Source organism: Globicephala melas, chromosome 3, assembly GCF_963455315.2.
Source record: "Globicephala melas chromosome 3, mGloMel1.2, whole genome shotgun sequence".
In the NCBI taxonomy this organism is placed as follows: Eukaryota; Metazoa; Chordata; class Mammalia; order Artiodactyla; family Delphinidae; genus Globicephala; species Globicephala melas.
Genome location: NC_083316.1, coordinates 164158286 through 164294867, shown reverse-complemented (window position 1 = coordinate 164294867; position 136582 = coordinate 164158286). Strand labels below are relative to the sequence as shown.

The window sequence follows — 136582 nt, the reverse complement described above, 5'->3', positions numbered from 1 at the left end:
GGGGCTGTCCCAGGGCGAGCAGATACTGTGAGAGCACTCAGCTGGGCCCTGCGCGCCCTTGGGCCAGGTGCCACGGGCGCTGTTTCAGCACTCCCACTTTGCAGGTGAAGTAACTGAGGCTCAGAGAGGGGCAGTCCCTTGCCCAGGCCACAGAGCTGGAGCTGGGGTCAGACAAGGCCAGGCAGAAGCCCTCAACAGGACTGGGCACCTTGGCGCGGCAATGGCTGTCCTGAGAACCAGTGCTGTTCCTCTTAGGTCCAGAATGCTGCACAGATGACTGCAGTGTGCTTTGGGGCAACGCACTGCCCGCCAGTAGGACATAGCACAGAGTCCATAAAATGGAATATGGCGCAGCTACAGGAGAAATGAGAAAGCTCTCATTTCTGAACATGGAAAGACGCCCAAGATAAAGTCAAACCAATGCAGGCATGGCAATATTTGAGTCAAGAAAAGGGGAATGCAGGAGCATATATACATACCCATTTGAAATGCATAATAAAATCTCACTGGAAGGACACACACAAACTGCTCTGAGAAGGGGTTGTAGGAAAAGACCCTGCGGAGCCAGGAGGGAGTCTTCACTGCAGGGCCCTTGTGGACATGCTAAATTTCGAAATGGGCCTGGACTGCCCATTCATAGAAACGAATCAAGTTGAAAAGGCTTTTTATAACACCCCAGGGTCTTGGGACACCTGCTTTATACACATCCATAGCATTCAAACATTTTTAAGCAACTCTGCAACAAAATGAAGCAATTAAGATACACAGGGACTTCCCTGTGGTCCAGCAGTCGCGGCTCCATGCTTCCTCTCCAGGGGGCATGGATTCGATCCCTGGTCAGGGAACTAGGATCCCACATGCTGCACGGCAGTAAATACATAAATAAAAATTATATATACATATATAAAAAGATACGTCAGTTGGCCTGTGGATAACTGGCAAAGTGAACTGGACTGAGTTGCTGTGGGCTTTCCTTCATGATCTTCTCTTGATTATGTCAAAAATAAAACACCCCCCACATGGGCAGCAAACTCCCGTTGTGGGAGGCGGGGGCACCCAGTTGAGAGCGGGGGCCCCAGGGTCAGCTGCCTGATCTTGGCTCCCAGCCCACCGCTTACTGGCAGGCCAGCCTGCGGAAGCCACTGCACGTGCCCGTCCATGGCCCTCAGTTTCCTCATCTGTAAGATGGGCCCAGCCACTAGACCCACCTGGCAGGGTAGCAGTGGGGATTCAACAGTGTGCTCAGCAGGGGCGGGGAGGCTGTGGGCGTGGGCCCAGTGCCCACTCTGAGTGCCCAGGCAGAGCAGGCTCAGGCCTTCAGCCCACCTCTAGAGAGCACTTCACTTTCACCCCTGGCCAGGCCCGGCACCAAGGCCTGGATGTGCTTCTTCTCACAGTCACGCTCGTCTCATCAGACAAATAGAGAAAGGGGTCAAAGAGCAATCAAGGCCACAAGGTTCCTAAATAGGGGACCGTTCAATCAGGATGAGCATCCTGACCGTTCAACCAGGATGCCCAGCATGACTGGGCTCCTCGGAGGCGGTCTCCTCAAGGCCTGGGACTCAGCAGGTGCTCAACAGACATCTGGTGAATGCCTAAGTGGAGGAATGCGTGAGTAGCCGTTTGCAGTAACCTAGTCACAGAGCACGGCCAGACCCATTTTGAGATGGGGAAAGCAAGGCCCAGAGAGAGAACCTGTAGTTGGCCACAGCCCTACAATCTCCACACGAGAAGAGGTGGCTGCTAAGCTATATGTATATGTCATCTGTGTCCTGAGTCCCATCCAGGGCCTGGCACACAGTAGATGCACGGCAGAGGCAGCAGTGAGCAAAGAGAGGGGCTCCTACCAACGCCAATTCCCCAGCACCAACACCCAAGGCCACAGAGCTGGGGTCTGAGCCCAGTACCAGCCTCCTCCAGGGTGGCCTGGGGTTCCAATGCTGGCTCTGCCACACCCTGGCTGTATGTCCTGGGGCATGTCAACTGACCTCTCCATGCCTCAGTGTCCCCACCTGAAGAAGCGGATGACACCTGCCTCTCCAGGCTGTTGCAGGATGGAGGGGTTGCAGGTAAGCCCAGTGAGTGCTGAAGGAATGTCCACCCTGGGGGTCTGTGGGCACGACCACCTGGAAGCTCTCCAAGAGCTGGGTCTGGCCTATTCTCGCCCCACCGCGCCCATCATGGGGCTAGACACCCTCACAGAAGGGCCCAAAAAGTGAGACCAGAATGAACCAGGGATTGTTTTGCTAAACCAATGCATGAGTATTGAACCCCTTCTTATGGAGGAGGGAAACCAAGACTCAGAGAGTGAGTGACTTGCCACAGAGCAGGGCTGGGATCTGGCCACGTCCAACTTCCTGACCTCAAGGCTTAAATGGACTGTGGGCTCCTCCAGAGTAGCCTCCTTGATGCTGGGCCCGGGGCCTGGGACCCAGGAGGCGTGAGCGCAGAAGTGGATGTGAACACAGGGTGAGCAGGCCTCACAGCCATTTTTTTTTTTTTTTTTAATAAAGGTAGCCTCGCCTACGTTTTACAGTGGGGAGGTTAAGCAAGTCGCCAGAGGGTGTGCGGGGATCTGAAGCCCAGCCACCTGGCTCCTCGGTGGGCCGTCACGCACTGCACCATGTGGCCTTTCTAACAAGAAGCCCCTTCAAAGTGGCATCGCTGCTGCCTTACTGAAATGGGACCCAGGAGACTGGAGAGAGCAGGTGACTCAAAGAGCCTCTCTGAGGTGCTCTGGGCTTCGCATCTGCTCCCCGAGATCCCCGCACTGGGCACAGGGCTCACCTGGCAGAAGGTGGGTGTGTGGACGGCCGAGAGCGCCCGGCGCAGGGCATCCACATCACTGAAGCCAGGCGGCAGGCGGTCGACACAGAGGCAGCGGGAGTGGAGCAGGGAGGGCGTCAGCTGCCCGGCGTCTGTCCAGTGCACGTAGAGGGTGCGTGGGCCCAGAGGCTTGCCCAGCAGGTCCGACTTGGCGCGGGCGGCCGAGTCCTTCTTCATGTACTCGGCGAAGCCATAGCCCTTGGAGTGGCCGGTGCGCTCGCTGTAGACCAGGAAGCAGCGCTCCAGGCTGCCAAAGGGCCGCACCAGCTCCTCGAACTGCTGCTGCGTGAGGCTAGGGGGCAGGTTGGCCACGCACAGCAGGGCGTCAGTGGGCTGCAGCTGCACCGACAGCTCGCGCTCCCGCAGGCGGCTCTGGTGGAAGGCGCTGATGGCGGCCTCGGCCTGCTCCCCGTTCAGCAGGGTCACGAAAGCTGCAGCGGGAGGGAGTGTGGGTCAGTGGGGCCCCCGAGGGCCTGCCCCTCCACCCCATGGTCGCCCACACCGACCTCCCTCCAAACCACATGTGACCTCAGAACACCGAACAGCCAGGACATCGCAGGCAGCACCTGAATGGAACAGTCACCAGCCTTGAGCAACAACAGTCAGCACCTCCTTGCAACCCACGGTGACGCTCACCTACTGGGAGCCTGGCCCCATCCTAAGAACTACATGTGTAACTCGGGTGACACACAGGGTAGTGGTTAAGCATGTGGTCACTGGAGCCTGGGTTTCAACTCTAGCCCCTGAGTGGCTTTGAGGTCTATTTCCTCGTCTGTCAAATGGGAATAACTTACTCCTCACAAACACTAATTTCCCAGCAATGAAATGGGCCCAGAGCAGTGCCCTGCCCAAGTGCCTGGACTTGAACCCAGGCAGGCCGGCTCCCAGGCACCCACAGTTTTTCAGGTGTTTTAATACGTTTGGCTTCACGGCCAACTCCAACAGGTCATGTCCAATTTGCTGGTGAGAAAACCAAAACTGAGGAGGGTAAATCACTTGCCTATGGCCACAGAGTGAGGACAGACCAGGACTAGAACCCGGGTCCATTTGCCTCCAGGGCCCAAGATCTTAAGCACTACTCCGGCCCACCAGCTAGGTCTCGAGGGCTCACCAGTCCTCAGTTCCTTCTCAACCATACTATAGTTCACAGGCAAAGGCCCTGGCTGGTTTAACATCTGGCCCAAAGCCTTGTGGGCACAGACACCCACGGAGAGCCTCCCATGTAGGGGGCCAAGGCTGACAAGACCTGTCCCCGCTCTCACAGAACTGACCACCACGCGCAGGAGGCAGGTGAGTGGGCTGGCAGCGACAGCCTAGGGTGGTCGGTGCTATGATGGGGCGGAGGGGGGGTGCGCTCAGGGCATTGTGAGGAGCTGCCTGATGCCAGCTGGATGGAAGAGGAGACAGCTAAGAACAGTGGCAGAGGGAACAGCCTGGAACCTTAGGAACCTGAGGAGACGATGAGGCTGAGGCACATCGTTGCAAGGTAGTATCAGGAAGAGCCTCAGACAGGTTTTGAGAAGAGAGAAGAATGATCAGGGTTAGGACCAGGTATGATCAGATTTGCAGTCACATCAGAGCTGGCGGTCTGGGGGAAGGCAAGCAGGGGAGTAAAATCGTGGAGGCAGAGAGGCCAGAAGGAGGCTGCCATTTCGGCAGAGATGTACCCTAGGTCCAGCGCAGGACAGACTGTTGCCCCAATCTGTCCCTCATCTTGGGCGCCCATCGTGGGGCATCCTTGATGTTCCTCTTCCAGGCTACCCAGCAGATACCTGGGCACTGGGTACCCATTCCCAAGCCATCCCCCCGGCCGGCCAGTCACCCACGCCTGTCTGATCTTCTCCTGCAAGTCCTCCAGAACAACTGGTGCCCCTCCATTCTCTTGGCTTCCTTCTGGTCCAGATCCCCTCCATCACTGCTGAATGTTGGGCCTGAAGTTCATGAGACACTGGGCCAAGATTCTCCCAGCTTCAGGGGCTGTCATCCCCTGCCCCTAGCCCACCCTGCAGTCCCACAAACCTGTCCCTTTGTATTTGTCCACAAAGCAATACTTGAGCTCATAGTCGCCGAGCAGGTCGTGCACCTCCTGTGGAGACAGAAGCCAAAGGACAGGGAATCACCGAAGGCTGAAGGGAGCAACCCAGTGCCACCTTCACGTGGACCAGCTATGAGGGCAGGTCAATTACCATCCCTATTTTACAAAGGAGGAAACTGAGTCTCAGAGCATCTACTTGCCCAAGGCCATTGAGGCCATACCTGGCAGAGCTGGGATTCAGAGGTTAGCTGCAGATCCCATGCTTTTAACCAACAAAACACACTCTTATTAGAGAGTCAGGTGTGTCTGAGTTCAAGTCCCAGCTCTGCGTACACCCACAGGGAAGTTGTTTAACCCATCTGAACCTTGGCTTTCAAGACTGACTCTTTCCAACAACCTTGCAAATCAAGTATTAACAAATCCACTTTGTACATGTGGAAACTGAGGCTCAGAAAGGTGAAGAAAATTGTCACAGGTCATGCAGTTGGTCAGGGCAGCAGTGGGTATGCCACCCATGGGCACCTGACTGGGGACCCTGTGTACTTAATAAGCCCACATTGTGTGGCTTCACGTGCCTCCCCATTCCCTCCTACTGGCAGGGCTGCCTTCTTGAAAGCCAGCTATGGAGGCGAGGCTCTGGGGTCTGCTTGTGCCAGACACACTGTGCACCCTGCAGGAGAGACAGCGTGTTCCCAGCTGAGAGATGGTGTGGGCACTAGGAGGATGGCTGACTCTAGAAACAAACCAGACTATGCTTAGGGGTGCCTGCCCCAGGTCTGTCCCCAAGTCACACTCCTCCCAACACTCCTAGGGCCCCACCAGCCATGTGACCACCCATGGGCAGAGAGAGCCAATGGCAGGTGTGTTGGTGGGCCAGAGACCAGAGATTCTCCACAGCAGGAACAAAGAACCCATTCCATCGCTGATGGGCAGGGCAGACCAGATGCAATCTTCCTGGGTTCAAAGAGCACTGGGAAGTCCTGCCCCATTTGGCCCCAACAGAAGAGCACCCTTGCCCAGATCAGCCAAGGGGGGGGCTACGTGGAACAACACCCCCCCCCTTTTCTGCAGGTCTGTGGCATGGGGACAGGAGGAGACTCCGTTTTTCCACATTAATCCCGAGGCTTTTGGGGAAAAAAGACCCCAGAAGCTGCTATAACTTCCGGATCTACCTCTAAAAGGAGTTAATAAACGCTTGCTAGGAAAAGGCATAGTCTAGTCAACCATGAAACTTATGGATATGAAGTCCCACCACTCCATGGTAGAGCAGGAAGAAACTGGCGTCCCGGTTTCCACAGTCCCAATCTGGCTGCCCATTCACAATCCCCCAACGTGGCCAAAGCTGCCCGCCCCCTTCCATTCCCCGCCCCCTTCAATCACTTGGTTTCGTCCAAGCCTGTGGTCGCCCCTAACAACGTCCCCTCAATCAAGTTGGTTTCATCCTCCATCTCCGACCCCCCACATCCCGCTCTTGGTCTCTCCCGACCCCGCGTGGATCCCGCGCTTGGACTCAGCCTACGCCCCCCGCCAGAGCGTTGGTGTCGCCCGGTTCCCCCCGCGCACGCGCACGGTGGTATTTCCCGCCACGCTCCCACAGGGCACCCCCCCACACCTGGTTGGTCACGTCCCCCGGGAGGCCGCGGATCAGTATCTTGCGGCGGTTACGGAACTGGCGCTCGGTGTGTTCCAGGCGTTTCCGGATCTCCTCTGGATCTAGCGGCGGCAGTTCTTCTTCAGGCGCCCGGCGCTCCGCGACATCACCAGCTTCAACCTCGGCCCCAGCCTCCGGGCTCAGCGGGGGCCGGTGAGTAACGGACACGTCGGCCGCCATCTTGGGAAACCCGGCGCCTTCTGGGACCAGCGAGCCGAGGCGGAGCGGCATAGAGCGGCAACGAGGGCGCGTCCGCCGATTGGCCGAGAGAATCCCCGCCTCCTTCCCGACCCCTCAGCCCATTGGATAAGGCCCCGCCCGCCTCTCAGAGTTCAAGCCGCGTCTGGGCGCTACAGGCTCCGCCCTTTTCCGCTATCAAGGTGTCACTCAAAGGACGCGCGGAGCAGTGGGATGGCAAGCCACAGTGTGCAGATTTTAAAGCCTTTATTAGTGCGGAATTCGGGGATGCAGCCAAACCTCCGTCGTCTTTGCCCAGTATCACGGCACTTTGCCCAGTATCATGGCACTCTGATGCTCAGGATAACTCCACTGCCACAGCCTCGTCGGGCTGTTGAGGCGCGAGGGGCAACCGGGTGCTGCTTTGCCTCACGTGGTAGATGTCACGCCGCTTCTTCACCCCAAAGACGTACACTGAGGCCGCAACGAGGATCACCAGGCCCAAGATCGTTAACACCCCCAGGACAATGGTGATGGCGATGGGGTTCCGACCTGTGCAGAAAAGCGAGGAATAAATACACGCGTCTCGGCCCCTCCTAAGCTTGCCCGTCTAGAATAAATACGCCCCGCCTAGGCTCACCCTGAACGTCCATCATCACTGTCAGAACGTCCGTGCCCCGTGAGCTTGTCGCTTGGCAATTGTAAGTGCCACTATAGTTTAACCTGACGAGGAATGGGATGCCGACGGGCACCTTGAACTTGGAGGCTTCCTGCAGACACTGTAGTTTGGGGTTTGGGTTGCCCCGGGCCTGGCACTGCAGGATATGCATAGTCCTGTCTTTCCACGTCAAGCGCTGGGGACATTTAGCTCGGTCAATCTTGGGGCCGTCTGTGGGACCACCAAATGATTAGATACACCCGACACACCCGAGGCACAATGGGACAAGGGAGAGACAAGTCTTCCCAAATCAAGGAAGCAAGGGATTAAAGGTCAGAATGACCTACGCACACAGGACACGCAACTGGACGCTCCTGTTACGGTGCAAGATCACCCCATGCACCTCGAGGGTGGCATTGCAGAAGAAGGTGCGCCTGTCGTCCTTCGCAGTGGCGTTTAGCTGAAGGTGGGCAGGCTGTCCCGGTGCCGCGGCTGGAACTCCGTCCAGCGTGACCCGGACTCGGGGTCCGGCCGCGCAAGTCACAGTTACTGTGGTCCCCTCGGTGGCGTTAGGTTCTCTCAGGGTCAGGTTGGGCCCCTGGAAGCCTAAAGGCGGAGCATTGCCCAGGAGTTTCATGACCACACACCTCCCTTAGGTCAAGCCCCGCCCCCACCCGCCTCCTTCCCCTCGGAGTATCCAGGCTACGCCTTCATCTACTCTGCAGCCCACGCCCAGTTTGGGGCGCTCAGGCTCTTCTTCTCGAGTCACTTAGGTCCCGCTCCTCTCCAGTTTAGTCTCCGCCCGATGCCACGCCCCCTTGGGCTATGGAGGCCCCGCCCCTTGCCTCCTGAGTTATTTTGGCTCCGCCCCCTCTTACTATAGGCCTTCACGTTCTCCCGGGTCTCGCGGCTCTCGCCCCCCAAGGTCACGTTGCAGACAATCTCCTGAGTGCTCTCCTGCTCTGCTTTCGCTGTGGCTGTGGCCGTGAGTGTGTCACCGTGGCTCACGACTGTGGCATTCAGCATCTGGTCCCCCAGCGCCAGTTGCACCTGGGCCTCCGATGCTGGGAAGAGCCCATCCAGGATGCAGTCAACGGGCCACGACGTTTCCACCTCCGAGAACCGGGGGACAACGAGGCGCGGGGGCGTCATGGGCATGGCTTGAAAGAAGGGTGGGAGTGAGCGGGAGGAGGTCTCACAGCCGTGGAGGCCCCTTTTCCCATGACACTCATTCCCACAAACCAGGGTCCTTCTTTCCCAGGATACCTTGCGGCCTGGGTCACCCCCTTCCCAGGACACACACTCACAGCCTTCTCCAAAGGTCCTATGGCTGCAAGCCTCCCATATGAGGCTACCCGTCGCTAAAGGCATGTTTTCCCAAAAGCCCTTGAGGTCCAGGCCACCCCCTTTTCAGGAATCCCGCCGCCAGGGCACCCTTACTCTGGCTCCGCTCATCACCCACCGTCTGCAGTCCCTTCCCTCACCAAAGGTTCGGAGCTTCCTGGGGGCCGAGCTGTTCTGGAACAGTCCCAGCCCTTGGGACCGCAGGTCCAGCTCCGTGCGGCAAGAGAAATTGGCGCCATGGTAATCTCTGCTCGCCGGCACCGTGACCGTGACCTCGGCAGGCTCCCCGTCTCCCGCTGGCTGACGGCCCAGCTCCTGCTCCCCACGAAGCAGCACCACGGTGAGGTGGTCCCGGGGGGCCCCGCCGGACACCATGCAGCGCAGGGTGAGGTTCTCGCCCACGGGCTGCCAGTGGGGCAGGGGGGCCAGCTCCACGCGTTCCGGGAACCCTGCGTGGGGGGTATGAAGGGGAGAGTAGAACTTAGCAGCCAGCCTGGCAGCCTCCACACTAGGGAGTGGCGAGGAGTCAAGGGTGGCCCAGTGCAGAAGTGTGAACTTTGAGTTAATAAACCTCCAGGGCTTAGAAATGTGCTAGTATAAGTGTTTGCTATTATCATGAGCATCATGATTATTATTTCCTGTTTTGTCGGACACCTTGCCAGGCACTGAAATAAAAGTCAGATTTTCTGTTCCCAAGGACCTCACCATTAAGTGGGGGGGGGGGGAAGGAAGGAAGGGGACTAAAGTTTATGGCCACTTATGATGTTAATAGTAATCATAAAATTTCCTGTTTATTTTGAGTTTTCCTTAGACTTTCCAGATGTCATCCACCTTCATTCACACAGCAACCAAGTGAAATCTCTTCTATTATTCTTCCCTTTTATGAATAGAGAAACTGAGGCCTAGAGAGGTGAGGATGAGGTGATCTGCCCAAGGACGCACAGCCAGGAAAGGGCAGAGCCAGGGTTAGACGGGGGTTTTCCCAAACTCCAGACCTGTGTGTCCACCTGCCTCCTTGATATCAGGTCTAGAAACTCCCCTGACCCCTCCTCCCAGCTTCTGGCCTGGACTCTGGTCTTGGCCTTTCCCAGAGCTTGGTCTAGCCCTCCCCAATCAGTCCCAGCTGCTCAAGGCCTAGGGCAGCCTCTGAGGGTGCTCTGCACAGTCCTTGGGGACTCAACAGCCCCAGGCTGGGTTCTCTCCCAGCTGCAGCTGCAGTGGCCCTCACAGGCACACATACCAAACCCTGGGCCTCCTTTGGGGGAGCATCTCTCAAGCCTGGATCTCAAGCTGTCACACACAGGCCTACGGACTGGCCGCTATGGAAAATATTTAACATCTAACTGTAATTTTAGAATATTTAACAAGGAGGCCTCCATCTTAACCTCTGGTTGAGGGACAGTGGTATGCTGGCCAATGCTGATTATGCCTGGGCTCTCTGGGGTGAGGTGGGGGAGCCCCAACATGGAGCATTTGCCAATTTCTGTGGTGTAAATACTTTGGCTGATTTCAAGCTACTCAGTGTGACACATTGAGTAGCTTGAAATCAGCCACTCAGTGAACTGGGAAGAGACGAGCACCATGGACTCTCATGAGCCAGGACCAACAGGCTCTTGCACAGCACTGGACAGAAGCATCTCACGGTCACACAGATGGGGACACCCAGATACACACATAGGCAAACATATACACACGCAGATGTACATGTTAAAACAGAAATACACACAAAGACATATACAGACACGTACTGACACAGACATCCACACTTGCTCACACACAGAGATACACAGATAACGACATACAGACATATATAGACATTCACACATAGAGATATACACAAATCCAGAGACACGTACACACAGGCACACACAAACATACAGACAGACACATATACAGACACACAAGTACGCTCACACGGTCTCACAGAGATAATGACAGATACAGAAGCTCACAGACACACACATAGGTACACAAACACGAATACAGACACTGGTGCACACAGGAGCATACGCACAGTTACACATGTACACTACACTTTTCTATGGCTTCACAAAACAGTAAGCACCATGACTGATGTACTCTGCTACTTTCTAGTCTATTGTTTTGTTGTTGGTTTTTTTTTTTTGGCCACACTGCATGGCTTGTGGGATCTTAGTTCCCTGACCAGGGATTGAATTCAGGCCCTTGGCAGTGAAAGCATGGAATCTTAACCACTCGACCGCCAGGGAATTCCTCAGATATATTTAAAATGCTTATCGGGACCCAAATAAATTAATTCACAACTGCTGCCCTGGCATGTGGTCGAGATGCATCTCTCTGTCTCTGTCTCTGTCACACACACCCACACACACACATTCAGGTCCAAGCTCTGGGTCAGAGCCCAGGTCCATTCCTGCAAACTCAGGGCCCTCATGCCCGCCCCGCTCCCCTGCACCATTGGTTATCTAGCCCCACTGCTGCCCGAAGCCAGCTCCACCTCCAGGCACAGCCACTCACGGTACACTGTGATGTTAGAGAAGCCTATCATCTGGGAGCCATTGCAGAAGCCAGAGCAGAGGAGCTGGGTGTCACCAGTCACATTGCTGAGTTGGAAGGCTGCCCAGCCCAGGCCACGGCCCACCGACTCCTTGAGTAGGGACGTCTCCAGGAAGATGAGTCCAGCGCTGGGGCAATCTGTACTGCAATTTACCAAGAGGGACTCTCCGGCAGGCACCACTGGGTTCTGCGGCTCCACTCGCAGCTGCAACTCCTGCCCTTGGGTACCTGGGGGAACAGAAGGAAGCTCTCCTGGGGGTTCCAGTGCCCCCCAACCCACCCATTTGCAGGCTCCACCATTCAAAACTTCCTCTTGCCGAGATATGATGGTCTCTGCCTTCATGGTGCTTCAGTTTAGTGAGGAAGACAGATGATGGATCAGGAACCAAGGAGAGCTGGGAGGGAGGCCAGGGGAAGCCCTGATCAAGCCTCTAGGAGGAAGTGAGTCAAGGAAGGCTTCCTGGAGGAGGGGACCACTATGGTCAGTTTTAAAGTGTCAAGGAGGCGTTAGCCAAGTGAAAGGGAAGAGTGATCCTGGCAGACTGAAGAGCATACGCAGAGGTTGAGGGTCCAGATGGACCAGGGAGGGAATGCATGCATGCATGGGTGCTTGTGTGTGTGTGGGTGTGTCGCGCAGAGGGAGAAGAACAAGTCAAACGCAGGGACTGTGTCTCTCCGGGAGCCCTGAAGGCTGTGTTAAGAGGCCACCACTTTCTCCCGAGGACACTGGGGAGCCCCCTGGCCGATCTGAGTTTAAGAAGTGTTATTGGCACAGCCCGGGCAGCAGGGTGTGAGGCGCTCTGTTCTCCTTCCCCTCCGCCACCAATCCCGCAACTCCAGCGCCCCCCCAGCTTGCCGGGCCTCACCTGGGGGCAGCAGACAGCAGACTAGAAGCAGAGAGATGAACAAAGTCCAGCAGGCCCCGGGCAGCGGCCCTGAGGGCATCGTGGTGGCCAGCCTGTAGGAGGAAGTTGCCTTCATGAGGCGCTGGGCACTGGAGAGCAGGCGGGTCACCCAGGGGAAGGAAGTACAGCCACCGCAGTTAAGAATGCAGAAGCCCAGGGGCTACACCCTGCCCAGGCCTAGGGAGGGGCAGGGGAATATTGCGCAGCCCCAGGGCTCCAGAGTGGGGGGCCCAGGGAGGTGGAGGGCGCTGGCCAGTCCCCAGGGAGTCTCAGGTAGGGTAGACCTCAGTCACCGCCCCTCCCCACACCCCCGGCCCCCCCCCCATGAACCCACAGGAAGTGCTAATGCAGTCTTCTTCCTTTGTTTTTAGCACAGGAAAGCCTGGAGGGGGGAGGGGGTGGAGGTGGTGAGACACCTCCTTCCTGTTGAACTTAGGTGAAGGGGGGGTGTTCTGTTCCCAGAGAGGAAGTTAACGGGGGATAATCAGACACTTTCCTTGAAGGGACAGGGTGGGATTTCAAGGCAACATTTCGAGGAGGCAACAACAATGGGTGGACTTCTAGGCAGGGCTTCGCGCAGTTAGCGCGAGATCCCAACACTCCTGGGGGGCAAATAAGAGATTTGGGGGGTGATAACGAGGTACCCCGAAGATAAGTGAAGCCATGAAAATGAACAGAGCCCACATTTATTGGGGACTTGTGCTAGGCTCTGTGTTGGCTGCCTGGGTGGCTTTTATAGGGCCCCTTATCTTTGAAGATCTTGTGGGTGGGGTCCCCCGTTCCCTGTGTGCAGTGCTGAGGTAGAGTGCTTGGGGGACAGCTAAATCCTGAGCCACCGTCTGCCAAGGGTGCTACTTGTAACCGGCTCTTACCCCTGTCCCCCTCCCCCCTTGCCCTTCTTCTCCAGGTAGCTGGTCTCTTTACCCCAACAGTAGGGACTTGGCGGGGCGGGGAGAGGGGTCAGGTGGGGACTCCCACCTCCATCAGTTCCATCTCTCAGGCCTCTGACCTGCCTCCTGTGCCTCTGACCTGAGCTCCAGAGAGGGACCTTGTTGAAGATCTTGATGGCACTCAGCATTCATCCACTCTCCCCATTCCTAAGGCCACACCCCCTCCTCTCTCACCTGGAGTACCCTCCCCAATGAGGTCTCTCCTCGCCTGCCCCGCCTCCCAAAAATCCGTTTCGCACATGGTGCCCAGAGAGCAACTAAAACCCAAATCAAAAGTATTTGTAAATAATATATCTGATAAGGTATTAATATCCAGATTATAAAGAATTCCTACAACTCAACAACAAACCCAATTCAAAAATGGGCAAAGGGCCTTCCCTGGTGGCGCAGTGGTTGAGAGTCTGCCTGCCGATGCAGGGGACACGGGTTCGTGCCCCGGTCTGGGAAGATCCCACATGCCGCGGAGCGGCTGCGCCCGTGAGCCGTGGCCGCTGAGCCTGCGCGTCCGGAGCCTGTGCTCCGCAACGGGAGAGGCCACAACAGTGAGAGGCCCAAGTACAGCAAAAAACAAAAAAACATCTACAGGGACTTCCCATGTGGTCCAGTGGTTAAGACTCCGCGCTTCCACTGCAGGGGGCATGGGTTCCATCGGGGAACTAGGATCCCACATAAAGTACGGCCAAAAAAAAAAAAAAATTGACATGTGCAAGGATTCTCACAGAACATCCACTGAACTCTGGCAGAAGATACCAGACTTCCAAACGGGCAAAAAAATCTCCATGTAATGGATATGACAAAAGAAAAAAGAAAACGAATAAAACAGAGAGAACAAGGTCCTACTGCATAGCACAGGGAACTACATTCAACATCCTGTGATAAACCATAACGGAAAATAATTTTTAAAAAATATTTATTTAGTTAGTTGCACTGGGTCTCAGTTGCAGCAGGAGGGCTCCTTAGTTGCGGCTCGCTGGCTCCTTAGTTGTGTCATGCAAACTCTCAGTTGTGGCATGCGGGTGGGATCTAGTTCCCCAAACAGGGATCGAACCTGGGCCCCCTGCACTGGGAGCGTGGAGCCTTAACCACTGTGCCACCAGGGAAGTCCCGGAAAATAATTTTTTATAAAAAAGAATGCAAAAAGAAAAAGTATCTGCCTAAGAGCAAGCCAAGATAATTTTGAGAAAAGAATGAGGAGAGATTTGCCCTATCACCTATCAAAATATATTCTAGTGGCAATGACTTTCCAAATTACCAGGTTAGATCGTGCAGCTATTCCCATTGGGAATTTGTCCTACAGATACCCTTGAACGTGGGTGAAACCATGTGCACACATGCTTACTCACTGCAGCAGCCCAGGGTATGGCAAAGGATTAGAAATGATTACATGAACAAATGCCGATGACATTTGAATGATGAGCTACAACACAACCATAAAATAGAAAGAGAAAACACTGTTTGCCTCCAAGGCCTATTATGTGGGGAAAAAATAGAAAAGATACAGGCTAGAGCTCTATATAGCAGCACACACTATTTTTGCAAAAGATGGGGAAATGTAACATGTGCACAGATTTCCTTGTATCTGGATAAAATGTCTCTGGAAGCCAAAAGAGGAAACCAGATAACATTAGTTGTCTCCCGGGGAGGTGACAGTGGTGGCTGATGGACAGAGGAGGGAAACATTTCACTGCCTATGGCAATATCAAAAAAAAAAAAAAGGAAGATTTACAATTATAATGAATATTTAATTTTAAAAACTGTTATAAAAAGCAAATATCACTAAAATAGTGTGAAACTGACCAGTCAGGAGGGCTGCAATGCACAGGGTCTTAGGAAGTCCCATGGGAAAGAAATCTAACTGCCTTTCACAATGTGGCAGACCCATCTCAAGTATACCTGTTAAGCAGAAACACATTGGCAAACACCAGATTAACAATAATATCAAATGTTTATTGAGCAGTTGTTTGCATATCTCTCTGCTAAGCATTTGACAGATACGACCTCATTAGCTCTTTTTTTAAAAAAATTATTTATTTGTTTTTATTTTTGGCTGTGTTGGGTCTTCGTTGCTGTGCGCGGGCTTTCTCTAGTTGCAGCGAGCGGGGGCTACTCTTTGTTGCAATGTGTGGGCTTCTCATTGTCGTGGCTTCTCTTGTTGCAGAGCACGGGCTCTAGGTGCGCAGGCTTCAGTAGTTGTGGCACACAGCCTCTAGAGCGCAGGCTCAGTAGTTGTGATGCATGGGCTTAGTTGCTCTGCAGCATGTGTGATCTTCCCGGGCCAGGGATCAAACCCGTGTCCCCTGCATTGGCACGCAGATTCTTAACCACTGCACCACCAGGGAAGCCCTCATTAGCTCTTGACACTAGTCCTACAAGGCAGCAAGCATGACCATCCCAAGTTCATAGTTGAAAGCTAAGGCCCAGAGAGGGGAAGCCACTTGCCTGAGGTCACACAGCGAGAAAAAGGTGAAACTGGCAATCTTATTTACATGGCATGTGGTCCTCCAGGTCCTTTGTTGATATATTTAACATACATTTTGAGGGCCTTCTGTGTTCCAGGCATTGGTCTAATTGCTGGCCGGTGATTTAGAGGTGAGCAAAGCAAAGGTTCAATAGTTGAATCTGACTTCTTCTGCAATGAGTGTCTTGCTCTAGCTGCAGTCCCCAGGAGAGTGGACACTTGCTGAAGAAGGGCCCAAGGACCATGCCTCTAGCAGAGGAAATACGAGTTTTTAACCAGTTAGGGGAGATAGTGGGCTCCAAGGGCAGGAGCTGGGGGAAGATAAAAAGATCAGATTCAAGGGCCTGGTTAGCTCCTTGCTTGTCCTGGATCTCTCAGGAGCCTGTGTCAGGCTCATGATCTTGGAAGGTTCTATGGTTTGAACGTTTCTGTCCCTTCAAAATCACTATGTTGAAATCCTAACACCCAACGTGATGGTATTAGGAGGTGCATAGGTCATGAGGGTGGAGCCCTCATGAATGTGATTAGTGCCCTTATAAAAGAGGCTCCAGAAAGATGCCTTGCCCCCTTGGACCTTGTGGGGACATAGTAAGAAGGCATAGGCTATGTATGAACCAGTAAGAGGGCTTTTGCCAAAATTCAACCATGCTGGTGCCTTGATCTTGACTTCCCAGCCTCCAGAACTGTGACAAATAAATTTCTGTTGTTTATAAGCCACCCAGTCTGTGGCGTTTTGTTGTAGCAGCCCAAACGGACTAAGACAAGGAAAGTCAGTTCAGAGGGGTGGGGCATCCAGACAGGAGTAAGGCACAGGGAGTCAGTGAGGCTGACCACCCCCTCTTGGGCTCCTCTTAGGGTGGGAAGCAGGAGGCCCTCTCTGTGGGTACCGTCTGCTCCAATCCCCCCAAGCAGAGCTGCTGGCGGGCTTCAGCAGACACTGAACACTGAGGCTGCCTGGCCTTGGTATTTCTCGTGGACCGTTTTGAGGATGGGTATGAGGTTCTGGAAGGTCGGGCGGAATGAGGCCTCTGCTTTCCAGCAGTTCTTCATGAGGCAATAGATCTGGGGAAGGAAAAACTGAGGCTGTGATCTCTGCTCTCTCCCTGGTCCGATGGTGGGGGCAGGGGGAAAAGGGAGGGTCTCACCTCACAAGGACATTTCTCTGGCTGTGGCAGCCTCTCCCCTCGTTCCAGTAGCTCAGTGAGCCTCAGCACTGTCATCTGCCCCTGGGTGAGGCCTATGAGCTCGATGAATTTCTACAGAAGAAACAGGACAAGCTCTTTTTAAGAGGCGGGGCTGCCTAGATAGAGGTCAAGAGTCTGAAGCCGGACGGCAGGAGTTCTAATGCCATCTCTACCACTTCTCAGCTGCATAACACTGGTCTTATGACTTCGCCTCTCTGGGCCTCAGTTCTCTCATCTGTAAAATGGGTGATAACATCTACCACCTGGGGTTATTGTGAAACTTAGATAAACTAATATTCATAGAGTAAGTCTGAATTAGGTGCTTGCTATTATTATTAAGCCTCAGCAAGTTGTTTTTGCCTGTTCAGAAAAATCTTTTAATTTTTTTAATTTTTTAAAAAAATTTTCCTATAAAGACACTCTGATTGGCTTTGGGAATAAACCCCTAACATACTCTAGGCTCCTCCCCTCAGCCAAGGACTACACAGTGAGTGGCTCCCTGGAGGGCACGTGAGTCAAGCTGGGCCAATCAGAGAGTCCTGAATTATGCTGGAAAGAGAAAGACCCTCCTCCCCTCAGCTGGGTCCACTGTTGCCACAACAAAGGGAAGGCTTGCTTAAGAAATGCTACCAGTGGTTAAGACTCGGTGCTTCCACTGCAGGAGGCACAGGTTTGATCCCTGATGGGGGAACTAAGATCCCACATGCCGCGTGGCACGGCAAAAAAACCAAAATGCTACCATGGAAATCAGCTGAGAGATGGAGAAAATGGGATTCCTGATGGCATTTGAAGGTCTAGATCAAGCCATGTTCCCACTGTCCCCTTAGGGTTTGCAAATGGCAGAATAAGCCGTTCCTATCTGAGTGGGTTTCGGTCACAATCCAAGCCCTCTGCAGTGTAACTGGCCCACTTTACAGAATGCGACTGTGAGGCTCAGGTAGGTTAAGTCCTTGCTAGGGTGGGGGAGCTGGGAACTGAATGCATGCCTCGCTAACTCCTCTAGGATGGGGTCGGGGTGCGGGCCTGGCGCTCACCGAGGGGGGGCTCTGGGTGGAGTCACAGTAGGTCAGCAGCTCATACATGGTGACCCCAAAGGACCAGACATCGGATGCATAGTAGAACTTACACTCCTTCAGGCACTCCGGGGCATACCTGGGGAGAGAGGGCACTCAGGCCTTGGGCCAGACCGAGCTGGAGTCCTTACCTGAGGCTTAGGAGCCCTGTGGTCCCAGTTAGGGCCCCACCCTTAAGAGGGGGGGCAGTGTCACTTGACCCAGGCCCTGTCGTCTGAGACCCCGGAATCCATCTCCTCCACCCTGTCTGCTCCAGGTGACCCTGGCACCCCTCCCTCCGGCTGGGTCCCGCTGGTTACCAGAACACAGGACTGTCCCCATCCTCGCGCACACAGTAGTACTCATGGCCTTCGGGCACGGCCTTGGCGAGACCGAAGTCCCCAATCTTGACCAGCCTGTTGTTGTCCAGCAGCACGTTGCGTGCGGCCAGGTCTCGGTGCACGTAGTGCTGCGCGTGCAGGTAGGCCATACCCTGGGGGTGGGGCAAGTCAGGATCAGCGCGGGGGCAGGACCGGGCCTGAGAAGCAGTGACCAGGATGGCTAGGGGACAGTCAAGTTGGCGGGGACCAGGCGCAAGAACGGGCAGGATGGCAGCTGGGGCCAGAGAGAAAAGGAGCAGAGCCAGACAGCAGGGGTGGAGCCACATGGGGGGCTCCCCCGGGGCAGGGGGCGGGAGAATTGGGAGGGGGGTGGGGGCCTGGGCCAGTGGGGGTGTGGCCAGGTGATCTGCTGAATGGACAAGGATGGAGGAGAGCAGGCCCAGCGGAGTTGGCGGGGGAGATAGGGAGCTCAGGCCAAGCCAAAGAAGGGGGCAGGTTCTGGGAGCAGGGGCAGGCAGGCCCACCTCGCAGATCTGCTGGGAGAAGAGCAGCAGCTGGGCCAGCCCGACATTGTGCCGAGGCAAGTAGTCTCGGAGGCTGCCCAGGGGCACGTACTCCATGACCAGCTGTACCGACTTCTCGCCTGACACCGGAGAGGAGCGGCCCGTAAGGGTGGTAGAGACCTGGACCACAGGCTGCCCACCCTGCACCCCCTATCCCAAGGTGGGGAGGGAAAACCAAGATCCATCCACACTAGGACCAGTCCTCAGGTGGGGCGGACCCATCCTGAACCCGTCCACAGGCAAGGGAGCTGACGGTGGCTCCCACCCATCCTGGCCCCAGCAGAGCACCTAAGGATGGAAAGGAGGCAGCCGGGCCTCGCCCACCTTGGTGTCTGCAAACTGCATCTTCCAGCCTGGGGCCGAGAGGCTCTAATTGGCCAGGTCCTGATGGCCCCGCCCACCAAGCCACACCCAAGCCATAGCCCCGCCCTGTTACATCTCTAGGCCCCGCCCACCTTGGTCCTCGCAGCAGCCCTTGTACTTGACAATGTGCTGGTGGTAGAGTGTGCGCAAGATTTCGATCTCTCGCCTCCAGCCTGTACGGAGCTGGGGACCGCAGCCTGCCTTGAGGGCCTTCACGGCCACCATCTCACCAGTGCCGTCATTAGTTGGATCGTAGCAGTACAGGCTGACCTTTCCGAAGTGACCCTGGCCGGAGCGTGCAGGAGCGTCAGCCCCACCCCCAGCTCCCCAGGCCCCACCTCCAGGCAGGTTTGTTTGGAAAATCCAAGGCCCCACCTACTCCATGTGGATGGGTCCCCTTGGGGCTGAGGCCTCCCTTTCAATTCCCCGGGGCCTCCCTTGAAGCTGAGAGTCTCTAAGGCCAGGGCCTTGGAGCAGCCCATGCCCCGCCGCCGGTCCTCCAGGCCTCGCCCTTACCTCACCCAGATCCCTGATCTTTTTCAAATAGCGCTTGTGGAAAACCGTAGGATCTGACGCCGGTGAGTCCAGGTTCACAGACAAGACATCAACGAGATCTGGAAGAGCTACAGTGGGTGAGTCTGGAACACAGCCCTTTCTCCAAAAGCGTCCACACTTGGGGACACAGAAAGCCAGCTACTGCTATCCCCAGCATCCGATCCCAGAGATAAGCAAACTGTTTTTTTTTTTTTTTTTGCAAGGGCTGGAAAATTCCTCTTATTGTCCAAAACACAGAGCTGGCTGCACCATAACCAACGCCTGGGATGTTCTGAGATTGGGTAAAGGGCACAAACTTTTCATTAATAACCAAAAAATTTGCCAGGGTCTAATTCATCCAAAGAAGCCGTGGCTCTCCCCAAGCAAAACAGAAAGGAGAGCTTGGGGCTTCCCCTCCCCCTTACTTAAGTGAATTAGAAACCGGCACACACCCTAAGCCACCGTACAGAGACTTGGGTGCACCATGCCTGAGTCAGCAGGGATCCCAGCCCCTCCCCCCCTCCAGGGTCCCCGCCCTGGAGTGATGCTCACTTTGGGGCTGCAGCTGAGTGAGGTCACGCAGGATGGTGCGGAAGGATGGCCGCTGGGCTGGCTCATAGGTCAGGCACTGGCTGGTGAGTATGGCCAACTCTGGGCACGAGGGCTCAGGCAGCTTCTGCTGCTTCTGGTAGAAGCGCTCTTTCTGTTGGAGAGGGGACCGGAAGGAGTCAGTGTACACCCTCAGTCCCCTTCCCCAAGAGGCAGAGTCAAGCCCCCAGAGCAGGGCTAGACCAGCCAGGTCCTCGTTCTTGTCATTCCCATTTTACAGATGAGGCCACTGAGCCTGGGCAATGGGATGCAGACTTGCCCACCACCGCAGGGTCAGGATTGGAACCCAAGGAGAGCAGGCTGTGCTGTGCTGGAGCATCTCACACTTGGCCCTTCCTGCCCTGCCTTCCACCCACCTCTGCTCCCAGAACGCTTTTGCATACTGCAGCTCCCTGAATGCCCCAAAGCCTCCCGGCCTTTGCAAAGGCTGTGTCCACCACCTAGGCTGCTCTTCCTAGCCCGGGACACTGATATTTCTGCACTTAGATTAAAACCTCCTCTGGGAAGCCCTGCCCCATCCCTCAGCTGGGTCAGGGCCATCCTCTGGGTCCCCTTCCTCCCGACAGCCTGTGCCTCCCCCTTGATGCCCTGGTCACTCTGCCTAAAGCATGTGATCTATTTGCTTTGTGCCATAACGACCTTATGAGGTTGGGACTGCAGTTCACTGCAACTGACAGATGACCTGATGGAGCCCCAGAGAGATGAGGCTGCACAGCCAGAGGGGAGGCAGCTCTGGACCCTGAATGTACCCTCTGGACTCCTTGGCGGTGCCAGCCCTCTTTGTGCGAAGGGCCCAGGGGTCCCCTGGACATACCTCAGAGGGGCTGCGGCCCTGCAGGGGGGCCTCCCCATCGAAGCAGATCTCCAGGAGGGTGGCACCAAAGCCCCACTTGTCGGCTGCAGTGCTTAGGCTGTTGGCTCCACCGGACAGGCACTCAGGGGCTGTCCAGGGGATCCGCTCCACCCGTTCTGGGGGCCAGAGTCAGAGGTCAGCAAGGTAAAAGGAGTGGGGGAAGCCCGCCCCTGTGCCCAGCCCTGCCTGCGTCCTCACCCTCCCTGGAGAGGACGCTCAGGCCCACACCGGGGTCACTCAGCTTGATGAAGGGGCTGGTGCCCTCCGCCAGCCCCAGCCGTGCCAGGAGGATGTTCCGGCCACACACGTTGCTGTGAACCAGGCTCTTGTCTTCCTGGGGTAGGGGGGAAAGGGGGCGTGGCCACTGGGGGCTATAGACCCCACCCCTACCCCATCCCACATGGTCCCCCCAGGGACAGCCCAAGTGAAAAAGACAATCATGGTCGTTATGGAGATGCCAGTCCATTGTCATAGTGACAAGGCAGCACTGGGTCTCCAGTGGGTCCTTCCTGTTTTCCCAGTGCTGGTGGCCAAGGCTCTCAGCCAGGGACAAAAGGCCAGAGGACCCTACTGTGGTCCTCAAACCCATGGCAGGCATGCTCCTTCCCCAGGGCCTTTGCACTGGCTGTCCCCTCTGTCTGGAATGCACTTCTCCCAGATACACTCACAACTACCCACCTCTCCCCTCACCCCATGTCACCTCCAGGTCACCTTAGTGAGGCCTTCCCCAACCCACCTGTTTAAGACATCACCCCTTCCCCAAACTGTATCAAATCCTCCTCTCCACCTCTGCTTTTCTGCCCACAGTTCTTGCTACTTTCTGGCGTACTATGTAATGTAATGTACGAATTATTATTTCTCGCTTGTCCCTCCCAACTAAAATGCCAGCTCCCCAAGGACAGAAACTTCTGTCTGTTTTGTTCTCTGTTGGGTCCCCAGGGCCTAGGACAGAGCCTGGCACACAGGGGGTGTTCTGGAAACTGGGGTGACTGGACCGGGAAGGGCTGGGGAACAAATGGCAAGAGGGACAGAGGCGACTGCCACAGGGCCTTGGACACCAAGTGGAGGAGGTGGGGAGAGATGGGAGCCACAGGGGTGCGTGAGCAGAGGAGGTTCATGGGAAGATCCAGTGCATGGATGGGTGCGTTCAGGCCTCCATACGCAACGTGGGAGCTGCCCTGGCCCTCCCCACCCGCGCAGGCCCCGCCTGCAGACCACGCACCAGGTAGCTGAGGGCGCTGGCCAGCTGCTGGGCCACTGTGAGCTTCCAGGCCAGGGGCACGCGGCCCCTCTCCCGCCGCAGCCACACGTCCAGGGGCCCGTGCTCCACGTACTCCGTCACCATGATATCTGCAAAGGCCCAGCCACTGCAGGTGCTGCCCACCAGCTTACCCTCCAGGGCGCCAGGAGCAGGACGGGGGGTGGGGGTGGGGGTGGGGGGTGGGGGGTGCGGCTGAGATTGTAGGTGGGGAAGGTGTCGGGCAAGGGTGTGGGGGTGGGCTCGGAAGCGACTCTGGGGAGAGGAGGCATGCAGTACTGAGGGCCGGCGGAGGTGGGTGCAGGGTGAGGCCAAGCTGAATGCTGGCATTTGGGTCCAGGGTGGGGCTGGGGTAGAGAGGAGGCTGCGAGTGAGTGACAAAGGTCAGGACGGGACTGGGGAACCGGGGGGAGGGTGCAGACCAGTGGAGGAAGTGGAGCTGGAGGTTGGGATCCCACAGGGCTGGGGGTGCCTGTGCAGTGAGAGGTGCGCAGGCTCGGCACGTAGGCCAGCGTTGCGGGGAAAGCAGGAGAGACGGACACGTGGTGCTGAGGTCGGCGGGTCTGGGGGCGGCCGTGGGCACCCTGTACAAGGAGGTGCGCACAGAGTAGCGGGAGAGCGGGGGGAGAAGCAGGGGCTGAGGTCTGGGAGGATCGAGGTGGCCAACAAGGCTGGGGTCTGCATGCTGTCACAGTATCGAGGGGGTCAGAGGATACACAGGGGCTGGATTGTAGAGGTGTTTGGGTGGTAGATGGAGCTAGGGATGCAGTCTGGAGTCGGGGTGCAGGTAGACGGTTGGGGCGTAGCCAGGGATCAGGGAGCTGCTAAGGGTCATGGTGCGGACAGGGTTTAGGCTGGAGATGAGAGTCGATGGGCACAGGCTGGGGTACGTTCAGGGGTGCGGTGGAGGTCAAAGGTCAGTGTGCAGTCAGGGATAAGGATGCAGGTCAAGAGTGTAAGTGGGGTCGGGCTGTAAATGGGGCAGAGTGGGGTGGGGTGTGTGTGTATGTCGGGGGTGGGGCAGGGCCCACTCACTCTCGGAGCCGTGCACGTAGATGCCGTGCACGAAGACCAGGTGCACGTGGGAGACCTGGCTCATGAGGCTGGCTGTCTCGTAGAAGGCCTGTGGGGACAGGGCAGGTTAGGGGGCTGCAGGCCCTGACCCTGACCCTCTTCACCCTGCCCCCCATCCCCTGGCCACGCTCACTCACCAGGGCGACGTCATGGTGACTGGGATCCAGCACCTTGAGTACCACTCGCAGCTCCTGTTCACAGCCCGCCCCGGGCATGGGGGGGTCCCCGCCATCCACCTTGTCCTCTTCAGGGCCTCCGCCCCCCACTCGCAAGAGGCCCTCATACACATTGGTCCTCGTGCCCTGGCCCAAGTGGGACAGCTGGGGGGACATGGTGTGGAAGATCTCCATGACAACGGCTCCAGGCTGCCTTCCTGGTGTCCCGCGCCCGCAGGGGCCACCCCCGCGCCACGCACCTGGGTGATGTCTTCCTGGCGGATCTGGTGGAAGCTGAGATGGCTGAGGTTGAGTGGCCTGCTGCTGGCCCGAGGTCCCCGTGTGACGATGAGGTTGGAGATCTCTGGGGATGGAAGCAGTCCCTGAAAGTCGGCACGGAGGGAAGAGGACCCCCCCCAACCCGAGCCCTGTGGCACCCCCATCTTGGTACCTCCTGGCCGTGGCAGGCAGCAGTGGCGCAGGGAAAAGCAGTCGTCGCCGGCCCGCAGGGAGCAGCCCTGCAGGGCAACCCGCAGCTCGCGCACGCTGGGGAAGGACCGGTCCCAGCCCTCCAGCGTGACAGTCCCAGCCTGCAACTCGATGGGGAACTTCCGTAGGTGCAAGCCCTTCACGCCGGGTGCCTGGAGCAGGTGGCAGCAGGGGTGAGGGCGGTGAGCAGGGGTCCAGGCAGGGAGCACGCCCAGCCCCAGCCCAGGACCCCCGCCCCAGGCCCACCTGGTCACGCTGGGCCACCGTGAGGATAAGGCGGTGGAGGTGGCTGGTGCTCCAGTGGATGAGGTAAAGGCCGTCCTCGGGCTGCAGCCTGGCCAGCACAAATGGTTCCCTGGGCGGGTGGGGGCACAAAGGGACACCATCAGGGCACCTGGGAGCACTGCTGGACCCACACCTGGCAACAAGGACACACAAAACCTGCCCAGCAGGGCACACTCCAGCTGGGATAAATGTCAGACACACCTTATGTGGTGACACCGTGTCTGAACACACACACGCAGGTAACCCTGTCCCATGCATGAAAACACACACAGACACAGGTACCGGAACAGGCACATGCTCGTGTGTAACAACTGTGGACACCGTGGCCGACAAGATCACACACACACACACACACACACACACACACACACACACACGGCACACACCCAGCCATAGACACTGCCACTCCCAGGGTGACGCACAATGCAGTCTGTCACACACCGAAAGGAAAAGATCACAGACAGAGGACTTCCCTGGCAGTCCAGTGGTTAAGACCACGCTTCCGCTGCAGGGGGCGCAGGTTCAATCCCTGGTTGGGGAACTAAGACCCGCATGCCGCACAGTGCGGCCGAAAAAAAAAAAGAAAAAAAAAGTATGAAAGATCGCAGACACAGCCGCTGTGTAACATAACAGCACAGGGGCACTGGCATCCCAGACCCAGAGGGGACAACTGTCATAAGCACAAACAGGTACTACAAGGTGACACAGCCACACAGACTCTGACAGTTACATATGTGGTACCATAGACTGAATGTCTGTGTCCCCCCAAAATTCCTATGTTGAAGCCCTAACCCCCGACAACGGCGATGGCCTTAGGAGGTGGGTCTTGGGTAGGTGATTAAGTCATGAGGGTGGAGCCGTCACGAATAGGATTAGTGACTTATAAAATGGACCCCAGGGACTCCCCTGGTGGCGCAGTGGTTAAGAATCCGCCTGCCCAAAAAAAAAAAAAAAGAATCCGCCTGCCAATGCAGCGGACACGGGTTCGAGCCCTGATCCAGGCAGATCCCACATGCCGCGGAACAACGAAGCCCGTGTAGCACAACTACTGAGCCTGCGCTCTACAGCCTGTGAGCCACAACTACTAAAGCCTGAGTGCCACAACTACTGAAGCCCGTGTGCCTAGAGCCCACGCTCTGCAACAAGAGAAGCCACCACAGTGAAAAGCCAGGGCACCGCAATGAAGACTCAACACAGCCAAAAAATAAATTAAGTAAATATATTAATTTAAATAAATAAATACAAAAATAAAATGGACCCCAGAGATCTTGCTCACCCCTTCCACCATATGAGGACACAGCCAGAAGACTGAACTTTGGTTATGTAACAGGAGGTGGGGCTCTCACCAGACACTGGATCTGCGAGCACCTTGAATTTGGACTTCTAGCCTGCAGAACTGTGAGAAGTAAGTGTCTGTGGTTTCTAAGCCACCCAGTCATTGGCATTCTGTTAGAGCAGCGCGAATGGACTAAGACACACGCTGACATGGCCCATAGGCCACATGGCCCATGTGGCCCGTACAGCCACAGCCCTTGAGAGGCGAAACGACCACTTCACCCTCCTCTGGTGTAGAGACTAGGCTTGGAAGGGTGAGACCTCTTAGACTGACCTAGGGGCCAGTCCAAGTGTCACAGATAGGACAGGAGATACCCAGGCACAGGGCCAATGAGCAGATGAGCTGATGGTCACAAACCCCAACCCGGCAGCATACAGGATGGCCACACACACCTGATGACCACATAAGCCCTGACACTTCACATTCTCAGCCCCACACGTCCAAGCAGGAGCGCTCAGACAGTGATCCACAAGTACCAGGACAGACACATGCCTGCAGGGGTGTAAACACCCACACGTATATCTGAACAGCCACCAGCGTTTGGACAACGCATAGCCCAGCAAAACTCACCCGTCCTGTCACGTGCAAAAACACACACTGACAATTTAAAACGCAGTTGGAGGACTTCCCTGGTGGTCCAGTGGTTAAGACTCTGCGATTCCACTGCAGGGGGCATGGGTTCCATCCCTGGCCGGGGAACTAAGATCCCGCATGCCCCGTGGCGCGGCCAAACCAACAACAACAAAACCAAACAAGACACACTCCCCAGAGTAGTGACACAGCTGCGTGCCAAATGGGCTGTTAAACATCCAGAGATGCGTGGTGACAGTCCCAAACCCAGGCACTCTCAGCGTGACACACCGTCCATGCCGTGACAGGTGCCCGTTCTCCCCCCATAACCCCTGGGTGCACACATGCACCCACGTGAGCACCCACCGACGTGAACGCATGCACAATGCTGTATGAGCAAATCCTTGCATGTGTACATGCACGCACACACAGACACGCGTGTGCACACTAGACACGAATGCTCCCGCACACGTGCATGCACACTCACATGCACACACAGGCACACACACACTGAGACATGGATGCTTGCACACACATGTGCACTCATATACATGGGTGAACACACAGGCCTTCACACCCTAAGACACACATGCACACACTAAGACACCGACATGCACACACCTCATTCAAACCCCACAGTCCCTAGAGCTCATGCCCAGTTCAGTCACCACCACGCAGCCCGCCCGCCCTTCCCCGGCACTCACAGCAGGGGTCCGTGGATACCGTCCTGGATACTCATCACCAGACGCGGAGGCGCCACCTCATGGCATAGGTAGTGGCTCGAGTCGGCCGTCAGGCGGAAGTAGCCATCCACCAGTGACACCAAGGACAGGGCCGCAGCCCGGGAAGGCAGGGTCAACTCCTGCAGGCGAGGGGGTGGTGGTGGGGAGGACAACATCAGGCAGATGTCACAGGCCAGAGGCTCCCACCGTCCCCCAACCCTCCCCCCACGGCCAGCCCGGCCCCCCGTCCCGGGCCCCACCAGGCACTTGTTGTCCTGACAGTGAATGCTGACGCGGCGTTCTTTCAGCACCACGTGGGTGATGTCCTGGAAGTCGCAGAAGTAGGCCCATGGGGCCTCCTGAGGTCTGTACACTGGCTGATTGCCCACCTCCTGGGCCTTGGCTTTCTTCCCAGATGGGCCAGCATGGGGCATCCTTCTGCCGCCACCACCACCACCATCACTGGCAGTCTGGAAACCAGCACGTGGGGCAGGTGAATGGAGCAGGGCAGTGCCTGTTTAGTCCCACTGCACTTTTCCCCGGGGGAGAGGCGGGAGCTGGAGGGACCAGGCAACCCCCCCATCAACCCCAGTGTCACAGGCTGGACAGGAGACCCACCCAGAGAGATACACATGCCAGAAACTGGAACTTCGGGGAGAGTAGAATGGAGGTTCCTCACCCTCTCGGCCCCAGATGCCAGACCCCAGAAATCAGGTCCCCAGGGGGGCAGGCAGACAGAGGACACTCCCCAAGAAACAGACCCCCAGGGACTTCTCTGGCGGTCCAGTGGTTAAGACTCCACTCTTCCAATGCAAGGGGCACGGGTTCGATCCCTGCTCGGGGAATTAAGATCCCACATGCCATGCCGCGTGACCAAAAAAAACAAAACAAAAAACCAAAACAAAACAAAAAAAAGGAACAGACTCCCAGGCACAGACTGACACACCCCAGAGGCACGTGGGGGAAAACCACCTTCGGAGGCCAAGGCCAAGGCTGAGCAAGGGCGCGCCACCCCCAGCTGCCCTGGACTACTAGATGGAAGAGGCGCCCCACTCACCTCTGCCTGTACCAGCCGCCACTGGATGCCGTCGGTGCCCGACACCAGCACCTCGTGGGTGGGGGGTCCTGCAGCAGACTCGGGTCCGGGGTCGGGAGGGGCCTGTCCGCCATCCCGGATGTAGCAGGGCTCCCCCTCGGCCTGGGCCAGTAGCTCCAGGTGGCACACGGGCACGCGCTCTGTGCCGAAGCGGGGCGCCAGCCGCTCGAGTGTGGCCAGGTACTTCACCATGACAACCTGCTGGGAGAGGCAGCCCGGCTGGAAGGCCCGCAGGAACTTGCGGAAGATGCTCCGCAGGCGCAGCTGCGTCAGAGCATTGTGCTGCCGGATCTGCCGCTGGAAGGAGCGTGGGATGCAGTCCTTGAAGCTGTGGGGACGACCAGGAGGGGCCAGTCAGGGGCCGGGATTGCAGGCCTAGCTGGGTGACGTGGGGCAAGTGGCTTCATCTCTCTGAACCTCAGCTGCCTCGTCTAGAAAACAGACAGGCTGCAACCTACATGGCCATCAACAGATGAATGGATAAAGATGCGGTACTTATATACAATGGAATACTACTCAACCATTAAAAAGAATGAAACAATGCCATCTGCAGCAACATGGATGCAACTAGAGATTGTCATACTGAGTGAAGTAAGTCAGGAGGAGAAAGACAAATATCATATGATATCACTTATATGTGGAATCTAAAATATGACACAATGAACCTATCTACAAAACAGAAACAGAATCACAGACATAGAAAATAGACTCTAGTTGCCAACGGGGAGGAGGTTGGGGGACAGATGGAGTGGGAAGCTGGGGTTAGCAGATGTAAGCTTTTATGCATAGAATGGATAAACAACAAGGTCCTACTGTATAGCACAGAGAACTGTATTCAATATCCTATGATAAACCATAATGGAAAAGAGGATGAAAAAAACAAGAATGTATATATATGTATAACTGAATCACTTTGCTGTATAGCAGAAATTAACACAACATTGTAAATCAGCTATATTTCAATTTAAAAAATATTAGGGGGGGCTTCCCTGGTATCGCAGTGGTTAAGAATCCGCCTGCCAATGCAGGGGACACGGGTTCGAGCTCTGGTCCGGGAAGATCCCACATGCCTCGGAGTAACTAAGCCTTTGCGCCACAACTACTGAGCCTGTGCTCTAGAGCCCGCGAGCCACAACTACTGAGCCCATGCACCACAAGTACTGAAGCGCACGAGCCTAGAGACCGTGCTCTGCAACAAGAGAAGCCACCACAATGAGAAGCCCGCACACCTCACCAAAGAGTAGCCCCCGCTCGCCACAACTAGAGAAAGCCCGCACGCAGCAACGAAGACCCAGTGCGGCCAAAAATTTAAAACATAAAAATAAAAAATATTAAAACTGAAAAAAACCCAAAAACAATAAAAAAACAGGCAGGCTGTCATGAAGGTGGACAGAGAATGCTATAAAGGGCCAGCACAGGGAGGCCAGGTGGTGCCTGGGCCCAGGGCCCAGGACTTTGGAGGAGACTATAGGTCGGAAATCCCAGCTCTTGGGCAACTTCCTTACGCTCTAAAGGGCTCTGTCTTTTCATCTGTAAAATGGGATCAAACAGTGCCCACTTCTAGGGCTGATGAGAGAATCAGGACTATTGATTGGCATAAAATAAGGACTATGTGAGTGTTGGCTATTATTATTATTGGAGAAGTCGCTATTGTTTTGATCATTAATATGATTATCAATAAAAGGCACAGCTCTGGGAAGGCCCTCTGCTCCTCACAAAGCCATACCCTTCACCCCTTCTCCTGCCCTGCACTTGCGCACCAGCATAGCCCACTTAGATGAGATTTGAAGCCTCATCCTCCATGTCCCAAGCCACCTCTTCCAACCTTTGAATACAAAGATCCTAAAGGTCAAGGTTCTAGCTGCCTTCTGCCCCCACTTCCAAGCTTTCCAGGGCTCCCTAGAGCTCTCAGGGAAAAAGGTTCCCTGACTAGTGCCTGGCCGTCTCCTGCATTTGGGCAATCACATTCCGAGTTCAGTTCCCCTGGAAACTAGGCCTTTACCACCTCCTGCCTCTGGGCCTTTGTATATGCTGTTCCCTCTCCCTCGAATGCTTGGCCAAAGCAATCCACATCTGGATAAAGCCAACTGAACCTTCAGGTCTTAGCAGAAATCACCTCCCCCCAGGAGCATGCTCTGATCTCCAGGCTGGATAGGGTCCCTCTTCTGGGCTTCCCAGCGTCCTGGGCTTCACTGTCACAGCCCTAGTCCTCCAGTGATAACACGACGGGGATTGAAAAATATGTGCTTTAAGAACTGCAAGTCCTGGGAAATTCCCTGGCGGTCCAGTGGTTACGACTCGGCGTGGGTTCAATCCCTGGTTGGGGAACTAAGATCCCATAAGCTGTGTGGCGCGGCCAAAAAAGAAATGCAGGTCCTGAAAGACCCATTTCTCTTGCTGCCTCCTCCAGGCAGTGTGCCCTGATTGCCCCAGCCCTCACTGCAGTGGAGGCTAGCAGCTCTCCAGACTCCTGCCTCCTTTTTTCCCTTGAATTCTAGGGAGTCCTCCAAGCTCACCCTGCTCCAGCCACACTTCCTCCACCACATATCAAGCATGGTACAATCTTAGGGCCTTTGCACTGGCTGATCCCTCTGTGGAGAATTCTCTTCTCCCAAATACCCACCTGGCTCCCTCCTTCACTTCCTTCAGATTTTTGAATTTGAATGTCACCTTCTCAGTGAGGAATTCCCTGATGACCCAGGTTTTTTTTTTAATTTATTTATTTTTTATACAGTAGGTTCTTATGATGACCCAGTTTTAAATTGTACGCCCCCCATTCCCTGACACACCCCTTCTTCCTCTGTTCCTGCTTAATTTTTCCCCATTGCACTTATCATTGTCTAAAACGCTATACATTTTATTTTTGTATTTTGTTTATTGCCTGTCTCCTTCATCAGATGTGACCTCCAGGAGGGCAGGGATTTTTGTCTGTCCTATTGACTGTTGTGTCCAGAACACCCAAAACTAGTACCAGGGACTTCCCTGGCGGTCCAGTGGTTAGGACTCAGTGCTTTCACTGCCAGGGCCCTGGGTTCAATCCCTGGTCAGGGAACTAAGATCCTACAAGACGCTCAGCACGGCTGGAAGAAAAAAAAACTAGTACAAGCATACAGTAGGCAGTCAATAAATGTTTGTTGAATGAATGAAGGCATGACAGTATGCAAGGTCTACCCTGGCCACCAGATGCCTGGGCATGTCCACCCACCTATGCAGTGTTCCCGCCTCATTCTCAATACCTGATCTTCTTGGCCACCTTCTCAAGGGGGACACCATGGCAGAGAGCGAGGTGGCAGAGGTGCAAAAAGGCCATGCCCAGGCTCTCGTTCTGAAAGTGGTGGATCTCCTCCTCGCTTGACAGCTCCCAGAGCGATGCCACGTCATTTATGAACTCATGCTTGCCCTGGGGATGGGGAATCAGGCAGAAAGGGAGGCATGAGAACCTGTTCACTCCCCAGCTTCTGGTCACTTTGGGGAAGGGAAGGACCCCGCATGTATGCCTCCTCTGCCCAACCCTATGCCTGTGGCAGACATCACTAATCAATCACAGCACTTACCCCTACAACCCTAAGAGTCTCAAAACCCTTTGGTTCAGGCAGCCAAAGGATCCCAGATGGCATGAGTTGAAACCTACTAGCTACAGCAAATTGGGAGGGAAGTGAGGACTCCTCATTTGCAACCTCCCTCACAAATAGTCTCACCTCCCCAGCCCTGCTCACACCTGCTCAAAGAGGTACTCAAAGGAGGCGGGGTCCAGGAGTTGCACCCCCTGCTCGGCCTGTTCTGAGGAAGGCTCGGACCCTGGGGGACCGCAGCGGTACACAGCCGGCTCCTGGGGATGCATGCCATGCCAGTTCCGGAAATAAAACCTGCAGGAAGGGAGGGGGCGCAGCTGGGGTTTAGCACAGATTCAGACCAGGTCCAGGAAGGTGGGGACAGGGGAGGGAGGGGACAGAACGAAAGCCTTCCAAGGGGACTTCACCCACCTCATGCGGAAGTACAGCATCAGGCTCGAGTCTCTGGACATATCCAGGACGTGGTTTGGAGGCAGCCAGACCTGGGCCTGGACATCGAAGAGGGCAAAAAGATTGAAGCAGGGTGGAGTGATGCCTGGACAGGGGAGAAATGAGTCAGGAGTCAATGCCTGCTGCCGTTAGCCCTGTGGACCCCCAGACCCACTGTCTCCCTTCACAATCCCTCCCTGGGCCTCCTGCCTTGCCAACAGAGGACAATGCAATATGTAAACCATCCTATGGCCTCACAGGAAAACTACATTTCCCAGCCTCCCTTGCAGCTAGGATGGAGACATTGGGCTGGTTTTTGGCCAGTGGGATGTGGGCATAAGGGAGTACATTTTTCCAGGCCTAGAAATAAACTTTCCTGCCATCTTCGCTGCCCCAGGGATGTTGGAAACCCCTTATGCCTAGTGGTGAAGCTATAAGATAGAGGGGAACCATCTGACCTGCATTAGATTTTATGTAAATTTTCATTGTCTTAACCCAGTAGAATTGGGGGGGCTGCTTGTTACTACAGCAAAACCTATCATAGACTGACTAACACAGCTCTACAGACTGCTGGCACTTTGCCTGGTCTCTCTCTGAACTCCAGACCCAGAGAAATATCCAACTACCCCTTGGCTGTCTTCCTCTAGACATCTCGGGCCCCCTGAGATGTGCCTTGTTCCAAATAGATCTCATCTGAGGTCCCCAAACCTGCCCCCTCTCTGCCGGACTTCATCCTTGTCCTCAACTCGTCCCACCCCCTCCACATCAGATTGGTCACAAGTCCTGTACTTTCGGCATCCTCCATCTCTCTGGGATCTACCCACTTCCTTCAAATCCAAAACTCAGCCCTAGTTCAGCCTCCAAACTTACTGTCATTCCCCACACTGGCTGCCCAAGCATCTATTTTTTATACACATCACTTAAAAATTGTATCTAAAATAGTTCAGAAGTATTTATTTATTTTTAATTAAAATTTTTTTTTCTTTCTTTCTTTCTTTGTTTTGGCTGCGCCGGGTCTTAGTTGCGGCATGAGGGATCTTTAGTTGTGGCATGCAGACTCCTTAGTTGCAGCATGCATGCAGGATCTAGTTCCCCGACCAGGGATCAAACCCAGGCCCCCTGCATTGGGAGCACAGAGTCTTACTCACTGGACCACCAGGGAAGTCCTTCAGAATAATTTATAATCACCTAAGTACCAGCCACGAGAAAAAGAATAAAACCTGGCAAGTACAACTGAAGCCCCCACCTACATCCACCTCCTCTCCCCTCCCACAAAGAGGTAACTATACTCCTGAACTAGAGTTTATCATTTTCATATTCTCTATCATCTTTGAATGTTATAAATTCAAATGCGGTATTATACCATAGGCGTCCTGCAATTTGCTTTTTCATGCTACGATAGGTTTTAAGCTTCACATGTGATATATGTAACTTTGGTTAAATTCCTTTTTCCTGGCTGTATAGTATTCCAGTGTTCAACCATATTGAAACTGATTTGTGCATTCTCCTATACACAGACTTTGAGATGGTCTCCTATTTTCACTAAGATAAATGAAGCCACTCTGAACTTTCCCACGTACATCTCCTGGAACACATGAGCTGAGTGTCTGTAGAGTGCACATCTAGAAGTGGAACTGTGTGCCCTCAGGGGATGTACATTTCAACCATGTTAGACGATGCCAAATTGCTCTCCAAACTCATTGCATCCGGGAATTCCCTGGTGGTCCAGTGGTTAGTACTTGGTGCTTTCACTGCCGAGGGCCTGGATTCAATCCCTAGTCAGGGAACTAAGATTCCACAAGCCACATGGCACGGCCAAAAAAAAAAAAAAAAAAGAAAAGAAAAGAATCATTGCATCCAAGTATACTGCCCCCCAAAGAAAGAGCATGCCTCCCTATGAGACAACTTCCTAAAGAACCAATCTGTTTCACTCTCTGGCTTAAAACTTCCATCGCTCCCCTTTGCCCCCTGAGAAAGCCCAACCCCCTCAGCACTGAATAACCATGACCTGGACTCAGACAATTATGCTCTGCTTTCAATTCCTACTTCCCCTTCCAAATTCTTGAAAACTATGCTCCAGTTATTCTTAAGATCTTTTGCTTCCTCAAAAAGATCAGGTTCTCTGGGTCCTTGGCCAGGCACGTTTCACACCACCCAGAAAACCAGTACTTCTTTAAGAATCTGCCATTGATGGGAAAGTACAAGGTGTTATAGAAATCTACCAGAAGGCCCCCATCCAGTTGTGGGACAGGGGGTTTGAAAGGACGTCCTGGAGGAAAGGGCATGTAAGCAAAGTCCCCTTGGAGAGACCTTCTCCCCCTCCGGCAGGAGAAACTAACTTTCAGGCACGTGTGCTGCAGGCTCTCTCAACCATTCCATGCTTCACTACTGTTCCTGGGGAAAGCTTTAAGCCCTAAACTCCTCCCTCTGGGGTTTAAAACACTGTAAGATCTGAACCTGGCTGACTTCTGCCCCATAACCTCCTACTTTACTCCCGCCCTCGCCCGCCACAGTCTGCTCCCCCTACAGCAGCCAGAGATCATCTGTGACACTTGCGTCCAATTACGTTCCTTCTTCACTCACAGTCCTCTGTGGCTCCCACCTCACTTGGAGTAAAATCCAAAGTCCTCCCTGAGGCCCAAGAGGCCCTGTACAACCTGTGCCATCACCTGCTTGCCCTCACCTATTCCTGTCTCCCCTTCACTCACTTGGCTACAGCCACACCTGCCTCCTCACTGTTGCTGGCAAGTTCCCACCTCAGGGCCTTTGCACTTGCTGTTCCCACTGCCTGGCGCCATCTTCCCCAAGATATACCCGTGGCTCAGTCCCTTATCTCCCCAAGTTTTAAATATTTTACCATGATCTCTGGCCTCCTATACAGTTTTCTTATTGATTGTGTTTCTTGTTGATCCCTATTAGAATATCAGCTCTACAAATGTAGTAACTGGGGGCTGGCACACACTAGGTGCTCACTCAATGTCCTCTGAATGAATGGGCAGACGATTGGATGGATGAGGCCCGGCGGCTGCCAGCACCTCCACCCCACCATGGGGCTGATGCCCGGGACTCACCGACTTTGTGTGCAATGTGGAGGCAGACCTCCTCGGCAGTCAGTGTGGCCTCGCTGAAGGTGACCCAGGGCTCCCCGCCACCGGGGCCGGCCCAGTGCAGAAGCACCTTCAGGCCTCCTCTGGTGGCCATGGGCTGAGCTCCATCCCCATCGGGCTTTCTGCCCCTGGTGGTGGCCCCCCATTGGCACAGAGGCATGCTCTTGACAGCTGGCTTGCCTGGGAAGGAACAACATCCTGTCAGCCCCAGGCCTCAGCCTGGAGGCCCCTTTGAGCACCTCAACCTTCCAACCATCCAGACTGAGGCTTGGGGGGAAGATTCTGGACCCCTGCTCGCTGTGCAAACTTAGACACCCAATTCCCCTTCCTGAGCCCCAGTTTCCACAACCGTTTGATGGAGTTGGGGTATGTGTCCCCACCTACCAGATCAGTCATGAACAATAACACCACCAAACCCCTTTATTGGACAAATTCACCAATATAAAAATCTGCTCTGTCCAATAAATTTTTTTTTTTAAATCTGCTCTGAACCCACCTTTCCAAAATAACCAGGAAGACAGGGGTGGCCAGACAGACCTGGGGGTGAATCCTGTGTCAACTCAGATGAGTCACTTAGCCATGCTGGGCCTCAGTTTCCCCATCTGTAAAATGGAGATGCTGAGAGTGTTGCCATGAAGAGATGGTTGTGAAGTTTCTACATTCTTTTTTCTTTAACTTTTAAACTAGAGTTGTAAGTGAATTACGCACCACTGTCACCATATCACAGATAGGTACGGACTTACTATTGCCATTTTGTCGTCTTCTCGTTGTTTTGTACATGCATTGTTCCTTGTTTCTTATCCTGCTGTCTTTCTTTGTGTTTGGATGTAATTACTATAAGATTTTTCCTTTGTGGTTACCCTAAGTTTAATGTTACAAGTTTAAGACATTTTATGAGCCTTACATAACATACCTCACACTTGTAACACCCTATTTTAAGCTAATAACACCTTCACTTCAATAGGACTGGTAAACATTATACTTTTCATTCTCCTCCATCTCATATTTTGATTACTGCTGCTACACTTTACATGTTTTTTATATTGTGTAACTAAAACAGATTATTATATTACGGTTATTTTTTCTACATCCTTTTTTTTAAAAAAAACTAGAGTTGTAGATCAATTAGGTTGTGATGTTTCAACACAATTCTGCATGTCACATGTTCAGTACCTTGATACAGGCATGAAAAAATAACAAATATGATAAAAACAAGAATGAAGTCATTATTGGTTTTATCATCATAATCCTTTTTCTCTTTCAAGCCGAGATTCCTGCATACCGCATCCACCCCCACCAGCGACCCCAGTCCCTGCTGGCTCCCTGAGCGGAGAAGGGGCTGTGTTCAGCTCTTTCCCCAACAATCTGGAACTTTTCGAGAGCCAGGCCCAGGGCTCAGGCCTCCTGAGGCCTCCAGTATTTGCAGGGAGGGGCTGTCAGCGATTCGACCGATGTTACTGGTTTAAGACAGTGATGGGGGAAAAGAGAAGGTTGTAATAGCACAATGTCGGAGTCGTCGAGAATCAACTCCTCTCTGAATCTGTTTCCTCATTTAGAAAATGGGCATAAAACAGTCTCTCTCATAGGGTTGATGGGAGGATTCAGTGAGGTGAGACAGGGAAAGGGCTCCGCACCGGGCCTGGCGTGCAATAAGTGCTTGATAAATGTTCGCTATTATTATCTTATTAACATTCGAGATAAGATCTTGGGGATGGGGTTTTGCAGGTGCCCATCTCCTCCCTCCTCGTCCCCATTGGGCCCAGACCCAGCTTTGAAGATGAGGTCTGGGTGAGGTCCGCAGCCCCCGCCCCCCAACAGAAATCTCCAAACCCTTCTGGCAGGGGCGGGAACCGCGACGTGTACCCACCGGGCATCAATCAGTCCCAAGGCAGTGTGGGGGCTTCTACCCACCTCCTGCAAAGGGCCGTCCCGCCAGCCGCATCCTTCTTGATGACCTCCCGGGCGCGCCCCCTCCCGCCCCCGCTCCAGACTCACCCTTTCCGGGGAACTCCGGCTCGAACCTAGGACCCCGCCCCGCCCAGCAGCCAGGGTCAGCCGCCGCTTGATCGCCGCTGGGACACCGCCTCCCATTGGCTGCCTGAAACGGGCACACTCATTGGCGGCCGCTCTGCTCCGCCCCCCCCGCTGCTACGGCGGCGCTCCCATTGGTGCGGGCTTCATGCTTTGCTCAGCAGCGGGCGGGAGTGTGAGGTCTTGCCGGGGCAAGGCTGCTTCCATTACCCACGCGGGCGGTGGGCCTAAGTCAGGCTTCCGTACCTGAACTTGGTGCAAGCCCAGGTCCTCAGCTCGGCAGTCTTTCAGTCCTCCAACTCCCCTGCCATATGGCCGTACATCTGTCCTGCCTTTCGTCCCTGTCTGCCTGGCCAGCCCTGCTTGGCGGCCTGAGACCCCCTTCCTCTAAGGGAGGCATTTCCGGCCCACCAGCTCACATCCCTTTTCTGATCACCTGTAGCCCTGTCTTCCGAGGGCCCCTTGCTCTCAAGGTAGCAGCTTGGACGTCCCACCTGATCCGAGTTCTGATGCCTACACAGTAGGTCGCTGTCATTTTACAGAAAAGGCTATGCGCTGAGCCTTTTCCACGCGTTATCTCATTTGATGCTAGCAGGAGTTCCTCTGGGGACTGTTATCCCCATTTCTCAGAGAAAGAAACTGAGGTCCAGAGAGGTGACAGACTCTCTCCTTGACCAAACTGTAGTCTTCTGAACCTTCTTCTCGACTACTCCTCAACCTTGGCAACAGTCCTGTCTTTGGCCTGCACAGTACAGTCTAAGCAAAGAATCCTTCTAAGTCATCCCCCAACCCTTGATATCTGATCAAGTTTCTCATTCCCCACCATTGATGTATACATCCTTGGACTCTCTTTAGCAAGAATCCCCCTACCCTCAATGTCTCCATGGACCTCACCACTCTGCTCTGGCTGTCAGTCCCCAGCTGTCTTTGCTGCATTCAGAGTTGAGCCCAATGCTCTCCCCTTTTGCAATCCGCCTATCACAATAGTCCTGAATAAAGTCTTCCTTACTGTTCTGTGAATGAAAAATATTGCCTGCCATATCAATAAACAAAGGATGTTGTAGCCATCAAGCCGTCACATTACAGCCCCCCAGATGGTGACCCTGGAGGGAACTCAGGATAGAAAGAAGATGCCCAGCATCAAGCCATCAGCCACAGCACACCACACCCCCCAACCCCCGCAATGATGCACCCTGAGGAGACTCCGGATGAGAAAGCCCAGGATACTGGCCCTAGATAGCTGAGGTGCCTATCAAAGGAACGACTTCAGTGAGCCCAGACTCTTGCATCTTCCCATACATAGAAAAGTACTAAATTCCTTAACTTGAGATAGCTGGTTTTCTTTAATTAACAATAATCTTTCGATGTTCCGACTACCTGGTCTTTGATGCAAAAACTCCTGTATATCCTGGATCCCCACTTGCCTCTTCAGAGCAATCTCTCAGAGTTATCTGAGATGCTGTGTCCCAGACTTAATTCTCAGTTTTGTCTGCTGAATAAAATATAACTCTCAACTTTTAGGTCATGCTTTTGTTTTTTTTCAGTCGACAGTTTTTAACAAGTGTCAGAGTCATTTTTTTCTTTAACAGAGGCTGAGTAACTTTCCGAGGTTAGTTAGTTTCCCAGCACAAAAGAGCAGAACCAGGTTTATTTCTGAAGGTGGAGCCATAACTGCTGTGGCCAAGGGCATGTGGCTACTCATCTTAGTTTGAGAAAATGGGGGGAGAAACAGACTCTTCTTCACAGGGCAGCTATGGAGATTCAATGTGAAGTTGTAGATAGAGACTTAGCCTAGCACCTGGAGGGTAGTGAGTGCTAGGAACTTGGGAACTGGGGACTCAACAGTGATGCATCCTGACAAGGGAATAACTTGCAACTGGGGAAAAAAAAAAAAAAAAAAAGAGGAGCTCTGTACTGATATGGAGACATCTCCAGAGTGTCTGTATATTTCATAACAGAATGAAATATATAGAATAAAGAGAATGTGTTATATTTCCCTGTGCCTGCTCAGCCCGCCTATGGGAAGACTCAAGAGAAATATAGAAATATTGGTTAGCTCAAGGAAAAAAATTTCAGAGAATCTCAGGAAAAAAAATCTCACATTTGTCTCACACCAACCTTGGGTTCATCAGCAAAATCTCACCCCTCCTGGTCCAGCCCCCATCATCATTTGCCTGGACCAATGCAGTTGCTTCTATCCTGGTCTGAGGCTCCTCCCCTTGCCCCTGCCCACCCCCACCTCCTTGTCTATCCTCCCTGCATCACCCACAGGGCATCTGTGAGCATCTGAGCACAATCTCCTATCCTTTATAGATATGGGTGATCGGGCCCAGAGCCTGATTGTGTGGGTTACAGAATTGTAAAACCATTTAAATGCTCAGGGTCTCTTATGCTAAGGTAAGGGCACTGACTGGAGAGGTTTGGAATGGAAATATTGGGCAGACACAGATGACCCTGAGAACTTTGACCCCATCAATACACTTGTCTGAAGGAGTTGGCCCTTCTACGTGTGATATTGTGATATAACAAGAAATATATATTTGGTCTTCATCCCTGATTCCTGGCACAGAACTTCGAAAACTCTTGAAACTTGTTGAGTGAAAGAGCTGATAGCATCATGTTTTGTTATAGTATTTGGGTTTAGTTCCTGGTTCCTGGCTCAGAGCTCCTAAAACCCTTGGAATTTCCTGAGTGACAGAGGTGAGAGATGAGAAAAACATGTTTTGTTTTTCGGTCTAAGCCTGAGCAGCCATACCCGAGTTTATGCTAATGAAGTGACTCATGGATGGCCCTGGAGATTGTCAAACTAAGTGAAGTAAGCCAGATAGAAAAAGACAAATACCGTATGATATCACTTATAGGAGGAATCTAAAAAAAAATGATACAAATAAACTTATTTACAGAACAGAAACAGACTCACAGACTTAGAGAACGAACTTATGGTTATGGGGGGGGAGGGTTGTGGGGAGGGATAGACTGGGAGTTTGGGAATGACGTGTACACACTGTTATATTTAAAGTAGATAACCAACAAGGACCTACTGTGTAGCATAGGGAGCTCTGCTCAATATTCTGTAATAACCTAAATGGGAAGAGAGTTTGGAAAAGAATAGATACACTTATATGTATAACTGAATCACTTTGCTGGACACCTGAAACTAACACAACACTGTTAATCAACTAGACTCCAATATAAAATAAAAATTTAAGAGACTTCCCTGGTGGTCCAGTGGCTAAGACTCCCCACTCCCAACGCAGGGGGCCCGGGTTCAATCCCTGGTCAGGGAACTAGATCCCACATGCTGCAACTAAGAGTTCACATGCTGCAACTAAAGATCCTGCATGCCTCAACGAAGATCCCGAATGTGGCAACCAAGACCCGGCGCAGCCAAATAAATATTTTAAAATATAAAAAGAAAAAAAAAAACTTTCATGAGCTTCACCCGTGCCCAGTTTTAAAGAAACCACAATAATAGAACAAACCAAATACCCAGGCCAAGAAATAAACCCTCACCACTCCCCAGAAGCTCCTGATTCTGAATCAGCAAGTCCATCTTCCTGTCCCCTTCACCTGCTATATTTTTCTTAGCAACCTTTATGACAGTCTGACGTTCCACTGGAAGTCTCTTTGAGCACTGGTTTTAATGCCTGGCTTCCATTCTAGAACGTCAGCTCCACAAGGGTTCTCCACTGTGTCCTCAGTGCCTGGAATTGTGTCTGGCACCCAGTAGGTTCCAAGAAGCTGGTGAAGTGAATGATCTACGGAGATGTCTAGGCCGGGGCTACTGTCCTGCTCTGCTGCGGAAGGGCTGGCCATGGCCTTCCGGCCTCAGCTTCCTCTTTGCCACTAGGACGGCAGCAGCAGGAAACCAAGTGTGCCAGATTCTTCAACAGCCAGCCTGGATGAGGTCGGTTGGCCTCGCTGGGCCTGGAGGCCAGACTACAGAGGGCGGGCTGGGCCTGGGACCTGCTGTCTACCACCCGAGGAGGGACCGACAGGAAGTGTCAGAGTGATTAATAATAACAATAAGGGTAATAAACCCAGTCATAATAATAGACTCTAATAATAGTTCACATTTTTCTAGGCTGGATGCCGTCTGGGCCCAGGCATTCTTGAGAGAGAATTCTCTTGAGTTGAGAATTCAACTCATTCCTCAGTTGAGAATTCTCTGAGCCCTCTCAGTTTCTTTTAAAGTGGAACGAGTACCCCACTTGACAGCTGGAGAAAAAATAGGACATGGAGGCCACGGGGAAGGCTCATGTGCTGCCCCCCAGGCCTGAGTCTTCTTTCCTGAACTCCTACATCTCAGCTGGGGTCCAGCCCCAGCAGGGAGGCTCCGGGTTACCCCACCAACCATGGGGGTTTGCCTAGGACCGAGGGGGGTTCCCAGGCAAGGGACTTTCCAGGTTAAAATTGGGACAGTCCTGGGCACACTGAGACTACTGGTCACCCTGCTTCAGTGGTTTTTTTTTTTTAGGAGGAAGCTAGAATTGGGGAATTCCCCAGACTCTGAGAGGCCTGCTGGGGCCTCCCTAGAGCTCCTGCCAAACCAGGGAAAAGTCAGGGGCTGCTAAATTAAAACAAAAATCTCTTTGTGTCCTTTTGAATGGGAGGGTTCAGGAAACAGTCAGCCCCCTCGCCAAAACAGTTATGAGGTCGGTTGGGAATCCTTCCTTTGTATGTGTGTGGACACATGGCCTCTAGAACATTCTCATAAGTAGCCACAGACAAGCACATTCTGTGCTGAACTCCAGAGGAAACAGAGGAGTTACACACAGGAAGGCTGGAGCCAGAAGGCCAGTGTGATCCCAAGCCATCTCTCAACCTCACCATACCTCAGTTTTTTCTTCTACAAAATGGGGCTAATTGGAGCCCCAAACTCAGAGGTGTGTGTCAGGATCATCAAATGAATTAATATACATAAAGAGCCAGGCACAGAGCAACTGGTATTATCTTTTTTATTTCACAATATTTCTTAGATATCTTTCTTTTCCACTGTGTATAGATCTATTTGGTGGATTTTTTTTTTTTTTTTTTTTTTTTTTTTGCTGTGCCTCGCGGCTTGTGGGATCTTAGTTCCCTGACCAAGGATCGAACCCGTCCTTCGGCAGTGAAAGCTTGGAGTCCTAACCACTGGACCGCCAGGGAATTCCCCAGAACTGTTGTGTTTTGTTTTTAATTAATTTTTATTGGAGTATGGTTGCTTTACAATGTTGTCCCAGAATTGTTTTAATATGAAATATTTCAGGCATCCAAAAAGGTGTCGAGATAAATAAAAACATCACCTAGGCACCAGACGGAAACAAACCCAGTGTCCATCAACAGAGGAATGAACAAACAAAATGTAATATAACCGTACAATGGAATACATTTGACCCTTTGTATCCACGGGTTCTGAATCCCGGATTTAACCAACCATAGATGGAGAATAATCAAAAAAAAAAGGAAATTCCACAAAAAAGCAAAGACTTGAATTTGCCATACACTGACAATTATTTACATAGCATTTACATTGTATTAGGTGTTGTAAGTAATCTAGAGATGATTTAAAGTGTACAGGAGGATGTGCATAGGTTATATGCAAATACTATGCCATTTTATATAAGGGACTTGAGCATCTGCAGAGTTCGGTATCCATGGGGGGGTCCTGGAATGAAGTTCTGACACATGCTACAGTGGGCATGAAACTTGAAAACCTGTCAAGTGCTGGGACTTCCCTGGTGGTTCAGTGGTTAAGACTCTGTCTCGGGCTTCCCTGGTGGCGCAGTGGTTGAGAGTCCGCCTGCCGATGCAGGGGACACGGGTTCGTGGCCCGGTCCGGGAAGATCCCACATGCCGCGGAGCGGCTGGGCCCGTGAGCCATGGCCGCTGAGCCTGCGCGTCCGGAGCCTGTGCTCCACAACGGAAGAGGCCACAACAGTGAGAGGCCCGCGTACCGCCAAAAAAAAAAAAAAAAGACTCTGCACTCCCAGTGCCCAGGGCCCGAGTTCGATCCCTGGTCAGGGAACTAGATCCCGCATGCGCAACTGAAGATCCCGCATGCCTCTAATGAAGATCCTGTGGGCCACAGCTAAGACCTGGCGCAGCCAAATAAATAAATAAATATTTTAAAAAAAGAAAACATATTAAGTGCAAGAAGCCAGATACAAGAAGACAAATATTGTATGTTTCCACTTTATAGGCGGTCCCTAGAGGAGACAGAAAGTAGAATGGTGGGGGCCAGGGGTTTCAGGAGCGGGAGGGAGAGTCAGTGTTTAACAGGAACAGAGTTTCAGTCTGGGGAGATGAGAAAGTTCTGGAGATGGACGGTGGTGAGGGTTGCGCAACAATGTGAATGTCCTTAGTGCCCCTGAACTAGAAACTTAAAAATGATTTAAACGTGAAATTTTATGTTATGTGTATTTTAACCACAATGTTTAAAAAATCAGGGGGAAGTGAGGTTAGTGAAATGGACAAAGGTGGTCAAAATGTACAAATTTCCAGTGATAAAATAAATAAGTCCTGGGGATGTAACGTAGAGCATGGTGACTAATAATACAGTATTGTATAACTGAAAGCTGCTAAGATGGTAGATCTTAAAAGTTCTCATCACAAGAAAAAAGTTTTTGTAACTATGTATGGTGATGGATGTGAATTGGACTTATAGTGGTGATCGTTTCACAGTGTATACAAATATCAAATCATTATGTTTTTCCTGAAACTAACATAATATTATATGTCAATTATACCTCAATTCTCTTTTTTTTTTTTTTGGGCTGCGCCGCAGGGCTTGCGGGATCTTCCCTGACCAGGAATTGAACCCGCGCCCTCGTCAGTGAAAGCACAGAGTCCTAACCACTGGACTGTCAGGGAATTCCCTCTCAATTTTCTGAAAATCTAAAAGAATTGTCTGTGTGCCCTCCACTGAGCTAAAAAACAAAACAAAACAAAACCAGCATAAATACCGTGGAGGATCTCAGAGTTCCACTCTCCACTTCCATCCCTGGAGGGAAGTATTTGCTGTCCCTTCCTCCCCCTAAGCAATGAGTAAGGGCCACTTTTCATTTAGTCAATACGTATCTCTTGAGCACCTACTTTACGCTCGGCCTTGTTCTAGGTCCTGGCAACACAGCAGGGAAGAGAACAGATAAAATTCCCTGCACTTGTGGCGTGACATTCTAGATGGGACGACAGACAAGAACAAGGATAAACAAGTAAAAATATATAGTGTGGCAGATAGTGATACGATATAGAAAAAGCAAAGGAGGGAGATGACGTCACTGGAGATCGGGTGGCCTGGGACCATCTTTCTGATCTGCAGGAGCTGAGGTGGAGACACAAGGATGTCAGGGGTAGGGTGTACCAGGCAGCGGGAACAGCTGAGGCAAAGGTCTGGAGGAGAAGGCTGTCCTTGAACTTGATGTAATTCCTATCTATCTGCTGGGCCCCATAACTTGCTTCACTGCATTTCTTTTTTCTTCTTCTTCTCATTTCATTATTTCTTTTTAATTTTATTTTTTAATTAATTTATTTATTTATTTATTTATTCTTGGCTGTGTTGTGTCTTCGTTGCTGTGCACGGGCTTTTCTCTAGTTGTGGGGAGCAGGGGCTACTCTTTGCTGCAGCGCGCAGGCTTCTCATTGCGGTGGCTTCTCTTGTTGCAGAGCATGGACTCTAGGCATGCGGGCTTCGGTAGTTGCAGCACGTGGGCTCAGTAGTTGTGGCTCGCAGGCTCTAGAGCACAGGCTCTGTAGTTGTGGAGCATGGACTTAGTTGCACCGTGGCATGTGGGATCTTCCCCAAGCAGGGATTGAACCCATGTTCTCTGCATTGGCAGGTGGACTCTTAACCACTGTACCACCAGGGAAGTCCCTCATTATTTCTTTTAACAATTAATTAATTTTAAAATATTTATTTATTTATTTTTGGCTGCGTTGTGTCTGTTGCTGCACGTGGGCTTTCTCTAGTTGCGGCGAGCAGGGGGCTACTCTTCATTGCAGTGCATGGGCTTCTCATTGCGGTGGCTTCTCTTGTTGTTCACCGCATTTTTGTTCATGAATTTCATCCATATTGATGTGAGTTACTCTCCCTGGTTTCACTGCTCTGTCATGCAGCACTGTACACATTAATAGGCTATAATTTATTTGTCCCTTCCCCCGTGAATGGACAGTTATGTGAAATCCAATTTTGTGGTCTCAATGTCTCCAGGAAACAAAATTTTCCAACCCTTTTTTTTCTTTTTAATTGTTTTTTTGGATTTTTTTAAAAAATAAGTAATTCATTCACATAGTTCCAAATCGAAAAGGCACAAAATGGTTTTGAGGACAAGTCCCCACTCTGCTTCCAGCCCCCTGACACCCATCTCATTACTGAATTCAAAACATGCTATGGTTTAATGGTTCCTCAAAAAGAATTACCAGGGGCTTCCCTGGTGGCGCAGTGGTTGAGAGTCCGCCTGCCAATGCAGGGGATGCGGGTTTGTGCCCCGGTCCGGGAAGATCCCACATGCCGCGGAGCGGCTGGGCCCAGTGAGCCGTGGCCACTGAGCCTGCGTGTCCGGAGCCTGTGCTCCGCAACGGGAGAGGTCACAACAGTGAGAGGCCCACATACCACCAAAAAAAAAAAAGAATCACCATACGATCCAGCAATTGCGTTTCTGAGTGTATACACAAGAAAGCACAGACTCAGAGAGATGTTTGTACATCTGTGTTCATAGCATCATTATTCACAATAGGCAAGAGATGGGAAGCAACCCAAGTGTCCAACGATGGATGAGTGGGTAAACAAAATGTGGTGTATTCTACAATGGAATATTATTCAGCCATAAAGAAAAAAAAAGAAGGAAATTCTGGCACATGCTACACCATGGATGAAACTTGAAAACACTATATTAAGTGAAATAAGCCAGGAACAAAATTACAGATATTTTATGAGTGGGGACTTAAGTGTTTAATGCATACAGAAATTCTCATACTTGGACTTCCCTGGTGGTGTAGTGGTTAAGAAGCCGCCTACCAATGCAGGGGACACAGGTTTGAGCCCTGGTCCGGGAAGATCCCACATGCCACGGAGCAACTAAGCCTGTGCGCCACAGCTACAACTACTGAGCCCACGTGCCACAACTACTGAAGCCTGAGTGCCTAGAGCCCGTGCTCCGCAGCAAAAGAAGCCACCACAATGAGAAGCCCATGCACCGCATCAAAGAGTAGCCCCCGCTAAAATAAAATTAAAAATAAATAAATTAATTTAAAAAATGAAGTATACAATTCAATTAAAAACAATAAAGTCTTGTACTTAATACCACTGAATCGTACCCCTCAAAATTGTTAAAATGGGGACTTTCCTGGCGGTCCAGTTGTTGTGACTTCCAGATCCCACTGCAGGGGCCGTGGGTTTGATCCCTGGTCAGGGAACTAAGATCCTGCATACCACGTGGCATGGCAAAAAACAAAACAAAACAAAACAACCCAAAATGGTTAAATGATAAGTTTTGTTATGCACATTTTACCACAATTAAACACACACACACACACACGTGCGCGCACTTACGGAATGCTTACCCTGTGCTGTGTTCTCAGCCGTGGGGTTTTAGCCATGAACAAAACACAGGAATCCCTGCCTTCAGGAAGCTTACATAAACCAGATAAATACTAATAAGCCCACTTGTGGGTTTTGTTGGAAGGTGGAAGTGGTGGGCAGAGAAGAGTGGAGCAGATAAAGGGTATAGGGTGCAGGAGTAACTTGTTTTAGGCTCTGTCCTCAGCACCCAGTGTAATTCCAGGCCCCCGGCCGGATATGTGTTGCCTATGAGCAGCTGTGTATTCAGGGCTTCCTCCTATAGCCACAAAAAAAGAGGACATTGCTTCACTCAGCTTCCATGTCCTTGGCTTCTGGTGGGTTCTGCCGATGGGGAAGGCTGACAGGAGATCAGAGGTGGGAGAAAGACGAGGGTCCCTATTCCCTCCCTGCCCAACCACAGTTGGGCAGTGGTGGTTTCTCTGTGGCCACATAACCTGCAAGGAGCCCCTTCTTCACGGCTCCAGATGTCAGCAAGTTCTGCTCCCTTCCCATTCTCTTTAGTCCTGTCGAAATCTTCCCACTGTTGCTAGTTCCGGGTGCCTTATGGAATTACAACGCCCCAAAGATGTCCATGCCCTAATCGCCAGTGAGAATCAGGAATTAAGAATGCTACTCAGCTGACTTTAAGGTAGGGAGATTAGCACTTGCTTCAGCGGCACGTATACTAAAATTGGAAGGATACAGAGATTAGCATGGCCCCTGCACAAGGATGACGCGCAAATACGTGCATCATTCCATATTAAAAAAAAATGATAGGGAGATTATCTTGGTGGACTCAGTGTAACCACAAAGGTCCTTAAAAGTGGAACGGGGAGGGGACTTCCCTTGTGGCGCAGTGGTTAAGAATGTAGGGGACACAGGTTCGAGCCCTGGTCCAGGAAGATCCCACATGCCACGGAGCAACTAAGCCCGTGCGCCACAACTACTGAGCCCGTGCTCTAGAGCCTGCGAGCCACAACTACTGAAGCCCACGCACCTAGAGCCCGTGCTCCGCAACAAGAGAAGTCACCGCAATGAGAGGCCCACGCACTGTAACGAAAAGTATCCCCCGCTCGCCGCAACTAGAGAAAGCCCGCGTGCAGCAACAAAGACCCAATGCAGCCAAAAATAAATAAATAAATAAATTTATTTCTTTTTTTAAAAAGTGGAATGGGGAGGCAGAAAAAGAGGTCAGAGTGATGTGGCAGAACTTGATTCATCTTTGCCATCTTTGAAGATGGAGGAAGGGGGCCATGCGCCAAGGCGCACAGGCAGCCCCTAGAAGCTGGAAACAGCAAGGAAATGGATCTTACCCAGAGCCTCCAGAAGGATCACAGCCCTGCCAATGCCTTGATTTTAGCGCAGCGAGACCCATGTTAGACTTCTGACAGGCGGAAGTGCAAGGTAATGCATTTGTGTTGAAGCCACTAAGTTTGCGGTGATTTGTTACAGCAGCCACAGAAAATGAATCCACTCAACACACATCTGTTGGTTCTCCTGTCCCACTCACATCATTACATTTTGTTCAGTGAAACCCTTTGGAGTGGAATTCTGTTTGCCGCTAAGACCCAGCCAATCATGCTTCTGGGAGCTTACTCTATAGGTGGGATGCCTGTCTTCGTGGAAAATGGTGCGCAAAGGTATGTTTCGCTGCATTGCTTGTAAAATTAGAGACGGAAAAACTTGCAAGTGTTAAAAACGCTGGTGAAATAAATGCTGAGATGTGCACATACTGGAGCTTTCTACCAGAGTAGAAAGAATGAGGAAGTGCTGATGAACTGATAAGGAAAAATCTGCAGGGCCACAAGGTTCAGTGAGAAACAGCAAAGACGCGCGTCGCTGACTGCAGTGTGTCAGCTCTGTGTGAAAAAGGAACGGAAGGGGTAAGATTACATTTGAACTTACAAAAAGAAACCCTGGAAGGAGTCACGAGACACCGTATACGGTGGGCTCCCATGGCTGGGGGCAGGGAACAGCGTGGGTGGTGGGTGAGTAGAGAGAGAACCTACTCTATGTGTCTCTCTTAATAGCTGGTGTTTTAAATCCTAGCCGGTGTTAGGGTGAGGCAGGCGAGGCATGAAAGCAAAGAGGGCGCCAACTCAGTAATCGAGATAAATATTTTAATGTAATATTTTCCAAAAACACCATTAATGTGAAAAAAAAACATGATGAACAAAACATTGAAATTTTAAGTCAAAAATCAGTAACAGGGCTTCCCTGGTGCCTCAGTGGTTAAGAATCCGCCTCCCAATGCAGAGAACACGGGTTCGAGCCCTCGTCCGGGAAGATCCCACATGCCGCGGAACAACTAAGCCCGTGCGCCACAACTACTAAGCCTGCACGCCACAACTACAGAAGTCCATGCACCTAGAGCCCGTGCTCCACAAGAAAAGCCAACGCAATGAGAAGCCCACGCACCGCAACGAAGAGTAGCCCCCGCTCGCTGCAACTAGAGAAAGCCCGGGCACAGCAACGAAGACCCAATGCAGCCAAAAATAAATAATTTTTTTAAAAAAATCAGTAACAGCGCTGAATTCTACTGAAGCCTGAGGTCAAACAAAATATCAGGAATATGGATTCTATCTTTGAAAGTTTTACAGTAAAGTATTAACAAGTTGACGATCCTGAGTGGATCCTGGATGGGTAGGGTTTATCCAGGGCCTTAGGAGGGCCCCCCATACCCCCCGCCACCAGCCATTCTCATCTATATGAAAAGCATTAGGCAATGCCACTCAGGTTTGCAGCTCACTGTTGACCCCTGGTGGTGATCAGCTTGGACACAAAGGCATTTACTGAGGGCCAGGACCCCTTCGGGGCGCTGGGAATATTTTAGGACCAAGACTCAGTTTGTGCCGTGGTGGTGCTCACAGCATAAAGGAGACAGCAATACACACATCAGCAAAACCAGGCAGGTGAAGAAGCTGCGAGGCCAGACGTGATGGGTGACTCAAAAGGCGGGTCAAGGAGGACCTCTGGGAGGAGGTGGCAGAGCTCTGATTGGAGTGAGAAGCAGCTGCCAAGGGGTGGTGTCCCCCAGAAGAGGTGGGCAGTGGGCTTCACGACCCTTGGTATTTCATGTCTTAAAAGTTGATGTGTCCTTGTTTATTATAGTATTCTTTAAGCCTTTCCTGTGGCCCGAATATTCCATTACCTTTTAAAGGAAGACTGCTTTCAAAAGATTACTTTTTCAAGGGAAGGGTGTTCAAGCAGAGGGACGGGCATGTGCCAAGGCCCAGATTTTGAGCACCTGGGTACCAGGCGCCATGCTTGCCTGTACATTATCTCACCTACACCTCATCGCAACCCTGGGAGGAGAGCATGAACATTACTCTCATTGTACAGAGGGGGACACTGAGGCTGAGGAAAGTGCCCAAGGTCACACTGATAAGAAAAACTTGAAAGTGCTTAAGGATCAGCAAGGAGGGAGTTGATGAGAAGGGGAGGACATGAGACGACGGCAGGGAGGTGACCAGGCAGATGGTGTAGGGCCTGACGAACTGCAGGGAGGTCTTAGGCTTCTGCTCTGAGGGATGTGCCCTGACTCAGGTGTTCACAGGTGCCCACTGGCGGCTGCCTGCTGGGGTCCAGTGAGGGCAAGGAAGACAGGGAAGAGGCTGGAGTGGGCATGCAGGCCAGAGGTGACAGGGACCTGAACCAGGGTGGAGGACGAAGGGCCGTGGACAGACTCAAGATTTGTTTTGGAGGCAGAGCTGGCCACGTGGAAGGTGAGACACGGTGCAAGTTGATGCTCCTGAACGGACGCTGGGGGGTGGCTCAGAGGGATGAGATAATCCCAAGACTTACGGGGGGGGGGGGGGGGGGAGTGAGAACCCTTGACACAAAGGTGTCCTGAGGAAGTGTTCCAGGCGGCGGAACGACACATTCCTGGAGAGCCTGGAGTGAGGACGGAGGACATTGCCCATTTGCTGCAGGTCAAAGCTGGGGGCATCACAAGCCCAGCCGCCAACACTGACCAGGGTTCCCTCCCACCCTGCAAGAGAAGAGCTGTGCCAGCCCTCCTGAGGTCTCGCGGAGCATCTGAAATCCTTTATTGGAAGATAATTGCTGTTTACTATGTAGGAGACTCAACAGCAGATGAACAGTGAAAACGGGAGCCCACAGTGACTGGGGCAGGGCCCTCAGCTGGGGACCCCACCCATACCCTGTGGACCAGCCTGGCAACCTCTACCCCTCCCTGGACCCCCAAGCCTTTGGCATAATGCTGAAGTGGGGGAGCTGCAGGCAGTGAAGCCCCTTGACTCAAAGCAGACTTGGATGAGCGCTCAGGGAGTGGGGTCAGTGGAGGGGGGTGGGCAGGCCCCTCCGGGCTAGGTGTGGGAGCAGCCAAAGTGGAGGAAGCCAGGAGCTGGGGAGATGGTGTCTATTTTTGTTTTCTGAAAAGGGGCGCACAGGGGCCTGCAGGCAGTCGGGCAGCAGCTGAGGTGGGTTATGCGCTGACGTCTTTCTCGTCGCCCCGACTGGAGGCTTCCAGCAAGGGGTCCCCGGGACCCGCCTCCTCCTCTTCTTTGGCCTCACTGGACTTGGAGTTGGGGACCCAGAGGCCGGAGTCGATGCAGCGCTGCATGTGGTACTTCGCGTCCTGCAGGGAGAAGGGTGGGTTGGTGAGGCTGGGCTGCCATCTTCTGGTGGCCCACCTGTCCCCCGCACATCCTCGAGCCTGCTTCCTGCTCTTTCTAGATTACAGCTTTACCAAAGAACTGCGCGCAATGATGGAAATGGCCTGTAATCTGTGCCGTACAATATGGTAGCCACCAGCCACGTGTGGCTACCGAGTACTTCAAATGTGGCTGGTGCAGGGGAACTTTAAAGCTCACTTAACTTTAATTCAAGTTTAAACAGTGTAGTCTAGAACAAGGGTGAGCAAACTTTTTTGTAAAGGGCCAGACAGTAAATATCGTTGGCTTGCGGGCCCTATGGTCTCTGTCAAAACCTCTCAACCCATCATGCCTCAACTTTATGGTTGTAGCACAAAACCAGCCACAGACAAGATGAAAATAAACCAGCCTGGCTGCTGCATTCCAATCAAGTTTTATGTAGAGACAGGCAATGAGCCTGCAAGCCATAGCCGGAAGACCCTTGGTCTAGATGTTCATTCCCACAGAAGCATCTAGAAACCCTGGGCCAGGTCTTGCGACTAGACTTTTTACAGATGAGGAAAGCAGTGTGGCCAACGGGGTGAGACAGGCAGCAGGAATGGGGTCAAACCGAGGTCTATCAAGACTCAAAGTATTTATCTACCAGCGCGGTGACTGCTCGAAACAACTGCTGTTTTTACCAGCACCTACTACGTGCTCAGCCCTCCCCATGGATTTCGTGAGTTAATATCGAGAGAAAGTGGTTTGATGAGGTAACTGAGGCTGGAAAGGGACCCCCTCCTTGGGCCACTCTGAGCTGCTGGCAAAGGTGGGGTCAGCTGGTGTGCTCATCAACAGCCCGCAGGGACAGGGACACTCAATCTGGACGCCGGGCACACAGTAGGTGCTCAATAAATGTAAGTGGGCAGGTGGCACAAAGCCTGGCTGCCTCGTGTGCTGGCCACACGGTGACAAAACGTCCCTTGTTCCTTTGAGAAGCCCAGGAGGGACACTTCTACCAATGATGTGGGCAGCAGAGCTGGAGGGGGCGGGGGAGACACATCGCTCGCCCAGGTGGGCTTGGGCGCAGTTACTCACGGTGGGGTCCATCTTGCTGATGGCATCTTGGAGCATCTGCACATCCTTCACGTCAAAGCATTTCTGGAGTTCCTGTGGGTGCACAGGGGTGGGGTCAGGGCCTGGGTCCCAGGGAGCCTGGGGACCCCACTGGCTGCCTGCCTGCTGCCCGCCAGGGCCCAGGGGGCCGCACCTCAGGGAGGGACTCGTAGACCTCGACGGGGTCCAGACCGCCGGGGCCAAGCCGCTTCCTGCGCTCCTCCTCCTCGTACTCCTTCATGGCCTTCTCGATGCGCAGCTTGGCCCGGCCCCGCACGCGGTCTTTGAAGGCCTCCAGCTCGTCGTTGAAGCCCTCCATGTACTGACGGTCAGCAGTCTGCGGGGGGCAGGGGCGTGCACAGGATTGAACTGGGGGAGCCAAGACCGCCCCACTGCAGGTCCTCAGAGACGCCCCAGGGCTCCCTGCATCTGCTCCTGAACTGACTGACAGGCACCCTGGGCCTCAGGGCTCTCCTCTGCCTCCTCTGAGCTCGACTTTACACCTCTGTGCTCACGACCCCCTGCCCGCACAAGCCCCTGAACCTCAGACTCGTGACACCCACCTCCTCCGGGTCCTCCTGTGGAGTTTAGCGGGCATCTCAAATGCAACACAGCCACCCCGGAGCTCCCGGTCACACCCCTTAGTCTGTCCTGCAGCTCCCCCAGCTCAGCAGGGATAGCTTTGCTCTTCAGGTGCTCAGGTAAGAAACCCACAGGCATCCTTGACTCTGGCCCTCACCCCAGCTTAGGACTTTCAGCACATCGTGCCAGCTCGGCTTTCCAAATCTGCCCAGGAGCCGACCACTCGTCAGCTCCTCCGTGGCCCAGCCCTCTCCTGACTGAGGAGAGGACTGATCACAGGGGCTTGAGTCCAAGTAAACCCATGTCTGTCTCCCCCAGTGGACCGCGGGCTGGTTCCCTGAGGAGGACCGCCCTCCACTGCGCCCTGGCCACGCCGGCCCCTCCCCACCTTGATCTTGGTGAAGAACTGCCGGAAGCAGGCACGGGGGTCCACCTTCAGGCTCTTGGCCAGCTCCAGGATGAACTGCATGACGATGGTCTGGTGGGCCACCTGCTCCATCAGCGCACATTTCTGCCAGGGGAAACAAGCACGGCGCCACCAAGTGGCGGACCCAGGGCACAGCCGAAACCTCCCCAGCCCCGAGGGCGGGCTCCACATACCTCCTCCACCTCTAGGTCAATGCACCAGATGACCAGGTAGTTGGCGGTCTCCTCGCACACCAGGTGGGCGTTGTCCGACAGGTACTTCTGGCTGTCATCCCAGCGGCGGAGCATGCCTGCGGGAAGGTGTTGGCAAGGTGTTGGAAGGGCCCTGGAGGCAGAGGCTAGCCCCTTGTCACGTGCACCGCCCACCGGGCCCCCACCTGGGCCCAACTTACCGAAGTGCTTGATCTGTTTCTCATACTTCTCCACGAAGGTTTTGTGTTTCTGTTCCCTCACCTCCTCCGACTCCTCCTCCGCCCGCTCAGGCTTGGTATTGACCATGCTCTGTGGTGGGGTGAGAAGGGGAGTGGGCTGGGGCGAGGCTGTGCGGCGCCTCAAGCGTGGCCGGGTGGGCCGCGGCCGCAGCGCCCATCCCATCCAGGGTGGAGGTGGTGACGGCGCCATGAACATCAGCGTGGCGGGAGCGTGGGCGTGGCAGGTGTGGCCTCGGACTAGGGCCTTCGGGCAGATCAGAGGGGGGGTACCGGTGGGGTGCCGCACCTGCCTGGGCCCCCACACATGATCCCCTCACCCGCCACCTCCATCCACCCGTCCCTGGACCTGAGCAGTCCCCTCGGCCACACCTGCCACCGTCTGCCGAGCGCGCCCGGCCCTCGCACACCTTGCTGAAGCCGTCCTTGCTGAGCGTGTCCACATTCCAGGGCATGCTCTTCTCCTTCTTGCGCATCTCCTCCAGCTTCTGCTCCCAGCTCCGCTCCTCCTTGCGCAGCTGCTGTGCCTCGGCCTGCAGCCGCTCCAGCTCGGCCCTGCTGCCCTCGCCCTCGGCCACCTCCAGATCCTTCAGCTTCCGCTGGCACTCGGCCACCTTGCGCTTGCACTCGCGACAGCCCCTGTCCAGCTCCTCCTTTTCTTTCTGGAACTGCTCCATGCGCTCCACCCGGGCCTGTGGGACAGGCACGGCCCATCACTCTGCGGAACGGCTTGTCCCTTGACCCCAGCCCCAGGCCCAGGACCCCAACAGCTGCACCTGGAATGACCCCGGAGAATGTCAGCACCAACCTCCGTGTGCTGGACTCCCAGCTCCCGCTCTCGCTCCTACAGGTGCACCTGAGCCAGGGCGGGTCCCTCTTCTGCTCAGAACCCTCTACGGCTGCCACCTCACTTGGAGCAAAAACCTAAGTCCTCCCTGTGACCCGCAGGGCCGTGCGCAATCTGTCCCGTGCCCTCCATGGCCTCACCTCTTCCTGCTCACCCCCTCCCTCCAGCCACACTGGCTGCCTCACCTTTTCTCGAACCCACTTCAAACCTCAGGGCCCTTGCACTGGCTGTTCCCTTGGCCTGGAATGTTCTCTCCCCAGATACCCCCCACCCCGGCATCCTTAACATCTTCTTTTTAAAAATATATATATTATTTATGTATTCGTTGGCCGCGCCCTGCAGCATGCGAGATTGCGGTTCCCTGATCAGGGGTTGAACCTGTGCCCGCTGCATTGGGAGTGTAGAGTCTTAACCACTGGGCCACCAGGGAAGTCCCCCTTATCATCTTCAAATGTCCCTTACAGGGAATTCCCTGGTGGTCCAGTAGTTAAGACTTCGTGCTTTCACTGCCGAGGGCCCGGGTTCAATCCCTGGTTGGGGAACTAAGATCCCACAAGCTGCGCAGTGCGGCAAAAAAAAAAAAAAAAAAGTCCCTTACAGATGAGGCCTTCCTTGACCACCCAGATGAAGGTCTCAACCTCCCCCTACCCTGCTCTGCTTGACCTTCCTCCTCAGCACTTGTCACCTGACAACAGCCTGTGACAATTATTTATCATGTTTCGGGCACTGTCCTCCTCCAAGGATACTGGCTCCACAAAGGTGTTGTGCCTCCAGAGCTGGGCCTGACACACAGTACGGACTCAGGAAAGCCTTGTTGGATGTAATAAAGTAATAAGATGCTGGATAGAGGCCTCACCCCTCCCCAGGGTCTCAGGTTCCCCCTCCTCCCTGGAGCCACCCTCAGTAACACTCAGGCACCCTCCTGCGCCCACCACGCCCCTCAAGCCACCGCTGCTTGGGTGTCCCACAGGCACCTCCAATTCTGTACCCCAAACTGAACTCCCCACCGGAGCCCCCCAGACCTGTTTTTCTGCTGTGTCCTCCCTCAGCAAAGAGCCTCCCCCTGCCTCCTGTCCCAAGCTGAGGCCTGTTGTGAGCCCTGTCCCTCCCTCTCTGCCACCAAATCCTGACATTATTTTTTTTTGGCCACGCTGCGTGGCTTGTAGGATCACAGTTCCCCGACCAGGGATTGAACCCGGGGCACGGCAGTGAAGGCCTAGAATCCTAACCACTAGGCTACCAGGAAACTCCCCTGACACTTTTCATTTCCAGTTGTTTCTCCAATTTGCTCCACCCCGGGTGCTGCACCTGGATCTGCAGAGGCCCGCTCAGCTCTGTCTCCAGGCCAGCAGGCCCTCCTGAGCCCAGCCTAGTGCCCACCAGCCTCCTGTCCCCCCCTACCCTAGACGCCACTCCTCAGACCTCCTCTTCCACTGCACCCCATCTCCTCAGTCCCCCATCCCGACCCCTATCAGATCACTGGGCCCTGTCACTCTCCAACCCTGCTTGGCTCCCAGCAGTGCCTGCTCAACCCAGACCAATGACTGAACCCTGAGAGGTGTCACCATCTTCCATCGCTGTCGCCCCAATCCAGGCTCGGAACCTGCCACAGGAGTCTTTGAAATGTACCTGTCTGACCACAGCCCTCCCTGCTACCTCAAACTGGAGTGTCTGGGTTCAGAGGGGACCCCAGACCCCTGCCCCACGCTGGCCAGATGGCCAAGGCTCCTTGGGGGGCTGGGTCGCAGGCCGATGCCGGCCCCTGTGGTTGATGCTAGCCCTGAATGGACCAGCTCTCTCCTGACTCTTAGCCTCTGCACATGCTGTTCCTCCCACCTGGAACTCTCTTCCCCTTACTCCATCTGCTTTGTCCCCAAGTCTCAGCTTCGACAAAGCCTTCCCCAAGTGCCCGACCCCCAGAGTCACTGAGCCCCAAAGGCCCCTCTGTGATCATCAGATGACGTGATGAGATGCTAGTGGAAGGCCTTGGGGCACCAGACCTGGGGTCATATCTCACAGCCACCATGTAATGGCCGGGTGTCCCTGGGCCAATCCCCTAACTTCAGTTTCCTCATCTGTCAGATGCAGACAATAGTGCCAAGGTTGCACTGGGAAAAGCAAAAAAGGTTATAAAAGTAGACAGTCCAGAGCCGTGCTGGGTGCTCAGTCAGCACCATTCCCACGTTGGCTACTGTCATTACTGTCTGTCCAAGGGGACAATCTGTCTCTCTCTGGGGACTATACTGGGGCTCAAACAAGAAAATGTACTTCAAGTGCTTAGCTCGATATCCAGTAAATGCTTATAACTGGTAACTGGGAGCAGTTGTTACTGTATCATCAGAGCAGCCCAGCTCCACCACTTACTGGTGATGTGACCTTGGCCAAGTCTCATATCTCTCCCTGCCTTGGTGTCCCCCTCTATGAAATGGGGTCTCACAGGGTTGTTTTGAGGACTAAATGAGTTACTCCCAGGAAACTGCCTGCAACACAGCATTCAGTATACGTGTCCTCAACTGTCATCACCGCCGTCATGGCCACGGCCACGGCCACGGCCACCAGAATGGTCCGCTAACTTGCTTCTGTGCTTTGTTAGAGGCCCTAGCACAGGGCCAGGAAGACGGTGGGTGAGAAGTGGGAGACCTGAATCCTTCTCTAACGCCCCACAGGACCGACATGGCCAACCCTGAGCCTCACTTTTCCCACTCGGATGAGGCCCTCGCCTTGCGGAGGACACATTGTGGCCTCTGCCACCTCTCTTTTTCCACGATGGGACTGTGTCACCTGGAGCCTTCCTGCTGCCTTATGGCATTATAGCTGGCCTTGGGTGGCAGCAGGAATCTACCACACTGCTGGTTTCTGCTGGACGGCCATCAGAATCTTCCCGGCATCCTCTGAGCAGCCGCCAGGGAGGCCAAAGCTAAATAAAGGCCTCCTGGAGCTGCTGGGGGTGGCAGCCTGCCCGGCCTGAGCTTTACGCCTCCGGGAGGGGCTGTAGCAGGCTGGGAAGGGCAGAAGCCTTGGCAGCGAGAAGGGGCCACAGGTATCACTGCCCTCCTTACAGACAGGGGACCCAAGGCTCACAGAACCTGGACACCACACAGCTCACTGGGAGGAGCCACAAGAAACTAGTACTGGTGGCTGTTTCTGGGCAAGGGAGCCAGGGAGCTGGAGCTGGAGCCGGGAAGACTCCCAACTCAGCAGGACCAAACCGTCCTCCCCACGGTGATATAGATTAACTATGTTACAGAAATAGGTGTTCCCAAGAATTGCCTTGAGAGCTTGCAGAGATCTTCAATATTTCATAATAAAATGTTACACGTGTCAAGAAAGAGAAGTGCTAGAACTTTCTCCTTACACTCCAGGGGCCCACCCGGCAGACACTACCCAGGAGGCTGCTGCTTTAAGGAATGGGTTGGAACTGGGACTGGAAACCAGATGTAGGGACTAATGCTGGGTCTTGGCAGGATGGGGAAGGGCCCTTCTAGAAGCTTCTAGATAAACGACTGGGAGCTGATATATGGGAAGGTGGGGTGAGGAATTCCTAACTGGAAGATTCTGAGAGACATATGCCCTCAGTCTGAGAGTGTAACAAGCATAGGAATGTGGGTGCAGGAGCTCTGATTTGGTGGAGCAGATTAGAACATTAGGTCTCATGAGAGCCATTCTGTTGGCCTGAGAGCGCTGCTGGTCAGGGAGAGGGGTGAGAGAACACACAGACTTGGGATTCTGGGGTCTGGATTTGGGGAAAATAAGTAAAAGAAGGGGCAGGGAATTTGGAATTAGACTGGGAGGGTTCCTGGTAAAAGCAGGGTCAGTGTGGGTGTCTGAGAACAGCAGACCAAACTGGGGTCAGAAGGAAGCTGGGGTGGGTTTAGGTCCTGGACTTGGGTTTGAATGAGGCATTCCAATGCTGGCGGAGGTTCCTACAGGAAGCCTGTCTCGGGGGTGGGCGGTGACTGGGCCTGCAGTACCAAGTAGGGGCAGGGGCTCGGGCTGGGCAGGACGCCACGTGGGTAGGGTTTCCTGATGCAATAGGAAATTGGGTCTACAGTGCATGAGGCTGAAGGAGAGCAGCCGGAATTGGATGCTCCATCAGGGCGGAGCTGGTGGTTCAGTCTGAAGGGGAACCAGGTTTCAAAATTCCAGTCCTAGATGGGACTGAGGGTCCTGGTGGGGCACCGGTCTACGTTCTAGGGAAGGGGTCCTGGGTGTGGGCTGGAGTCCCAGGCCAGGAACAGAAATCTCGGGGGAGGACAGAACTCCTTGCTCTATTGAGAGGAGCAGAACCTCTAGATCTAAATGTGAATCACCGTCAAGATTCCGAAAGGCAGGTCACAGACTAGACTTAAAGTATTGGGAACTCTGGGGGTTGGAGGGGCCAATGGGACATCCAAGATCATAAGTGGGTACCCGAAAGGTTCAGGGTGCAGATTCTGAGGTAGAATTCTGGGTGTAAGTGGAAGGTCCCAAATGGATTGGGGGGGCACGTCCAAAGCTTGTCTTGATAGTCTAAACTGTGAAGAAGGTGCCCTAGGGGTCAACTGGGAGTTCCAAGAAGAAATTGGAAGGGGAGGGGGGAGGGGGGAGGGCCCAGGATCGCGGGCAAGGAACTCAAGGGTCTCGGCAATTCTGTTGCCCCGGAGTTGAATCAAGGAACCCCGGGCGATTCTGAAAGTCCAGACTGTAGGGTGGGAAACCCAGGTGTCAATGGCTGGGCCCCCAGCAGTATCAGGAGTCAGAACTCTGAAGCGGAGTCCCGAGAGTGGGGGAAGGCGCTGGGCGCGCGCGCTCTACCTGGTGCCGCCAGCGGAAGAGGCTGGCTGTGTCGATGTTGGGGTGCGTCTCGTCTTCATCGTCAGACACCTCGATGTGGTCCCACACGCTGTAGTCCACCATCTTGCCTCCGCGGCCCAGCCCGCTCCGGCTCTGGCAGCAGCAGCAGCGGCGGCGGCACCAGCGGCGGCTACGGCGGTAGCACCACACAGACTCTGCCCGCAGAGCCCCGCCCCTTCCGTTTCCGCCCGGACGCGGGCGCCCCCGCCCGCGCGTGACGTCACATCCCTAGTAACCGCGGCAGCGGCACTGGCGACCGAGGTCTTAAAGACCCCTGCGCACGTGTTCCGGCTCCCCGAAGTCTTCGCCGAGACCTCACCCCATCGGGCTTGGGGCCTCCGCTAGGCACCTCCTAGGGGTATACGGGTGGCTTCTCCAACCTTGAGCTCCCCTTCTCTCCCGGTGCCCCAAGGTGGGCGTTTACGGCGTCCGTGAGGGGGGCAGTTGGCGAGACTGAGGGAGAGGATTGTCCCCTTAGCCACACCGCAGTGACGTCAGACCGAGCCCACTGCTGGGGCCGGGCCTCGGCGAGAAGACCTCGCTCCCGCCCCTTGTGAAGAGGAACTTAACTTTGTGCCTGATAGGAACGGACATTCCCAGTCCGAGGGGTACAGGGCCCTGCCCTGGGAGGGTCTAAGTAAAGGAAGGATATGGCCCTGCCCTTGAGGAGTCGGAGGTGGGCGCGATGTAGCCCTGCCTTAATGGCTGGTGTTTCCCGGGCTCGGATCACAGCCTACCCCTCGCGTCCGTATCTTCTGCCTCTTTAGCGGTGATTCGCGCATACACGCCCCCTCTGGAATCACCCGGACCACACTAACTGGCCTCGGGAGCCTGTCCACTGCGTCCCCCCGTGCAGCCGCTGGGTGTCGCTAGTGTCTAACTAGCGGCCCGTGCTCTTGGCCTCGCGCCGGGTGGGGGTGGGGGTGGGGGTGGATCTTGGCAGTGAGCACGGCGGGGGGTCTTGACCCGTTGAAGTACTCTAGGACTGCTCGCAGCGCCCGCCCCCTTCCTCGTCCCGGGCGCTAAGGACTCCATTACACTGAGCTTGGGCGACCCCAGCCACACATTTTCATACATCCCTATCCACGCTGTGACACCGGGATAAAAGGCTTCGTTGCAGCCTAGGGCAAGGATTATCTCAGATTAAAGGGCGCTGGGGGGACAGGGTGGACTGCAGGAGCTTCAACCGGGAGGCTCCTGGTGAAGGGAGCCTCTTCCAAACTCCCCCAGAGCGGTCGTTGGAGGGAGGGGGTGGAGCGACTGGAGTAAAGGTCTCTAAAAGGGTGCGGGTGTGGGGGATTCCCCTGCCCACGGAAGGGGAGGGGCCATTCGGACAAAAGCTCCCGCCTGCTGCCGCCCCTCCCCCTCGCGCTCCATTCAAACCCGCGAGTAGGCGGGCGGGGGCGGGGGAGTCCCCCTCTCCTCCTCCTCCCCCTCCAGCCCCGGCAGTCCAGCATCACAGCGGCAGTCAAGTCCCGGGCACGCGCGCGCAAGGACCCACATCTCGGCGGGTCTCACAATCTCTCTCTCTCTCTCTCTCTCTCTCTCTCTCTCTCTCTCTCTCTCTCTCTCTCTCTCTCTCTCTCTCTCTCTCTCTCTCTCTCTCTCCCCCCTCTGTCGCGCGCGCGCACACACACACACACACACACACACACACGCACCAGCAACAAACGGTCTGGACACCCCCGTCCCCTACCGCCCCTCAGGCCGGAGAGGGCGGGGCATCCCCTGCCCAGCCCCCCTGCAAGGTAAGCTTTGGACCACAAGCTGCGGTGGCGAGGGGGACCAGGCGCCGGGAGGGAGGGGGTCTGGACGGGGGGGGCTTCCCTCGCCCCCCAAGAAAGTCAGGGGCTCCCTGTACGCCCTTTGAGGGCTTCAGGCCGGCCTCCAGGCTGAGGGTATGTAGGGAGGACCCCGGATGCCGGATTCCCGGGTAGGCGCGAGGGTCTTTACCTGGCTTCGGAGACCGGAGCTGCCTGGCCCCAGGGAAACAGGGTCCCAGGAGCCCCAGCTCCCAGAATTGGGGACAGGGCGCCGGAAGCTCCCCGATCAGCGCCAAGCATTTACTAATCTCCTGACAACACAGCATCTCCAGCCTGGGAGACTGAGACAGAGACCCCTGAGTTGCTTTGCACTGCCCCTCGGACTCCCAACCGCCCTCCCCACATCAGCGCACCCCCTGCTGGGCGTCTTGTACCTGTGGGGTGGGGGTGGGGGACTGGGAATGCTCCTCCAGGCTCCCAAGCTTCCTCTGCTGCATCCCATAGCCACACACTGCTTAGCTGCGGCTGTGGGACTGGGCAAAACGGCTTTGCCTTCCTGAGCCTCAATTTCCTCATCTGCAAAGTGGGTAATGACACACCCAGGATTCGGGGAGGTCATGCATGCGAGTCTGCCATTACGCCATCATTTATTTTACAGCTCATTTCACACATATTTCCCAAGAGCCTACTGTGTGCAGACAGCCTGTGACCAGGCTGTCAGGCTACAGCAACCAACAAGACCAGCTGGGTCCCTGCTCTGCTGACCCTGGACACTGGTGAGGGAGCAAGATCAGTGTGTAAACAGAGAAATATCCACGGTTATTTCAGACTGTGAAGACTAAAATTTCACGAGGCATAGAGAGTGACTGCAGGGAAGGATGTTCAAGATTAAATGAGATTTACGGTTTGTATCTGCCTTCCTGGTTCACTTTCAGCTCCATGAGGGGAGGGCCAGGTCTAGAAGAGTGGTTGGTACACAATAGGTGCTCAATAAATGTTGAATGAGTTAAAGAGGGGATTAGATTAAGACTATTTTCATAGCACTTTAGATCAGGTAGGAGGCTTATCACGAACCAATCCATCCTCTCTCCTATTTTACGGATGAGGCGAGTGAGTCTCTAAGGCCCAGAAAAGGGAAAGATGTCGTCAAAGGCAATAAGGGAGTTGACGGGGTGTCATCATTCCCACACAGGTGAGGGTGGCTGAAGGAATGGTTTTGAACAGCGGGGAATGGAAGAGAGTAGAGACCAGACTTGAGCACAGGTCCCTCCAGGAACCCATGACACCCAGCCAGTGCCCATCTCTCTCCCCATACCACACAGACACAGCCCTGCATTCATCCATTCAACAAGTATTTACTCAATGCCTACTATGTGCTAGGTGCTCAGGACACAATAGCAAACAGAAGAAAACCCCCTACGCCCATGGAGCTGATATTAAGTAGAGAAAACAGAGAAGAAACAACATAAACTAACGAATAAATATATAACAACAAACTGTGATTAGGACGGTGATAGAAATAGCTTGTGACAAGAGAGAAAAATGGAGGGGTCTACTTTGGGTTGGGTATCCAGGAAGACCTCCCAGAGGAGTTTCATTACTCTTCAAACACACACACACACACACACACACACACACACACACACACACACAGACTTTGATCCAGACAAACGTAATCACATACCACATACAGGCTGGAGCCTGAGAACCTTAATAGTGTGCCTGAGGCCCCATAGCTACTGGGTGGCCATGCAGAGATTTGAACCCAGAATCCACATTTCTAACCAGTGTACTTCCCGCTGCACCCACATGCATGTACCCTCCCCGCCTCCACACACATACATACTCAGAGTCACACAGAGACGCAGCCAGCCTCATGCCCACATAGACTGATATGGTGTCACTTTGTCACATACACACACTCCTGTAGGTATGGTCTAGTCTCAACTACACAACACTCAGACTCCCAGAGAGTTCCACCTGTCCAGTTGCATGTGGACAGCTGTGTACAAAGTCTCACTTTCACACAGGTGCACGCGCATGCGCGCGCGCGCGCACACACACACACACACACACACACACACACGCATGCCCCGTGGGGAGAGGGGCTGAGAGTCCTTCCCAGCTCCAGGTCATGGAGCTTGGGTAGTCATTGTACCTCCTCAGGCCTGAATGGTCTGGGGCAAGCTGTGGACAAGGGTATTCATCCTCATTTCCATGCCTCTTTGGCTGCCCATCACCCTGTCCTTCTGAAGGCAGTGGAGGTTGGGTGAAGCCAGTGCTCCTCTGTCAGGCCAGGCCAGGGACGCTGACAAGCTGGATGGGGGAAGAGGCCTCTTCTCAGCCTGAGCCTGGTGCCTGCTCTGCCATCTGGAACCCCTCGCCAGCTGGCTGCTGCGCAGGGGAGGGGAAGGCAGGCTTAGCGGCTCCCGTCCACCTGGGCACTCAGGCCAGTTTCTGAGGCCCTGTGTCCCATGCCCAGGTTTCTGCCAGAGATGATTTCTGCAAATGTGCACAGGTGTCCAGACAGTGGTGGCATGTGTGTCTCTACCTCTCTCCCTGGCCTCCTTCCTTCCTTCCACAAATCCCTGAGCATCTACAATGAGTTGTTATGGGCGCTGAGGGTACAGCCAGGACCGGCTAAAGAATTCTGCAGAGCCCAGGACCAGATGAAAATGCAAGGCCCCTGTTTAAAATTATTAAGAATTTCAAGACCACAACAGCAGTGCATTAAACCTTCTAAGCATGGGGCTCAGTGGGACTGCTTAGGTCACGTGTACATGAAGTTGGCCCTAGATCAAGACAGAAAAATCCCCTGCCCTCATGGAACTAAGGGGTGGGGGCAAGCAGAAACATAAACATGATACCTCAGGGGTGATAAGTGCTGAGAACAGAAGTAAAGATGAGTGAGAAACAGAGGGTGATGGGGTTGGGGGAGGCATCCATGCCAGGGAAGGCCTCTAAAAGGAGGTGACTTTGAGCAGAGAGGTGAAGGAGGTGAAGGAGTCAAGTGGATTTATTCATTCACTCAAGAGACATTTGTTGAGTACCTACTGTATACCAGTGTTGTCCTAGGTCCTGGAGATCCAGCAGGGGACAAAACAGACCAACATCCTGACCTCATGTCCTAATCAAAGGACAGGCAATAATAAAATAGGTAAATTATATATCTTGTTAGAATGTTGTAAGTCTAAAACAAACAAAAGGAAAGCAGAGCCAGGGAGATCGGGGGTGGGAGGAGCGCAAGATATCTGAGGCTGGTTTTCCAGGGGAGGGAAAAGCAAGTGCAAAGTCCCTGAGGTCTAAATATGCTTGAAGTGTTTGAGGAACAGCGAGGAGGCCAGCGGGATGAGTGGGGAGGACGGGAGGAATTGAGGTCTCTGTGAATGTGTAGCTGTCTCCCATGTATGTCCACAGCGCCACTGAGTCAACAACAGTGATAATTGTTAGTATTATTAAGATAGTGGCTACTGTTTCATGAGCACCTACTATGAACCAGGCACTGTGCTCAGAACCTTACATGCATTATTTCAATTCATCCTCACAACAACCTCCTCAGATAGGTATGAATATTATCCCCATTTTACAGGAAACTGAAGCTCAAAGAGGCTGGGCAACTTGCCCCCAAATATACAGCTAATAAGTGGCACAGTTAGGATTTGAATGCATGTCTGTCAATGTAATACTGGAGCCTAAGCATGGTCCTTACTACATGGCCCTTTCTCTGCCTGTCTGAGCATATGTGTCTGTCTGCGTACAGAGGAGAGGGTGCCTCTTCCTCTGTATGTCTAACTCATTCCTTCATTTATTCACTCAGCATTCATTGAGACTATGTGTGGGGGACCATGATGAATGGGTACCATTTCTTGCCCCCACAGAGCTCTAGTGGGGAATACAAATAATTACAACCCCACATGATGAGTGCTTTAATAGGGGCAGAACAAACAGCAGTGGGAGCCCAGAACATGGACTGGCTCTGTCCGGCTGAGAAGTGGAGGTGACCTTTAAGCTATCTTTACACATTCATCCATTTGTTCAACAATTGTCTGTCATAGACTTGCCTGGTGCTAAGCACTACGTGGGTGAGATGACGTTTACATTCACTTCTACTAGTTCATATTGAACTGAAGTGCTAGTTAGAGCTATATGACAAGAAAAAGAAATAAGAGCTAGTCCATAGGAGACCTAGGAACATTATTAATATGCTCTTGAGTCCTCAAAACAATAACTAGACATTTAACAAATAATTATTAAGAGCCTACGATGTTCCAGATTCAGTTCTAGGCACTGGGGATATATTAATAAAATAGATAAAATATTTTTGTCCTCCTGCAGCTGATATTCTAGTATGGGACAAGACAGACAATACAGGTAATAAGTAAATTACATAGTATGTTATGAGGTGATAAATGCTGTGAAAAAATAGAGCAGGATAAGGGAGTTTAAGAATCCTGAGGGGATAGCAACTTTAAACAGGGGTGGGGTGGAGAGAAACACCAGGAGAAATGCTGAAAAGGTGAGATGTGATTAAAGACCTGAAGGATGTGAGGGACCTGCTGATGTTTAAGGGGGAAAGTTCCAGGCAGGGGGAACAGAAAGTGCAAAAGCCCTGAGGCTAGAGTTTGCCTGGTGTGTCCAGAAACAGCCAAGAGGCCAGTGTAGATGGAGCAGAGTGAGCCTGGGGGAGGGTGGGAGGAGATGAGGACAGCAGGACTGTGTGAGCCTCTTGTTGAGGACTTTGACGTCTCCTCTGAGGGAGGTGAAAGCCATGGAGGGCTCTGAGCAGAAGAGGGACATGATCTGACTTGGGTTCTAACAGGCTCCCACAGGCTCAGATGGTAATAGCCTTTATTAAGCACTTACTGCGTGCCAGACGCAGTTCTTCGAGAATTCAATATGGTCTGATCTCATTTCATTCTCTTATAGACGCTGCAAGGATTATCATTCCATTTCACAGAGGTGAAACTGAGGCTTAGACAGTTTAAGTCACTGACCTACGGGCCACACAGCAATAATTTGCAGCGCCTGGGTTGACGGTGCAGCGAGCGAGCCAGCCTTCCCCTCCCGCAAGCTTTTAGATAGGGATTGCCGGCAGCAGAGCGCACTTATAATCGGGAGTTGCGTCTGTGTCCCTGTCTGTTTCTATTTCCACGCGTCCCTGTCTGTCTCTGCGCGCCTCTGCCTGCGCGTCCCCCATCTGTGCCCAAGCCGCCGTCTCGCTGCACCCGGCCCCCGCACATCGGAGCTATTTCGGGTTTAGGCATAAAAGCCCAACAGCTCGGAGAAGACGCTTCCTCCTGCCCCCGACTCGGACCACGCGCCACACGCGGCCGGCTCTGGGAGCTCCCTGTCTTCTCTGAGGGATCCCCAGGCTGGAGAAGCCCCCGCAAGAGGACAGGTGGGGGCTGGGGCGACCCGGGCCGGAGGCTCTCGGCCCCCCAGTGGCCAGTTCAGGCATTGACTCTGCTCAGAGCCCAGTCGAGCATCAGCTGTCGCTCTGGCAACAGACGGGCGACGTCACCGACAGGCAGTGCGTCAGCCACCTGCTGACGTCACGCCCCAGGAGAGGCAGTTGGCGAGGGGCGGGGGCGGTTTCCATGCTCAGCCGGCAGGGGGAGCCCCCGGGAGCTAATGGCGGATGCCTTCGGCCTGGTCCTGCAGGAGGCGCTGGCCGGGGCCGACATGGCCCCTGAAGCCCCCAAGGCGCGCTAGGCTGGCGGGATGAAGAGGAGTCGCAGTGTCCTGTCGGTGGCCCGGACCGGTGACGAGGTGCGAGGGGCGGGGCCCGGGCTGGGGGCGGGGCTTGGGCTGCGACGGGGGGTAGGGAGCCCTCTAGAGACCAAGACTGACTGCTCACTAAGCCTGGCTTCACTTCCCCCCAGGCAGCAAGGAGTCTTGTCCCCTTGTGCCTCAGTTTACTCCCTTGACTTCAATATTCTCCTGCTGCCCAAATTAAGGGCTCTCAGCCCAGGGATAGAAGGCAGGGTCTTCCAAGGGGCTTTCCAAATAGGGAGAGGATTGTAGGGTGGAGGGGAGGGTGCTGGGGGTGAGGCCTTGAGGGTCTCAGATATGAGGAGAGGGGGCCACAGACGTTTAGGCCAAGAGGGGGCTTCCTGGACGTGGAGGGTGGTGATGTGTTAGAGGGGTTTCACAGTGAAAGGCAGAGTACAGGCATGAGGGCCCAGAGCCCTGGCCATCCAGTGGTTAAGAATCCATGCTTCCACTGCAGGGAGCACGGGTTTGATCCCTGGTCAGGGAACTAAGATCCGGCATGCCGCGTGGTGTGCCCACACACACACACACACACACACACAAGTGAGAGGAAAAAAGGGAGTCCCACAAAAATTATGGCTGAGAACGGGCACCCTTCAGATGTAAGAGCTGAGAAGGGACCCTCTGTGGGAGGCATTAGTGAGTGGCTAAGACGTGAGAGGGGCACAGTAGCCTATATCCCCATCGGCCACCATCTCAGATGGTTAGGGAGGGATGTTACTGCAGGGAAGGGCTCAGAGCTGCCTGACCAGGCTGCACCCCTACCCCGCCCTTGTCACACCTCAGAGGCCGCGAGATACCCCCGAGCCCGGCCGAGCCAACATGCTCGGGGCTGCCCTCCGACGCCCTTGCCGACGCCTCTCCATGGGCCCAGGCCTGGGCTGGGCTGAGCCTGAGCCCTTGGACACTGGGGTCCCTCTGCCACCACGGCCCACCACGCTGCCACTGCTGATCCCCCCGCGGATTTCCATCACCAAAGCTGACAGGTAGGCAGGAGGTGGACCAGGCTGGGAGGTGGGGTGGAGGAACAGGGCCACCTGGGCTAAGTCCAGCCACCAACCCTTTCCTGTGCTCTAGGCTCCTGGCTCCCTGTGTTTTGCAAAAGCAGCTGAAACTTCTCCTGGAGCCTGGTGGGTCAGGTTATGACATAACCCCGCCCCCGCAAGAGGCGCCTCTTGCAGCCTCTAGGAACCCCTTCTTCCATTTTGCAGCTGCCTGAGTCAGCAAGGGGCAGGATTTCGGAAAGGGTTTCAACCCTCCAGTCCCCAACGATGCTCCCGTAATCAGAGAGCTGGGACAGGCTAGGGAGTGAGCCTCCCACCAATCCGCCATGCACCTCTATTTCCCTTTCTGAGAGGATGCAGTTTCTTCAAGGCCTTAAAAGGAGATGGTGGGACCCTGGAGGAGGTCTGGACTGGCATCTTTCTTTCTCCAGAGCTCAGCTTCACACTGCACTTCCTTTGCTCTTTCTCATCTGGGGCCCTCGGAGAGCACTTCAACCCCCATCTTGGCCCAAGGATGAATTTGAAAGCCAGACAGCTGCCACTGTTCTCTGCAGCTTCTCTCAATCTCCCCACCCACCCCTTTGTCTACTCAGTCGGAGGGCTCCAGGGTCTCTGCTTGGGTCATGGTACAATGGTTCAATTCCAAATGGGGGAGGAAGTGACTGTCATTCCCCTCTCCAGTGGTCTAATGTACCCCCCCCCCCAAAAAAAGAAAGAAAATTCCTCTAGCCTCTACCTAGTTCAGGCCACAGATCCAACTACCAGCTCTGGCCCACTGCCTTGGGCTTTCCTTTTTGTGCAGCCCCAGCTGTGACCTGACCCCACCCTCAACCCCACCCTGTGTTACCCCACCCAGAGCTTTGACAAGACTACAGCAACCCCCACCCCGCCAAGAATTTGGTCCAGCCCAAGACCCTCAAGTGATCTGGGGAGGACTTCCAGCCCTTACCGATCCCCTAGAAGCCTTTTTGAGTATGCACTTGTGGGGAGGGTCCCTGAGAGAAGCTGGGGGACAGTTCTGGCCTCTGGGACATCCAGCCGCTGCTAATGGGAGGGCGTTTCTGGCTCTGCGTTCGCCCACGCCTGGAGCCCCCTCTGGCGGGGAGAAAAGAGGCTGTGAGGGTTGGAGACGGGCTTTGTTTTTTCTTTTTTTTTCCAATAAGAACAGTGTGGAGGGAGGGCGGTGGCAGACGGCAAGGCTTGCCCGGGGGGAGCCCTTGAGGGGGGGCGCGCGGGGGCGGGGCCTGGTTGCGCGTACTTGCACCCAAGCTGGTTAATCCGAGCGCGCAACGGCCGGGGGCGGGCCACTGGTGTGTGTGCTCTGCCCCCCGCCCGGCAGCCACCGACACCAGTGCTCGGCCTGGGTCGGGGCGGGGGAAAGGGAGGGCGCTCGGATTCCGCTAGCTCTCTGCTCGCTCGCGCTCAGCGCGGCGCTGGGGGAGGCGGGAGCGTGAGTCACGGCGACTCCCGATTTAGGTGCCGGAAGGGGGGCTCTGCCGGCGGGGGCAGCGGGGAGGAGGCGCGGCTGTTTACTCGCCTGAAAAGGGCACGGGGATGCGTCCCGCGGCTGCCCGGGACCTGCCTCAGTTTACCTGCTGCAGAAGCGCTTTAGAAGGAGCAGCGATACACAGAGCGGTGGGCGGGCAGTCGGGGTATCAGAGCCGGGGTGTCCTCCTGGAGCCACACAGAAGGGACACACCCCAGTAACACCTCAGAGTGGCCCCAGGCCGGCCACACACACACACACCAACACACATGGACTCCCTCAGACACCACAAACAACAGAGGCTGAATCGAGTGCACAGCTCCGCGAGCGCGGACCCACCACAGTACACACCCAATCGCGGGGGAACACAAGCACAGACCCTAGGCCACCAGAACAGACCCTGTGAGAGGCACACACCCTCCAAACAGGCAGCACACGTGCACACACTTCCTTCAGCCACAGACACGCAGATACACGCACAGCGAAATCCAGGTAAACAGGCAGACCGCAGCAGCCAACCACGTGCGCACACACACTTCTAGCAGACACCGAAAACACACATCCCTCGGAAGAGGCCACGTGCGCGCACATCCCGCCCCCGGACACACACCATCACCGTCCTCCGACCCACCAAAAGGAGATTCCCCGAACGCCGTCGCCGCCCGCTGCAGGGACCGCATCCGTGTTACCGGGACCACTTCCCACAAGCTCCCCCTGGCCAGGGGTAGCGAAGAGGACAAGCCAGCACTGGGCTCCGCCCCCACCATGATGGACGGACTGACTGACACACCGGCAACCAGTCGGGTGTCTCCTTCACGAGCGGATTAACCGTTTAACTCCTTCGTGGCCGTGTGCGCCGCGGCTGAGGCAGGGCGCTCTGGAGAGAGCTGAGTTCCGGCGCCCCCTCCCCGCCGGGAGCGGGGCTCTGCGTGGGCGGGAAGGGCCCCCTCCTCGGGTGGCTGCCCCCCACTGGCCCGGACGGAGGAGGAGGGGGGCGGCGCTGACAGCCGCGGCGGGCGTGGGGCGGGGAGAGGCGGGACGGGGCGGGGGAGCCGGGGCTGCCTCAGAGCGGGACGCCGAGCGCGGAGAGCGCTGCCCCGCATCAAGCAGAGCGACAGGCGCTGACAGGAAGCCTCCGCGCCCGGCCCGGGGGCGATCGGCCCGTAGCGCCCCCGGGTCTCTCCCCGGGGCGCCATGGCCCCACCGAGGCCAGGAGCACTTGCGGGGCCCCGGGCGCGTCAGCTCGCGCGCAGCTGAACGGGGTGCAGCTTGGAGAGGCCGGGGCCCCCTGGTGTGCAGGTGGGGGCCGGGGCCATGGAGCCCCCGGCCGTCCCCTCAGAGAGGAGCCTATCTCTGTCTCTGCCAGGGCCCCGGGATGGCCAGGCCACCCTGAAGCCGCCCCCCCAGCACCTGTGGCGGCAGCCGCGGACCCCCATCCGTATCCAGCAGCGCGGCTACTCGGACAGCGCGGAGCGCGCCGAGCCCGAGCGGCCGGCACACCGGCCCATAGAGCGCGCCGACGCCGTGGACACCGGCGACCGGCCCGGCTTGCGCACGTCCCGCATGTCCTGGCCCTCGTCCTTTCACGGCACCGGCACCGGCAGCGGCAGCGCGGGCGGAGGCAGTTGCAGGCGGTAAGACTCCGCGGCGGACGCGCGCGGAGCGGATAGGCGCGCAGAGAGGACGCAACTCGCCCCGCTGACCGCGGAGGGGCGCTGTGATGCGGGTGGGATCAGTGTGACTGACGGGGCTGGGGGGAGGAGTTCTACTGCGGGGGCGTCTGGGACCTGACCCCCGGTGGTGCACTGTACCCGAGACTTCGTACTGAAGATGGAAGATGATCCTGAGATCGATTTATGGGGGCGCCATGCTGCGTGTGCTATTAACGGGGTCTTGGTTGAGGGTTGCAGCTTTAGGGGTCTGTAGCCTTCGTCGGTGACAGTGCAGGACAGTGACTAGGCTGGGTGCCACTTGACGGGGCTAGATTCGCTGTGTTTGGGGATGGCCTAGGGGTCAGTCTGTAGGGGGTGCCTGCTAGAACCACAATGCTTCCTGCAGGCTGGGGTGCTCCCAGGGTCCTTCTAGAGTGGGGGGACTGTATTGGGAGCGGGATTCATGGACTTGCCCTGCAGCTGGGGTCAGTAATCTAAAGGGGGACTCTTGGGGGAGCCCTGTGTTGGGGGCCTGTGTGCTATGTCAGAGCCCCCGCTCAGGGCAGGAGTGTTAGGGTTCAGTAGCTGCCCAGAGGGAGGGAACAGTGTTCAGGGGGTGCACAGTCCCACCACAGGGTGAGGGAGACCCTGGCTCCCTAGGTAACAGTGTTAGTGATGAAGTGGGAGTTGGGTACCCTCTCATTGACCTGAGTTTGCTCCAGCTGTGGGGGATGGCCAGCTGTGGCTACCTTGGCTGCATGCCCTGCCTGGCGTTCTGGGGTCCTATGACTGTGACAGCATAACTGTGTGTGTGTCCAGGATAGTATAGTTAGTGACATGTTGACTGTGTGCTCCCAGGACAGTGACTGTGCCAGTGTGACTTGTGTGCTTCAGGGACATGGTGATTGTGACTGTACGACTGTGCTCCCAGGACTGTGACTAAGCGACTGTGTGCTTCTGGGACAGAGATTGTGACAGTGACATCGAGTGGTCCTGGGACACAGTGATTTTGCTGGGTGATTGAGTGCGCCCCCGGGGTGCTGTGACTGTGATGGGATGACTGTGTGTGCTACTGGAATACTATGATTGTGACAGCGTGGCTGTATGTGCTCCCAGGACATTGTGATTGTGTCCCTGACTGTAGGATGTGGTGCTTGTCACAGAGTGACTCTGTGTGCTCCTAGGACAGTGATTGTGACAGTGACTCTGTGTGCTCCTAGGACAGTGATTGTGACAGCGTGTGTTTCTGGGATGCAGTGATGGTGGCATGTGATGTTATATTCCTGGGGACACTGTGATTGAGACACTGTGAAATGTTCTCTGCTGCTTGTGTGCCCCGTGTCTGAGAGCTGGTGCTCTCACTTTCAGGGCGTGCACCCAACTCCCTGACATGCTGTCCTCTAACCACCTAGTGTTCCGATGGGGTCTGACTTTGTGTCCTGGTGACATGTGTGACTGATGGCTTTGAGTGCTTCGCCTGACTCCCATGGGTGCCCCTCTACTTGGAACACCCCTGGGACCGCCAGATTCAGGCCTCTCCTGGAGTTCCTGAGGGAGGCCCTTCTAGGCTGGGACCCTCCTATTTTAGCTCTCTCTGGGGATCTCCAGCAGACACCACAGCCTCCAGGTCACCCACCCACCTCCATTCGGGGCACTCCAGCACCCCTGCCCACCCCCAGGAAGCAAATGTCACGGATCCAGCACTCACAGCCTGCTGTTTCCCACAGGGAACTGGAGAGAGGCTGAGAGAAAACAACAGGAAATGCCAAGACCAGGGGCAGCGCGCCAAACTGGCGCAGGTCACTGTCCTGAGAGACCCGAGGGGCGGCGGGGTCCAATAGGAACTGGACATTAGTCCCTTTTTAGGCCCCAGGGACTCCCCCTACCCTGGTCTCTGTGATGTTGACTCTCTGGGGACAGTGGCTGAGTGACATCATCATTATCTTAGTGAGAGCCGTCTCATCATGTCTCACTCTTGGGCTCCATGCCGGGGACTTTTCCACACATCTTCATCCCTAGTGACCTGTGAGGTAAACTGAGGCCCAGAGGGGCAAAGCCCCTTCTCCTTTTTTTGGCTGCGCCACATGGCATGCAGGATCTTAGTTCCCCGTAACCAGGGATTGAACCGCGCTCCCTGCAGTGTAAGTGCGGCGTCTTAACCACCGGACTGCCAGTGAAGTCCCGCCTTCTCCTTCTTGCCCAAGTTCACACAACCAAGAAATGGCAGAGCTGAGATTCCAGCATAGGTCCCATCTGATGCCTGTGTGTCCTGGCACAAGTGTCTTGCCCTCTCTGAGCCCCAGTTTTCCCATCGGTAAAGTGAGGCTGTTGTTGTCACTGCCCTGTGGGGATCATTTCGAGAGTTCTGTGAGATTGAGGATGTGTGTAAAGGACTTCACACAGCGAGTGCTTGGTAGTGACTCAGGGATTCGAATTTGGGAGAGGAGGTGGGCCCTCCGTAGACCCTGCTCCTGTAGGGTGGGAAGGAAAAACAGGAACCTCAACCACATCCCCGCAGGGGCTCAGGTTTCTGTTTCACTGTGGGCCTGCATAGCCTCCAGTGGCTGTGGCCGGAGGGAGGGCACTGGTGCCAGCATCCTCCCCCCACTCCCAGGCAGAAGGAGGAAGGAGAAACTGAAAGGCCTCGCATGGGAACTCACTCCTTAGGAATGAGCATTCTGCCAGCCCAGTTCTCCAGAAAGGGTGCACACACAGGGGCCTCCAGTGCTATCCACGTTAGAGTTCATGCAGCCACCAGAAAGGGGATCCAGAGAGCCCTCCAGACTTGAATCACAGGAACCTCCAAAGAGAGGGCACTGCCCCCCCCCACGTCTGAGATGGCATCTGAACCCCCCTCGAGACCTGGGGATGTAAGAGCCTGCGCTCCCGGCTCCCTGTGGGGCTGAGTCACGGCACCGCCACGATCTGTCAAAAGGCAGATGGAGCTGGAGGAAGAGAAGGACTCTGGTGGTGAGGTGGGGAGACTTGCCTGAACTGGGGGGCGAGGCCAACGTACCGACCCCTTTTGAACCCCCAGACTCTCCCCACCGAGGGAGGCTCTGCCTGGCCCCAGGAGGAGGTGGATACAGCCGGACTGGGGTCTCTCTCTGACCCGTGGTCTCCACTGGGGTCTTCGCCTCCCCCAGTCCCTGGCGCTCCCACATCCCTGCGTGTGTATCGGGAGTAGGTCTCTCCTCGCGCCCCTCCCTCCGCACGCCCTCTGCTGGGTGACAAGAAAGGCACAGGCTGAGTGTGCTCTCAGAGTCCGGACCTGCCTCCGGAACTCTCGTCCCCGAGCAAAGTCGCCGCCGCCGTCACTGCCGCGGCGCCCCGTATTATTACTTCATGTTTATTGAGCGTCGCGGACAGCGGGCGCCAGGCCGGCCGACCGCAGGCTGCGGGTGAGGTCCTCGCCCACCCGGGGTTGGTACCAGGCCGCTACCTCCATCCTCCACCTTCAGCCGAGCGTGGTGGAGACGGCCGCCTGGCGGATGGAGAGGAACTTGGCGGAAAAGTTGAGGACGCGGAGTTCCCGTCTCGCCTCCGCGCGCACTTGCCCAAGCCAATGCCCATGCCAGGGCCTCCCAACACCAACCTGCGTTTTAACTCCCGGCATCTTTGGCTTTCCATTCCTGCCGAGGAAACCGAGACACAAGTGATTTCCCTAAGGGCACACAGCGAGGAAGGAAGGGCAGAATTATTGTTAAAAACCAGGTCTCCTCGACTCCAGACCAGTGGGTGAGATTCAGATTGTAGCCCTGTCCGCTGACTCGCTGTGTGACCTGGGGCCAGCATCATGCCTCTCTGGGCCTCAGTTTCCTGATCAGTAAAGCCGGGCTGAATAAGATCTGCCCACCCCCCGGGCTGCGGTAAGGCTGAGATAGCCGACATTGGGGCTGGGCAGCGAGAAGCTGTTGTTTTGAGAACTGCACTTCCTCAAAATGCACTTCCTCAGCAGAGCGAAAGGGGGCGTCCCCCAAACCACAAACCCGGGTTCTGGCTGCCAGGGTGCCCCGTCTTTCAGCAGTAACAGATGGACTGCAAGCTCCTCCGAGTTGCAGGAAACTAGGGCTTTGGGCCTGGGAGAACTGCAGATCGGCAGGGTGAGGGCAGAGTTTTGGGGGGCATCTGAGCCCACTGTTTTCACTCCTGAGTAAGAGCCCAAATCCAGCCATTGCCCTTGACTTGCTGTGTGACCTTGGGAAAGGAATTCACCTGTCTGAGCCTCAGTTTCCTCATCTGCAACAGGGTCATTCATTCCAAAAACGTTGATTGAGTGGGACTTCCCTGGCAGTCCAGTGGTTAAGACAGTGGTTAAGACTCGGCGTTTCCACTGCAGGGGGCGTGGGTTCGATCCCTGGTCGGGGAACTAAGATCCTGCATGCCCTACATCGCGGCCAAAAAAAATCCAGAAATAAAAAACAAAACAAAAAACATTGATTGAACATCTTCGAGCTGTGGTGAAGACTGAAGTGGACCCAGTTCCCGCCATCCTGGAGTTCTCAGACTAGTGAGTGAGGAAGAAATAAGGAAAGGCATTCAATAATTCTAGGTGGTGACGCATGGGATGTGAAGAAAAGAGGGACCTTGAGGTCAGGGAATGCCTCTCTGAGGAGGTGACATTTGAGGAGAGACCTAAATGAAGTGAGAGAAGATGCTATGTGGGTGTCTGAAGGATGAGGTTGACAAGCAGAGGGAATAGCAGGTGCAGAGCTTCTGAGGTGGGAACCTGTCTCATATGTTGGAGGAAAAGCAGGGAGGCAAGTGTGACTGGGACAGAGTGAGCAAGGGGTGTTGGAAGGAAATGGGGCATGGAGGTGATGGGGCAGCTCATGTAGGGCCTTGTAGATCATGGTCAGGGCTGGCTTTAGACCTCAGTTTATATCTGACTTCAGGGGGCCGGAAGGAAACTGAACCGTGAAGGTCCTTTGGGCCAGAATTCCAGTCTCTGAAGTCAGACAACTCAACTCATAATCGAGAGAATTCCCTGGTGGTCCAGTGGTTAGGACTCGGCGCTCTCACTGCCGGGGTTCAATCCCTGGTTGGGGAATTAAGATCCTGCAAGCCACGTGTCACGGAAAAAAAAAAATAATAATAATCAACTCATAATCGAGCTGTGCTCCTTCCAGGCTGAGTGACCCTGACCAAGTCACTTCCCTCTCTGGACCTCAGCTTCCCCATCTCTGAAATGGGTCTAGTATGAACCCTATTCCCAAAGTCTGATGTGAGGAATCAACAAAACAATGCAGGGAACCCTGAGGGCAGGTAAATACAAATGCCCTTCCTTTCTGTTTGTACCTAGACTGAGGGGTACTGGTGGCCAGGGCATGGGTCTTAGTGGGTTTAGAGCAACAGTTCTCAATCAGGGGCAATTCTGCCCCCCAGGGAACATGTGGCAATGGCTGGAGACATTTTAGTCATCGTGACTGAGGGGGTGCTACTGGCATCTAGTGGGGAGGAGCCAGGGATTCTGCCACTGCTACTATCTCACAGGACTGCCCCCCAGGACAAAGGATCATCTGGTGCTAAATGTCAATGGTGCCAAGGTTGGGAAGCCCTGCATTCCCAACAAGGCGACATCACCTCCAACGGGGTGAAATTTGGTTCTTGGGATGGAGGTGTGAAAAAAAGCTTACTTTTATGTATAAAGCCCAGATAAACACCCAGTACATAAATGGATATACAGCATATCTATGGCATTAACATTTCGTGAAGGAGGCAACTTGGGGGTGGGTGGGGAAGGGAGCGTCTTAAAAGGCACTCGGGGGGGATTATCGTGAAATAAAAGGAGACAACCACTGGTCTGGAGCCTGGCTCAGCCACTCATTGGCTCTGTGACCTTGAGCAGATTGTTTCTCTCCAAGACTCAGTTTTCCCATCTGTAAAATGGGACGATAATGTCACTTGATGGGCATTTTGTGAGAATTAAATGAGATCATAGCTAGAGGCGGTAAATGCACAGGAAGCATTCTGAAGGTTAGCTGCTATGTCATCTTTATCATCATCAACCATCATCTGTATCCTCTGTCTAGTGCATGGCTTGCACATTATAAGCTCTCCATAAATGTTTTGTCCAATAATAATAATCGTAACTAGATAGTTCTTTGGGGCATGAGTCCACCATCTTCTCGGTCTGCTGGCTTTCCGAATAAAGTCACTATTCCTTGCCCCAATAACTTAGCACCCAATTTATTGGCCTGTCGTGTGGCAAGCAGTACAAGCTTGGACTTGGTAACACATTTTGGTGCAGCCAGCCAGGAGCCTTGCTGCTGTGGTTGGGGAATTTTCAGGTAAGGCCCTAACAGCTGCTAGGACCACTTGTCCTGAGAATTAGTCCTAACATTCAGTGAAAAGTGTACAGACACTTTTCTGAGCCTTTTATGTGTCCATCCATGAGGTCTGTAGTGTTACTTTACCCATTTTACAGGTAGGAAAACTGAGGCTCAGTGAAATGAAGTGACTGGGTCAAGGTCAAATGAATAAGAAGTGCCAGAGGCCAGACTCAAGCCTAGGTCATCCAACTTTGGGCCCCTTGACATGGGAGCCAACAGGTAGAGAGGGAAAGATATTCACAGAGGCAATTTAGATTTAAAGTAGAGATGTGCCCCATTTTCTTATTTTAAACAAGTTTCTCCCCCTTCCCGAACCCCAGAGAGCTGTAGACAGGAGGGATAGGCTCTGGAATTATAACTAGCTAGATGACTTTATTCAAGGATCTTCATCTCTCTGAGTCTCAGTTTCCCCATCTGTGAGAGGGGATAACATGCCCCCCGCAAAGTCACAGTGGCTGGGCATGCAGAGTCACCACCACTGGACCCCACAGAAGTCAGTGCTGAGGGGAGGTTGGGTTCCTGGAGCCACCTCATGAGCTGTGGGGCCCCCAATTCTAAGAGGTGCCTCAGAGGTGCTAAGGAGTGGGAGGACTGGGGGGATTCTTAGGAGTGTCTAGGGGGCTGTGAGCACACTCCAGGCTTCTAGGGGTGTCTAAGACTTATAAGGCATGTCTCAGAGCCTGTGGGGGGGCATTCTGGGGGTGCCCCAAGGATTGTGAGTACATCTTGGATTCTGGGGGTAGCCTAGGGTGGTAGGCCTGTCTTAGGAGCTGTGGAGGAATCTAGTTGTGCCCCTGGGATCTGTGGGGGGCACCCCAGGATTTTGGTGGCATCCCCATGGTTATGGGAATGTCCCCTGAGTCCTAAGGCACCCCTGAGGTAATGTTGGGTTCTCTGCACTTCTGGGGGCATCTCAGGAATGCTGTGGAACTACTAGGGGAGGGGATCTGAGGGATTGTGGAAGCCTTCCTGAGGCCTCTAAGGGACCCTAGGATTTGGGGGGGCCCTCACGGAGATCTTTGGGAATGCTCTGTGGCTGTGGGGGGTTCTTGGGGTGTTTGGAGGGTCTCCGCATGACTCAGAGATGGTGGGACTGCCCCAGGGGATTTGGGGGACATCTGAGGAAACATAGTGGTTGTCCTGGGATCTGAAGGGGTTTCTCGTGGACTCTCAGAGCACCTCTGGCATTTGTGGGTGCATCCTGGGATTGTTGGGGTGCCCCTGGAGTCTGTGGGCATGTTTCAGTAACAATGAGGGGACATCTGGGGAGCTGTGAGAGTGTCCGGTGACTATGGGAGCCTCTCAGAACACCTTTGGGTTTTGTGGGGGAACCCATGGATTTGGGGGGTACCTCTGGGTTGTGTGAGGACAGCTCAGGGATAGTAGGGGCACTCCTTAGGATTGTGGAGATCTAAGTCTGAGGGACTCTGGGGATGACCCTGAGGTCTGTAGTACCTCTCAACATCGTGGAGGCTGTGTGTGTGTGAGAGCACCCCAGAGATCTGGGGGCATTCCAGGTGTTTGTAGAGATGCTTCCGGCGATTGTGAGGACGGCAGAGGGACTGCGGGGGGCCCCTGGCGTCTGTGGGGTGTCCCCACCGCGGCGCGTGGGGTCTCCTGGCCCGCCCCGCCCCAGGGGCGGCCCCAGCGCGTAGCCGGAAGGGCCGAGGCGGCCGGGAGGGGTGGGGCCCGTGGGCCCGCGGGTAGGGCGGCCGGCCTGTGTGGGCCGCGCGGGGCGGGCGGCGCTGTTCCCCAGCGCCCGCCGAGGCTGGGCCGCCCTGCGGCCCCCCCACCCGCGCCCCGCGCCGAAGTCATGGCGCGGCCGCGCGGCCTGGGCCGCATACCCGAACTGCAGCTGGAGGCCTTCCCGGCGGCGGCAGCGGCGGCCACCGAGGACGAGGCGTTCCTGCCCGAGCCCCCGGCCCCGCGCGCGCCCCGCCGCCCACGTTCGCCACCTTCCTCGCCTGTCTTCTTTGCCAGCCCGTCCCCAACTTTCCGCAGGCGCCTTCGGCTTCTCCGCGGCTTTCAGGATTTCGGTCGCCAGGCGTGGGCCGGGTAAGTACGCGCTGGTGGCTGTGTGTTCGAGTCCCCCCTGGCCATCAGGCGCGCGCCAGGGTCTGGGGTTCGTAGCTGGCTCTGTCAGCCTCACTTTTTTTCTTCCGTCACAGGGCAGCGATAAAAATCAAGTCTGCTCGCCAGGGTTGCTGTGGAGACATCTGATAAGGCATGCAGTAGGCGCTCAATAAACGCTATGTTCCTCCCACTTCCTGTGCAGACCTGAAGCTGCGGTCAGGCTTTGGGGGAGTGAAGCCAACCTGCCATCCAGGGTGATGTGGGGACGTGTGTTCAGTTGTGTTATCCTTAGTCCACAGGCCTGTGAAATGGGGCCAGCGCTGCCCTCTGGGGGTTGCCTTGCCAGGAGGCACTGGAATATTACCGCGTGCACCGAGCAAGGAGGGCAAATGGAAGTTCCCTTCCTGGCCAGACCCGGGGTGGGCCGCGGCGGCGGGCAGCTTGGGGGTGAGGAGCCTGGAGGCCACATCCGGTCTGGCTTTCCAGTGTCCGTTTATCTTGGAAACGGAGGTTGGCGGCCCGGAGGTAGGCACGGGCTGGCTTCGGGGGCTTCTCCGGAGCCCGGAGAGGTCCTCTGGTTGCCCTTCTCCTCGATACTCTCCGCGTGCACTTGTTTAGAACCTGAGTCCGGAGACACAGGCTGAGAGAGGGCGCTGCAGGGACAGTACGCGGGCCCGCGGCCGGATTTGGGGACGAGATCGGGGCGGGAAGAGATAAGGAGGAGGGGTCGAGCCCCCTGGGAGGCCCGCGTGGGGTCGGGAAGAGTGTGTGTGTGGGGAAATCAGTGCCTGTCTCCGGTTTCTCTCGGTGTCGCTGTCTTCACCTCTGCCTCTCCTGTCTCTGTTATGCCGCCCCCACGCCCCCAACTCCACCTCCCCCGCATCCATCATCCCTCCCCCGGGTTTTTGTCACCGGACCCCGCACTGCGCCCGCTGGCAAGTCGTTCCCCCACGCAGGACGCACGGCGTTCGGAGACCTCCAGGGGGCCCAGCTCGACGTCAGGGAAGGGGTGGAAAAGGCGGGGCCAGGGGAGGGCTCGGAACCCGGGAAACCGGAGCCCGGGGCACCCTCCGAGGCCCGGGGGAAGGGAGGCAGGCGGGAAGTATGCGTAGAGTTCCGCAGGGCCCCCGCAGGAGGAGGCAGGCGCGGAGCCCGCCCAGGCGCTGCGGAAGGGGGTGGGGGGGGGGTGCCCGAACGCCCGGGGCCGTCCCTGGGGGCGGGGGGGTCACCGGGAGGGCGGGTGTGGAGGCGGCGCCGGCGGCGGCTGCAGACACCTAGGGCCTGGAGAGCAGTGCGCGCCGCACCACCGTGCAGCCGTCCCCATGCGCGCCCCGACGGTGCTTGGCACTCATGCGCTCCAGTGCAGCACCCCGGGCCCGACCCCGGCCCCCTGCCCTGGTACTGCCCCCCGCGGGCCCTGAGTCCCTGGTCCACTTCTCCTTCAGCGACGAGGACACCTGTTGGTACCCTCCAGGCAGATTTGTCAGGTGGGTGGCCCCCGGCCAGTCCCCTCCTTTGCCACCGGAGGGCTCTGGCTGCTGTGTGTGTGTGTGTGTGTGTGTGTGTGTGTGTGTGTAGGGTGGGGGAGCAGTCTGCCTTGGGGGGAGTCCCCAAAGTGGTTTACAGGGTCTGTCTGGTATGGAGCCTCACCCCCTTCCTGGGCCCTAAACTGTCTGGATGCTGCTGAGGGCTTCCTGCAGGTGGTGCCCCCCAGAATGGGTGCTGGGTCCTGCCCCCTTCCTGCTTACCCAAGATGGGATCCCTTAACCCTCTTTGTGCCCCAAATCTGGGCTTCTGGCATTCACCGTAGCAGCAAATATGGGTGTCCTGCATCACCCAGGCTCCACTCCCGGGCTACTGGCCTCAAGCCACGTCCCTCCGGCCCTGCTCTGCTCAGTGCCTCCAGCCTTACCCTCCCTTCTTCCTTGCTGGGGCTGCCAGGATGAAAACCAAGCTGGGGTGGGGGTGGGGAGGAGGTTCCTGCTGGAACTCCTGGGGGGTATTTAGAATCAGCTGGACAGCGCTGAGGCAGAGAAGTGGTCTTTAGGTTCTCAGGGTGCTCCAGCCTTGTACCTGCTCCCCTGCACCAACCGCTTCAGACACCCAGACATGCACATGCTCTCCCACATGGATACACGCACTCCACATATGCAGCTACACAGGACACAAACACAGACACACCCACACACAGGGTAATCGAGATCACCTGGTGTGTACTGTGCTAGGCATGGGTCTTCTGGCTGACGGGGCCAAAAAGAGAACCCCACAGGTGACCCATGGCCATGGTGACAAACACCACAGAAACCCTGGTCTCACACAGCCTCGCATACACTGCGCTGACCCCAGGTACACACTGTCACTGCAACGCACACCCAGGCCCGATTCCCACCTGCACATGGCCACACACAGGAGCTTTCAACCTCATACCCACTGAGGAGTCAGGGCCCATGTGCAGCACACAGGTACCCTCTCCCAAGGTCAGACAGACCACAGACACAGACATAGATACACAGATACACACAGGCACCACCAACACCCAGACCCCGCTCACACACACACACGTACAAATCCACACTATATGCACACAGGGGCTCCTGAGCGTGCACACACACCCCGACTCACACACACACAGACCCTCCTTGCACACCCAGCCCCACAAACTGCCGTGTCACCTGGCACCATGCGCCCTCCTGGCAGACACACACCAGCGCCCGCCCCCAACCTCCGTGTGACCTTCACAAAGCAAATGCCAGGCCTTTCCATGAAGCCTGCTTGGCACCTCCTACAAGGCAGTCAGGTGGAGTGGGGCAGGGAGCCCAGGGAGATGCCAGGCCTGCCTGGGGGAGACGGACACCCAGTGATTTACTGGGCAGCCTTGTAGCCCGGCTGCCCTGGTTCAAATCCTGGCTTTACCACTAGCCAAGTTACTTACTCATCCTGTTTGTGCCTCAGTTTCTTTCTCTGGAAAATGGGGCATTAGTACACATCCAGGCATAGCAGAGTGCCTAGCATGTGACATTCAGTAGCAGCTGGCTACTTTCATTGTCATGATCTTTACCAACTGGGATGTGTCCCCTTTCCTGGCCACCCCCACTCCCCTGCTTGTTTCTTTCCCATCGGCCCCTGCAGCAGAACTCTCTGAAGCCTGGATCTGCCCCTAGGCTGCACAGTCCTGCAGAGGCCCAATCTGATGCTCTGGGAGCCCAGGTGGGCAGGCCTCGGGGCCCCAGAGGGGTGGAGGCAGGTAGCAGCTTCAACTGAGAATGCCATCAAGTGGTCAGCCTGTCCAAAGGGGAGCCTTGGGCAAGTCGTTTCCTTTGTGATGAAGTGTCTGGGTGTGTGGCTGTGATGACAGGGCCTGTCGGCTGCCCTTGACTCCGATTTGTGGCTTCAGGTCCCACTGGGACAGTGCTGGAACAGCCTCCAGCCAGACTTTGGCCACGCTGAGCAGTGGCAGGTCAGGGAGGGGTGAGTTCCCACAGCTCTGGGGTTTGGTTCTGAGGGGTAGCTGAGACCCCACCCCCCCCCACACACACACATACACACACAAACACACACACTCAGGCTGCAGTTCAACAGGCCCGATTCTCCTCTGCCCTTCCACAGCCCAGGGGACATTCGCTCCTGGAAGCACAAACAGCAGGGCCCCAGGGAGCCTCCTCTTCCCATCCCGGCCTCTGGGCTCCTGCTTACGTGAGCTGAATCCCCTGGGGCTGCAGGATCTGCCCGCAAGGCTAGTCGGTCGCCCTCTGGACTTGGGTCTCACCTTCCCCCAACGAACTGTGGCTTCAGGTCCTGGGGCGGGGTTGAGGTCCTCAGTATGGAACTATGTTCCTCTCCCCTCCACAGGGGCACTCAGCAGAGCCAAAACGCCCAGGCTGGGCCTTGGGAGACAGGACATGGTTCGCAGGCAGCAAGGCCACCAACCCCTCACTGCCTCTCTGCACCACCGCCTCCTCGTTGACCCAGGACGTTAACAGAACCCAACTCACAGAGTTAGTGGGAGACCTCATTGGGTTCACGTGTACAAAGCACTTTGATAGTGCTAGGCACACGGCAGATACTGAATAAATATCTTATTATTATTACTATAAGCTTAAAGGATCTAACCTGGCACCCAGTACACAGCAGGTGCTTAATAAATGGGCATTATCATCAAAGGCCCAAGCTTATGATCTAAGAGTATTTTCATTCCTGAGCGTGGTGTTTTTTTTTTTTTTTTTGGCTGCATTTGGTCCTCGTTGCTGCGTGCGGGCTTTCTCTCTAGTTGCGGCGAGCGGGGGCTACTCTTCGTTGCAGTGCAGGGGCTTCTCACTGTGGTGGCTTCTCTTGTTATGGAGCACAAGCTCTAGGCGCGCAGGCTCAGTAGTTGTGGCGCACGGGCTTAGTTGCTCCATGGCATGTGGTATCTTCGCGGACCGGGGCTCGAACCCGTGTTCCCTGCATTGGCAGGCGGATTCTTAACCACTGTGCCACCAGGGAAGTCCCTGAGGGTTTTGTGTTTTTTTTAATTTACTTAAAAAAATTAACATGAAGTAAAATTCACCTTGTTTTTGGCTGTGCTGTGCAGCTTGTGGGATCTTAGTTCTGCGACCAGGGATCGAACCAGGGCCCTGGCAGTGTAAGCGCAGAGTCCTAACCACTGGACTGCCAGGGAATTCCCAAAATTCAGCCTTTTTAGTATATATTGCATAAGGGTTTTTTTTTAATTGTGTAAAATATGCATAATAAAATTTACCATTTTAACTTGAGTGTACAATTCAGTCATTAAGTACAACCACATTGTTGTGCAACCATCACCACCATCCATTTCCAGGATTTTTTCATCTTCCTAAGCTGAAACTCTGTCCTCATTAAACACTAACTCCCCATTCCCACTCCCTCAGCCCCTGGCACCCACCATTCTACTTTCTGTTTCTATGAATTTGACTCCTCTAGGGACCTCATGTAAGTGGAATTGTACAATATTTGTCCTTTTGTGTCTGGCGTATTTCATTTAGCGTAATGTTTTCAAGGTTCATTCATGTTGAAACATGCGTCAGAATTTCCTTTCTTTTTAAGGCTGAGTAATATTTCATTGTATATATACCACATTTTCGTTATTCACCCATTAATGGGCATTTGAGTTGTTTCTGCCCTTTGGCTGTTGTAAATAATGCCGCTAGGAACACTGGTGTACAAGTATCTGTTGGAGTCCTGCCATTCAATTCCTTGGGGTGTACATACTGAGGAGTTAGCTTTGCTGGATCACGTGGTCATTCTGTACTTAAGTTTTTGAGGAGCTGCCAAACTCTTTTCCGCACTGGCTTCACCATTTTGTATTCCCACCAGCAGCGCACAAGTATTCTGATTCCTCCACGTGCTCCCCAACACTTGTTATTTTCCTTTTTTTTTTAATAATAGCCATCCTGATGGGTATGCAGTGGTATCTCATTGGGATTTCTTTTTTTTTTTTTTTTTTTTGCAGTACGCAGGCCTCTCACTGTTGTGGCCTCTCCCGTTGTGGAGCACAGGCTCCGGACGCGCAGGCTCAGCGGCCATGGCTCACAGGCCCAGCCGCTCCACGGCATGTGGGATCTTCCCGGACCGGGGCACGAACCCGTGTCCCCTGCATCGGCAGGCGGACTGTCAATCACTGCGCCACGAGGGAAGCCCCGGGATTTCTTTTTATATAAGTTTATTTATATTTGGCTGCGTTGGGTCTTCGTTGCTGCACGCGGGCTTTCTCTAGTTGTGGTGATCGGGGGCTACTCTTCATTGCAGTGCGTGGGCTTCTCATTGTGGTGGCTTCTCTTATTGTGCAGCATGGGTTCTAGGTGCATAGGCTTCAGTAGTTATGGCATGCGGGCTCACTAGTTGTGGCTCGCAGGCTCTAGAGCGCAGGCTCAGTAGTTGTGGCACACGGGCTTAGTTGCTCTGTGGCATGTGGGATCTTCCCGGACCAGGGATCGAACCCGTGTCCCCTGCACTGGCAGGTGGATTCTTAACCACTGCGCCATCAGGGAAGTCCCTCTCATTGGGGTTTTGATTTGCATTTCCCTAATGACCAGTGGTGTTGAGCATCTTCTCATGTTTATTGTCCATCTGTATATCTTCTGTGAAGAAATGTTTATTTAAGTGCTTTTCCCACTTTTTTTTTTTTTTTTTTTGCCACGCACGTGGCTTGTGGGATCTTAGTTCCGCAACGAGGGATCAAACCCAGGCCCTCAGCAGTGAGAGCACGGAGTTCTAACCACTGGACCACCAGGCAATTCCCTCCCACTTTTAATTGGGTTGTTTGTTTTGTTGTTGTTGTTGTTGTTGAGTTTTAGGAGTTCTTTATATAGTCTAGAACATTAATCCCTTGTCAAATATGAGATTTGCAAAAACATTCTCCCGGGACTTCCCTGGTGATCCAGTGGTTAAGACTGCACGCTTCCACTGCAGGGTGCGCAGGTTCAATCCCTGGTCGGGGAACTAAGATCCTGCCTGCCCCGTGGTGTGGGCAAAAACAAGCAAACAAACAAAAAAAACTATTAAAAAAAAAAAAGTTCTCCTGGGGCTTCCCTGGTGGCGCAGTGGTTGAGAGTCCGCCTGCCGATGCAGGGGACACGGGTTCGTGCCCCAGTCCGGGAAGAGCCCACATGCCGTGGAGCGGCTGGGCCCGTGAGCCATGGCCGCTGAGCCTGTGCGTCCGGAGCCTGTGCTCCGCAACGGGAGAGGCCACAACAGTGAGAGGCCCGCATACCGCAAAAAAAAAGAAATGTTCTCCCATTCTGTGGATTACCTTTTCACTCCCTGAATAGTGTCTTTTTATTTTTTTTAGTTTATTTTTATTTATTCTTTCTTCTTTTTTTTTTTTTTGCTGCGTTGGGTCTTCATTGCTGCGCGCCAGCTTTCTCTAGTTGCGGTGAGCAGGGGCTACTCTTCGTTGCGGCGCAAGGGCTTCTCATTGCAGTGGCTTCTCTTGTTGGGGAGCTCGGGCTCTAGGTGTGCGGGCTTCAGTAGTTGTGGCACGCGGGCTCAGTAGTTGTGGCGCACGGGCTTAATTGCTCCAAGGCATGTGGGATCTTCCCGGACCAGGGCTCAAACCCGTGTCCCCTGTATTGGCAGGGGGATTCTTAACCACTGCATCACCCGGGAAGTCCTGAACATTGTTGCAATTTTGATAGGGATGGCATTGAATCTGTAGATTGCTTTGAGTAGTATGGACATCTTGACATTATTAAGTCTTCCAGTCCATGAATATGGTATGTCTTTCCATTTATTTGTGTTTTTAATTTCTTTCAGCAACATTTTGTAGTTTTCAGTATACAGAGGTTTTGCCTCCTTGGTTAACTTTATTCCTAAGTATCTTAATCATTCTGATGCTATGGTAAGTGGAATTGTTTTCATAATATCCCTTTTAGTTTGTTCATTGTTAAGGGCATAGAAAAGCAACTGACTTTTGTGTGTTGATTTGATATCCTGCAACTTGGCTAAATTCATTTATTAGTTGTATGAGGGTTTTTTTTTTTTTTTTTTGCGGTACGTGGGCCTCTTACTGTTGTGGCCTCTCCCGTTGCGGAGCACAGACTCCAGACGCGCAGGCTCAACAGCCATGGCTCACGGGCCCAGCCGCTCTGCGGCATGTGGGATCTTCCCGGACCGGGGCACGAACCCGTGTCCCCTGCATTGGCAGGCGGACTCTCAACCACTGCGCCACCAGGGAAGCCCCAGTTGTATGAGTTTTGACACATGTAATCCCCACCACTGGCTTCTTTCTCTTAGCAAAATTCATTTGAGAGTCATCCAAGTTATTTTGTGTTTGAGTAGTTAAAAAGGAAACTGTTTCTTTCTACTTTTGCAGAAAACTTCTGACACAAAATGTGTTTGGTTTTTTCCCCACACCAACCCATTCTCCAATACTCCATGGACATTAACTGGGTGAACTACAGTTTAATTCAATTCTGACACTAACTGGAGTTCGTGCAGATCCCACAGGTTAAGGGCTTAGTCCCACAAGACCTCCCCCACTTCAGATGTCAGTCTCAAATCCAGGTTGTCACCTGTGCTTTTGGGCGACCAACTGTAAATCAGAGGTACCTACAACCCCCTCCTCTGGTTCGATAATTTGCTAGAACGGTTCACAGAACTCAGGAAACCAGTTTACTTACTAGATGGCTGGGGGTGGTGGTGGTTTTTTTTAATTTTTAAAAATTTATTTTTTGTATTCCCCTCCTGGTTTATTTTATTTTATTTTATTTATTTATTTTGCGGCACGTGGGCCTCTCACTGTTGTGGCCTCTCCCGTTGCGGAGCACAGGCTCCGGATGCACAGGCTCAGCGGCCATGGCTCACGGGCCCAGCCGCTCCGCAACATGTGGGATCTTCCTGGACCGGGGCACGAACCCGTGTCCCCTGCATCAGCAGGTGCACTCTCAACCACCGCGCCACCAGGGAAGCCCCTCCTGGTTTATTTTAAAAGATACAACTCAGGAACAGCCAGATGGAAGCGATACATATAAAAAGGAATTGGGGGAGGGACTTGGAGCTTCCCCAGGTGTGCCACCTTCCCAGCACCTTGATATGTTCAGCAACCCAGCAGCTCTCCAAACCGTGTCATTCAGGGATTTTGATGGTGGCTTCATTATGTAGCCACGATTGACTAAACCATTGGCCATTCCACTGGTGATTAACTCAACCTCCAGTCCTGGTCCCTGAACTGGTCCAGCCTCTCTAATCACATGGTTGGCTCTCCTGGCAACCAGCCCCCATCCGGAGGCTGTCCAGGAGTCCCTAGCGGTCAGTCATCTCGTTAGCATACAAAAAGATACCTATTACTGTGGAGATTTCCAGGGTTTCAGGAACTGTGTACCAGGAAACCAAGGCTGAGGCCAAATATATATATTTATTCTTTCACAGTACTTATGGTCCCCGACTTATGACAGTTCGACTTATGATTTTTCAACTTCATAATGATGTGAAAGCAATACGCATGCAGTAGAAACCGTACCTCAATTTTTGATATTTTCCTGGGTTAGTAACATGTGGTCTGATTCTCTCTTGTGATCCTGGGCAGCGGCAGCAAACGCCGCAGCTCCCAGCCAGCCACGCGATCATGAGGGTCAACAATTGATACACTTACAACCGTTCTAGACCCGTACAACCACTCTGTTTTTCAGCTTCAGTACAGTACTCCATAAATTACATGAGCTATTCGGCACTTTATTATAAAATACGCTTTGTGTTAGATTATTTTGCCCAACCGTAGGCTAATGTAAGTGCTCTGAGCACGTTTCAGGTAGGCTAGGCTACACTGTGATGTAGGTAGTTTAGGTGTCTTAAATGTGTTTTCAGCTATCGATATTTTCAATTTATGGTGGGTTTATCAGGACATAACCCTGTCATAAGTCAAGGAAGAGCTGTAGTTCATGTTTGTGGTTTTGAAATTGCTGAATAGTATTCCGTGGCATGGCTCTGCTACCGTTTATCCATTCACCCGTTGACGCACACTTGATTTGCTTGTTTCTAGTTTTTGGTGACTATGAACAGAACTGCTCTAAACATCAGTCAGCAGGTTTTTGAGTAGAAGTATGTTTTTATTTCTCTTGGGTAAATATATAGGAGTGGATTTGTTGGCTTGTACAATAAGCATGTGTTTAATTTCATAAGAAACTGACCAACTGTCTTCCAGAGGGGCTGTACCACTTTGCATTCCCCTCAGCAATGAATGGGAGTTCCAGTTGCTCTGAATCCTTATCATCACTTGATATCGTTGTCAGTTTTCATTTGTTTAGCATGCTAGTAGGTGTGAAGTGATAGTCCATGGTTTTAATTTGCATTTCCCTAAGGAGGAATGATGTTTCCTGTGCTGATTTGCCATCTGTATATCTTCTTTGGTGAACTGACCATACTTTTGCTCATTTTTTCACTGAGTTATTTGTCTTCTTCTTATTGAGTTTTCAGAGTTCATCATGTACACTGGCCACAAGTCCTTTGTCAGATATTTTCTCCCAGTCTATAGCTTGTCTTTTTATTCTCTTGACAGTGTCTTTTGCAGAGCAGTTTTCAATGTTTTTAAAACGTTTTTTGAAGTTTGTTTTTAAAAGAAGTTGGAATTTTTGGCTATTTAAAATTTCTGGTTTCTTTACTAAAATTGGAACATCTGGTTGGTCAGGGTCCCCAGCTCCACTCTGCTTTTTATGTTGGCCGCCTGACCCCTGGAAACATTTGCTCTAAGGGGAGGAATGTGCTCTGATGGGGGTCAAGTCGGCAGAGGGCAGCAGTTAACATTTTGGTCTGAGGAATCACAAGACTTTGGTTTGAATTCTGACCCCACCATGACCTTGCTGTGTGACACAGAGCCAATCATTCTCCTCTCTGAACCTTAGTTTCTTCATCTGTAAAATGGAGGCAATGAAGTCCTTCCCCATTCCCTCACCCCAGGACTGGCCCGGAAGAAAGGCCCAATATATGGAAATTGATATCACTGTCCTGGCCTAGGAGATTTCAGATTTATTTCTTGGCAGAGGGAACATTCAAATAAAATCTTAGGCTGACATTCAGTAGTAGGACCAGAAAGGGAGGGAGGGTTCTCTTTCTTCCCCCTACCCCCTTGTACCCACCAGAGCATTGCCTGAAGTCGGCTGACCAGTCTGCTAACCCCCTGACTTTAAGAGTAACAGACCAGAGGAGGCAGTGACCTTGAAGTCACACAGCATGTCACAGGCACACAGCTCCCCACTCTCATCCTCAAATCTTCATACTGATTGCCTTGCTGAGTTCACTACCCAGGTGGCATATATGAGGCTGATAGACTTGTAGTTGCCAGTGTTTTCTGAGCTCTTTGTTAAGCACCATTCTGAGCGTTTTGCCTGTGTTGACACTGGTCACCTGGATGGCCTGAGGCAGATGGTGGTTGTCCCAATTTTGTAGATGAGGAAACTGAAATTCCATCTTTCCCTCAAGTTACGTAGCCGGGAAGCGGCACAGCCAGCTTTTCCCTGACTCATCCTGAGGGTCTGTCTTGCCAGTGCCACCAGGCTGTGTCCTGTCTCTGTCATCTGTCTGTATTTCTGCTCAAGCCACACCAATTTCCTTGCTGGTCCTCCAACAAGAACCAAATCCTGCCAGTGGGCGTTTGCACTTGCTGTTTCCTCACCCTGGAGTACTTTCTCCTACCTCCTGACCTGTGGCCTACACCTTCTCATCTTTCAGGACCTGCTCCTGAAAGATATCCTGCAGATATCACTTCCTCAGAGAGGCCCGTCTCAACCATATCAGCTAAAATCACCTCTCCAGTCACCCACCTCACTTTTCTTTTTTCTGCGGTACGCGGGCCTCTCACTGCTGTGGCCTCTCCCGCTGCGGAGCACAGGCTCCGGACGCGCAGGCTCAGCGGCCGTGGCTCACGGGCCCAGCCGCTCCGCGGCATGTGGGATCCTCCCGGACCGGGGCACGAACCTGTGTCCCCTGCATCGGCAGGCGGACTCTCAACCACTGCGCCACCGGGGAAGCCCTACCCACATCATTTTAATTCTCTGCATGGCAGTCCGTATATTCATTCATTCACTCATACATTGATTCATGCGATTGACATCTCTTGGGCATCCACTGCGTGTCAGGCCATGTTCTTGGCCTAAAGTATACAGTAGTGAACAAAGCAGACAAAAGTCCTTGCCCTGCAGAGCTTAGTTCTAGAAGGGAAGGCAAACAGTGAAGAGTAAAATATAGAATGTGTCAGGTAAGTAGTATTTATTTTAAGGAAGGGAAATGTGAACTATAAGGGCAGGGGTTGACATTTTAGATGGGTTGGTCAGGAGAGGCCTTCCTGAGGAGGCAACATTTGAGAAGGAGCCTGAAGGAAGTGAAGGAGGCGCCAATGGAGATCTGGGCAAAGGGATGTTCAAAGGCCCTGAGGCAGGAATGTATCTGGAATGTTAAGGAACAGTTAGGCGGCCATTATGGCTGGAGCAGAGTACGTGAGGGGTAGACTGGGAGGTCGTGGGGAGCGTCTGTGGGCACAGCAAGGACTTTGGCTTTTGCTTTGAGTGAGCTGGGAGCCGTAGAAGGTTCTGAGAAGAGGAGTGATGTGACCTGACTCAGGTGTTCACAGGCTCCCTCTGGCCGCTGTAGGAGAGCAGACTGGGGGGCAAAGACGGGAGCTGGGGACCAGGGCAGAGGCGAATGTACTGGTCCAGGCAAGTGTTAAGGTGGGGCCGGCCGAGGAAGGGGTGCAAAGTGGACAGATTCTGAACAAATTTGGTTGATTTGAGGTGCAAAGGAAAAAACAGAGCCAAGGAAGACCCCACGACTTTTGGGGTGTGCGTTGCTGCTAGGTTAACCTTTTGATAGTCTAGCCCTCCCCGTGTCATCTCTGTGAGGGCAGATCATGGTCTGTCTTGGTCCCTGCTGTGTCTCCAGCTCCTGCAACAGGACCTGGCCCACAAAGGCGCTCAGTCACTGATCTCTGTCATTTCCTGTCTCCCATCTCTTTTGGGGTACCTGTCTCTCTGTCAGGAATTTCCCTGGTCCCCGTATTCCTCTTGACCCACCCCCCCCAATGCCATCTCAGCCCCCCGACCCCTCTTCCTGCCCGCCCCTTGCAGCTTGGAGGCGGAGAATGGGCCGACGCCATCGCCAGGCCGCAGCCCCCTGGACTCGCAGGCGAGCCCGGGACTCGTGCTACACTCTGGGGCGGCCACCAGCCAGCGCCGAGAATCCTTTCTTTACCGCTCAGACAGCGACTATGACATGTCACCCAAGACCATGTCCCGGAACTCGTCGGTCACCAGCGAGGCGTGAGCACCCCCGATCCCTACCCGCCAGCTCTTCCAGGCCTGGCCCCAGCACAAGCTGCCCTTCCCAGCAAGGAGGGGGACACTGCCCAATTCCCCGTCCACCTGCACACCCGTCCTCCCTAGTGAAAAGTAAACAGCACCCTTATCCCCTGTCGAGGGCTCAGTCCCTCTGTAGCATGTCCACCCAGCGGCGTATGAGCGCCCACCCTATCTCTGCCCCCTGCCCAGCCACACTGAACCCCTCCCTCAGGCCCAGCCCAGACTCAAGTCCATATAGTCCCCGCCTACCCAACCTGCCCAAGCCCACTCCTACCCCTTGGTTTTTGGGGACCTGGCCCACCTGATCCCGTCTCTCCAGCAAGAAGGGAGCCAGCCCCTCCTGGCCACCACTTGCTTCCAGTGTGTCCACCTGGGCTGACCCCCTCTTCCTCCCCCACTCTGGGCTTCCCAAAGCCAGCCCCCCTTATCATGACCACCTGTGGAGGTGTGAGCACTCCTGATCTCTTCAGCCCCCTTCCCTCTCATCCAGTCCTCCAGCCCTGCCCCTACCCATCGAGGCATCCATCTCACCTCCCCGCGGCTCCTTCCAGCCCTCCGCCCCCTCCCCGCCACTGGTCTCCCCAAGCCCAGCCCCTATGGTGTGTTCATCGCCCTCCTTTTGTCTCTGCGCCCACCTCCCCCCCGCCCCACCCACACCCCTGAGCCCTTCTCCCTGCCCGGCCCCCCGCAGCATGGCCACCCTTGTGAGGTGTAAGTGTCCTCCCCCCACCGACCCACAGAGCCCCCTTCCTGCCCACCAGCCTCCCTGGGCCCAGCCCCCCCCAGAGTGACCGCCCCCCCAAGAGACTTGCTTCCCTGCATCCCAGCCCCTCTCCACCCCGGGCCCTTGGGGGTCCCACTGTGAGGACCCCTGACCTGCCCCTGTCCTTGTAGGCATGCAGAGGACCTCATCGTGACACCGTTCGCCCAGGTAAGACCCCTCCCCTAAGGAGGGAGGGGCTCTAACCTTACACCACACTTGGGGACAGGGGCCCAGCCCCCGCTGCCCCTCTGGGTGGACCACTTTCCTCACTGTGGCTCCCCAACTCAGGTGCTGGCCAGTCTCCGGAGCGTTCGCAGCAACTTCTCCCTCCTGACCAATGTGCCCATTCCCAGCAACAAGTAAGTGGAGGTTGGGCCCCAATGCCCCATGAACATGAGGCTCAGCACACCTGGGTTCAACTCTCCGTGCTGCTGTGTGACCTCAGGCAGGCACTTGACCTCTCTGAGCCTCTGTTCAAATGACAGCTCCCTCTGAGCCAGTAAATCATTGTGATTTGAATGCCTAAGACGCAGAAACTTTTATAAATAAAGACGGAGGGGTCTGGACAGAGTTCTTAGGTGGCCAGCCACCCCAGCCTCTGGGCCACTCCTAGCCCTGATGCCAACTTGCTGGGCAAATAGCATCCTCTGGTGCCTCTGTTTCCCCTCCATAATATGGGAATTTCATAGTGTCTCCATTAGAGAGCTGCTGTGAGGAGTTCAGAAGGTGATATATAGAAAGCGCTTGAATATTGCTCAGCACATAGTAAGTGCTCACTAAATAGAAGTAGTTGTTATTATTTGGGGGCAGAGGTGTGGCTGAGAGCTGCTGGTCCCTCTGGGAGTGGGCGGCAGAGCCATCCTCATGTTCAAGGAGCTGGGGGGAGGGATGGTCAGGGAAGCAGGGACTTTGGAGACACAGGACCTGACCCTACCAGCCGTGTAGTCTTGAGGAAGTCAGTTCACCTCCTGGAGCGTCAGTTTCCTCATCTGTAAAATGGGTTCTTGTGGGGCTCTGTGAGAGGCTGCGGGCAGAGTACATGGCAGCATGCCTGGGACACAGAGAAGGCTCAGAAAAAGGAAAATCAGCATTCTTCATGGACAAGGGGAAGCAGAGATGGGGGAGAACCAGGCTGTTGTTGGAGCCCCATTTCTTTGCAGGCGGTCCCCGCTGGGTGGCCCAACCCCCATCTGCAAGGCCACGCTATCAGGTAACTAAGCCCCGGGGGATGGGAAAGACCCCTCTTGCTGCCCCAGTGGGGGGTCCCTCACCCGGGGAGGCTGTCTCATCCCCCTCTCCCTGCACCCTCCTCACGTGGTGGGCCCCCATCACCTCTGGGGTCTGCATGTAGACCCTCTCAGCCACTGCCCTGGCTGCTCCTTCTCCAGAAGAGACGTGTCAGCAGTTGGCCCGGGAGACGCTGGAGGAGCTCGACTGGTGTCTGGAGCAGCTGGAGACCATGCAGACCTACCGCTCTGTTAGCGAGATGGCATCCCACAAGGTGTGCAAGGCCTGTGGGGTGGGGCCGACTGCTGGGGTGGGGTTAACTGTGGGGCGTGGCCGGTGGGCGGGGTCAGCCTGTGGCTAGAGCCTATGGGGTGGGGTCAATCCCTGGGCGGACTTTGTAGCGCCTATAGATTCTGACTTCTCCCAGGGCTGGGGGGCCCTGGGGTGTATGTGTGTGCGTGTTTGTGTGTGTGTGTGTCCGTAGGTGACCATCTCTCCCGGGGGGTGGGTTGTATGTTTCTATGGTTTGTGAATGTGTATCTGTGGCTATGGGTCTATGTGGCTGTTGATTTGTTGGCTACGTATTTGCAGCGTGGGAAGGTGTGTTCCAATAGGATCCGGCAGGAGTGGCATGCACGTGTGTATCTATGGAGCCTGTATGGGTGTGCACAGCTGATTACGTGGGGCTGTAAGTGTGGGGGGCTGTGGCAGAGGGGTGTGTATGTCTAGAGGTGTGTGTCGGTCCAGATGTGAATCTGAGTGTATATCTCCATGTGTTTGTAACTGTGTGTGTGTGTGTGTGCGCGTGTGTGTGTGTGTGCACGCTTGCAGGGCTGTGGGAGAGGGTGCAAGGCTTCCATGCATAGCTGTGCAGACTGTGCACTGCACAACTCCCGGGGACACCATTCAGAAAGCAGGCAATGTGAATGACACTTCCTGGAGTTGTGCAGCATGGGAGCAGCCCTTGTGGGAGGATGCCTATCAGGAAATGAATGTGCAGGTAGAGGTGTCTGTGTTGGGGGGTGCATACACCCATGCGTGGAGGTTTGTCTGGGAACATGTGAGTCTGAGGGCGCTTGTGTCCCTGAGGGTGTGTTGAGCATCCGAGAATGTGACTGTGTCTCTGAATGTAGGTCTGTGGGTGTATTTCTACGATGGGGTGTGTGCGTGTGTATCTGTGGGTGTGAGTGTGAGTATCCCCTTATGGATGTGTCTAAGGACACATGGGTATTTGTGTTTGTTTACAAGTGTGTCTGTGGGTGTGTTGAGTGTGTCTGTAAGTGTGTCCAGTATCTGGGTGTTTATCCCTTAGTGTGTGTCTCCACATCTGAGTGTGAGTCTGCGTTCTTGGAAGGGGTGTGTCTGAAGGCATTTGTATTTCTGTGAGGTCAACTATATACCTATAAATGTGTTGAACAACAGAGTTGTGACTCTGTGTGTGTGTGTGTGTGTGGTCAGCAAAGGACGGAGAGCATTTGGGTGTTGGAGTGTATTCAAGTGCATGAGTGTGTCAGGTGTCTGGCTGTATTGGTGTGGAAGGTGTGTCTGAGTGTGGGTGTGTCTGTGTGTGGAGCATGTGGGTGTGTGTCTGTCTCTGGGTGTGTCCACGGAGGGGGCACGTCCTCTCCAGGGTGTGCGTGCCTCCCTGCCTCTCCCCAGCAGCCCCAGCTGGGTCCTGCCTGAGGCCCGTGGGCTCCAATGCCCCTTTAACGCCCCCCCCACCTCCAGCACCACCTGACATCGAGTGCAGCCTGCCAGTGCTGCAGTGAGCACGCACACGCACACACACAGGCGAACACACGGAGCCCAGAGCCTCCGAAGCCTCCTCCTGGGACCCTTACCCTGCCACCCCCCCATGGGCAGGGGTCCCTGGCCGCCTCCAGCCACTGCCGCGCGAGTGCCCATCGGGGCCAGGGGCTGGCGGACCATGTAACCAGGTCTGCTGCCGGGAGCGCGGAGGGGAAGGGAGCCCGCAGCCCTGCTGGGCCGGCCCGGGCCCCTCCGCGGCTCCCCCTTCCACTGCCCACCTGCCCAGCACCCTGCCCCCCCGCCCCCTGCACAGTAGCTGCTAATCCCGGGACTCCCCAAGCCCAGCCTCAGTGTGCGGCAGCCCTGAGCAGGGCTAAGACTCCAAGATGCCCTTGGTGGATTTCTTCTGCGAGACCTGCTCCAAGCCATGGCTGGTGGGCTGGTGGGACCAGGTAGGGGAACTCGGGGTGGAGGATGGGCAGGAGCCCCGGCTCTGGTCCTCCCACCTCAGACCCTCCAGCCCCCGGTCTAGGCTTGTGTGTGCGGCTGTGCACGTGTGCGGCCTGGACGTGAAGCCTTGTGACTGGGTCTCTCTGTGTGTGGCCCAGGGCCGGGCGTGGATGGCGGGTGGCTGGGGGTGTGAGTCTTTCTCTGGGTGTGACTGCCAGTGCACACACGTGTGTGTCTGCAGTGGTGGGGGGCTGCCTGACTATATGCTTGTTTGCCTGGGTCAGGGACCAGGGGGTGGCCCTGGCTGAAGTCACGTGGCTCTGATTGTGGTGTTGTGTTTGGGGCCATGTTTATGAGCCCAGAGCGGCGTGATTTTCTGGGGCATGTGACCCCGAGTGTCAGTGACTGCCTTATTGTGTATGCTCCTTGGTTTGTGTGTCTGGGGCTGTGTAGAACTGTGTAATATGGGAGTCTGTGTGCGGTTGTGTGACTTTGTGGGTCCATCGTGTGTGTGTGTGTGTGTGTGTGTGTGTGTGTGTGACTCTATGTGTGCCCAGGCCTCTGGCAGCAGTGGGAGGAGGGAGCGCTCGTCCTGATGTGGGCCATGCGGGCTCACCCTTCCTGCTGAATGTCCCTCTTGCCTCTCTGGACAGAGTCTGCTCCTGCTTTGGGGGTGCTTTGGTGGAGCTTGGGGGCGGGGAGCCGATGCCCTTTCTCCTCACGCACAATGTCACAGCAGATGCTTGTGTGAAGTGCTATGGGGAGACCAGCCTGGTTCTGGGTATACTCCGTCCACCTGTGCATCTGTCCACCACTCTGAGGTTGGGGGAGAGGGGGCTATGATGGGAACCCCCTCCCCTGGGTGACTGAACTAGGGTTTCCTCAGCTCACTATTCTCCCTGCCCCGGTCAAACCTCTCCACCCAGAACTTCAGGACTACATTCCCTCCTCCCAAACCAGGCTGGGGGCTGGGGGCCGGGACCCTAGGGAGTGGGGTCCCTGTCTGGGAAGACCTGGGCCAGGGGTAGCTCTGGGAAGGCAGGGGTTAAAGGGCCCGCCGGCTGCCCCCCCTTCCCCCAGCTCAGCAGCTGGTTGGAGGGGGAGTTGCTAAGGAGACTCCCATCACCATGGTGACGGGATTCTCCTGACACCCCATTGGCTTCCTGTTAGGTAGGAGCCCCTCCCTTCCACAGGTGCCCCTCTGGCTCCTCCTTGGGGGGGAGAAGGAGGGAGTATGGTGAGAGGAGCCCCGCCTCCTCAGACAGGGAGGGGTATGCTGAGTCCTGACTCCCCAAGCCTGGGTACCCCCATCCAGAGCTGGGAGGAGAGGAAGGACTGACCCCTCCCCTCTAGCAGCCTGCTGAGGACTCTGTTGGCTGAACAGAGAAGTGAGAGGGACTCACGGGTTCTTCAGAAGTTTCTTGAGAGGGCCTGGCCTCACCCCCCCACACCCACACCTGCCATGACCCCATCATTCCTTCCTTCTTGCCTCCTTCACCTTAGTTCAAGAGGATGCTAAACCGTGAACTCACACACCTGTCAGAGATGAGCAGGTCAGGAAACCAGGTCTCTGAGTACATCTCCACCACATTCCTAGGTGAGTGAAGGGTGGCACTTGTGTGTGGGTGGGTGTGGGGGGGGAGGCATTGCATAACTGGACTGCAGGGGGCCACCGCAGACCCTGGGTCCTGTTGCCCACATTTGCCCAGGGAACCCCGACTCAACTCCCCAAAGGTCAAAGTCACCACGCTCAAGAGCTACTATATCGCGATGCCCCCAAATTTAGTGGGACCCCAACTTCTCTAGAACACCCACATTTAAAAATCTCTCCAAGCTGCAAAGCTCCTCCAAACTTAGGGGAACCCCATTGGAACTCTTAAACTCAAGACCCCAAGAAACTCCCAAACTCAAATAGAATTCCTAAACTTTAAAATGCCTCCAGGCTGAAAAGTCTCCCAAAATTCACTAGAATCTCCAAACTTGGATTTCAGCCCCCCCCAAATTCAGAAGACCCCTCAAACTCAAGAGAGGTGCCTGAACTCACTAGGGTTCTCAAACTTAAGGGAAACCCTGCCCTTAAGAGCCCGTAAAAGACCCCTAAACCTTTCCACCAAGCTGAAGAGTCTCCCAAATTCAGTAGAACCCCCAAAGTTGGTATGACCCCCTAAATTCAGTAGACCCCCGCAAACTTTAGATACCCAAATTTAATAGGATTCTCCCACTGAAGAACCTGTAAGTGATTCCCCAAACTTAGGAGAATTTCCTAACTCAGTGGAACCCTGAAGACAGTAGAGTACCCCAAATTCATTGGAACCCTCAAGCTCATGGGGATCTCCAACTCATCCTAATCTCATCCTGAACCCAAGAGACCTAGCTGAGGATATCCCCCACAAACTCAGGATAATTTCACCCTCAGAATTTATTACCAAAGGTCCCCGAATTCAGGGCACCCCCCACCAAGCTGGAAAGAAGGTTTCAGAGTTTCAAACACTCCCGCCAGTGGGGGTGTGGTGTGCCTGAGATCCAGCCAATAAGAGCACGGCATGCAAATGAGCCTTCTTAGGCCCTGTCATTGACTGGCGGTCCCCAGGTCACAATGGGTGGCCCTGGCTGGGCTCTGGAAACCCTAAAGAGCTCAGGAAAGGGGCTTCTGGGGCTGGTCCCCAGAAAGCCTGGTGTCCAGGGGGTGGGGGTGGGGGTCCATGGAGCCAGAGACCACCCTTCCCTCCCGCCTCCCAGCGCTGTCCGCCTCCACCCGCCCTCTGGGTCACCATGGGGGTGTCTTCCCTGCCTGCTGGAGAAGGTTCCCTGCCTATCCCAAGCAGGCGGTGGCTCTCTCTAGCATCCCCACCCTGCTTCCTGACTTCCCACACCACCCCCATGCCAAACTTGGTGATTGGACGGGGGCTACCCCATAGCTCCAGGCTGGCCCCAGGGTCCCCACTCCAGCCCACCACCTCCCAGAAGAGTTCCTACCTCCTCTCTGGTTTCCAGTCCATAAGTAACCAACAGCATGACACCCAGAATAGGTCTGCCCTCCTGAGTGAGACTTCCCAGGGCTTGAGGGGTTGGTGGCGGGGGGGCGGTCTGAGAGCCAGATGAGGGAGCCTCTGTGAGGTTCTCATGCTGGCTTCTCCTCTATCTTCTGCAGACAAGCAGAATGAAGTGGAGATCCCATCACCCGCAATGAAGGATCGAGAAAAACAGCAAGTCCCACGGCAGAGACCTTCCCAGCAGCCTCCGCCCCCTGGGCCACAGTTCCAGCCCATGTCTCAGATCACCGGGGTGAAGAAGGTGGTGCATAGTAGCAGCCTGAACGATTCCAGCATCCCCCGCTTTGGGGTGAACACCGATCAAGAGGAACTCCTGGCCCAAGTGGGTGGGGCCTCGGTGGGGGGGGGGCTGGGCTGGAGAGGGGCAGGGTTCTCCTGGGGCCCAAAGAAGGACTGGGCTTTGGATCAGCCTGAGATGAGGATTCGGGTGTGCCTGCTTTATGAGACTCTCAGGAGAGAGGGAGTGGTCTCAGCTGGTGTCCACAGGGGGCTCTGGAATATGAACAACAGCACTGAGTGGAGCCCACCTTGAGGCAAGTGTGCTGACATTTTATACCCTTGTGTCAGTCATTGGCTGGGGGCTGTCCCCAGGGTGGATGGCATCACCCCCTCCACATAGCTCCTGTGAGGGAAGAGCCTATTTTTGACAAGGGGCAGCTGTGAGTCTTTGTAAGCAACAGCCCCAGCAGCTGGGTGATGGGTGCATTGAGACCAGTGAAGGGAATCTGGGCAGAACCCAAACAGCATCCACTACAGACCAGACCTGGATTCGCCTCCTGGCTTTTCCATGAAATCTTAAGCCAAGGGGCTCCCACAGTGATTTGCACAGTGGACTTGATGCAAGCTCAGTGGCTCCCTCAGCTGACATTTATTGTAACCCTCTGCGTGCCAGTACTGGCCAGGGCTCTATTCAGTCATTCAGTGTTTATTGAGCACCTACTATGTGCTGGTGCTGTTCTGAATTCTGGGGAGACATGGAACATTAGCCCATGTTCCTTTCCTCTCAGCGCTCAAGAGCAGTTTAACTGAGGCTGAGCTGTGCTTTGGGGTCAGCCACGCTGGGTTCACATCCTAGCTTTGCCACTTGTGAGATGCAAGGTCTCGGGTAAGTCACGTCGCTGCTCTGAGTTTTGGTTCCGTCACCTGCCATGTGAAATCAAGCGCTTAGTGCAGTGCTTGGTGGATAATACACACTCAGTAGACTCTGGGGTTGCTTTGTTATTTTCTGGCCCAGTAGGACCTGGGCAGTAAATTCTATACTGCTGAGCATGCCACCTACTGGGTGAGCGATAATGGTGCCACTATTCAGACCAGGGTTCTGAACTCCTAGAAGAGTCTAGAGGGCCCTGGGCCTTGGGGGCTCCTGACCTCTGGCCTCCATCTCCACCAGGAATTGGAAAATCTGAACAAGTGGGGCCTGAACATCTTTTGCGTGTCGGATTATGCGGGGGGCCGTTCCCTCAGCTGCATCATGTACACGATATTCCAGGTAGGGCGGGCTGAGTGGGGCTGGATGCAAGGGAGGGGGCGGGGCGGGGAGCAGAGGGCCGGTGTGGGGGTCACCGCCCCCTACTCTTGCCCTCAGGAGCGGGACCTGCTGAAGAAGTTCCGCATCCCGGTGGACACGATGGTTACATACATGCTGACCCTGGAGGACCACTACCACCCCGATGTGGCCTACCACAACAGCCTGCACGCGGCTGACGTGCTGCAGTCCACCCACGTGCTGCTGGCCACACCTGCACTGGATGTGAGCATCGCCTGGCCCCCATGTCTCCCCAGCTGCCCCTCACACTATCCATCTCCAATCTTCTGTTTATCTCTCTGACCCTGAGTCTCTGACGTCCATCTCTCTCTGACCCCGTTCCTCTCTCTCCTGACTCCCCATCTTTCTTTTTTTTTTTATAAATTTATATATTTATATTTGGCTGCGTTGGGTCTTCGTTGCTGCGTGCGGGCTTTCTCTAGTTGCAGCAAGCGGGGGCTACCCTTCGTTGCGGTGCGCAGGCTTCTCATTGCGGTGGCTTCTCTTGTTGTGGAGCACGAGCTCTAGGCGTGCGGGCTTCAGTAGTTGTGGCTTGCGGGCTCTAGAGAGCAGGCTCAGTAGTTGTGGCGCAAGGGCTTAGTGGCATGTGGGATCTTCCCGGACCAGGGATCAAACCCGTGTCCCCTGCATTGGCAGGCGGATTCTTAACCACTGTGCCACCAGGGAAGCCCTCCCCATCTTTTTTGACTCCCTCTCTCTTACCCTGTCTCTCTGACTCCCCATCTTTCAAACCCATCTCCCTCTGCCCCCAGGCCGTATTCACGGACCTGGAGATTCTCGCCGCCCTCTTCGCAGCTTCCATCCATGATGTGGACCACCCTGGGGTCTCCAACCAGTTCCTCATCAACACCAGTAAGTGGCCCGCCACGGGGGCGGGGCCTGCTGGGCTGGAGGCGGGGCCTGCGGGGGGCGCCCTGGGTGGGTCCTCCCCTCTCCTGACTGCCCGACCCTGCCTGGGCTACAGATTCTGAACTGGCGCTCATGTACAATGACGAGTCGGTGCTGGAGAACCACCACCTGGCCGTGGGCTTCAAGCTGCTGCAGGAAGACAACTGCGACATTTTCCAGAACCTCAGCAAGCGCCAGCGGCAAAGCCTGCGCAAGATGGTCATCGACATGGTGGGCGGGGCGAGGGGCGGGGACAGAGCGGGAAAGGTCACCTTTGGAGCAAGGGGGCATTGGGGAGGGCCAGGTCTGAGTCTGGGACAGAAAGGCCCCTAGTGGGGGAGGCGTCCTTTGGGAGTGGGTCGTGGCGGCTGATTGTGCGGAGTGAAAACTTCAGAGGCCCTGCCCAGGTCAGTACAGCGGGCAGCCAGGCTTCGATGGCCCCTGTGACAACTTCTTGCCCACAGGTGCTGGCCACGGACATGTCCAAGCACATGACCCTCCTGGCTGACCTGAAGACCATGGTGGAGACCAAGAAAGTGACCAGCTCGGGGGTCCTCTTGCTGGATAACTATGCCGACCGCATCCAGGTGCCCCCCTCCCCACACCGTATAGGGAGATTGGACCCTCCCCTCCCCCGTTAGCTCTGGGTTGCTGCCCCTCCCTCTGCTCCAGCTCCCAGGTTGCCCATCTTCCTGTCTCTTTTTCTCTATTCCATCTAACCCTTTCCAACTCCCACCTCTCCATCCCATCTCCCCCCATCTCCTCCAGTTCGCTCTTCCCTTTCCTCATCAACCCGTTTCCATGTCCCCCACACCCCTGTCTCCCCACCGCCTCTTTTCCCTTCCCTCCCTCTGCCCTTTGCTCATCAACCTCGTCTCATCTCTCCCCTTCTCTTCCCCACTCATCGACCCTCTTCCCTCACCTCTTCTACCTTTCTCCATCTCCCCGCTACCCATTCTCCCCTACTGTCCTTCCAAAGGGGAAGTAAGGAAGCCTGAGGCCTCAGACTAGGACGGGGACACGGCCTCTGAAGGTCCCCCACCCCATGCAGGTCCTACGGAACATGGTGCACTGTGCAGATCTCAGCAACCCCACCAAGCCGCTGGAGCTGTACCGCCAGTGGACCGACCGCATCATGGCCGAGTTCTTCCAGCAGGGCGACCGTGAACGCGAGCGTGGCATGGAGATCAGCCCCATGTGCGACAAGCACACGGCCTCGGTGGAGAAGTCTCAGGTACAGTCTCGGTACCACTGGAAGAGAGCAGGGCGGGCCTCCTCACCCCACACCGGCCTGGAGCTCCAAAGGCCCAAGAGGTCCTAACCTGCCCGTACACAGTGTCAAGTTTGTCTTTGTCTGTTTTTTCCTTCTCTATCCTGATGGGAAATAGGCAACACTTTCTCCTCCACAAAACAATTGAACTGAGCCTCTGGACTCATAAGTTGTAGTTTTGCACCCAGACAGTTGTAACTCATTTGTAGCAACTGCTGTAACATCAGTAATAACACTTATCCGGCCCTTAATTACAGACTTCATGTCCTTTCAGCCTCTCGGTTTCCCTATAACCTGGCCACTCATTTTGTGCCTGAGTTTTGGTGGAGTTTGTTGTTGCTGTGTGGCCACGCCACGTGGCATGCGGGATCTTAGTTCCCTGACCAGGGATTGAACCCGTGCCCCACTGCAGTGGAAGTGTGGAGTCTTAACCACTGGACCACCAGGGAAGTCCCTTGGTGGATTTTGAAGTGAAGTTAAATGACTCGTCTCCATCACGTGCCTTTTTAATTTAACGAGAGGGACAGAAACACAGTCTCGTAAAAGACAACACTGAAGTGTGAATATGAGACTTTCTCACTCTCCCTGCTTCCAGCCTCCTCCCTGGTGAGGCCTCTTCCCGGTTCGGTGTGTATGCCCTTCCCATCCAGGGTTATGCAGCCTCAACACTGTTGGCATTTGGCGCTGGATCATTCTTTGTGGTGGGACCGTCCTGTGCACTGTAGGGTGTTGAGCAGCGTCCCTGGCCTCCACCCACTAGATGCCGGGAACGCCCTCCCTTTCCTGCGGTAACAACCAAAAATGTCTCCAAACACTTCCAAATGTTCCCAGGGCATGCACACAGCCCCAAACCCCTGATGAAACCCAGTTTTGCTTGTTTTATTATGTATTTATGTTCACAAGCAACTTAATAGCAATAGTTTGTGGGTTTAGCTCTTTTAAAAAATATAAACTGTATCAATATATACCTTTTTGCGGGGGGGGAGGCACTGCATGGCTTGCAGGATCTTAGTTCCCCGACCAGGGATTGAACCTGCGCCCTTGGCAGTGAAAGTGCAGAGTCCTAACCACTGGACCGCCAGGGAATCTCAATGTATACCTATTTTTATACAGCTTGCCTTTTCTTTCCAAAAATGACTTGGAGATCTGTGCACATTATTACACATAGATTAAGCTTATCCTTTTTCACTACTGTATAGTATTCCCACAGAGACAGATGAATAATGGTTTGTGTAGTGAGTGCTCTGTGGGTGGACATACAAGTGTTTAGTAGTTAGGGATTCACAGTGACTCAAACAGGATAAAGCTTTATTGGTTTGTTTTTCTCTTATGTAAGGAAAGTCTGGAGAAAGGGAATTTGGCTCTCTCTGGCTCCACATAGTTGGCAGGCACCCCAGAACTTTCAGTGTTTCTCTTCTGTCATGCGAAGCTTGGGGCTTCTCTCCTCAGAGATGTCTCTTGTGGTCACAGATGCTCTTGAAGCTCCAACCATTCCTCCCTGGAATGTCGGGGAACTAAGATCCCACATGCTGCATGGTGTGGCCAAAAAAAATAATAATAACTTAAAACAAATAAACTAATGCCCAACTGATGTATATATGGAGATGTTTCCAGTTTTTGTTTGCATCTCATACGTGGTTTTTTTCTTTTTTTCTTACTTGTGCAAGAGTTTTTCCAGGCTGGCTCTGGAGAAGCAAGATTGCTGGGTCCAAGGGTATCAACATCTTTTATTTTTTGCCACGCCACGCAGCATGCGGGATCTTTGGGACTTCCCTGGCGGCCCAGTGATTGGGTCTTCACCTTCCAATGCGGGGGTTGGTGTGGGTTCGATCCCTGGTCGGGGAGCTAAGATCCCACATGCCTCGTGGCCAAGGAACGAAGACATAGAACAGAGGCAATATTGTAACAAATTCAATAAAGAATTAAAAAAAATTTTGTATTAGATCCCGCAGCATGGCGGTGCAATCTGCACCAGCAGATCCCTGGTTTATTCGTCCTTCTCCCTCCCTCAGGTGGGTTTCATCGACTACATTGTGCACCCGCTGTGGGAGACGTGGGCCGACTTGGTTCACCCAGATGCCCAAGAGATCCTGGACACTTTGGAGGACAACCGGGACTGGTACTACAGCGCCATTCGGCAGAGCCCATCGCCACCACCCGAGGAGGAGCCCGGGGGACCAGGCCACCCCCCTCCACCGGATAAGTTCCAGTTTGAGCTGACGCTGGAGGAGGAAGAAGAGGAGGAGGTGTCCACTGCCCCAGGTGCAACTGAAGTGCAGGAATTGTCCACCGCCCAGGACGTGTTCCCAGCTGAGGAACCGTTGGAGGTCGATGGCCAGGACCAGTCTACAGAGGTGGAGGTAGAGGAAATGTACTTGACACAGCAAGCAGACTCAGCAGATAGTGTGGCTGAGGGTCAGGACGCGTCCACGCCCCCAGGTGCATCTGTAGGCTGCAGCAGCCCCCCTGCCCTGTCTCCCGAGAGCCTCCCTCTGCCTGTCTTGAGGACCCCGCCCCCTCCAGAGGAGGACCCGGGCCTTCTGGGCCTCCCCTCCACGGCGGCCGAGGTGGGGGCCCAAAAAGAGGATCAGGCTGCCAAAAGGGCGTGCTGCGCCTGCACAGGAACATCGGGCGAGGATCCATCCACACTCCCAGCTCCTGGAGGGTGGGGGGCAGCCGGAGGCCCTACCTGAGCCTCAGCCTCTACACCCCATTGGCCTCCCTGCCTCCCGCCACCACCATCACCCCCCCACCTCCTCCACTGCCTCAAAGACTCTTGGGCCTCCTGAGAAAAAAGAAAACAGAAAAGTGGGGTTTTTTCTCTTTTCTTTTTTTCCCCTTTCCCCCCACCCCCTCCCATGGGGCCTCTTTTTGGAGGTGGGGGCTGGGGAACAAGGGGCTGAGGTCCCCGAAGGGATTTTATTTTTGGAATTTTAATTGTTACATTTTTAGAAAAAAAAAACAAAAAAAAAAACAAAAAAGCCCAGGATGAAACACAGCAACTGTAGATGCTCCTGTACCCAGCTCCCCTCGGCCAGCTCCACCCCCCTCCTCTGACCCACCCCCGCTTCCCCCTCCCACCCCCACCCCCCATCCCCCCACCGCCCCCCCCACCCCCGCCCCAGGTTCCAGGCTCAGTCTTCCGGCCTCTTCGGGCTCTTCACCTGGTGTGGGGTCTCCCTCCAGACTTTTCTTCTGAATTTGGGAGGGTCTCTAGAACCCAGCCAGGAATAGCCATTCTGGGTGGGGCCTCTGGGGGCGGGGAGGGGGCGCCCCATGAGCTCCCTGCCCTCCCCCCAAGAAGTCCTCAGCCTCATTTTGCACAAACCTGGCAATACTGACTTGGGGGACGGGCAGGGGGGAGATGGGTGGATCTTAGGAGGCAGGGGTAGGATGTTGGAGGGACATTCACACCACCCCCCTGGGGTCTGAGGTTTGAGGAGGGTGTGATCCACCTCCCCCCTCCACCGGCCACCCCTTTCCCCTTCCAGTCTGGTTTCCGTTTGAATTTTCTCCGTTTGCGGGGGCGGGGGATGGCTTGGAGCTGCACCCCTCCTTCCAGCTGCTTCTCCTCTTGTTTCTGCCTTAATGATTCCCACGGCCATAGAGGGGGGGTTGCAGTGGCTCCCACCTGCACCTTGGGTGGAGTAGGGCCAGGCCTGGAGCCCCCCCTCGTGGGCACAGCCCCCTCCCCAGCATCCTCCTGCCCCCCCTCCCTGACTCTTTGCCCTAGGAGGAAGCAATAACGGTGTACACCCACGTCCCCTTTCTGGGCAGCCCTTCCCACCCTGGCAACCAAGGTCGTCTCTCCTTTGCCCGCACCTTGCCAAGCCTACCCCTAGCTCTTCCCCCAAGCAATACGACAGACAGATGCAAGGCCATTTTTCTCCAAGCCATGGGGGGCTGTTTGGAAAGAAAGACCCCCTCTTCCCCTTCCGCTCTGCCCCTCAGCCTGGCTCTGCAGCTGGGCAGGACCGTCCTCTCTCTCTCATCTCTCTCCCCTCCAGTTCGGAGCACACGGTACTGTAGCCCCCAGCTCCCCCCAGCCTTCCATCTGTCTGTCCTTCCCTGTGGGGAGTACCACCCGCTCCCACCCCCATGATGCTGTACAGGGTTCATTTTTGTAGCGAAAGTAGTTTCAGTCCCAGCCGGCCACCGGAGTGGGCCTTTTTTTTTTTTTTTTTTGGTTTTCTTTCTTTTCTTTCTTTCTTTTTTTTGTACATACTGTAAGGTTGGTTTGTAAATTATTCTACAGAGGCAAAAAGGGAAAATAAACTTGCCCTTCCCCCGCTGACTCAGGGGAAGGAGGGTTTGGGGGTCTCCCGATGGGAGTCTCCATTCCTGCTGTATTATACAAACTGTACCATAGACCCCGGAAGTGTGGACTCAGCGCTGTTGTTGAACGGCGAGTCATGTCATCAGAGGGGGTGAGGGAGGACTGCGCAGACCCTGCCCCTCCCCCGGCCCCAGGGCCAGGAGTGATTGGCAACTGGGGACAGGGACCCCGGGGGGCGGGGGAGGGGAGTCAGTACCCCCTTGAGCTGCTCGAGTGTTGTCCACTTTGATGATCAGTCGGTCTGCTGATCGATACTCAATCCTTCGATCTTGTCTCCAATTAAACCGAGGCTTTCACCGATCTTCCTGGCTGATGTGGCTTCCTTTCCCATCCTGTTTCTCAAGGTGTGTGTCTCTCTCGCTATCTGTCTCGGGAGGGGTGGGGAAAGTGAGCGGGCTCTGTCCCTGCCCCTTCCCAAGCAGATAGAACTTGAAGGGGGTGCAGATAGTTTGGTGGGAGGCAGCCCCCTGGCCTGGGCCAGGTCCAGGCACAGGGGCTGCAGGTTGTAATGTGGAGGTTCAGACCACGCAGTTTTTGGAGGCCAGCAGACCCAGGTAAGCCTTGTTTCTTTCACGTGGAGCATATCTGACGCAACTCGGGTTCTCCTGGTACCACGAAGTCATTCCTGGAAACCTGACTGACCCCCGCCTCCAACATCTGGTTGCCAGGTCATGATAAAAGCACTTGGATCAAATTCTGCCCTGCAGACATTAAACTTGATTTATTAGCACAAGAGAATTTACATCTGTAAGTTCCATGAATTCTGGCCATGATAGTGTTGCAGCCCTCACGCTGCATTAAAACAAAACCAAAACAAACAAACAAACTTGACTATCCTAAAGCCCATGAACCTTAGGATGTATCTCAGGCAAGATGAATCCTCCAAGTTCACACAGGACCAGCTTCGGATTTTAGCTGTTTTTCCGACGAGTTCATACAGGATCGGGGAGCTAGGGAGTCTCAGGTATTTTAACCAATCCACATATTTGAATACTGTTAACTCCACCCCTGGGAGCCCATTTTTCCAACCTTTATCAGCCTAATTAAATTTTTTTTTTTTAAAAGCCTCTGATTATTTTATTTTATTGTGGTATGCGGGCCTCTCACTGTTGTGGCCTCTCCCGTTGCGGAGCACAGGCTCCGGACGCGCAGGCTCAGCGACCATGGCTCACGGGCCCAGCCGCTCTGCGGCATGTGGGATCCTCCCGGACCGGGGCACGAACCCGTGTTCCCTGCGTCCTCAGGCGGACTCTCAACCACTGCGCCACCAGGGAAGCCCTATCAGCCTAATTAACAAGCCCCGATTTCACCAATAAAACGTTTCTGCCATTCATTATGCTAATGAGCAAAACTTCCCTTGTGAATAAAGATAAAGATGGAGGAAGTGTTTGTGATGCAGGTTTTCAGACTAGAATACGGGCTGCCTCTGGTGTGTAATAAACAGAGATACACACGTACACACACAGTCCTTAAGTGGTTAAGCACAGTGGGACCAGTATATATTCACAGCATGTGTCTTCTGAAACAAAATGATGGCAGCTTGGGACTTCCCTGGTGGTCCAGTGGTGAAGAATCTGCCTTCCAATGCAGGGGATGCGGGTTCGAAACCTGGTCAGGGAATTAAGATCCCACATGCCGCGAGGCAACTAAGCCCACGTGCTTTAGGGCCCGAGAGCCACAACTAGAGAGCCCGCGTGCCGCAACAAAGAACCTGCACACCACAACTAAGACCCGACGGAGCCAAATAAAAAATACTGAAAAAAAAAAAAAAAGGATGGCAGCTTCCCTGGATCTGAGGATAGGCCGACCCACCTACTCTGCTGTTTGTCTCTAGTGGCCAAGGACTGGTTTGGATCCCAGTTCTAGCTGTGTGACCTTGGGCGTGAGCTCTCTGACCTGCAATTGTTTCATTTATAAAATGGGGTTAACAAAAGTTCCAGACTAGAGAGGGGTGTCCAGTGAAACTTTCTATGATGCTGAGAATGTTCTATGTCTGCGCTATCCAATAAGGTAGCCACTAGCCATACGTGGCTATCAAGCACCTGAAATGTGGCTAGTGCAACTGAACTAGAGTTTTAATTTTCCTTTACATTAAGTAGCCACGTTTAGCCAATGGCTGCTCTATCTGACTGCGCAGTACTGGCACTTAAGCGAAAGAGTTAATGTAGAGGGTTTAATATATACAAAGGTTCTCCTGCTTGACTTTGGCTTAAAGATTCATAGTAGATATCCTGGGCCAGAGGAGCAGGGGCCAGCCTGGACCCAGGGGGGCGGAGCAAAGCTGAAAAACTAGGTAGAAGTTTCCAGGGAATCTGAATTTTGCGCAAGAAGCAACGAGGAGACACAGTTGTTTTCCCGAGGGTGTTTCAAAGGGAAGCAGAGTCGGGGAAAGGGTGTTGGGCTGGGGGTCAGGAAGCGACAGTATCAATCCCAGCCTGCAGGGGGTTAGGTGGGCGGCTCTGGGTGAGCCTTCTCGCTCTGGGCCTCAGTTTTCCCAAGTGTAAAAGGGTAGCAGTGATGTCCCACATGCCTCCTGAGTTGGGACTTGGTGACAGTCTGAGAATGTGGGTCAAAGGATAGAGGTGGCATGTGACCGTCAGCTGGCTCTTTAAAATTCTCCTGTTGGGGAGTTCATCTTTCCTCGGGGAAAGGTGGCCAAGGGCAGAGAAGCCCTGTAATCTGAACAGGACAGGGGGCCCTGGGAAGGGGTGGAGTCAGTTCATTCTTTGAAGTTGACGTCAGCCACTTGCAAGCTACAGGGGTCTGGGGCAAACGGTTCCACCTCGCCCAGGCTTCAGAGGGCTCTGCCCTATGCTAAACTCATTACTCAGATTATTTTATCAACTTTCCAGCTGTTCTTGAGATAGGTACTATCATTTTGCAGATGAGGAAACTGAGGCTGAGAAGTGATCTCACAGTGTTGAGAAAATTCAGGGAAATAAGGCAGGGATCTCACTTCACCCCATGCCTGTTTGACAATGATAGCTGCCTGGTACTTTTATATTATTATCGCTATTTTAGTTCACATGCACAAAATTATGAGATGTGGGTAATATTTCTCCCTCTTTCTCAGCATCAAAATATATGGAAGTAAAATGAAAAGAAGACAGTTTTCTTTTTTCACCTATTGGCAAATAATGAAAAGATGGACCATCCAGGGGTGGGCAAAGCACTTTCATAGTTCGTTAGTGCTGGTAGAAATTAGCACATACAGCTCTCCAGGAGTCATCTGACAATATTTATCAAAAGCATAACTGTGCATGCATTTTGACGCAGACGTTGCACTTTTAAAAATATTTATCCTAAAGAACCAGTTGGTGCTCACTTCGGCAGCACATATACTAAAATTGGAACCATACAGAGAAGATTAGCATGGCCCCTGCACAAGGATGACACGCAAATTCGTGAAGCGTTCCATATTTTTGCAAATCAAAACTACAGTGAGGTATCACCTCACACCAGTCAGAATGGCCATTATCAAAAAATCTACGAACAACATATGCTGGAAAGGGTGTGGAGAAAAGGGAACCCTTTTGCACTGTTGGTGAGAATGTAAATTGATACAGCCACTATGGACAACAGTATGGAGGTTCCTTAAAAAACTAAAAATAGAACTACCATATGACAAAGCAATCCCACTACTGGGCATATACCCTGAGAAAACCATAATTCAGAAGGACACATTTACCACAGTGTTCATTGCGGCACGATTTACAATAGCCAGGACATGGAAACAACCTAAATGTCCAGCGGGGCTTCCCTGGTGGCGCAGTGGTTAAGAATCCTCCTGCCAATGCAGGGGACACGGGTTCGAGCCCTGGCCCAGGAAGATCCCACATGACGCAGAGCAATGAAGGCCATGCACCACAACTACTGAGCCTGCGCTCTAGAGCCCGTGCACCACACCTACTGAAGCCCGCGGGCCTAGAACCCGTGCTCTGCAACAAGAGAAGCCACGACAATGAGAAGACCGCGCACCGCCACGAATAGTAGCCCCTGCCCAGGAGCAACTAGAGAAACTAGAGAAAGCCCGCAACTAGAGCAACTAGAGAAAGCAACTAGAGAAAGCCCGCGCACAGCAACGAAGACCCAACACAGCCAAAAATAAAAACAAATGAATAAATTTATTTTAAAAATGTCCAGGGACTTCCCTGGTGGCCCAGGGGTTAAGAATCCGCCTGCCTATGCAGGGGACACGGGTTTGAGCCCTAGTCCAGTAAGATCCCACATGCCGTGGAGCAACTAAGCCTGTGTGCCACAACTACTGAGCTTGCGCACCACAACTACTGAAGCCCACATGCCTAGAGCCCGTGCTCCACAGCAAGAGAAGCCACTGCAATGAGAAGCCCGTGCACCACAACGGAGACCCAACACAGCCAAAAATCAATAAATAAATTAAATAATTTTTTTAAACGTCCAATGATAGATGAATAGATAAAGAAGATGTGGTATGTATATACAATGGAATATTACTCAGCCATAAAAAGGAACGAAATTGGGTCATTTGTAGAGATGTGGATGGACTTACAGAGTCTGTCATACTGAGTGAAGTAAGCCAGAAAGAGAAAAATATCGTGTTTTAACGCATATATGTGGCATCTAGAAAAAATGGTACAGATGAACCTATTTGTAGGGCAGGAATAGCGACGTAGACGTAGAGAACTGACATGTGGACACATTGGGGGAAGGGAAGGGTGGGACGAATTGGGAGATTAGGTTTGACATAAATACACTACCAGGAGTAAAATAGCTAGTAGGAACCTGCTGTATAGCACAGGGAGCTCAGCTTAGTGCTCTGTGATGACCTAGATGGATGGGATAGGGGTGGGGGTGGGGAGGGAGGTCCAAGAGGGAGGGGATATAGATATATATACAGCTGATTCGCTTCATTGTACAGCAGAAACTAACACAACATTGTAAAGCAATTTTACTCCAATAAAAAAGTTTGAAAAAAAAGAACCAGTTGGCTGAAAACCTAAAGTTGCAGGTACCAAATGCCCATTCTAGTGCTGGTCAGAATAGTGAAGAATTGTGAAGAACCCAGATGTCCAACACTAGGTAGTCATGAAATTATGCTTCCTGTATGGTGGAGTAATATGCACTTATTAAAAACAATGAGGTGGGACTTCCCTGGTGGCGCAGTGGTTAAGAATCTTCCTACCAATGCAGGGGACACAGGTTCGATCCCTGGCCCGGGAAGATCCCACATGCCGCAGAGCAACTAAGCCCATGCGCCACAACTACTGAGCCTGCGCTCTAGAGCCCGTGAGTCACAACTACTGAGCCCTTGTGCCACAACTACTGAAGCCTGCACGCCTAGAGCCCATGCTCCACAAGAAGAGAAGCCACCGCAATGAGAAGCCTGCGCACCGCAACGAAGAGTAGCCCCCACTCGCTGCAACTAGAGAAAGCCCCTGTGCAGCAACAAAGACCCAACACAGCCCAAAATAAATAGATAAAATAAATAATAATTTAAAAAAATAAAATATAAATAAATAAAAATAAAAACAATAAGGTGGGTCTGTATTTATTGAAATGACAAGATGTTCACAATGAGAAGAGCGGGCTTCAAAACGTTCTGCATGGGCTTCCCTGGTGGCACAGTGGTTAAGAATCCATCTGCCAATGCAAGGGACACGGGTTCAAGCCCTGGTCGGGGAAGATCCCACATGCCGCAGAGCAACTAAGTCTGTGTGCCACAAATACTGAGCCTGCGCTCTAGAGCCCACGAGCCACAACTACTGAAGCCCACGCGCCTAGAGCCCATGCTTCGCAACAAGCCCCTGCTCACAGCAACTAGAGAAAGCCCCTGCGCAGCAATGAAGACCCAAATGCAGCCAAAAATAAATAAATAAAAATAAAATTTTTAAAAATGTTCTGCTTTATACCATCCTACGTATCTGCATAGAAAAAGCAGCTTGTTCATCAAAATATTTACAGTCTCCAGTGAATGGATTAAAAGACACTGGTGTTTTCTGTTCTGTAGTCTTGGATGTTTTCTGAATTTTTGCAATGAACATGTATTACTTTCATAATCAAGGGGAAGTTGTTTCGTAATCAGAGGAAAGACATAGCCAGTATTTGTTATCTGGGAGCCACAGAAGCATAGTAGATAAGCACACAGACTCTGGATTCTGGTCGCGACTCTGCCAGTTAATGACTGAGTTTGAGCAGATTACTTACTCATGCTGTGCTTCAGTTTCCCTCGCTGTAAAATGCAAATAATAACAGCTCAGGTTTGCCAGGCGATTACCATGTGACAGGCACTGTTTTACATAAATTATTGCACTTAGCTCTCGTAACAGCCCTGCTGAGTAGGTACTGTTCTATAAAATGGGTCACAGGCGAGGAAGGAGGTAGGACTAGGCGTTCGAACCCCCGTGCACCGCCTAGAGTGGATCTGAGGAACTACAGCAGGCCGGAAGGTGCGCGGCGCGTAGACTGGGAAGAAGGCGTGCCAAAGTCGCGCGGGAGATTTTCTTCCCCGAGCTACGATTGGCTGTCGTAGCTGTCATTAGCCAATAAAGCAGCCAATGAGAGGCGCGGCCGCTTCGCTTTTCTAACTAGATGACCGAGGGAGCCGAGGAGCTTGGACCGAGGCAGGTGCGACGAACCCTGAGGCAGGTGAGGGGACCTGGCGTCACTCCCTTCCTGAGAGAGACCCCAGCGCCGTTCCCATTTTCTTAGGGAGACCCTGGCGTCATCCCCCTTTCCTGAGAGTACCCTAGCGTCATTCCTGCCGTACTGAGGGGGACTCCAGCATCCTCTCGCCCTCCTGAAGTGAACCCTAGTAGCGTCTCTTCTTTCTGAGAGCGACGCCAGAGTCGTCCCCACTTCTTTAGGGAACCCTGGGGTCAGGCCCCTTGCTGATGGGGCCCCAGCATTATCCTTCCTGAGGGAGACCGACCCTGGCGTCACCCCCTCTTCTTGAGGGGTCCCCTCCTATGTCATCCTTTCCGAAGGGGACCCCCAGGGTCATACTCCCCCCTTCCTCAAGGGTCCCCGTATTGCTCCTCCTTCCTGAGAAGGGGTCTGGCATTGTCCCCTCCCTTCCTGAGGGTTTGTCGTCATTGCCATCCCCACACCCTGAAAGGACCCATCACCGCCCTTCTCTCTGAGGGTAATCTCTTCCTCCCTTGCAATTCGAGAAGGACCCCGGCAAGGGCTTCGGTGGTCCCCGTACATGAGAAGTCCCAAAGCCCCCTCCTGCGCTTTCCTATCCCCAGCTGGGGAGAGGGAGAAGGCAAGACTCAAATCACCCTCAAAATGTTTGGGGGCGGGGGAGTGAAACTAGCTGATAAAGGAACTCACCATGTCACATGAGAAATTGTTTAAGGAACTGGGGCTGTTTCTCCTAAAACGGGAGCTGGAGGAAGGATCTAAAGCTGCCTTAAAATATTTATCAAGTGCTTCTCACAGCTCCTGACATCATCAGTAGGTACTTATTCAGCAACTGGATATATTCAGGCTGTTACCTGAAAGAGGGATTACTCTGTTCCATGACGTTCCAAGGTATCTGATGATAACAGGTAAAGAAAGGTCAAAAGGGCTTCTTGGGTTGAACTAAAATCGTAACAGGCTAAGTAGCTCTACTCTTGCACAGAGCTGCCGAAATCCACACCATTGGAGAAGCATCTGCATGACCTCACCAATTCCATTTAATCTCACAAATGTTTATCATACATCCATTGTGACCAAGAATTCATCTACTCAACGTTCAAATATGGGTGAAGCTCCTATTGTGTGCCAGTAAATAAAATGGTGAACAAGACGAAGAATCGAAGAATAATTATGAATACAAGGCAAAAAATACATTGTTTATGATTTCTGCAAGCTACTTTTTCCTAGAGCACTTCTCAGGGTTTCTGGTTGTACATAAATAAAATACAAATAACTGTCCACTCCTCACCGCCCTTGACCATGGGCTACAGGAGGGCAGAAACCATGTCTTCTGCTCCCAGTTGTATCTACACAGGGTCTGGAATATGGTAGGCACTGAAATATTTGTTGTTCCCGCCTCATCTCTTCACTTGGTGAATCCTCAGAGGAACTGGGAGATGGTCAGAGACGGTGATATATGATCAGTAAGGGAAAGACATGGGCTAGAAACGAAAGAGAATCCACCTGCGATAGCTGAGACTTAAGAAAGAAACACCAACTCCTTGGCCAATGCTATTAATCTTTCCTGTGAGGGCAGGGGAAGGCAAAGAGGTAGCTGACGTCAGCATCGGGCTGCAGTTTCGAATTTCCCACAAATGTTGTCTAAATCAACTGAATAAATCCCAGGGGATCCTGGGATGTGTAGTCTGAAAAGTGTTCCTGGGTGTCCGGCTTACAATTGGGTGTAATAAAATCAAAGTTACAACCCTGAGGTGTGGATTTGGTGCTGGCGCTCACAGGAGGGAGAGTCCTTGTTTATTTATAAAAATATAATTTTCCCAGAAGTTTTGAAGAATGCTGATTTTTTTAAAAAATAGGAACTGGGCTTCCCTGGTGGCGCAGTGGTTGAGAGGCCGCCTGCCGATGCAGGGGACACGGGTTCGTGCCCCGGTCCGGGAAGATCCCACATGCCGCGGAGCGGCTGGGCCCGTGAGCCATGGCCGCTGAGTCTGCGCGTCCGGAGTCTGTGTTCCGCAACGGGAGAGGCCACAGCAGTGAGAGGCCCGCGTACTGCAAAAAAAAAAAAAAAAAAAAAGGAACAAGCCAAAATCAGGGCATTCTACACTCTGGGGCTTCTCCAATCTTGCTCCTTTTCTTCCCTGGAAATAGTTCCGTTTTTTACCCAAAGGCCCACAAGAGGGTGCTGCACTCCTTTTAGGCCACACTTCCTGTATCAACCCTGAGGTCTTGGGGAGCTACAAAACCATCATAAAATGAGACAGGTGGGTTGGTGGAAGCACTGATTTTTCACAGGTAATGAGAGCCAGTGAGGAATTTTAAGTAATGCAGGTATAGTGCTCTGAGGTAATAAAATGTTATCATTATCATTCTGACTTTGAAAACCTTAATAATTCAGATTAATGTTAGCATTTCAGGTTTCTAGTACTTATCTCGTTCCTAGTCAATAATAACTACATTTATTGCATTCTTACTGTGTGCCAGGTGCTAGATACTGTTACTATTCCCCACTTTACAGAGGAGGAAAATGAGGCCCAGAGAGGATTTGAACCTAGTAAGTGACAGATACGGGTCTCAAACCTACTCTGTTTTCTCTCTTCTTCTTTTACATTTAATTTTCTTAAATTCTATCTTCTGCAATACTGTATATTCCCACTAACATTTATATTTTAAAACCAGGGTCCCTAGTGTTCTCCTTACTTGTTGCAAGTAATAAATACTTCCTTCGCCCAATTAAAAAACAAACAAACGCACCAGAATACACTCCCAAGGGAGAAGATAGTCCTTGAATTGAAGGTATGTTGTATTGCACAAAGCAAGATACTCTAGCACCCAGAACTACAGTGGCCTTCACAGAGCTGAAAGTTCTCTTAGACATTGTCCAGTTGATTAAGAGTGGGAAGTTACTTGCTCATCATCACTATAAGTTCATCCTTTCGCCTTCATCTTTGTTTTCTCTTTCTATACTGGAACTTCCCCTTAGCTTATAAACACGCTCTGTCTTCTGAATCTTAAAAGCAAAACCCCAAACCCTCCCTGAACCCTTCGTTCCTCTCTAGCTGTCATGCGTACTTTGCCTCTTCTCACCCAAATGTCTCAAAAGAGATATTCCTTCTTTCAGCATCCTTCAGTGTTATCTCCTCGGCAACAGTGCCTGTTCTAAGGAGGCATTCGATAAACACCTGCAGAATCTATTGCTTTACCCTCACAATTCTACCAAAATGGTTCTTAGTAAGCTTACCTTCCAATCGCCAAATCCAGTGAGCATTTGAAGGTCTCTTTCTGAACTGCTTTGTATTTAATAGTGTGATTCTTTTAAACTTTTTGTGCTCAAATTTTTCACCACTTGGCTTCTGTGACACTGTACATTTCTTAGTTTTTCTTGTAATTTTCTGCTGCTGTTGTGCTCCTATCGGGCCTTCTCTTACATCCCTCTACTCCTTAAATGTTCTCAGAATTTGCCTTTAACCCATTATTCTTGTTCTACGCCAATGTCTCAAAATGTGGTCCCTGGACGAGCAGCTTCAGCATCAACTGGGAACTTGTTAGAAATGCAGTTTCTTGGCACCCACCTCGTGAATGAGAGACATCTAGAAAATTCAACATCCATTTATGATTTTTTAAAAAGATGTAGCAAACTAGGTATAGGAGGGAGCTTCCTGAACTTGATAAAGTTTCCAGCAAAACTTAAGGCACAGATTACAGAAAATGTTTTGGCAAGTATCAGAAGTAATGGTGGAACATTAGAAGCAGTCACCTTATAGTTAGAAGTAAGACAACTATGCCCACTATTACCATTACTAATCAAAATTGTATAGGATGTCTTAGCTAATGCTGTAAGACAAGGAAAAGAAATGAGTTGTAGAACTATTGGGAAGATGACATTACACTATCATTATTTGTAGATGGCTATCTGCTAAAAAAAAAAAGATACTAGAAAGAAGCTGGCAGAAGACCAATACATCTATATCAACAACTTCCCCATAACAGAAATATCAATTTAAAAGGATCAGTGAGTAAAGATCTCATTGACAAGAGCAAGGCCTATAAAACTCCCATAAAACCTACTGCAAGCCCTTTGTGGAGAAATTATAAAGCTTTCCTGAAGGACAGCAAAGTCTTCACTAAATAGATGGATATACCAAGTTCATGAACAGAGAGACCTAATATAAAAATTGTTTTCTCCCCAACTGGATACTTTTTTTAATATATTATTATTTTTATTGATATTAGTATTTTTTAATAAATTTATTTATTTTTTCTGGCTGTGTTAGGTCTTCATTGCTGCGTGCGGGCTCTCTCTAGCTGCCACGAGCGGGGGCTACTCTTCATTGCAGTGCGCGGGCTTCTCATTGTGGTGGCTTCTCTTGTTGCTCCTGGCAGGGAAGGAATCAAATGTTTCCTCTAAGCTGTTTGGAAGAACCTGTGAAATCCCCAATAGTTGAGACCATACTTCATTCTTCTTTTCTCCACTCCCCCAGCACGAACAGAGCTGACTCGCAGAAAAGATCCAGGCCACGTACTCCGTTCACACATATAGTTCAGAAGGAACCAGGCTGTTGAACCCTTTGCCTGAAGAAAATTCTCAAGAACCCCTTTGTCCCAGACACCTAAATAAAATAAAAGGCTCGGTCTACATTACTGAAGTGTATAAAGATGATGGATGGACTTTCACGGAATTTGGAAGGCGTGCTGGGGATAGTCCTCCTTAAAATACAAACTGTTCGCGTGTGCAATTAACCTCAGGGAGCCCTAGGAGATGAGTCAAGGAGTTGGGTCACTGTCTGCAAAGCAGCTAAAAGTGACAGACAAAGTGAGCCCTGTGTGGCTTGCCCATGGGGAGAAAGATAACCTACATATCAAAATTCAATGGGCTGAGATAACAAACTGGTTTCAAATCCAAGCCCTAACTCGAAGACTTGAGTGCATTTCAGGAGAAGAGTCCTTTCCGTCCCACTGGCTCAAGACCTCCAGCTGAGAGCCCGGGTGGAAGACACTAGTTAGTTTGTTCTTTATTTTCAATGGAAAGTTACAGGTTACTTATCAACAAAATGACTGTCCAGGGCAGTGATACCCAATGGTTTCTATGTACAGGCCCATCCCCGGGGTCCACACCTCTGGAGGGGCCTCAGTTGGCTCGTTCCCAGGCCTCCAAGAACCAATCACGAAGATGCAGGGAACAAAAACCAGCCTGTCCTCAGCACCTGCTTTCATCCCAAAGGGAGGTGGTGGCTGCTGGTGTGGGACCCAGGCCTGGTCTCGGGGTAGCAGGTGTAGGGGCCTCTCCCCGGGGGGCCTGCCCTTCCCGCACCCACCTCCCGGGCAGGCTCTCTTGGACATTCCTGGGACTACTCTGATGGGCTCACGGGTTCCCATTCTGGCCTTTTCTTTCGAGTTGTCATTTTAACACTGAGGCATCCCAGCCTCCCATCCTGGAGGACAAGCATTTGCTCTGTAGCCTTTTCTTTTGTCCCTGTTTTTGTACAAAGACGACAGTACTCTGGATTGGAACATTTTTTTGCCCAAGAAACAAAAGTGGCTCAACAGGTACAGTTCTGCTGGTCAATCTGCTTCCGGCAGGGTTCCATGGTGACAGCGACGCCAACTCCACTCCGGCCAGATGTCATGCAGGTCACCTCGCTCCAGGTGTCCGTGTCTGGGTCGTAACACTCCACGCTGTCCAAGAACGTGTGACCGTCATAGCCTCCTGCAGGGAGAGCAGAAGGGATGGTTGCTCCCTCCGAGGGCGGGGGAAAAAGAGGAGAAGAAACCACAAGATGCCTTCCTGCCAGGACTGGAGCCTGCCCCTAAAAGATGGGGTTAGGTAGGCTTCTCCACCCAGGCCCCCACCACCAGGGCCTCACCGAGAACATAGATTCTTCCCTGGTGCACAGTAATTCCCAGAGCGCTTCGCCGATGCTTCATGGGGGCTACGAAAGTCCACGTTTCTGTCTCCACGTCGTAGCGTTCCACGCTGTTCAGCTGGTCCTGACCATCGTAGCCCCCCGCAGCATAGATGCAGTTGTGCAGGACGCAGACTCCTAAGTGGTACCACACAGAGAGGGTGACTCCGGGGCCTGGCCTTGCAGGCCTCAGCCACCACCTTCTTGGGCGGGGGGACCCTCCCCTCCCCCTTCTCCCCTCTCCCGAGTGACCCTTTAGAAACAAAGCCGGGAAAGAAGAGCATGGACTCTATCAGAATCTAGCTCTCCTGTGTGTGCCACGGGGTTTAAGGCTGAAACAGGAGGCCTGGCCGAGTTTCACGCCCAGGGGTGGGAAGGTGTTCCTCTTCTCTCCCCTCCCTGCAGCCCCTGCGCACCTGCCCCACTTCGGATGGTGTTCATGGGTGTGATCATTCGCCACTCGTTTCTCTCTGGGTAGTAACACTCGGCTGAGTTAAGGCGGTTCGTCCCGTCAAAGCCCCCGACCGCGTAGAGTAGACGGTTGAGGACAGCCACTCCCACCCCGATCCTTCGTGTCAGCATTGGGGCCACCAAGTGCCACTCATCCCGCTCTGGCTCATACCTGCAACGACATAATAACAATGACAGCAGCAACCACAGCTGACCTGGAACACTAACCCCCACTGATATTCTGCTATGTCTTTAGGCACTTGAACTCTTTAATTCTCACAAGGATTCCCCAAAACACAAGTTATCAGTAGATCCATTTTCCAGATGAGGAAACTGAGGTTCACAGCCACCATCTGCTCAAGGTCACATGCACATCTGTTGGACCCCAATGGCTCCATCATACCACTGCCTGTGTTGAGTGTTATGTGTATTATCTCACCAAAGCCCCACACAGCCTAGTGGGGAAAGGAGTCCTCGCTATTGTCCCCCACCTCACAGATGACAAGACAGAGGCACAGAGAGGTGAGATGGCATACTCAGGGTCACCCAGGAAGTGGCAGACCCGGGGTTTGATCCAGCTCTCTTGGACACCAGAACCCCAGTCCGAACAACTAGGCTACCCCCTGGCATGGTTCTTCTCAAAGTATGATGCTCAACGACGGAGTAACCATATGTCCCAGTTGGCTCAGGCACTTCCAGTTCAGGCCTGTGCTCCTGGAATAATTCATAGGGCCCCTTTTCTTCTCGAAAGTGGCCTGTTGAGGGCGATGCATCATCTCATCATCCTATTCACAGACCGTGTACATTAGAAGCCTCTGGGGTGTTTGTTTAAAATTCCTACTCCCCAGCCTCACTCCAAACCCACCAATGCCAGATCTCCAGCATCCCCTGTCGTGGGCCGGGGAGTTTGTTTTAACAAGTTCCAGGTGAGAACTGTATTCTGGCTCACACCTCTGGAAAACAAGAAGGCAGAGGACGAGGCTATAGGAGAGTCAAAAGCCCAAAATACTTGGCCTCTAAACACAGGGTCACCATGCACAGTTGTGCAGACTGTGTACTGCACAAGGGCACCACATCTGAGGGGGGACCTACCACGTAGCAGGCCTCATACATATGTTTATTACAACAATTTGTGGACAGATGGCAGTGAGGTGTCACGTTTTAACAAAATTAGCATATTACAACAATTTCAAACTGATGGAACTTTTTCCAAAGCTGCATAAAGTTGCTGTGTGCATTTGTGGTGGCCCTGTAAACAGCTGCCAGGCCCAGACCCAGCATCCAAGGTCACGACCATAAATCTCCCAGGAGTTTAGCTTCACCTTGAGGCTTCCACTCCCTGAAGGCAAGGCACAGAGAAAAGCACTCAACAACAGGGGGAACCCCCAGATCCCAATGGCTTGGGACCCGTCAGCAGTGGAACCCTTGGAGCCCACCCCTCCAGACGCCGCCACTCACCTCTCCACACTGTTGTGGTGGATACAGCCATGGGAGCCGCCGACAGCATAGATGTGCCCATCGATGACCCCAACCCCGATTCGGTTTCGAGGTACGCTCATGGAGGCGCAGGGCGACCACTGGTTGGTCATGGGGTTGTAGCAGTCCAGGGCGCTGGAGTCGGTGTTGCCATCGGGGGAGTTGTTCCGACCACCCACGGCATACAGCAGCCCACCTACCACACAGCCCGCCAGCCCGCTCCTTGGCACCTGCAGGTCCGCCAACCGGAGCCAGGTGCCATCGCTGGGGTTGTAGGCCTCCAAGTAGCTGAGTGACTGGCGGAAGTAACCGCCGGCCGTGTAGATGAGCCGGCCCACCTTGGGCGCCCGGCAGGGCATCACCTGTGTGGGCTTGTGCAGGGTGAGCTCCTGGAAGATCTTCACCAGGTAGTCCTTGCAGCGGGAGTCCGACTGCAGGATCTCACACTTCTGCAGCTGCATCTGCAGGAAGTGGGGGGTGAGCGAGTGGCAGCGCACAGCCCGCAGCAGCGCCTGCACGTAGAAGCGCCGCTGCTCGCAGTCGTACTTGACCCAGTTGATACAGGCGTGGAAGACCTCAGACTCGCAGCGCACGTTCAGATCGTCCCGGCTGATGAGGGTCACCAGCTGGCAGTGGGACAGGTTGAAGAACTCCTCTTGCTTGGCCACCTGCAGAGGGCATTTGTGTGACGGGCTGACTTCCATGTCTCTCTCCACCTCCCCACCCCCCCAGCCCGCCCTTCAACAGTGCTATGACCTTGGACAAGTCACTCAACCTGCCTCTGACGACCTCAGCTTCCTCAGGTGTGAAATGGGGATGTGAATAGTATGAACCTCACAGTGTGTGAGGATCAAATGAGTTACATTACGTGAGCCAAGCGTGTAGTACACAAGTACTCAGGTAAATGGGCAAGGACACGATGTACCGTGTACGTTTTTTTATGATTTTGTATTTGAACGTTACCCTTTTCTTTTAAGGAAATTACTTTTCAAAATAGCAGACAGACTACAAAGGCAATAGCAATAGAATATTCTAGAAAGAAAAAAAAGTTCAGGCTCGAAGAAAACAGCCTGAGTTGCAATTTCGGCCTACTACTTTCTGTGTGACTTTGGGCAAAGATCTGAAACATTCCAGGTCTTGGTTTTCTTCCTCTATAAAAAGGGGATTAAATTAGTAGCTATCTCATAGCAGGGCTACTCCTGGGGTAAATATTTCTTGCCAGGCACTGGTCTATATAAATAATTTCAGTCACCCCACATAAGCGGGTTCCCAATTTTCTGGTACCCCCAAGCCCATGCAATCCCTTGAAACCAATGCTGTGCAGGTCAGTGGGAGAGCCTTGCGCTTGGACCACCTTCCTGGAAGCCACAGGCCTTAGGACTAATGCCAGAGCTTCTTGGAGCATCTGGACAACCCCCAAGGTGGTAGAGAAGAAGAGGAGTGGGGATCAGGGTAGTGTCCACCGCAGCTGGTCCCAGCCACTGGAGGATGACTTTGAAAACTTCCAAGAAGGCACTCCAAAGCATACCTCCTCTCAGGAGAGCTGGGAAGATTCAGTGACTTAAAGGATGAAAATCACTTAGAACAGGGGCTGGCCCACAGCAAGTGCTAAACAAGCACTTATTTTCTCTATTCACAACTTCCTCCACTTAAAAACGAAAACGAAACAAAGAATAGTGCAAGGACAACACTCCGTGGACCAAAGAAAACATGTGTAAGGGTCATACTTGCAGTCAACAGCACGCCATGGGTGTTCAATAAATAATGGCGGACTGACTGAAAGGTCAGGCCCTGCTCAGCACACCAGGATGGAACTGCCAACATATTCACTGCACCCTATCCCCACCTTTGACCCCAGAGAGACCAGGGGGCCCAGAAACCCGTGAAGGCCTCACTTTCCTCGCTGTTTCCCAGAGTTGCCCCAGATATGTAGACTAGGAAACCAGAACCCCATGTTTCTCCAGCTCCTTGCCTTGACCCTTCACATCTTAAGGGGAGACAGTGATGACCACCTGTCTGTTCCCTGGTCCTTCTGATGCTGCTCCCAAGCCCTGGCTCCACGTCCGCTCCCCTTGCTCACCTCCCCAAAGTGCATGTAGATGTACTCTCGGGCACGCTGGTGCAGCTCAGTACAGCCGATCTGCTCGGCGAAGTTGGCGATGCCAATGGCGTTGCTGGGATCCAGCTGCTGCACCAGGAAGTCGCTGCAGGCGCGGACCACGCTGTCAATCTGGTACATGACGGCACCGTTCATGACGTGGAGCACACACTTCTCACCCATGGAGATGGAGGCCGTGTAGGCGAACTCAATGAGGCGCTCCATGACCTTGGGGTGGATGCCCTCAATGGACACCACCTCCATGCCCTGCTCCCGCAGCCCATTGGTGAACATGGCCTTGAAGACGGGGCTGGATGAGGCCAGCACCACCTTGTGGGCCATGAACTGGGCGGCTGGTGCGTCCTGGTACTTGACCTGCAGCGTGACATCACACAGCTGCTGGCTGAGCCGCAGTTCGTTCATGATGCCGAAGGCCTGCTTGGTGTGATCCTCCAGGGTGTAGCTAAAGGTGCGGTTGCCGTGCTGGGAGGGCGTCACCTCGGCCTTGCACTCGGTGGAGGCGTACATCACCGTGTCCCCTGCCCCCTCAGGGCGCTGTGACCTCAAGGGTAGGAATTGGGTGTGGGCCCCAGCCCCACTAGGCCCGGGTTCCAGCTGCATGGGGTTCCAGGTGACAAGGGACAACACCACCACTGGCACTCAGGGGCCTGGAGGAGGGAGAGCACAGGGCTGGGGGGAGGGCCTGGGGCCAGGCCTTCTTTTCTAAGATAAAGTAACTCCTAGCCCAGTTTTCCTTCCTAAGCACAGGTGAAGCAGTGTGCATTTGCACTCCCTAACTGCCCCATGGCCTCACCAGCCCGAGGGTCCAGCCTAAATCATAGATCAGATGGTGTCCCTTCCCTGCTCAGAATCCCCCTACAACTCCGTGGCATGAAGAATAAAACCAAATTCTTCAATGGCTTGCAAAGCCCTTCACAGTCAGCTCCTGTCCACCTCTTCCCTTTGCTCATTCTGTTCCAGCTCTCTGGTGGCCCCTCCCTTCCTAGGACATGTCCAACTCATTCCTTCATTCACCTCACCAACATTTATTGAGCACCTACTGTATGCCAGGCACTGTTCTAGGCACCGGGGACACAGCAGTGACCAAGACAGAAATGCACTGTGCCCCGCTGGTGCTGACACTGGGGAGGGAAGGGCCATAAGTAAAATAAGCAAGACTGGAGCAGAAACTGGGGTTATAAAGAAAATGACAACAGCATTGGGACAGTGTCATATGAGGGCAGTTTTTTTTAAATCAGGTAGTCCAGGCCTCTGTTGGAGCTGAGACCAGAAGGGTGAACGTATGAAGAAGCTGGGGGTGGGAGTTAGTTTTCCAGGCAGAGGGAACAGCAAGTGCAAAGGCTCAGAGGCAGAATGATGAGAGACAATCTAGAGAATCAAGGAGGAGTGTAATGAGAGAGACTGACTAATGAAGGGAGGCTTTCGGTGAACCCTGTGGAGTCTGGAGGGCCAGGGCATGAGTTATGTTTTGAAAAGTCCTGTGGGGAGTGGCGTGGGGGGGGGGTGGTCTGCAAGAGGCTCCCTGGGTTCTTCATCTTATCTTTCTCTGGGCTCGACTCAGAGTCACCTCCTCCCTGTTTTATTTCCATCACAGCACTTGTCAAGAATGGAAAGGAGCTCCTTTGCTTGCTTGTTGAAGGATGGCCTGTTCCTCTGGCCCTGAGCCCCAGGCTTCAGAGAGCAGGTAGACCTGTGTAGGTCAGGGTTATGCCCATCCTCTCATGTGCCTCCCCTGCATCCTGCCTGGGGCCTGGCACCCCGCAGAGGTCAGTAAGCTGTGGCTGGCTGAATGCCCACTCCACTGTCCCTGCCAGAGCACCCTCCTCCACCGGGCCCTGGATGCCGCTTGGCCGCCTCTCCCCAGCCGAGACCCAGGCCTGCCTCTCGGTCTTTGGCCAATAGATCAACGGTGCCCCCTGGGCACCGGGCACTTCCCCCCAAGAAGCGGTAAGTGGGGGACTGCGCATGTCCCGCCTGAGCCGCCAAGGCCTGGAGAAGGGAGGAAGTGACCCCGCCGCGGCCTCTCCACTGCCATCCCCAGGGCGCAAACCAAGCCCCCCAACTCCCCGGGGTCCCCGGGCCTCCGTCCGAGCGGCGCTCCCTGGGCCTCTCGCTCGGCTTGCGTCGCTCCCGGGCCACCCCGCGAGTCGCGCCGTCCAACAAAAGGATAGGACTCGAGCCGCGCCCTCCTGGCCCTCCGCGGAGCCGCGGGAACCCCGAGACCGGTCCCGCATCTCCCGGTTCTCTGGCCCCCGGGCACGGCCGCAGGGCGCTCACGGCCCGTGGCGCCCTCAGCCCGGGCGCTGGCCGCCCCACTCACCCCGCCATGGCCGCGCTCGGGCTCCGCCTCCGTCGCCCAGGCCCGGACGCCTCCATCGCAGTGCGCAGGGGGGAGGCGCAGAACGCGCGCAGGTCACCATGACTAAGCAGAGCCGGGCGCCGGCCGTGTCAGAATAAAAGTCCCCGCGGCCCCAGGCTTCCCGCGGCAGGGCCGCTCCCTTCACCCGCCCACGCTAGCTGTCGCCCTGTTGCGCAGCCCCAGCGCGGCGACCACAGCGCCGGTCATTGCGGCGGGGCCAAGGACCGCAGCGCACCCAGCCGCGTGGTCGGAGCCGCGGAGAATGAGGCCCAGGTTCGAGGCCCAGCGCTTCCCCGCACCAGGGATCAGTGGACACCCCACCCCGCCGCTGCCGCCGCCGGCGCGCTCACCTGCGTCTCTGCGTAGCCTCCGCTGCTCTCGAGGAGGGGTGGGGATGCCAGGGGCGCGGCGGTGGCTCCGGGTACGGTGGTGCCACCCGCGCACCGAGCTTCCGGGAAGCCCGAGGGGCCGTGGCCCGGTCGGGCGAGACTCCAGCCTAACCTTCACTGTCAGGGTCCCGCGGGAGCTTCCGCCGTCTGGGGGGCCTCGGCTTTGGGGCGGCGGGGCCTGCGGGATTGCGGCCGTCGAATGGGGGGCAGCCTCGGGACGCCCAGGAAGGAGGCAGGGAGAGGGCGCAGCGGGGAAGGAGTCGCGATTCCCCGCCCTTCCCGCAGGTGCCCAGCGCCCATGAGCGAGGAATGGGGCGTCGGGCGAGGGCGCATGGCCAAGCCCACCCGGCCCGTCCCTCCTTCGCAGCCCCTTCCATCCGCCGGGTTTCGTCGTGTCAGCGCAGGTCTGCTCTCCACGACCTGTTCTCCCTTTAACTCCACACAGTGCAGGCCTCACATTAAGGCGGCCGCAGGATCCAGCCAGAATTGTCTACCTACTTGCATTTGCATTGTCTTTATTTTTTATCTCCAGTCTGGAGGCGCGTGGAGCTCGCGGGCAGGCATTCGAACAACTGCTTTGCCACTCTCTAGCTCTGTGCTGGTGGGCCCATAATTTAACCTCTCCATGCTTCAGTTTCCTCCCTGTAAAATGTTAATACCTGCTAGGTTATCGGGAGAACTAAAGGAGAACGCTAGGGCCCAATAAATATGGATTGTTATTTTTCATGGCAAGTGATACTGATTTGCCATTTATGCTGTTTGTGATATAAAGTTAGTTTTTAAGTAAATGTATTTAAGTTTTTTTTAAAAGAGTCCATCTATATGAAACACTAGGCTGAACAGATGTTGGTCTAAGAAAGGATTCCACCCGCTTCCGGGGTGAACCTGGAAGATTCAGCCTCCCTGCTCAGGGTCTGGGATTAATCCGGTGTCCGAGGCTGGAGTGGGGTTCCTCCCTGCTCCTCCCATTCCAGTTGCGTGAAGCTGCAGTTCTGGGTAGCTCCAGAGGGGGCGCAATAGCATAGCCGGCAAATACTGTACAGGGAGTGACTGAGACTGTGAGGAAACCCGCACCCTCCTCCACAGGCCGAAAGAAACCTCCAGTATCTCAAAATAACATCTACAAGACCTGTGATCCAGCAGTGCCACATGTAGAAATTTATCCAAGGTACACTGGCACGGGTGCAGGAGAATGTATGTACACAGATGTTTATTGCCACACTGTGTATAAAGGCAAGGTGTTGGACTCAACACGTGTCCCTCCCTAGGGCCCTGGTATAAGTGGTGGTATGTCTATGCTGTGAAATACCATGCAGCCAGTGAAAAGAAGCAAGACATGTTTACTTCGATTTTTTTTAATGTGGAAAAAAAGAAAAAAGTACTATGGACTGAATTGTGCCCCCCCATCATCATATTTTGAAGCCCTAACCCCCAAGGTGATGGTATTTGGAGATGGGGATTTAGGAAGGTAATTAGGTTTAGATGAGGCCTTGAGGGTGGGGCCCTCGTGATGGCATGAGTGCCCTTATCAGAGGAGACACCAGAGAGCTTGCTTCTCTTTCTCCACCATGTGAGGACACAGCAGAAGGCAGCTGTCTACAAGCCAGGAAGAGAGCACTTACCAGAACCCAACCATGCTGACACCTTGATCTTGGACTTCCAGCCTCCAGAACTGTGAGAAATAAATTTTGGCTGTTTAAGCCACCTAGACTATGGTATTTGTTATGGCAGCCAGAGCCAATTAACACAGTACAAAATCTAGATGTGCAACAATTTCCAAGATATACTATTAAGTGATCAAAGCAAGGTGGAGAGCAGTGCTAACGTGTAAAACGAGAGAGGTGTATTTACCTTTCAGCTCATTTATCCACAGAATAGCTCTGGAAGTTTCCCAATAGTGTATGCATCCAGGAGGGGGAACTGGTGCTTTTTGAATTTTGTAAGATGTGAACAAGTGAATAACTCGTCTGCCATCACACTATCACACAACTGAACAATGGGGTGGGGTGTCTCAGGTTGCCCCGGAAGATAACAGGAGCCTGGGGATAGGGGAACCAGGCCAGGTGGGAGATTGGGTCCAGTTCTCGAAGTGCCCTGGGAGGCGACCCCAGGTTTGAGTGTGTTTGTGTTCCAGGAAGTAGGTTGTTTCCCCGTGCGTACGGTCTGCAGGGGTCAGCCCCCGCTCCACGCCCCAAAACACACCGCGATCTTTACTTACGGCTGCCTGCAGTTCCGATGTTTCCCGGCAGGTGGCGTGCCGCAATCTGAGCCCGAAGCCCCCAATCCTTTCCCCACACCCACCCCACCCCTCTCCCGCCAGCCCCTCCGCACAGAGGTTAGGAATACGCCTGGGGACACCTGGGGGCCAGCGACAGCTGGCAGACGCGGCCTCCGCTCCTGGAGCCTTTTATGGGCACAAACGGGGCCCTAGGATCGCCCCTGGACGAAAATGTAGACCCTTGAAGGAGGGAGTGTCTGCTTGGCCTTAACAGACCCCTCCAGAGGGACCAGACATCAAGCCTGTGCCTCCTCGGACCTTGGAGCCTGGACCACCTGGTCTTGTATCCTGGCTCAGACACTGGGACAAGGTACTTTGTTCTTGGAGTTTCCTCATCTGTCAAATGGGGGTGAGGAAACCTACCTTGAAAGGTTGCGGTAAGGGTGAGAAAAAGGCCTGTCCTGGGCCTAGCACTATGGGGCGACTATCCAGGCACAATAAACTGTAATCACTTTTATTATTCGATTGTATTTTTATTCTTTATGAAGGATCTGACACCACATTCAAAGAAATCTTGTTTCAGATAGGAATTGGCTGAGTCTCCTAGAGTAAAATTTTAGGGTGCCCTGTCTTTGGTGTCTCCTCTCGAGTGAAGAGCTGTCCTTGACTCCTTTCTCCCCCACACCCAGTTTCCTCCGGAATTCTGTCCAATACCTCCCAAATCCATGGAGAATCCACATGGTCTGATTCCTTCTCATCACTCCCCTAGGCCAGTGCAGTCACCATCACCTTGTTCTCCTAGCTTCACCCTCCACAGAGACCAGAGGCATCTGTAAACACGTGAGCCAGATTAAGTCCCTCCTCTGCCTAGAACGCTCCATGAACCCACTTCACTCAGAGCAAAAGAAAGTCCTCCCCTGGGCTCATAAGTCCCTGCCCCATCTGTCCCATTATTCCCCTGCCTTTGTTTCCTCCCACTCTCCCTCTCCATCCTCCGCTCCAGCCACATTGACATATGTGCTTTTCAGAGAACACACAGGCATATTCTAGGCTCAGGGCCTTTGCAGCCCCACCCTGAAATGATCTTCCTTCAGAAGTTCCCGGGACCGTCCATCTCACGTCACACGTTACCACCTCTGCAGAGAGGCATCCCCTGACCACCATCGCATCACTGTATTGTCACTGGAATTATCTCCATACCTCTTCATTCCGTTGTCTATGTCCGCCACCAGAACATCCATCCCACAAGGGAAGGGATTTTTGTCTGTTTTGTTCATTGCTGTGGGGTTTAGCGGCAATAAAATACATTCTCCTGCGTCTTTTCTGCCTCCACCATCTTCAGCTGCTTTTCCTATAAATTCCTTAATTTAGCAAGAAAGTCTGCGAAAGAGCTCTTAGGGAGGCCAGTGGCGGACCAAAGGGCGTCAGTCTGCGGCTGGAGGGGGTACCAGGGTCCAGGCGGCTGTGAGCGCGCCAGGGTTGCCTGTCGAGCCGCTGGTGTCCAGCCTGTCCCGCTGGGGTGACGAGCGCTCGGAGTGGCTGGAGCTGCCATCCAGGCCAGGAGGCAGCCAGCGCTGCAGGCCGCCCGAAGCCCCAGGGGGGCTCCCCGACGGCTGGGAGGCACCCGGGCCTAGGCTGCACCAGCGGCGGCCGCAGCAGAGAAGGCGCAGGAGCGCTTGGCGCATGTCGCGGTTGGTGAACGTGTAGATGATGGGGTTCAGAAGCGAGTTGGCCATGGCCAGGCCCAGGAAGGGGTCCGCCTGCAGGAGCACAGGGCAGGCGCGCGCCGGGCACGCCACGTCCAGCAAGAGCAGCAGGAAGAGTGGTCCCCAACAAGCCACGAAGGCCAGGAGCACCACGCTGAGCGTGCGCAACAGAGCCAACGAGCGCGGCGTGTGGCGTGCGCGGGTCGAGGCGCCCTCGCCAGTCCCGGGGTGGGCCCCCAGGCGCCGCGCTTTGGAGCGCACTTGGCAGTAGATCCGCGCGTAGAGTGCGCAGATGGCAGCCAGGATGCCAACAAAGGCGAGCACGCAGAAGAGCACGTAGGCCTTAGCATAGAGCGGCAGGACCGTGGAGCAGGCGTCCAGATGGCCGAGACAATTCCAGCCGAGCGCGGGCAGTAGCCCGAGGAGCAGCGACACGCCCCAGGCCGCGGCCGCCAGCGCCAGCGTGCGCCCCCGACGAGCTGCGGGAGCGGGTCCGGGTCCCCGGCGCTCCATGGTGAGGAGGCGCTCGAGCGCGATGGCCAAGAGGCTCAGCACGGACGCGGCGAGCGCCACGAAGACGCCACCCTCACGAGCGAACCAGAGCGCGGGCGACAGGCGCAGCGTGAGAGGCCCCGACAACAGGATGTTGGCTGCATAGGCGGCGCCCGCCAACAGGTCGGACAGCGTGAGGCTACCCAGGAGCAGGAACATGGGCGCATGGAAGCGCGGGTGGCGTCCGAGCACGATCAGCACGGCCAAGTTCTCGAGTACGATGAGCGCGCACACGGCCAGGCACACGACGGCGTCGGCGCGCAGCCCCGCGCCGGGCTGGTAGCGCGCACCGCGGAGCTTCCCGGTGTAGTTGTAGTGCAGGACGATGACCTCGCTCACTGGCGCTGGCCGCAGCAGCCCCGGCTCCATGGGCTGCCCGCCCCAAGACTGCAGAGAGGTTGGGTGCAATGTCAGGCCTGGCGCGCACCATCCCCGCGGCCTGCGGAGGCGGGCACGGGCGGGGCCTCACCTGCGAAGGGGGCCCTAACCCCCTACTCCCTACCCCACACGCACTACGGGGCCCAGAGGGAGTTTGGGATGGCAGGGGGGTGTCCATGGAGACAGGCCGACACAAAGACACACAAATGACATCACAAGGGGACAGGGTAACACAAGTCCCACAGGAAAGGTACACTAATAATTCACACACAAGCAGGGATGTCCAGAGGCATATTAATCATAAACAGACAGCAATAGCCACACAGAGAAAGGGACACACAAATACAGTGACACGCCGACAAGGACATGTGCACAGATAGTCACAAACTAGGGCAAAATGCCCAGTTACACCCCATCAGGGAAACACGAATGCCCATTCACACACGGACAGAGAGACACAGGCAAAGAGGTACAAATTCCGCCACACGCAGACGGGATCTTCTGCCTAGTCTCACAGGCCACAATTTCACAAACTCCACCCACACCCAGCCTGGAACCCAGAGCCCCACAATCTTCACACCTCGCTGCACACAGGGCTTTTTTCTGCGAGCCCCCCTTCATCCGCCACAAAACCCCAGGGAGAAAGCTGAGCCCATCCACGCATTTTGCAGCGACAGAGCCTGAGGGCAGCAGACAGGATCCACATCTCACAGACTCTTGCAGAAGGGTATATATGTCATTAAAGTATAATAATACCTCCCACCTGTGACTGCATGCTATCATCCCCTCGTCCCCAATTTACAGACGAGGACGCTGACGCTCAAAGTACCCTGCATAGAAGCAGGCACAAAGGTTTTCACGCTCCCACACAAACACATCCACGCAGAAACAGTTACACAATCACGGGAGTCCCAGTTAACAGATGAGAAAACCAAGGCCTAGGGAGGGGAACGGACTTAGTTGGACATGGCAGAAACAAATGCACCCCAGACAGCTTCAGCTGCACAGGGAACCAGGCGCAAATACGGACTCACAGGGAGTCACGGACTCAGCCACGCTGTGGGGGAAGGGGGCATCAGATACACGCAGATACAGGTTACATTCGCTCTGCTGGGAACACTGCACAGAGGCTCACACCCTGTGCACCGCCCGCCTCGCCTCGTCTTGCCTGGAGGCACGAGTGAGGTAGTGAAACTTGCAGTGGCGTGGCTGGGAGGGAGCGAGGCCAGGGGATTCCGGGCGCCCCACAAACACCCCCATCCCGGGTCCCGCATCCAGTCCCGAAGTCGCCGGTTTTCCTCTCCCGCGAGGCCTTCGGGAAAGGCCGAGGAACCCAAGCAAGGGGACAAGGGTAGTGACAAGGGCAACACCCTCTGGGCCAGGCCGAGCCCCGCGCGCGAAAGGACCCGGTGCTGTACACTCACCCCTGTGCCCAGGTGTTGTGCGCTCAGCAGTCGAGCGGCCTGGAGCTGAGTGAGCTGCCTCTGTTCGGGGGGCGGGACTGGAGCTGACAGGCGAGGGGGCGGGCCCGCAAGGCCGAGTGCCGGCGGTCGCAAGCAGTTGGCTCCCAGCCCGTGTCTGCCAGCCTGTGCCACCCGCCGCGGCACCGGAACGCGCCCTGGTGGCGACTGGCACAGGCGAGCCCTCAGCTTCCCCCTCCGGGCCTGGGCTTCTCTCCTAGGGACGCTCCGTCGCGGTGGGAGGACCCGGAGACATGAGAAGGGGAGGGTTCTTCAGCCTCTCCCCCCGCCCACCGAAGTAAAGGGGTCCTCTCTGTCCTCTGGGCACTGGTCCCTCCCTGTATTCCACCTACCTTCCAACTGAACCTCCTGGGCTGCACCCCAAGGACGTCCCACCGGCGGAGGGACCCTGGCAACCCAGGTTAGGAGGGGTCTTCGGCAGCGGTAGCCTCAATCCCCTCCCCCCAGCAGCTAGGTCCCGTCGGCCTCCGGGCTCAGGCCCCACCCCATTTCCCCGCTCCCACCCCCCGTCTGGGGCGAGTGGGGGAGGGGCAGGCGCGGTCAAGATTCTGGTGGGAACCTTTTCCTCCCCAGATAAGGAGAATCTGGCTCGTAAGTCCCCCTGGTTCTCCCGCTTCCCCCACCCCGTCTCTCTCACCCTTATCACTCCCGACAACGTGATTTACTCGGTTGTCATGTTTCTGGACTGTGTCCCCACCAGTCAGCCCCACAGGGGTAGGAATTTGCGTTCTGTCGTGGGCACTGCCTGGTCACAGCCTGTGCCCAGTAAGCAGCCGCTGAGTGAATGAATGAATGACTGTCTCCCTCACTTTCTCTCTGTGTGTCTCTCTTCTGTTCTCTCAGGGTCTCTCCGTCTCTGTTTCTCCCCGTCTCTGTGTGTCTCTCTCAGTCGCTTCTCCGCCTTTCTCTGTGCCTCTCCCACGTCTCTCCCAGGCCTCCGCTCCTCCGACGGGCCAGTCCCAGCTGGCCCCGCAGCCCACACCCCCAGTTCCCAGGAGCCTCCAGGCTGGGAAGCTCCCTCCTACCAGAGGCCACAGCCGGGAAGGGGGGCTGGGCCTGGCTGCCACGACCTTCACCAGGACTGTGCCCTTTGCACCTGCTGCCTCAGGCTTTGCGGGTCACGGGTGGGGTGAGGGCGTCCCAGGGACCATGAGCCAGAGGTTGGGGATGGATCGGAAGGGTGCCCCCAGGGGAGGGACCTCGTGGGACACCCAGGGCGGGTCGCATCCCCGTGTAGCCTCTTAGGGAATCTCTGTGGCTCCAAATACAACCACCCCTGCCTGCTCCGACAGGTCCCACACAGGGACAGCGCAGCCAGTGGGGCCCACGAAGGGGGGGCGCCTTAAGGTTTGGGTGCCAGAGCTCCACAGCCTCCCGCGACCAAGTCCGCTGGGATGAGCCCTGAAGATTCCCCAGACGCGGCGGGGCCATGCCTGGCACACATCATGTGATCCATAAATGACCCCATTCTGCAAAGGGGAAGCCACACCCCAGGGTGGGAAAGTGGCTGCTTCTCACCTCCCAGGCGGCGATCTCACCTCCCAAGGGCCCCGCAGGGTGGAGGGGGGGCTCTTCCTGCCACGGGTCTCAGGCCCAGCACCCCCAACTCATGCCACCTCGTACACAAGATCCCACAAGATCACAGCCCTCTCCTGCTCTAGACCCTCCCATGGCTCCATTTGTGGCTCAGAGTTCAAGTCCAAACCCCAACTACAAGGCCTTCAAAACCCACAAGGCCTTGCACAGTCTTTCCTCCTTACATCTCTGCTATTCCTCCGTCATACTCCCTTCCAGCCCCACTGACTTCCCCCCAGTTCCTCACACACTTCAAGACCTTGGCACCTGGGGATCAGCCTGCCTGGAACATCCTTCTTCCAGCCCTTCCAGCCGGTCACCTCCACAGAAAGGCCTTCCCTGCTGCGTCCCCCTCCTCCCCAAGCTCACACGGCAGTTGGCACCATCTGAAATTACCTTGAATGTTTACTTATTCATCTGGCATACTGTGGGTCTCTGCCCTAGACTCCCAGCTCCAGGAAGCCAGAGACCCTGTCTGTCCCTCTGCCCAGTCACTGAGTAAATGTTAAGAGCTTGGAGTGTGGAGCTGGGCTCAGCTACTTTGTAATCTAGGACTCTGGGCAAGTGACACCCACTCTGAGCGTTGGCGGCCTCTTTTGTAAAATGGATAACGACAGTTCCCACTCCGAGGGATGCTGTTGAGGAGGAAGGAGTGGAACAGAGCTGTGAGACACAGGTGAGAGTTCAGTCAATGTTAGCTCAGGTGCTATTGGTCACCACTGTATCCCAGAGGAGGAATTAGGAAGGGGTTCAACTCAGGCCCCATCAACCCCAGGCACCACTAGCACCCCAACCTGCCTCCACCCCCTGCCCGCCAGCCATGCCTGGTCTCTTTCCCAGGGGAAGGGCACCCCTGGCCTCCGAGCTCCTGCCACAGCCCGCTGCCTGATGCATGTCTGGGCCGGCACACCTGCCTGGCAGGTTCTGCTGCCAGGGCCCTCACCCATAGGGGCCGCCCCACCCAATCTGTGCCCACTCTCACTGAGCTGTATCCTCATCTCTGAAAGAGCAAAATGCCTCCCACAGTACCCTCACACCTCCACCCATCCAGAGTCAGAGGGCTGCAGCAGGACTTCCCATTCCCCCCCTCTCCATCTCCCTCTGACCAGTCCTGAGGCATGAATGTGGCTGCAGGGAGGTGCACAGCCAGAGACCAGAGCATTCATGGTTTCGGTGGGGTGGGGTGGGGGGGGATGGTGGGGGGTTGTCTCAAACTGGAGGTTGAAGGGCCAACTCCGGCTCACAACCTCAAGATTCGGTTGCTTGGCTCAAAGGTTTCCCATTCAAACATCTGTCTGAACTGTACAGAAACACTAGTCTGGTCGGTATATTTGTTTCTCACAGGGGTACGGGTTAATTTTGGAACTGCTGTGTACTAGCACTGAACAAATAAGTACATATGTTGTAGATACTGACAACCAGTTTTCATACTGTTGGAGAATGAAGTTACAAATAAGCAGTGTGGTGCTGGATGGGGTTACCATTATGAAGTGTTTATTTTAACAGTTAGATATGAAAGTAAATATGGATATGAGTGTACACACGGGTTAGTACACACACATTTCCCAGCTCTGTCTGCCGAGGGCTCAGAGCAATGACACCCCAGTAGCAATGAGTACACTCAGCACCCAGATCTTGGTTTCTAAATACCATTTTCCAGTATGAGG

At 54.2% G+C, this 136582-nt stretch overlaps 7 protein-coding genes, 1 non-coding gene and 1 pseudogene across 27 annotated transcripts in view; 3 read left to right on the top strand and 6 right to left on the bottom strand.

Moving 5' to 3' along the window:
* Positions 1–6736, bottom strand: part of RAVER1 (ribonucleoprotein, PTB binding 1) — a 13795-nt gene extending 7059 nt beyond the window's left edge. For 2 of the 3 annotated variants that reach the window (XM_030879632.2, XM_030879634.2), the window contains exons 1-3: positions 6474–6735; positions 4846–4912; positions 2788–3257 (exon numbers count right to left, since the gene is read on the bottom strand). In XM_030879632.2, coding sequence (XP_030735492.1) covers positions 2788–3257; positions 4846–4912; positions 6474–6692 — 756 coding nt within the window. In that variant the 5' untranslated portion in view covers positions 6693–6735. Of the gene's footprint in view, positions 1–2787; positions 3258–4845; positions 4913–6473 lie in introns of all 3 variants that reach the window. The other variant, XM_060297139.1, reaches the window with a different exon arrangement.
* A 184-nt stretch (positions 6737–6920) lies between these two features.
* ICAM3 (intercellular adhesion molecule 3) lies at positions 6921–12434 on the bottom strand. Its single transcript, XM_030879636.3, has 7 exons — positions 12093–12434; positions 11188–11454; positions 8832–9140; positions 8226–8507; positions 7699–7953; positions 7330–7578; positions 6921–7241 (listed from the first exon to the last, which is right to left on the bottom strand). Exons 1-7 carry the CDS (start codon positions 12205–12207, stop codon positions 7048–7050), a joined length of 1671 nt encoding a protein of 556 aa, XP_030735496.2. The 5' UTR covers positions 12208–12434; the 3' UTR covers positions 6921–7047.
* A 2458-nt stretch (positions 12435–14892) lies between these two features.
* On the bottom strand, positions 14893–37215 carry TYK2 (tyrosine kinase 2). Of its 7 annotated transcripts, none has more exons than XM_030879649.3 (25): positions 37127–37215; positions 35628–35733; positions 35096–35311; positions 32007–32130; positions 31742–31889; positions 31260–31423; positions 27985–28351; positions 27188–27397; positions 26910–27067; positions 24261–24369; positions 23977–24166; positions 23786–23889; positions 23508–23690; positions 23332–23419; positions 22261–22388; positions 21237–21372; positions 21000–21154; positions 20129–20279; positions 19559–19665; positions 19135–19327; positions 18641–18759; positions 18096–18268; positions 17758–17875; positions 16685–16795; positions 14893–16601 (listed from the first exon to the last, which is right to left on the bottom strand). In XM_030879649.3, exons 3-25 carry the CDS (start codon positions 35289–35291, stop codon positions 16467–16469), a joined length of 3567 nt encoding a protein of 1188 aa, XP_030735509.1. In that variant the 5' UTR covers positions 35292–35311; positions 35628–35733; positions 37127–37215; the 3' UTR covers positions 14893–16466. The 7 variants fall into 7 exon arrangements, with proteins under 7 accessions (XP_030735509.1, XP_030735511.1, XP_060153119.1 ...); XM_030879651.3 differs by having other exon boundaries at positions 35669–35733; XM_060297136.2 differs by having other exon boundaries at positions 37043–37127.
* A 10150-nt stretch (positions 37216–47365) lies between these two features.
* Positions 47366–47465, top strand: LOC115865560 (U6 spliceosomal RNA; annotated as a pseudogene).
* Positions 47466–50725: 3260 nt separating this feature from the next.
* Positions 50726–70270, bottom strand: CDC37 (cell division cycle 37, HSP90 cochaperone). Of its 2 annotated transcripts, none has more exons than XM_060297135.2 (8): positions 70184–70270; positions 54258–54539; positions 53812–53920; positions 53594–53709; positions 53382–53504; positions 52566–52748; positions 52394–52465; positions 50726–51300 (listed from the first exon to the last, which is right to left on the bottom strand). In XM_060297135.2, exons 2-8 carry the CDS (start codon positions 54522–54524, stop codon positions 51148–51150), a joined length of 1023 nt encoding a protein of 340 aa, XP_060153118.1. In that variant the 5' UTR covers positions 54525–54539; positions 70184–70270; the 3' UTR covers positions 50726–51147. The 2 variants fall into 2 exon arrangements, with proteins under 2 accessions (XP_060153118.1, XP_030735519.1); XM_030879659.3 differs by lacking the exon at positions 70184–70270 and adding an exon at positions 59489–60301.
* PDE4A (phosphodiesterase 4A) lies at positions 61146–106358 on the top strand. 7 transcript variants are annotated; one of them, XM_060297131.1, is made up of 18 exons: positions 61146–61275; positions 61949–62066; positions 66952–67059; positions 67849–68048; positions 92179–92370; positions 93304–93340; positions 93461–93531; positions 94333–94382; positions 94561–94673; positions 98102–98195; positions 99750–99973; positions 101042–101140; positions 101237–101401; positions 101950–102049; positions 102162–102316; positions 102550–102672; positions 103137–103319; positions 105368–106358. In XM_060297131.1, the coding sequence occupies exons 3-18, from the start codon at positions 67012–67014 to the stop codon at positions 106046–106048; spliced, it is 2535 nt and encodes an 844-aa protein (XP_060153114.1). In that variant the 5' UTR covers positions 61146–61275; positions 61949–62066; positions 66952–67011; the 3' UTR covers positions 106049–106358. The 7 variants fall into 7 exon arrangements, with proteins under 7 accessions (XP_060153114.1, XP_060153113.1, XP_060153115.1 ...); XM_060297130.1 differs by having other exon boundaries at positions 61949–62194; XM_060297132.1 differs by lacking the exons at positions 61146–61275; positions 61949–62066 and adding an exon at positions 64430–64447.
* Positions 106359–111008: 4650 nt separating this feature from the next.
* Positions 111009–111115, top strand: LOC115865574 (U6 spliceosomal RNA). The gene has a single exon (XR_004044357.1). It is a non-coding gene; the product is annotated as a U6 spliceosomal RNA (small nuclear RNA).
* An 8181-nt stretch (positions 111116–119296) lies between these two features.
* KEAP1 (kelch like ECH associated protein 1) lies at positions 119297–127114 on the bottom strand. Of its 3 annotated transcripts, none has more exons than XM_030879662.3 (6): positions 126967–127114; positions 124219–124904; positions 122121–122806; positions 120629–120834; positions 120174–120350; positions 119297–120016 (listed from the first exon to the last, which is right to left on the bottom strand). In XM_030879662.3, the coding sequence occupies exons 2-6, from the start codon at positions 124855–124857 to the stop codon at positions 119850–119852; spliced, it is 1875 nt and encodes a 624-aa protein (XP_030735522.1). In that variant the 5' UTR covers positions 124858–124904; positions 126967–127114; the 3' UTR covers positions 119297–119849. The 3 variants fall into 3 exon arrangements, with proteins under 3 accessions (XP_030735522.1, XP_030735521.1, XP_030735520.1); XM_030879661.3 differs by lacking the exon at positions 126967–127114 and adding an exon at positions 126578–126942; XM_030879660.3 differs by lacking the exon at positions 126967–127114 and having other exon boundaries at positions 124219–126942.
* A 2562-nt stretch (positions 127115–129676) lies between these two features.
* S1PR5 (sphingosine-1-phosphate receptor 5) lies at positions 129677–134319 on the bottom strand. Of its 3 annotated transcripts, none has more exons than XM_030879667.3 (2): positions 133673–134319; positions 129677–131868 (listed from the first exon to the last, which is right to left on the bottom strand). In XM_030879667.3, exon 2 carries the CDS (start codon positions 131848–131850, stop codon positions 130648–130650), a length of 1203 nt encoding a protein of 400 aa, XP_030735527.1. In that variant the 5' UTR covers positions 131851–131868; positions 133673–134319; the 3' UTR covers positions 129677–130647. The 3 variants fall into 3 exon arrangements, with proteins under 3 accessions (XP_030735527.1, XP_030735529.1, XP_060153112.1); XM_030879669.3 differs by having other exon boundaries at positions 134150–134319; XM_060297129.2 differs by having other exon boundaries at positions 133284–134318.
* Positions 134320–136582: the final 2263 nt, after the last annotated feature.

Excerpts from the sequence above, each read along its gene's own strand:
- ICAM3 (XM_030879636.3), bottom strand. The coding sequence starts at position 12,207 with ATGAAGGCAACTTCCTCCTACAGGCTGGCCACCACGATGCCCTCAGGG. Across the intron at positions 7,954-8,225 it reads GGAGAACGTGAAGGCCTATA|GCTTCCAGGGGCCCAACCTG; the intron begins GTAAGAGGGGGC and ends CTCCGCCTTTAG. Across the intron at positions 7,242-7,329 it reads AGTGATGATGGACGTTCAGG|GTCGGAACCCCATCGCCATC; the intron begins GTGAGCCTAGGC and ends TTTTCTGCACAG.
- TYK2 (XM_030879649.3), bottom strand. The coding sequence starts at position 35,291 with ATGCCTCTGTGCCAATGGGGGGCCACCACCAGGGGCAGAAAGCCCGAT. Across the intron at positions 28,352-31,259 it reads AAGGTGGCCAAGAAGATCAG|CTTCAAGGACTGCATCCCAC; the intron begins GTATTGAGAATG and ends TCGTCCCCACAG. Across the intron at positions 24,370-26,909 it reads GGTATCCACGGACCCCTGCT|GGAACCATTTGTGCTGGCCA; the intron begins GTGAGTGCCGGG and ends CCACCCGCCCAG.
- CDC37 (XM_030879659.3), bottom strand. The coding sequence starts at position 59,590 with ATGGTGGACTACAGCGTGTGGGACCACATCGAGGTGTCTGACGATGAA. Across the intron at positions 53,505-53,593 it reads TTGACCTAGAGGTGGAGGAG|AAATGTGCGCTGATGGAGCA; the intron begins GTATGTGGAGCC and ends TTCCCCTGGCAG. Across the intron at positions 52,466-52,565 it reads TCTACGAGTCCCTCCCTGAG|GAACTCCAGAAATGCTTTGA; the intron begins GTGCGGCCCCCT and ends GTGCACCCACAG.
- PDE4A (XM_030879656.2), top strand. The coding sequence starts at position 70,867 with ATGGAGCCCCCGGCCGTCCCCTCAGAGAGGAGCCTATCTCTGTCTCTG. Across the intron at positions 92,371-93,303 it reads TCGTCGGTCACCAGCGAGGC|GCATGCAGAGGACCTCATCG; the intron begins GTGAGCACCCCC and ends CTGTCCTTGTAG. Across the intron at positions 102,050-102,161 it reads CCAGTTCCTCATCAACACCA|ATTCTGAACTGGCGCTCATG; the intron begins GTAAGTGGCCCG and ends CCTGGGCTACAG.
- KEAP1 (XM_030879662.3), bottom strand. The coding sequence starts at position 124,857 with ATGCAGCTGGAACCCGGGCCTAGTGGGGCTGGGGCCCACACCCAATTC. Across the intron at positions 122,807-124,218 it reads TCTACATGCACTTTGGGGAG|GTGGCCAAGCAAGAGGAGTT; the intron begins GTGAGCAAGGGG and ends TGCCCTCTGCAG. Across the intron at positions 120,351-120,628 it reads CACCATCCGAAGTGGGGCAG|GAGTCTGCGTCCTGCACAAC; the intron begins GTGCGCAGGGGC and ends GGTACCACTTAG.
- S1PR5 (XM_030879667.3), bottom strand. The coding sequence starts at position 131,850 with ATGGAGCCGGGGCTGCTGCGGCCAGCGCCAGTGAGCGAGGTCATCGTC.